The sequence below is a fragment of the Peromyscus maniculatus genome, chromosome 16, assembly GCF_049852395.1.
Source record: "Peromyscus maniculatus bairdii isolate BWxNUB_F1_BW_parent chromosome 16, HU_Pman_BW_mat_3.1, whole genome shotgun sequence".
NCBI classification, from domain to species: domain Eukaryota; kingdom Metazoa; phylum Chordata; class Mammalia; order Rodentia; family Cricetidae; genus Peromyscus; species Peromyscus maniculatus.
Window position 1 is genome coordinate 35,452,656 of NC_134867.1, and position 144,179 is coordinate 35,596,834.

At 41.6% G+C, this 144,179-nt stretch overlaps 1 protein-coding gene across 3 annotated transcripts; it reads left to right on the top strand.

The window, feature by feature from the left end:
- The first annotated feature begins 45,287 nt into the window (after positions 1-45,287).
- On the top strand, positions 45,288-109,632 carry Enpp1 (ectonucleotide pyrophosphatase/phosphodiesterase 1). Of its 3 annotated transcripts, none has more exons than XM_006986695.4 (25): positions 45,288-45,492; positions 73,976-74,048; positions 75,431-75,547; positions 76,656-76,781; positions 78,387-78,447; positions 80,408-80,505; positions 82,597-82,676; positions 82,820-82,939; positions 83,552-83,661; positions 85,898-85,963; positions 86,252-86,324; positions 89,068-89,176; positions 90,597-90,728; positions 93,095-93,126; positions 93,649-93,776; positions 95,045-95,114; positions 95,819-95,906; positions 96,997-97,163; positions 98,160-98,211; positions 99,748-99,902; positions 101,193-101,322; positions 102,309-102,389; positions 103,255-103,387; positions 105,318-105,480; positions 108,319-109,632. In XM_006986695.4, the coding sequence occupies exons 1-25, from the start codon at positions 45,307-45,309 to the stop codon at positions 108,487-108,489; spliced, it is 2,721 nt and encodes a 906-aa protein (XP_006986757.1). In that variant the 5' UTR covers positions 45,288-45,306; the 3' UTR covers positions 108,490-109,632. The 3 variants fall into 3 exon arrangements, with proteins under 3 accessions (XP_006986757.1, XP_076408737.1, XP_076408736.1); XM_076552621.1 differs by lacking the exon at positions 45,288-45,492 and adding an exon at positions 62,398-62,497; XM_076552622.1 differs by lacking the exon at positions 78,387-78,447 and having other exon boundaries at positions 45,301-45,492.
- The last annotated feature ends 34,547 nt before the right edge of the window (positions 109,633-144,179 follow it).

The following is a 144,179-nucleotide window of genomic DNA, read 5'->3' on the forward strand; positions in this document are numbered from 1 at the left end:
AAGTGTCTGAAAAAGGATTGTTAAAAATCAAACATTCTAAGGTTTGACTGTCTAACATAACTGTGTTCTTGCTGTTGAAATTTGCATCATGACTGTCCTATGGCCAACAGTTTTGCTGTTTTATTCTCAACTTATGCAAACAGAACCTCAATGCATCTTGACAGGGGAAACAAAAGGCACCCCTATCATAGAAAACACCCTGATACTTTCTTGCCATGCAAAAGATTGCCTTTATTCGCCAGGGTCTATATTTGGACAAAGGAAGGGGAACAATTTATCTTTAGCCAGATGGATGGAAGATACTTGGGATCAGCTAATCTAACTGACTAATCCCAACATAATAACACAGACTTTAGCATAATCAAATATTCTTTAAAGGGTTCTAATGAAGACCACATGAGAAAAGGAAGAAACAAAGAGCCAAAGAGGCCCACAGAAATCCACAAAGATACCCCCATAAAAGACTGCTGGCAATGGTCGAGAGACAGCTGGGACTGACCTACTCTGGTGATGGGATGGCCAAACACCCTAATAGTTGTGCCATAAACCCCATCCAAGGACTGAGGAATCTGGATGCAGACATCCATGGCTAGGCCCCAGGTGGAGTGCTGGTAGTCTAATTAGTGAGAAAGAGGAGGGTTTATATGAGCGAGAATTGTTGAAACCAAGGTTGGATAAAGCACAGGGACAAATAACCAAATTAATGGAAACACATGAACTATGAACCAAAGGCTGAGGGGCCCCCAACTGGATCAGGCCCTCTGAATAGGTGAGACAGTCGATTGGCTTGATCTGTTTGGGAGGCATCTAGGCAGTGGTACCAGGTCCTGGGCTCGTTGCATGAGTTAGCTGTTTGAAACCTGGGACTTATGCAGGGACGCTTGGCTCAATCTGGGAGGAGGGGACTGGACCTGCCTGGACTGAGTCTATCAGGTCGATCCTAGTCCTCGGGGGAGACCTTGATCTGGAGGAGGTGGAAATGGGGGGTGGCCTGGGGGAAGGGGAGGGGGACAGGAAGGGAGAGAACAAGGGAATCTGTGGCTATTATGTAGAACTGAATAGTATTGTAAAATAAAATAATAAAATAAAATAAAGGGTCTGATAGTGGAAATTACAGGGTGCTAAAATAAGAGGGGGAAGGGACGATTCAGTAATCACTTCAATTGAATTTAACATACCCAGAGTAACCCTGTCTGTAACTAATAATGTGGAATATAATCTCTGGGTTCATTTAGTACTAAAAAGCCAACGAGAACACTCCTTCTGTGTCAGAAGAGATCCCTCTATTCTCTGGATCTTAAAAAGAAATTTTTATGGAACAGAGTTTTCCTACGAAAATTATGCAATGATAATGGGGGATAAAGCGGAACAGTCCCCTATTAATGTTTTAAAGGCTGTGGCTGATGTTCCCATTGATAATATCTTTTTCCTCCACTGTCTATGTTTTGATTGCACAAATGTCCCTTCTTATTATAATTCCACTTCTTATCACATCTTATCTCCTTTGGTAAATAATTGCTCTTAGGATGGACTTTTTTTTTTTCCTGTGAAAATAATACTTGTTCTGCACTCCCAGCAGGATATAAGGGCTTATGTGGGATAGGATCTGTTATACCTATTTTACTCAGCAAATCTTTACAATCTGTTAATAGAATTACAAGAGCTCTTCCTAAAAACTGTGATGATTCCTCACATCTATTAGATCCCACTAGAGTTGCTGCTACCACAGCCTCTCTGTTACCTGTCCCAGGACTTGTCGTTAGACCACAGAGAGAAGTTTCTAAAATAGTCTGTCTAATTTCAAAGACCACTAATATTACAGCAAGAACATTAGCAAAAAATTAATCAAGAAATGGGAGAGCTGAGAACAACTGTTCTTTAAAATAGAGCTACTATAGATTACCTTCTACTTAAACATAATCTCGGTTGTCAGCAATTTACTGGAACATGCTGTTTTAATATCTCTGAAATCACTCACACTATTGACCACCAAATTGATAATCTTTGTAAAAAAATTGACAAAAATCTCTCAAACAAATTTAGACTGGCCAATATTGTAAGACGAATTGCTAAATGGTCTTAGTAATAAAAAACCCGGAGCCAGATAGTGGGGTGAAAACTGAGAGATCAGAGGAATAGGACAAACCACAGCCAACCTCACCTTACTGACTCCTCAGCCTGTAAAGTGACCTACTTCCTGTAAACCCACACCTATATGCCTTTCTGTTCTATCATCTCACTTCCTCTCTCAGCCTAGCTACATCACTTCCTGTCTGTCTGTACAGACCTCCAGACCTCTATGGTTAGGGCTGGGATTAAAGGCATGTGCCACCACACTGTTCCCAATGTGGCCTTGAACTCACAGAGATCAGGATGGATCTCACTCTCAAATGCTAGGATTAAAGACATGTGCTACCAAGCCGGGCATTGGTGGCTCACGCCTTTAATCCCAGCACTCGGGAGGCAGAGCCAGGCGGATCTCTGTGGTTCGAGGCCAGCCTGGGCTACCAAGTGAGCTCCAGGAAAGGCGCAAAGCTACACAGAGAAACACTGTCTCGAAAAATCAAAAAAAAAAAAAAAAAAAAAAAAAAAGACATGTGCTACCATTGCCTGACTTCTGGGTTTGCTATAGTGGCTGGCTTTTTCCTGTGTTCCTCAGATGAGCTTTATTGGGGTACACAGATAAAATATCACCACACAGTATGGCTAAAATGGTTCTCCTCCTTCACTGGCCCTCTAATATTTCTATTAATTGTCATAAGTGGGCTCTGTGCCTTCCAATATGTCACCAACATGATTACTCATCAGATAACAACTCTAGAATCATTGCTGCCTGAAGATATTACTAAGACATCCCCCTACCAAAGATTTAACAGCGAAACATAAATCAGGGGAATAAGGAACCTGCCTGACTGCATTTTGAAGGCAGGAGCCATTATGCTGTATTTTAAAAAATAAGATTCTACTGACTGTGAGAGTTGAGTTGTCCTGTTTCCTGGAACCTGACCTTATCCAACCCATGACTGTACTTTTTTTTTAAAAAAGAATACTCTTTTTCTCTCTGACCCTCCCTAATTACATGTGAGTCTATTTTCTATCAAATCTGTCCAGTCAATCTCCCGACATATCTATGTCTTTTAACATATCTGTATGTGCCTGTAAACTTTTGCATGATTTCCATGCCAGTTGCAAGTTTCCAAAGGCAAGTAAGGATGGAGTTGAAAGCAGAGAGGAGATGTCACATTAAGTGATGGTGCTTAGGTCTTGGATCCTATTTATTGAGCCCGGTACCTTCAAACTGGTTGTTTTGCAGACTTAAGGCTATGACATATATCAAAGTGCCTTGGAAACTGTAAGATTTTAAATTGCCCAATTCTATTTATTGAAGGAAAAAAATGCATCTTTGCAGGAAATGGAATAACTAGAGTTGGTGAATGGCAAATGAAAGCAAGACTAAGTCGGATACAGGGAATACATTGTTATCTAAAGTTATTTTAGTTATTTTGGGCATGAAGTGGCTTTTTGTGGGCAATGTTCTGTTTTCTTCATGTTTTCTGTGGCTCTCCCAGTGGGATCATGCTTCCTGCTCACTGGAGAATGGAGTATTCAGTATCCCTGGGTGTGGACATTGTTGAGAATAATTTTAGTGTGATCAGGGACATCTAGTGGGCAAAGCTGCTTTTTGGTTAGACTCAGAGACTCATTAACTCTAACGAAGTATTTAGCCTCTTCTGGAAAAAGTAAGATCAAAACAGTATCTTCTTTATCATAGAATTATTATGAGAATAAAAAAATTGAGGTGTATAAAGCACTTGGAGAGGGGCTGGCACTTAAGAGATGACTTATAAGTCAGTTCAGGCACTCTCTCGACCATTGCCAGTAGTCTATAGTAGAGGTATCTTTGTGGATTCCTGGGGACTTCTCTAGCACTCTGCTTCTTCCTATTCCCATGAGGTCTTCATTTATCATGGTCTCTCTTTCTTTGCTCTCCCACTCTGTTCCTGATCCAGCTGGGACCTCCCGCTCCTCTAAGCTCTCTTTTCCCCTACCCTTGCCCTTCATTACGCCCCGCCCCCCCCCCCAGGTCCAATTTGCTCAAGTAGATCTCATCCATGTCTCTGTCATTGGGCAATCCCTGTGTCTTTCTTAGGGTTCTCTTTACTAGGTAGCTGCCCTGGAGTTGTGAGTTAACATCCTAACTGTCATGATAGAACTCTTATCCAGTGACTGATGGAAGCAGATGCAGATATCCATGGCCAAACCCCAGGTGGAGCTCCAGGAGTCTAATCGGCAAAAGAGAGGAGGAATTATATGAGCAAGAGATATTGAGACCATGATTGGAAAAATCACAGGGACAAATAGCCAAACTAGCAGAAACACATAAACTGTGAACCAATAGCTGAGGAGCCCCCATGGAACTGGACCAGACCCTCTGGATAAGTGAGACAGTTGAATAGCTTGAACTGTTTAGGAGGCCCCCAGGCAGTGGGACTGGGACTTGTCCTTGGTGCATGAGCTGGCGTTTTTTTGGAATCTAGGGCTATGCTGAGACACTTTGCTCAGGAGGGAGGACTGGACCTGCCTCAACTGAGTCTACCAGGCTGGGCTGACTCCCCAGGGGAGACCTTGCCTTGGAGGAGGTGGGAATGGGGGATGGATTGGGGGGAGTGCTGGGGGGTGGGAGGACAGGGGAATCGTGGCTGATATGTAAAATTAAATTAATTATAAAATAAAAATATTTCAATAAAAAAGAGATGACTTATAAGTATTAGATTCATATATAAATCTGTACTTCAGATGTGTCGGCCTTTACAGCACATGCTGGCTTTTGCTGGTCTTTCTTCTCATGTTCCCCATGGCGGCAATGTTGTCCAGGCGGGCCCTGAGCTCACCACTGTTCTGGCATAATAACTGTCTCATCTCATAACCTGGAGATGGAGACAACAGAGGGAGAATTGTTTACATCATCTGATGTGAACTATTAAGCGTCCCAGTGTCTGTACACTGGGGGTCAGGCTATGGTGAGACAGGGAAACCCTGGCTCTCTTAGGAGTTAGTGGGGGGTCTCCCGTATGTTCTGTTCTTTTGGAAGGTCTTCATGGCACCTTCAACATCGCTAGTGAAATCGTTAATGAATACCATCTTTCTCGGGAAAGGTATTAATAAGCCTTAATTAATGTTTATTTTGAGCTTTGGCGATTTATCTTGAGGAAACAATTGGCAGGTGATGCTCAATACCGTGTGAACAACAGTTGTTGAGATGTGCCTGAACATAACAAGGAAGCTGATGACCCAGGACGGTGCCCAGGTTCTGCAGTCCAAAGGACGGCCGCTGAAGAAAATGTGTAATTTTTTCTATGGAGAGTCTTTGATAACGTGCTGTTGTTAAGTCAAGGCCATATGTAGAATTTGATCCAATTTTTTCCCCCAAAAAAGATGTATTTAAATGTTTATGTTTGAATAGTCGATGAAGAGCTCCAGGTATTGAACAACTGCCGAGAGGAGAATTAGTCTTCCCCAGGTATGAGTCTCCTAATTGGCTGTCCAATACCAAGTTGTCAGCCCTGGATACATATACATATGACCAACAGTAAACAGACTCAGTGGATTGTATTTATGTATTTATATGTAGGTGCATATATGCATATATATACATAATTAAAGAAAAAGCGGTTATGAATTTGAGAGGGAGTGGGAAGAGGATTGGGAATGATTGGTGGGAGGAGAGAAGTATAATATGATACATGTATGATATTAAAAATGATAAATTTAACAAAATAAAAAATAGTAAAAGCTTCAGAGATACACAAAATTACTAATGGCAATTGTCCCTGATTTTCAATTTCCTATTTTTGATGATAGGTATTTTCTATATCTTCTGTAATAATTACAACTAGATACATAAGAACAATCACAGAGAAAATGCTTTGGAGAGGAATGTCGTTAGTTGGGCTAGTTTTGTTCATTAAACTCTTTGAGGCACAGAGTTTCCACTTATTATGAGGGCCTTTGATCATCACATTGTCCTCAACTCTCCAATGAGGGGGGGATGTCTGTGGCTTGTGTGAAGGTGAGGGGTGAAAACACATGCTGAAAAGTGGAACAATGGATGCTCACATCGTCCTACCTCCCCCTTCCTCCCCATATCAGTTTGCACAAGGTCAAAAGTACTTGGCTATCTGAGGTCTCCAGGGGGAAAGAAGGCGAGAACAACACTTATCTTAACCTAGTAATCAATTGTGAGCTCCAAGCCACAACAGCTCCTTTGTGCTAAACCAATTATCTCGGTGGAAAGACTACCTCTGAGTAAGGTACAACAGATGAGTCCCAGTGATTCCCACAGTGTTGGGAGGTTTTGGCTAAGGACTCTGAAGGGTGCTGCCAGTACACCTCCTAAGGCTAGTCCCAGGCATTTCTGGCAGATCTCCAAAGCCCAGAGAAAAAGAACAGGAAGGAGTGCTGTCCTCATTTCAGCACACTGACACAGCCCGAGTTCTTCCAGGCTGAGGTTCCGGCCGTGGCAGCGGATGAATCACCCCGAAGACTTGCTGTCACATCTGGGGCTTATTATGTATGATTCCCAACATGGTTTCCCTTCATTTCCAGTGGCTAGACATCCCAGGTTCCAATTACACATTTCCCACCTGGGAGTTTCTCTTCGCTCAAAGTTCTACAGGCTGAGTTCCAGCCCGTGGGTCCCGCTTAGGTAGAGGAACCTAAGCTGAGAGAAGCATGTGGGTGTGTGAGTTGAAGTTTCCAGGATAAAATAAACACCCACCCCCCCTCAAACATTCTACAAGTCTGATAAAAAAAACAATGATGGTGGAGAGCTGTTGCTTAGAGTCAAATTATCATGATCTTAAGGTTTTTTTCAGCAATTTCACATCTATATGTAAAATCCATTTGAGTGTACCCCCGCTATCTTCCCTTCACCCCTTCCCTTCTACCACTAGCCCACTTCTTCTTTTTTGTATCTTGGTGTCTTTTGGTTGTTGTTATTACAGCCGTTATATTTAAGGGTCACCTGCAGAAGCATGAGTGGGAGGCTGTTTACTTGAGCCAATGAGCACATCAGTGAGGACTCCTGATTCCCACCTTTTCAATCATCATTTACTATCTATGGCTCCTCAGAGAGGGTGGAAGATCCTCCACCACCCGTCTTGAAATATTGTCGGGCCTAGTTTTGTGCAGATCCTGGGTGGGTAGCCATTGGTGCTGAGTTCATGCGTAGAAGAGAGGTCGTATTCAGGAGACAGTATCCCTTTCTGTCCTTAGCTTTTACATTCTTTCTGCACCCTCTTCCACGATATTCTATCATAGGCTAGTTTTAGACCCTTACACGGTTTGTCCACCACCTATGGTGGTGGTGTGGTAGAATCTAACATCCTGGTAACTATTAGGAAAATTCTGGTATAATATGCAAACAGACCCCTTAGCTTCTCCCAACTCAAAGGCTAAGAACGTCATCAAGGTAACATCTGGGACCTACAGCAGAAACTTCCTGGCTTGGTTGTAATCTGCCTACCCAACTGCCTTAGTTACTTTTTAATTGCTGTGACAAAAGCATCATGGTTAATATTCTGACCTGCCCCTTCTTGAAATCCCACCCCTTGGCGCCACCCTGCTTCCTGTCGGAAAAGTCTCATTCTAAGGAAAAACTCCTTCCCTCCCCCCCTCTCTCTTCTGCTTTCCCTCCCAGGAACCCTTGACCTCTCTCTCTCTCTTCTTCTCTCCTTTTCCTATCTTCCTCTGCATCTCTCTATTATAATAAACTCTCCACTCGGGTGCAGCATCTGGGTTGTGAATTACTGGCCATGGCCGCCATGCCTGCATGGTTTGCATCTGCCCAGCCTGCCACTGCATCTGTCCAGCATGCTTCCCTGCACACTCGGGATACCCTCAGAGTCCCTCCGACGACCGCCCCCCCACAATAATTCATAACAACCATGACTAAGCCAACTTAGAAATGAGAACATTTCATTAAGTTTACTGTTTCAGAGGGTCCATGATGGTGGAACAGAGGCATGGTGGCAGGAACAGCCGAGAGCTCATATCTTGATCTGCAGACCAGAGGACGAGAGAGAGGATACTGGGAATGTGGGTATGGTGTAGGCTTTTGAATCCTCAAAGCCCACCCCCAGTGACACACCCATACAACAAAGCCACGCCTTATAATCCTTCCCAAATAGTTGCACAAACTGGGGACCAAGCATTTAAACATATGAACCTGTGGGGGCTACATTGACTTTCCACCAATGTATTTCTTTAAATGCCTTATTTATGGCTTTTGTTATTCTGCTAGTACAAAAATTTCTTGGAACTGTCACTGTGTTGAAATACAATATTTGGGATGATCTGAGTCTGTGTTCCTGCACATCATCATTTATCTTGGGCTCCAGAATGAATGATCTCTTATTCTCTTTGAAATGTGAGCTGTATTTTTGCATGTGCAGGTATAACAGTGCCAGACTCTAAGCCTGTATCACCACTGACCAGTCATTGTCTAAGCAGAACTCTTGGCCTCAATCTCTGTCCTTGTAGAAATAAGAGAGAAATGGTACCCATTTCAAGAGGTTGCTGTGAGCACTGAATTTGCTTATGAATTTAAGGTGCTTTGTGTAATGCTTATTTATTTATCAGAAGTCAACATCAGCAATGAACAACTTTGGAGAATTAAGGAACTTAAGCTGGATTCTGGTTAGAAACCTTGCAGAAGGATAAATTGGATAGTCTATGCCTAGAATCCACCATGTTGGTGTCAGGTCTCAGGCAGCCCAAATATCCAGAATAAATTCACACTGAACTATGGGGGGATTTCTAGACAAAAGCCAGAATATCTCAGGGACTTGTGAAACCAGTTCCCATCTGCCACTAGGAGTCATTTCTCTTATCCCTGGCAGAAATGACATATGGTTTCATTGACATATACCGGAGGTTGTGTATTAAAGCCCATGCCAGCCCACAGGCTCCCTCAGTCCCTACTCACAAATATTTGCTATACATTTAAAAGACCCCGCTCCAGCCTCCTGGCCCTTCTCTTCCCCACACTTCCCTCCTTCCAGTTATCCATTTGCTCTCTGTATAGGGCAAGGCATTTCCCTCCTGGTCCTGCTATTTTCCCTTTTCTCACAGATAGCCCTGGCCATATCCAGTTGGCCTTTTTTTCTCTCTGCTCTGGACCCTTCCAGATGCCTCTGGATATATTTTTCTCTTTTACCTACAACATAAACCTTCCCTTTAACCATACCATGGAGCGATCGTGCTGGCAGTTTCTTTACTGTGCCTTTTCACGTAATAGTCTGGCGCCTAAACTCTCACATACAGTTTGAAAATGTGATTCCCTTCCTCCACCTCTTTCTAAACAAAGTCATTCGGGCAGTCAATTCTTTAGCGAACAGGAGGCCTTCCCATTCCCTGTCCCCAAAGCCCAGTGTTTTAACGGCACTACCATTGAACGAAGGTGATGGTTTAGACGTCTGTTTTCTTAAATGTGTGCCTACAGGCTCTCTTTAGCCACAGCCTCCTCGGACATGCAGAATCTGCTGGGTAAGTTGCCAGAGAAAAAGAATGCTGCTTCTGATGCTGTTAGTTTCCTTGTAAAGGGAACACCAGAAAGATTAGGATATTTGGTTTATTTGATAATAGTAGGAAAAAGTGAGCTATTAAAAAACTAAAAATAAAGCTAAGCCATCCAATTCATTCAAACTGATCACGGCAGCCAGCCACAGCTCTTTGGAAGACAGTTTCCAAGGCTGTAGCTTTCAAAGAATCTTTTCATATATTTCCCAAGATCTCTCTGAAAGGGCTCCTTTCTTCCTGAACACTCCTTCTGAGGCCTCCATAAACCAAAACTAATTTGAAGGTAAGCATGCTTTTTAAAGGCACAGGCACCCAATTCAAAAAACGTTTATGGCACTGGAGTAATCGAATTGACTTTCTCATCCAGGCATAGCTGACTTCCAAAGTGTGACAGGCATTGGAAAGTCCTGGTATCCCATTTACAAAAATCAGCAAACAGCTCTCACATTGTGTGAGAAGTTTGTGCTGTATCATTTTATATTTTTATGAGACCGGGTCACCACAGGTCCACAAGTGACATTTACGGGCTTCACACTCTGTCCTTTCCTTTTCTCTTCCTCCTCCTCTGTTCATCCTTTTCCCTCCCTTCTCCCCCTCACCTCCCCTTCATCTCTGGCTTGCCTGCTAGGGATTGAACCCAGGGCAGGTGCTCTCCTGCTGAGCTGCACTCCCAACCCCGGATGTTCTTTCAGTTCACAAAGTGACCTGTGATCACAGGAAGTGGGTTCTGCACCTCCGCCCCTTTGGGTAAATAGCTTTCCTCTGGGGACAGTTTATCTCGTTCTCTTCTCTCTTCTGAGACAGGGTCTCTCGTGTATTGTAGACTGGCTCAAACTTCCTAGGCAGCAGAGGCTAACCTTGAACTCCTGATCTTCCCGCCTCCACCTCCCCAGTGCCAGAATGAAAGGTTTGCGCCTCCACGCCCTGTTCTGTGCTGTAGGAGGGATCTAAGCCAAAGCTTCGTGAATGCCAGGCAGACACTCTACCCACAGAGCCTCATCCCCGGTCCAGGAGTCTGAATGGCTCCAAACTTCCACAAACAGCGAAAAATCAGTCGAGAGCAGAGCAGTTGTCCGGAGCTCAGGGTGAGGAATCTGGCTACACAGGAGAGGCAGCTTTCGATGGACACACACAGGCTTTCAAGCCTCAGTGTTTCTTGACCTTCCCAATGCTGTGACCCTTTAATACAGTTCCTCATGGTATAGTGACCCCCCCCCCAACCATAAAATTATCTCTTTTGCTACTTCATAACTGTAGCTTTGCTACTGGTATGAAGGGTCATATAAAAATCCAATATGCTGGATACCTGATGTGGGACCCACAGGTTGAGAACCCCTGCTTGAGAGAGCGATGGTTTGTGTCTTCTTGTAGCAGATGTGATGTGTTTTGTGCCGAGTGGGCAGACTTAGAAGCCGGTGTGAGGATTAAAGAGGATAAAGCAGCTGAGGAGCCCCTGACTCAGATCTTGGTAAACATTCAGCCTTTCCCACCCGCTCTGAAGCACTGTTTTTTGTGTCCTGGAGATACAAGGTTCCTACATCTCCTTTTCTCATGGGACAAACACCTGGGCTTTTCTTTTCAGCTGCTCTCCCTAGGACAGGCACTCAGTACTCCCTCGGCATCTTTACTCTCCACATCCATTTGATAACATCACTTTCATTTCAATCAGCCTTTGAGCTAACCTCAATCCTCCAGTGAGAACTGCGGCTGTGGCCTTTGAACCCTCTCTGTACACAAACTTCCCGCATACAGACCAAAGTCACCCTCATGGTGGGCTCACTGTACTCCTGCGCTACACAAAGTCAGCCAAGTCTCCTCCAAGTTTCACCAGGCAGGAGCCAAGGGTCTGTCTTTGACAGGTCAGGGGAGAAGATACCAGCTTTTTTAGCAGCTCATGTTTGTCTGTATCAATGTTTTGTTTGTAGATCCAGTCTGACAACAATATTGCATTTATTTAGTGGCTGCCAGAAAAAAAACAAACATGGAATTATTAATTAATAAAGGTCAGATTAGAGATGTAAAAAGACATACATTTAATAATTTGCCCACTAGATGAAAGTAAATTGACTTCATTTGTTTTATATTGAAATTTTTATTTTTGATAATTTCATACATGTATATAATGTACTTGGTCATATTTATTCCTATTCCCTTCCTTTAATCCCCTTCTACTCTTCAAGACTCCTTCGTCTTCCCAACATATGCCCCTCTAATTCATGTCTTCGTGTGTGTGTGTGTGTGTGTGTGTGTGTGTGTGTGTGTGTGTGTGTGTGTGTAAATTTAATTAGGTTTCTTTGCATTGAATAGGCGTGGGTGTGGGGTTATTTACTGGAGTGTAGACAACTTACCAGTGGCTAAAACACTAGAGAAAAATTGTTCTCCTGCCCCAGCAGCCATTAACTGCCAATAACTCCCAGAGGAGCTCTCTGAGTCTCTAATGGGCCCAACCTTTGAGCTGGTCTTATGTAGGTAACCACAGCTGCCATGGGTTCATGAGTACAACAGCTCTGCCATGTCCAGAAGACAGTACGTTACAGCACTCCTCCCCATCCTGAGGTGCTTACATTCTTTGTGCCCCATCTTCTGGGATGTTCTCTGAGCCTTTTGGAAGGGATCAATATAGACGTCCTGTTTATGGCTGAGAACTCAACAGTCTCTTATTCTCAGCACTTTGGCTAATTGTAAGTTTCTGTATTAATTTCTGTCCACTGCAAAAAGAAGCTTCTCTGACCAAGATTGAGAGCTGTGCTAATCTATGAGTGTGAACATAAATATTTAGAAGGCAACCTAAGTGACTTTTGATTAACTACCTACTTCACTACTTTCATGGACTTCTGTTATACCCTCTAATTGACTGAATGTATAATTTGAAACTGAGCTCTCTTGACTTGCAATTTAGGACATTGCTACTATATATAGCTTTAGCAATTCTGCTGTCATCTTCTACTCCTTGCCTAATAGATCTCAGTCCAATTAAAAAATAATTAGCAACGGGGCTGGAGAGATGGCTCAGTAGCTAAGAGCACTCAGTGGTTCCCAGCACCCATATGTTGGCTCACAACAGTCTACAACTACAGTTTGGGGGATCTGACATCCTCTTCTGGTCTCACTGGTCAATATTGTACAGTTGGTGCACATACATACATACAACCAAAATGCTCAGACATGGGAAATAAAAAGAAATAAATCTTTAAACAACTTTAAAATAATGAGCAATGGATCAGAAATTGAAGGAGAACAGTCCCTGGGTGCTGTCCACTGTGATCTCTTACAACACCACATGTCTTACTCTTCCCTGGATACCACTAAAGTTTGTCCTAGATGTCTTGACCTAAAGTCCATTCTTGAAACACAGCTAAAAAGCAAAGTTGAACACACTTTTCTTTCTGCTTTCTCTGTTATTTGTCAACATTACACAACTTGCTTCCAAGAAGTGGCCCTGTTTCCTCTGTTTCTTAGGCTCCAAACTGTTAATGACACCAGTTTGTTGTGTGATATTTTGATTTCATCCTGACAATAAAGCTTGCTTTGAGACAGAGGGCAGAGCTAGCCACTGACTGACCAAAATTAACCACAGAGGTTTGGAGGACTGTAGACAGATAGGAGACAGGAAGTAGTAAGGAGAGGCTGAGAGAGGATCCCTTTTGGATGGAGGAATGGAAGAGATAGCATGTCACTGGTGTTTGCTCCCCTGCTTCTCTGATCTTTGAGGTTCTTACCCTGATATCTGGCTCCCTATTTTTTATTGATAAAAAATAATTAGATAAATACATCACTAGTTTGTTGCTGTAGGTGTGGTTTTAATGTGGTGGCGCAATGTTATTCATTAAGTGGCACTGTTACCATGCAAGAAAAGCTACGAGACATGACAAAACCCACTATAAGAGTTTTATTATGAGAAGGGAGGAACAGGAAAGAATGTGATGAATGTGATCAGGCCTGTGGAAGGCATGTACAGAGAGGGGGGAAGGAGAAGAAGGAGGAGGAGTCTGTGACCCACTTTTTATGAATTCCCCTGCACATGTGCATATGGGCTTATATATCTACGCCATGCATGCACATAGATTGTGTGATCATGCTGTGCGCAAATTACAAGATCATGCAGTGCATGGATTATGTAGGACACAAAGCCCTGGAGTGACCAAGCATCTGAACGGAAGCATGTGCGGCCATGTAGCTGGGGGAGTGGCCAGGAATTCCAACAGCAAGTGTTCATGACTCAAGTAACTCTACTCTTAGACAGTTGTGTTTTCCAGCTATTGTCATTTTCTAGTAGATACTTGAACTGCCCAGGCTCTCTGGGGAATCTGGAATACTCTGGAAGAGTCAATACTGTTGCTGAGTTTTGCTGGTCTGAGTGACAGCTGAATGTGCCAAAGTGGGAGTCATTTTGAGTACTCAAACTACACTGGCTTGTAGAAACTTGTTTGAAAAATAAGTCCAGCATTATATGTCTTAAAAAACTGTTTCACATAAAAATATTGTATTGTAAGTAGGCACATAATACACCTGAAATCTCAGCATTCAGAGGGGTGAGACAGGAGGATTATAATTTTTTTTAGCAAGCTCTATGATACACAATGAGATCCTGCTTCAAAACTATATATTATATTACAGATATAATATCTATACCTACAAAACTTGTACCAAACTGGTGCTTCACATGTAGTTCTCAAAATAGCTCTATTGTTCATCTTTTTACAGGTGGGGAAATCAAGGTCTCAGAATAGGTACTAATGTACCCACCTTACCCAGTTAGAAAGTGCAGGGCCAGTAGTTGGACTCAGGTCTGCTAACTTAAAGTCTATATTTTCCACTACACTATTTGGCCTAAAGATGTTTATATTCTACTTGAAGATATTTATTTGATTGCATAATATGCACCTGGCACTGTTCTATGTCACCAGTGATGACCTTGAACCTCCTGCTTCCATATTCCAAGCACTGTGTTTACAGGCGGGCACCACCTTGTGCACATTTTTATGTAGTACTAGAGTGTAGAATCCATGGCTTTTTTTTATTGAAGAATATATGCAGAGGTGGGTACCAAGTCTCATGGCGGCAGGTGGGAATGTGACAGAAGTCAGGGATTGGGTAGTGAATGTGGAAATAGATGGCAACATTAGAAGGGGGTAAGCCTCAATCTGAATGAAGACTTCACTTCTTTGAGTGAAGACTTGAAGAAAGGAGGGAAGGAAGTGTGAAGCTGATTTCTGGCCATTGCAGGCAGAGGAGATGGCAGGAACAATGGGCGAAGCCAGCGTGTCCCTGGCAGTGTCCCAGGAAAGACAGAGTGCAGTGTAGAAAGACTGGGAACAGAGGAGCAGGAGGCAAGTTCTGAGATGTGAGGCCCTCATCTTGCAGCGCAGGCCACTGTTCTTCCAGTTCTTCCAATTTAATCTAGGGCCGGATGGGGAACTTCTGGGAGAAGAGTGGGGCACTATGAGTTAGCTTATATCAGGTTCAGTCCGTCAGTTGTGTTGACAACAGACTGCCCCCACTGGGAGAGTTAAAGGCAGATTCAACACCAGACCTCAGTGACCTCCACAGAAGAAAGGAGAAGGGGCATGTTCTTCATGATTCACCAAGAAAATGCCTGGGATTCAGGGAGGAATTAGTGGGAAGAATGAAGGAGCAAGAAAAGTCAGGACAACACCAAGGTTTTTAAAGTTGGCACCATCTATAGATAGATGAATTTTTATGAGCTCAGTTTTGACTTCTAAGTTTAAAAGATGACTAGACATTTAAAATGGAGTTGTGTAGTGATTCAACACTTCCAAAAACAATGTGTATTAATCTAATACAGTTTATTGACACAGATTATTCACATTATAGCACAAATTATTGTTAACTTTGGATATCCTTGTAGCTGGAGTTTTCTCCAGTCCTGCCTGGCCCATGGTCAGGACAAATCTCTCTCACCCGCCAGTCCCACAGCCGCTCAGACCCAACTGAGTAAACACACAGAGACTTATATTATTTATAAACTGTATGGCTGTGGCAGGCTTCTAGCTAGCTATTCTTATATCTTAAATTAACCCATTTCTATTAATCTATAAATTACCACATGGCTCGTGGCTTACTGGTATCTTAACATCATCTCAGGGCAGTGGCCAGCAGCGTCTCTCTGCCTCAGCCTTCTACTTCCCAGAATTCTCCTCTCTGCTTGTCCTGCCTATACTTCCTGCCTGGCTACTGGACAATCAGCATTTTATTTACAAAGAGCGATACCCACAGCATATCCTTTCTTTTAAGAAGTGTGTGTGTGTATGTGTGTGTGTGTGTGTGTGTGTGTGTGTGTGTGTGTGTGTGTGTTTTTAGATATGTGTGTGAGCATGCATGGCATGGCGTGCATGTGGAGGTCAGAGGACCACTTTGTGGAGTTGGTTTTCTCCTTCTACCTTTACATGTGTCCTAGGAATCCTCCTAGGTGTCAGGGTTGCCTGGCAAGTGTCTTTACCCAATGAGCCATCTCACCAGTCTTGTTATTATTTTTTAAATAGCCTTTATTAGCTTATATGTGTTACTGTGATTGTTTAATTATCAGCTACCACCCAACAACGCTATTAGACCTCCCTGAGGCTAAGGGAATCACTTTGTTGCTCATTCATCATTATATTTCCATTGTACAGCATCATACCTGAGAAGCAGCAGGTGCTTGAAGCACGTGCCAACTAGCTAATGAATATTTGTTAAATGCATACATATTTATTAAAAGAACAGAATTTTTTTAATTAACAGTAATGTGTTTTGACTCAGGAAAATACTAATTTTTTTTTAAAAACTTATTATTATCTTATCTTACCAGAGGTGTCCATCAAATTTAATTCAGAATTAGAAAATTATTTTATCAGAAATTACACTTTTCTTAAACATCAGATACAAAGAGATAAAGTCCCACAGGGAAGAACTCATAAAACTCCAGCTGTCCCCGAGTCAGTCTAGCAGTAATTGATGCTCCGGGAAGGAGAGGCTTTCCTCAGTGCTGTGGCCAAAGGTGAGTGGCCCCTGCTTAAGTAAACAATTCCCCACCCATGTTCACACAAGTGACTCCAATGAAATACAACAGGACACAAATGCACACATGAGTAACAGTAATGATCAGAGAAAAAGAGGTTCTCAAATAGAGAATGCGGCAGGGACTGGTAGAGGTTGGAAAGAGGGTACCTGGAAGGAGCCTAACAGGGACAATGGAGGGGGTGGAATGATGTGATTCTATTTTAATTTAAAACATATCTATCTATCTATCTATCTATCTATCTATCTATCTATCTATCTATCTATCTATCTATCTATCTTTCTTTCTATCTTTCTTTCTTTCTTTCTTTCTTTCTTTCTTTCTATCTATCTATCTATCTGTCTATCTATCTATTCATTTTTTGCCTTTTTTTTAGAAGGGTTTTTCTGTGTGACAGGCCTGGCTGCCCTGGAGCTCATTCTATAGACAAGGCTGGCCTTGAACTCAGAAATCTGTCTGCCTTTGCCTCCTGAGTGCTAGGATTAATGGTGTGTACCACCATGCCTGACTTAAAAACATATATATATATATATATATATATATATATATGATTTGTTTTTTTTTTTATTTATTTTGTATACAGCATATATGACTGCAGGCCAGAAGAGGGCACCAGATCTCATTATGGATGGTTGGGAGCCACCATGTGGTTGCTGGGAATTGAACTCAGGACCTCTGGAAGAGCAGTCAGTGCTCTTAACCTCTGAGCCATCTCTCCAGCCCCCAAAACATATATTTTTTTTAAATGAAAGGACATTAAAAGAAACATGAAATGTCAAAAAAAGTAAAAGAATAAAAATTTCTAGAATATGTATATATTATACATATCCATATATACACAAATATATATTACATATAAAATGTCCTTAATATAGAAGGAATTTCTGAAATAACAGTCTATACCAATGAAAAAACTTCATTGAATTCACAAAAATCACAAATAACTAATACAGAACTTTGTAGAATGCCACAAAGTCATATATGGAAAATTCAGTTTTTTGTAAATGTAATGGATTTAAGTAGATTTCAGCAAATAAACAAGCAAGGAAATCCTAAGAGAAAAAGAGTGAATGACCTTGTGTCAAAATCTCCAGGAGTTTGGCTTCTGAGATGCTCAAGTCCCTTACAGAAAAGGGTGTAACATTTGCGAACTGTGAGCGTCGGCCAGGTGCAACACTATCTCTAGGTTACCTGTGATTCCGAATGCAGTGCAAATTATGGTGTAGGTAATAATGCAAGGACAAATGTCTACACTTACTCAGCACTCTTTCTGAGTAATTTTAACCCACGGTTGGTTGAGTCTGTAAATGGAGATGCCGTGGACATGGTGGTCCATCTGGACAGCTCTGCCTGACACCTCTGGGTGCTCCTGAGTAACCAGGCCACAAGGCTAGCAAAGTGCCTTTGAGCTGAACAGGGTCTCTCACACGGAGCACGTCTGTGGTCTCAGCATCAGTTCTCTATGTCTACCGTGAATGAGGAAAGAATGGCCAAGAACCATTTACATCCTGAGGAAGGCAGAAAGCTGAGTCGTAGAGGGGTCTTACCACACACTCCAGCTGTGAAATCGGGAACATCTCAGTCCATTTAGTTTATTTTCATGATTTTTCCCCCTAGGCACAAAATGCTGAGCTTCTTGGTTGATACTGGACTCAGCAATGGAAAAACTGAAATAATATGTCTGTGTCTAATTTTACAAAGCTTTCAAGCCAAGTGGCAGCCAAGTTTTCCTACAGCCTATAAACAAGCCAAGATTTCCTACAGCTTTGCAGTTATCGCCAGCTCTCTGAGGAGAACATATCCCTCACCCAGCAGAGAAATCCATCATGATCTCACGATAGTTCTAATGACATGCTTGTTGTATCTCAGTGCTTGGCTGTATTTACCAGTGTTCTCCAAGCCTCCCTCTGCAAAATAGGTGAAAATGTGTGCCTTAAACTATACACAGAGACACGGTACAGTGCTTAGGAGCCCTGAGGACATTTTCTAAACATCCAGACACCACTGTTTTCATCTGGAAAGTATCATAATGATACCTCAGAGGGTGTTTGAATAAGTTAGCACATGTGAAGAGTTAACGCTGCTTCATACAGTATCTATAACAGAAGAAAGTATTCTACATACTAGCTCTTAGTATGGACAAATTTTATGAACTGTGTGTGATTATAAAGACAGAAATGTAGGTTTATAATCCAGAACCTATAAATCATTACTGTTCGTCTCCTACATTCAGCGTGTGACCCAAAGTATTCTAAGGCTCCTTCCCATAGGCATATGCAACCTACAGCTGAGAATAACTATGAACATGGCCCAATACAAAGTCATAACTGTACTTAGAACATAGTGAGGTTTTGTTTTGAGTATCTAGAGAGACTGGATTGTGTGGTTCTCAAGTATAAACTCTGCAGTGTGTTGTAATATCAAAAGGTTGGTCACACTTTGATACTGTGATGTTATCTGGATATGGTAAAATATGGCATACAACAGGTCAAAGTGGTTTGAAAAGCAATGAGCCCTTTTTAAATTTTTATTTTTATTTTTTGTTTCTCTGTGTGGCTTTGGTGTCTTTCCTGGATCTCACTCTGTAGACCAGGCTGGCCTTGAACTCACAGAGATTTGCCTGGCTCTGCCTCCCAAGTGCTGAGATTAAAGGCATGTGCCACCACCGCCCGGCGTAATGAAGTCTTTTTATTTTATTTATTCAATGAGACAAGATCTGATAATGATCCTTCTGCCTCAGCCCTCCAAGTTAGGACAACAGGTATGCCACCATGTTGAGCAGAGCAGTAAGTCTTGACTACTAAACATGAGCATTGTCTGGGAAGCGCGTATTTATTCAGTGCAGTGATAAACATAATGACTGTGAACTTCGGGGCACCCTGTCACAGATTCAGGGCGACTGTACCCTGCTTTCATAGCTTGTGTGTCTCATCTTCCCCAGGCCTGTTGTCTCGGGTTGACTCTCTTAGTGACAAGATAGAAAAAATGCTAATCTCTCGTTGTAAATTCTCCCACGCCCTTCCTCTGCCCTTGAACTAACTGGCTGAAGAAATCAACAGCAAACACTTCTTCGTAAGCTTATATCTCCATAGCAACCGAGAGCAAATAATACAATGCTTGTAAAAACTCAACATCGCTGCTATAGAGGGAACCAAGAAATATGTTGCCTTAAATGGGAAGAGGGTCCAGCTAGGGGAGATTTTGGGATGTGTACATAGAATTCTCTGGCTGTTCTCCAAATAAAGGATGGGAAGTCCTAGTGGGTTCTTAGGGGAGAGTCCTGAAGAAGTATTTGGAGCTTTCAAGATTCAGGAGGAGGAAGGGGATGATCAGGTTGTTACTCTTGTCACTCAGAATGTCTTCAAGGCCATCTTCTTTATCTCTTTTGATCTAATCTACCTGCTGTCCTTCCAGCCAACATTCCTTATTAACTATCTGGCTGCACCGATCACTTGATCACTTGGGTAGTCCTTGGAAAGACCAGGTCGGCTCCAGGCTTCGAGCTGTGTACCAGTTGGGAGCCTTTCTGTAAGTCTTCCCCCACTGGGCCTCCCTCACCTCCTTCAAATCTTTTATATCACCTCCTCACTCTCCTGTGACTATCGTGACTAAAACCACAACCATCCCCAGCAGCATGCTTCTCCCCTCCCACTTTAAATCAGAGAATTTACCATTTGGTATGTGATATATTTTGGTTTCCTTATTGCCCCCATCTCCTCTTCCCTCACTGTGGAGCGGGGGAGTGGGCAAGGACTTGGTTCTATTCAGGACACTGCAACATTCCCAATGCCAGTCAGTGTCAGGCTTCTTTTATCTCTCTGTCTGGTATATGGTTGGAAATAAGCATCAAGACCGTGCTGGTGATGGAGGTCACAATGTAGGAGAATTGAAAACTGAGAGTATCTGATGGGCTGGGTGAGATCAGACCCACATCCAACCTGATAGTTCTAAACCAGAAACCAGTTGACTAAATTGTGGGTAGGTTACACATGGAGAGCTCACTGCATCACCAGGTCACCAGTGTTAAGCAAGAGCTCAGTTTTCTGAAAACAATTAAAAAAGTTTACTGAGGAGAACATCCTGGGGACACAAGCTGTTGGGGTACAGGACTACGGGCTGTTAGAATGAAGGGGACACAGAGAACACAGGACAGGGCAGAAACCAGGGCACCTGAGCACTTCAGGAACTTGGGACACGATTTTGTAGAAATCGCTGTGTTCTAAAAGCCGCTCTGTGCCTTCTGGGACAGCTTTCTCTAGTCAGCACCCTCTGTGGGCTTCCCTGAAACTCCATCCACCAGAGGATGTTCTATTTTGTGCCATTTGCTTCACTGGACCATAGGAAGCCTAGGCCGTCTTGTTTATTAGTTCTCGCTTTCCTTTTTCTAGATTACCATCGGTATCTTGAAAGGGGCAGGCTGTCAACTCATGTTCAACACAAAGTTGGGAAACATGCAGACTGACTTCAGAGTCCATGGTGGCCTTATTTGTGACAGCTGAAAGCCCAATGCTCTCCGCTTTCTTCCTTTACTTAGTAGATCTCAAGTTGTCGTAAGTCTGCCTTTATTTATATAGAAGTACTAGAAAAATACATCTTGTATCCCACTAAAGGATTTTTGCACTGCTCAGGTAAAGCATCAAAGCTCATCAGTGGCATTTCAAATATGGTTATGTGTTTCCTCTATGGGATGCTGGAGTAAGACAACTTTGGCTTGTAGGTCATAGTCTAGACCAGAGTGTACACAGATGAGATGAGGCCAGTTTTGGCTAGAGAAGTTAGATCTGTCTTTTTGGAGGTTGGAGGTCTCTGGGGGAGAAATCCAGGTCCTAATTATGGAATGCAGAGACAATAGAGTCACCTCTAATCATGAAGGCATTTCAGTAAATCTTAGCTACAGAAAGATCCAGAAAGGTATTTGGAAAAAAAAAAAAAAACAACAACTTAGCTATATATGATTAACTAATCATCCCTTTTGTTATTTCTAATGGGCAATTCTGGCAGATGGTGAAGATGTTCATCTTGGTTCCCTGCCATGAATGATCACACTATAGAATGAATATGTAGAATATAGAATGCTTGGACCAGTCATTCCTAGGTTTCCCGGCAGATGTGATTTCAACTTTCCTATGGTTCTCGGAGACATTCGTACATTCTTACTCACGGGGCTTGCTTCCAGGATGTGGAGACTAAGGAGCGATGAACCCTGCACCAAGGTTTCTGAGTGCAGTAATGGAATCTGGCTTCAGTGTAGTTCTCTATGGTTACTTAGCAAACAGCTTAAGTGCCGACAAATGTGAGCCATGTTTCCTTCCCTCTCTTCCCTTCTCTCCCTCCCTTCCCTTCTTCTCTCGGGAGAATGCCATGTCTGGGATGGTCACCCCCCCATCTAGAGTTTCCTCAATTTATTCTACAGGTACATAGCCCTAACATCCTGTGTGACACATGGGTGCTGGACCCACTGAGAACCAGGCTGGAGGCAAGTTCAGGGCACACATATCAATAGAGACCTGGGCTCTGGGATGCAAACCAAGTAATTCTCATAAGGAACTAAAAGGAGGGGGAAATGTAAATAGTATTTCAATGTTCCAAAATCTGTGCTCTTCTGAATTACAAGCCAACAATAAATAATTTGAAATTTCAATTTTTTTTTCTACAAACACATTGTTCTGCACACATTCTTTCCTGTAAGTCTAATACACAGTGCTCTACATGAGATCGTTGGTTTAAATACACATGATCTCAGTGTGGGCCCTGGCTGCCTCTGAGATCCTGGCTGTAGGAGTGGATGAGCACAGCTTGCCAGTTTGCTGCTCTGCATTCGACTCACCTTTATTAACACTCTTGGCATTTGGCTTCTATTATGAATGTGTGGGATGCCAGCCAAGAAGACGGATTTAGCAGCCACACCAATGACTGAATTAAGGAGAACAACCAACTGGATAATTCAATTTGATACACATTTTTCTTTTCTTCCATTCCCACTGCCTGATGTTTGTTGAATGAAGCAGACAATTTCCAGGTCTAAAACATGCACATAGTTGCAAACCATGTGGAACATTTAGGTGAAGGGGATGCTGTGCAAACGGAGATTGTTCTCATGCTTAATTATTTTCTATTGTAAACTTCATATTAAACTATTTTATACAGCCTCTGTCCATGTGTGCACGTCTGTGTGCATGTGTTGAATGTACATGCGTGTAGTGGAGGCCAGAGGAGGAGGACGTCAGATAGCCCGCTCTGCATTCTCTTACAGGGGTCTATCACGGAACCTGGAGCTAGGCTGGCAGCCAGCACATGAATGCTGGAGATTTGAACTTATGCCCTCATATTCTTGCAGCAAGTGCTCTGACCCAGAGAGCCATCTCTCCAACCTCATCCTTCAGCTCCTGATAAAAGCAGGAGAATGTCGTGGGTAGCCCTTCCAGCTTTGACCTGTAAATACCACCCCCTTTGAGGCTTCGAGAACTGTCATGTCTATAAGGCAGAGCCAAAAGAGGACCCCTGAAGACCCAAGATCCAGACAAGGGAGCTCTCTTGGTTCCTGGACCCTGGACGCTGGAGGTAGACTGAGCAGAGTTCTCCAGAGAAAACCGCCGGACTGCGCTACACCTTTCCCAGACCCTGTAACCTATCCCTTCACTTGTAAGTTACCCCACAAAATAAACCTCCCTTTTAACTACGTGGAGTTGCCTTAATAATTTCACCAATAGGAGAATCCTTTCAAAGTGCCATTTCTTTAGCAAGGTGGTAACTTTCAAGGACTTCTTTCTACTCCAAGCAAAGAACTGTTCAAAATTACCAAAATCTTTAGCGATCCACCGTGACAAGAGTAATAATAAATCATTCTCTTATTATGCCTAATATACATGCAACATGATAAGTTCTCATAAGAAGCAGAGGGGAGGTAAAGAGCAGCAAGGAATATGAGAATTTTCCTTAGGAAAGGATATTTTAATGTTGCTTATTATCTATGTTGTAGACATAGTATTATATGTCTGTAGTAGCAGGCTGAAGGCTAAGGCAGGAAGATTGAGAATCTGAGGCCAGGCTGAGCTACAAGCAAGGCTGTCTCAAAAACAAGCAAGCAAACAAGCAAACAAACAACAACAACAAACCCCAAACATCAACACACCAACATAAAGGCAAGACAAAGCAAAACAATAACAGACCCGAAGGAAGGAAGAATGAGCCAGGATAGGGACAGACGCAGACAGGCAAGCAGTAAATAAACCTTATGTGCTTTCTTTAGGAGTGAAGATAATTATAGTGTGTGTGTGTGGGGGGGTGCAGCTCTTTATTGCAGCACAGATCTCAGAAGAAAGGACACTTTTCTTTTAGTTCAAACTTTACGTTGAAATAAAGGATCGTTTTTTCTTGCCCAGCATTCTGTATAATGATACATTTACTTTGGATCCTCCGAAATGTTAAATTTGCACAACTATCACCTCAGGGCAGAATTGCAGTGCGGGGCAGTTTAGAAAAACCAGTTTGCCTCCTTTGTGTAAACCAGGTGTGGTAATACACAGGGCCATGCTTGGAGGGTGGAGACACAGGGATCAGAAGTTGAAGGTCACACTCCACTGTGACAGCATATATATATAAATATATATATATTTCACAGTATGAAAATAGAAATGAGTACCCCTTTAAATGATAGAATGCTTACATAATCCATTGGCCAACATTTATTTAGTTTGAAACCTCTCTCTCTCTCTCTCTCTCTCTCTCACACACACACACACACACACACACACACACACACACACACACACACACACACAAATCCCAGGAATTTTAGAGGAAATCAATGCCACTTCCAGAGTACCCAATGCCGTGGTTAGGAATAGTTTGCCTTTAATTTGCACTACTCCGTAGTATTTACAACAGGAACTCCATGGCTGGTCAAAGTGATTCTTAGATTTACAAAGTGCTGGGACAGGGGGATATCTCAGTTAGTAAAGCACTTGCTGTAGAAGCACGAGGAACTGAACTAGTATGAAAATGCCAGGCATGGTGAGCCCCATGTCTCAGTGAGAGATCTGTCTCAAGAAATGAGGTGATGGTTCCCAAGGAAGGACACCTGAAGTTGACCTTTGATCTCCACTCTTATCCACTCCCCCCCATCACATACACACAATTAACAAAGTGCTTTTATATGACCAGATATTTTTTTTTTTGTCATGCTAGGGATCTAACAAATTCTAATGTAACTGCAGTTCCCTCATGTGCTAGGTAAATGCTTTACTACTTAGCTACATTCCCAGAATCTTAATTATTCTTATTTTTAAAAGGTGGAAATCAAGTGAGGAATAAAATCAAATGTCTTATGATTTAGCAACTGGTCTAGAGTATGCAGGACTTAACCTTATTCTGATTGTAGCTCTTACCACATCATCATAACTTCCTTTACTCATAAAACTGTCAAGGATACCTCCAAAACAGCTCTTTGGGGTATGCCAGTTGGAACTCTGGGACACTGGGCACAACCTCACAACACTTCTCTCCCTTCCTGAACCTACCTCCCCTCTTCACCCATTCTTCAAACAAAGTCTCCTAATAAAACACTAATAACCAGGGCCAGTGAGATGACTCAGTCTAGGTATACTAGTTGACTTGATCCGTCTCAGGAAAGGGTGAAAAGAAAGAAATGACTGTCACAGGTTGTCCTCTGACTTCCCCGTGTGTGTGCCCTCACATATGTACACACACACACACACACACACACACACACACACACGCTTCTCTGATGAAAGCTACCCCAGTCTGTGGATAGAGAGGTAATGCTTTCTGACACTATGTGCATTTAATAAAGTAATTGCAGGAGATTGTCTTCTAGGGTCTATGACTTCCCAGTCAATGAGTTCTCCATGAGCTTTATAGTCCTAGGCATGAGTTCCATCCTGTGGGTGCCTTAACTCAAATCAGAAATTAGTTGGTTACCCTCCGTAACATTCGCGACACTGTTTCACCGTGGGCATATCTTGCCAAGTTGGTCATTCTTGTAGCCCAAAGAGTTCACAACTGGGAAAGACCGTGGATGATTTTCTTCCTTAGCAGCCTGCATAGCACCTCCTAGCATGAGGAGGAAAGAAGCCTTCTGGTTAGAACCCGCTTGCTTCTGTCCCATGACCTAAGTTCATGGTGTATTCAGCATTAGATTCAGTGTCTCTTGTCTCCATCCCTCTGTGCATAACTTTCTTTGTTTTTTTTTTTTTTTTGGTTTTTTTTTTTTGAGTCAGAGTCTCTCACAGGCTTGTAACTCACTAGGTAGGTTAGGCTGGCTGCTCAGAAAGCCCCAGGGATCTCCTTGTTTCCACCTCCCAACAGTGGGTCTATAAGCTGGCATAGCCATACCCATTTTTAAATGGTTCCAATGCTTGCAAGGCAAGCCTGTAGGCAGATTTTTCTGTCCCTCCTGCCAGCTCCCAAATCACGACACTGAGACTTATTATTAATTATGAAAGTTCAGCCAATAGCTTAGGCTTGTTACTAACTTGCTGTGGATATCACTCTATATAAATAAAACACTGATGGCCAGTGACCAGGCAGGAAGTATAGGCGGGACAAAGAGAGAGGAGAATTGGGGAAACAGGAAGAAGGAGGGGAGACACTGCAGCCACCGCCAGGACAAGCAGCATGTGAAGACACCGGTAAGCCACGGGCCACGTGGCAAGGTATAGATTTATGGAAATGGGTTAATTTAAGATATAAGAACAGTTAGCAAGAAGCCTGCCATGGCCATACAGTCTGTAAGTAATATAAGCGTCTGAGTCATTCTTTTATACGTGGATTGTGGGACTGCTAGGCTTGGTGGAACCTGGAGAGAAGCCCTCCAGCAACACTAACTATCTCTTACAACTTAAATTAACCCATTTTTATCAGTCTACTTTTTGTCTTGTGGCTTTATCACCTTGACTCTGTACTGCTCATGCAGCTTCCTCTCTGTCTGACTGGCCACTTTCTGTTTCTCCACTCAACTTCTTCCCAGGGTCCTCTCTGCCCCGAAAATCCTGTCTAGCTATTGGCCATTCAGCTTTTTATTGAACTAATCACAGTGACATATCTTTACACAGTGTAACCAAATATCCCTCAACAAAGCACTTTACTAACTAAGTCATGTCACAGACTAGGTTCCTCTGAAGACACGTGGGTATACTACCACCACAGCAGGTAGATATGCACAGTCTTCTGAATAAATCTACAGCCACTTACTCTGGGGGAAATAGAAGCACTCAGGCATTCCAAGAACAATCAGATCCAAGTCTTATTTAGTCCAGGATCCATCTCTCATCAAGTCTCATCAAGTCTCAATCAAAGCATTGTCAATGACTAGAGCTCATGGTGCCAAGCAATACGTGGGGTCTTGGCCCAAGTCTAGCTCAAGAGGCCAATGAACGAACAGAGTACATCTTTCCAAGTATCTTAAGGTTCAATTGGAAAGAACAGGTGTGGTTGTTCCACAATGTTCATGTGAGCTCAATGTGCATGGAGAAGAACCATTACATAGTTTCAGGGCCAAATGACAACCTCTGAAGCTACCTAGCTACACCAATATAGTATACCTAAAACAATTTAACCTCTCAGAAAACATGGTAAAAATTAGTTGCCATTCTATCAGATCCAAAGGATATCTGGGTGGTGGTCTCTTGGTGGCCGTGGCTGGTGCATGAAATACATAGTTCCATGTAAACTAGATTAAATCCTAGTACAAAATATTCCCAGCTGCACTTGCTGTTTTAATTGGATAGGTACCTAGTTCTGTCTTCTTTGGGTGCCTACATGGAGTTGAGAAAGATTAATTGAGAGGACAGTAATATTCAAACATAGGGCACTGAAAAGATCACATGCATCTACCATGTCAAAAAAGTGACAAACCAAAGAGTAAAATGTAGAAACTTTTTAAAGTAACTAGAATAACACTGGAGAATTAAAAAAAACCTCAGAGGGAATATTTTATAAAGTATGATATAAAAACCCAAAGCCACAAAACACATTAAAAAGTATGACCATGCAATAATAATAGTAATAATAATAATAATAATAATAATAATGTATTGCTTAGTGAAAAGACAAAAACAAAAACATGTGAATAAAGTTCATATGTCAAGTCCAAAGAGTCATATAAAAAAGATGAGCAACCCACTAGAAAAATGGATGAAAAAGGCAATGGCCCAATTCAAAGAAAAAGAAATATAAACTCTCACATGAAGGTCAGTCTTCATACAATGGGAGCAAATGAACACCACATGGGGTATCCTTTTCACCCACCAGTTTGGAGAATCACTGAGCAGGATAATAGATTTCCAAGCACCCAACCTGGAGTTTGAAGCCTGCTAGATCAAACTATTGCCTCACCCGAGACAAACTTGTTTTCTAAAATTTTATTGTGATCAGCATGCGTGCTTGTCTGTTCTGTGGTACACACACAGAGGTCAGAGGGCAACTCTGTGGGGGTGGGTTCTGTCCTTCCACCTTTGTGTAGTTTCAGGGGATCCAGCTCACATGATTAGGCTCCCATAGTTGGGCAGCACGTGACTTCACCATCCTAGCCATCTGTCTCTGGCACCAGAGACAATTCTGTTGCTATTTATTTGCCTCAGTATCTTCATCTATAAAGCAATGATGAAAACAAGCTTACATGGTACCTATTCCTCAGATTTCTTGGTATGTGTGTGTGTGTGTGAATAAAGTAATTCAATGGGTATAGACCATTTAGAATTATTATTATTATAACATGACAGGCACCAACATTGCTATTTTATCATATTGAAAAACTTGGAGGACACCACAGAAACTGTCATACATTGCTTATAAAAATGTTAATTCGTTCACTATATGTAAAGGACCATTTTCTTTAGAAATTAAAAATACAATGGGTAACATGTCTACTTGTAAATGTGGATGCAAGCAATGAAGTCACACATGTAGGAAATAGAGTGTGCAGAGGAGGGCTTTTTCAAGCACTGTACTCCCAAGATCAGAAACAACCTAACATCCAGGGTCTACTGGTACAATGGATTATTGTGACACTGCTGAGGACATTTTAGTCTCTGTATAAGATGATGACCTGTGCTTTGTTCATAGTGCTGATCACTGCTGTCGCTGTCACAGATGAAAACACTAAGTATTCCCAAGCAGAGTCCCATCCCACAACTTAGTCCTAGTGTATTGTAGTTGCCTGACTATGTGGCAGCTGGAATCATTGTATTAGTTATCATTATTTACTTATCACTATCCCACAGGGCTCTTGGGGGCATTCATGGTTGTTTGCATCAGCACCTGCTACAGCCATCCTTGCTTGATGACTTTGCTCCGAAACAGCAACTCCGTATCTCACAGCTGCTGGCCCAGCTTCCGGTCAGTGGCTGCTTTCCCGCCATTCTCAGTCACAGCGTACTGCTGGAAAGCATGCTTGAGCAAGCCATGAGAGTCTTTTTCTATCTCTACCCATTATTGCTTACTTCACTGTATTTCCAAGAGGCAACTGCTGGAGAGCTGCTTGCTGCTCATCTCCTGAAGTGGCCTTGTCTCTAAACTGGGAGGCAATCGTTGCTGTGTAGACAGAGAGAAACCGGCCAGATGTTGTGACCTACATTCTCTACATTCTGTTTTGAAAAGCACATACAAAATTTATGCTAGAAGAGAAGATAGGGGATACCGTTCAAGAAACTGGGGTAGACAAGAATGTTTTGAACAATATACCAAAAGCACAGAGCCTAACTCAAGTGTCCAAAGATGGACTGTATGAAAATAGAAAGTATAGCGAAGGAGAAATTCAGCAGAGTAAATAGGCACTCCACCGAATGGAGAAAATCTCCTAGCTACTCTTCAGATAGGGGTCAACATCCAGAATTTACACAGGGTGTGGGGAGTGCATGCCTTTTATCCCAGCTCTTGGTAGGCACAGGCAGGTGTATCTCTATGGGTTTGAAGCCAGCTTGGTCTAAATAGTGAGTTTCATGAAAAACAGGATTAGATAGAGATACCCTGTCTTAAATGAACAGAGAAAGAAAGAAAGAAAGAAAGAAAGAAAGAAAGAAAGAAAGAAAGAAAGAAAGAAAGAAAGAAAGAAAGGAAGGAAGGAAGAAAGAACGAACACAACAGTAGAATTTACAAAGAGTTCCTGAAACTAAATACCAAGGAAATAAAACTTCCAACCAACAAATGGGCAAATCCATTGCAAAACCCTGCAATTTTAGAAGTCTATTCTAACTGTACAGACTTTGGATCTGGTTAATTTTTGTGTCTGGTATTTTTTTCATTTCCAAATACTTTTAATAATACAATTGATTAAATTTGTTAAAATATAGTTTGAAGCACTTTGCAGTTTACAAGCTGTTGCTTGAATCTTAGATGGTCTTTTAATTAAAAAAAAAAAACAAACCCAGAGCCAGATATCAGGGTGAAAGCTGAAAGATCAGAGAAGCAGAACAGCCAGCCACTAGTTCTTACCTCTACGAAATCTAAAGAGAGTGGATTCCTGTTTCCTCACACCTTATATACCTTTCTCTGCCCAGACATCACTTCCTGGGATTAAAGGCATGTGTGCTTCCCAGCACTGGGATTAAAGGTGTGTGCCACCACTGCCTGGCTCTATTTCCAGTGTAGCCTTGAACCCACAGAAATCCAAACAGATCTCTGCCTCCCAAGTGATAAGATTAAGGGTGTGTGCCACCATTGCCTGATCTCAATGTCTAATCTAGTGGCTGGCTCTGTCCTTTGATCCTCAGGCAAGTTTATTAGGGTATACAATGTATCACCACAACAAGCTCTAAGATTCAAATGTCTCTGTATATCTAGCTTTTATCATTGTGATTGTCTTTGGTTTTAAAATATACATTTCACATAGATTCATATACAAACTGATTTTCCATTAAATAGATTGAATTTACATGTAAATGTACACTTGAAAATATATGCAGCTTTAGCTGTAGAGACAGCTCCCAATTTTCAATGACTTTTTTTTTTTTTTTACTTCAAGACAGTGTCCAAGCAATATTCTTTCTGTAGGAGTCTCACAAATATGCACCTGTCTTCATGTTAGCAACAATATCCAATAATTGCTTTATTATGTGACAGGCTTGTGTTAGGTGATTTTTGCCTAACTGCAAACTAACATACTGGTACCAAGTCTGGTCATGGTGGCCTAGAAGGAGCTGTTTGATAGTTAGGTGTGTTGATTGCATTTCTGACTCATAGTATTTTCAATTTAGGGTAGTTTTATTAGGATGCAACTGTCTAATAAGTCAAGGAGCACCTGTGCTTGAAAATGATGACGATTCTCAAATGTGTATTTTACATAATTTCATGGTTTTGTTCCCATTTTTAACATGTATGTAACCTGAATCACTTTTTAATGCCATTTTATCATTCACTGTCCTTTGAGGTTGGTTTGCTGGTGAATTCAAAGGCCTCCCTTCCCTGTGATCTCCAATCTGTTCCTAGAAGTGTTGGGTTAGGGAGTGTCCTGAGTTGTTCTTACACATGAGAGGGAAAGTATTAAGAGTGGGGGCTAAGAATTATGAGTAGTCTCCAGTTCATGACTCACAGCTAATCTGTCTCACTTTTCCTATGTGCAACTCTTGCATAACCAACAAAACCCACATTTCTAAATAATTTGTGTCTGTGGTCTTGTTTCTGCTTCCTCCGCTGGAGCCCTGTATGTCACTCAGATCTTGGTTCAAACATCACTGCTCTAACCACAGTCTGTCCTGCAGACTGAAGATTGATTCAGACATTCCTGTTATATGTTGCTCTGGCCCATCATACTTTTTCATCAAAGTGCTAAAGTTTGTGAACTTGAAAGTTATGTTTTCTGCATATAACTTAAACTTTTCCTTTCTTTCTTTCTTTCTTTCTTTCTTTCTTTCTTTCTTTCTTTCTTTCTTTCTTTCTTTCTTTCTTTCTTTCTTTCTTTCTTTCTTTCTTCCTTCCTTCCTTCCTTCCTTCCTTCCTTCCTTCCTTCCTTCCTTCCTTCCTTCCTTCCTTCCTTCCTTCCCTTCTTCCTTCCTTCCTTCCTTTCTTTTTTTCCTTTGGCTTTCTTGAGACAGGGTTTCTCTGTGTAGCTTTGCGCCTTTCCTGGAACTCACTTGGTAGCCCAGGCTGGCCTCGAACTCACAGAGATCCGCCTGCCTCTGCCTCCCAAGTGCTGGGATTAAAGGCGTGTGCTACCACCGCCCTAAACTCTTTTCACTGTGCTCTGATCTCATTGTAGGGGCTGATATTCCCTTAGTTGTATCTCAAACCTGGAATAGCTTTCAGTTTATCATACAGACTTAATAAACACTTGGTGCATAGTTACTAAAACTTGAATTAAAAAAAGGTAAAAGAAATGACTGAATGAGATTGTAGTTTTATTCATCAAAGTGTTAGCTAAAATGATTGTTATTTTCTATTCTAGATCTGCTCAGTGTGATGAGAATTCAAGTCTGTTGAAGATGTGGTTGTAATTTCAGAAACTGGAATTATATATTCCCTTTAGTATTGGTATTGCCATATTGTTCCCTACAGTTTCATTTTCCCTGTGTTGTGTGAAAGATAGATGGAGAAAGACAGATGGTGTGTCTTGTGTGAATGTGTGCTTTGCTTTCCTTTGCATTGCTGTGCTTTGCTTTCCTTTGAGTTGCTGTGAGCAAATACCTGAAGCAAGGGAGGGAAGCTTTCATTTTGGCTCACGGGTTCAGAGAGATTTCATCCTGATGCAGCAGAGATGGACCTCAGTCTATGGCAGCCAGAGAGTGTGGTAGCCAGATGTTATGGTGGAGACTCCTCACAGGGCAGCCAATCAGGAGGAAGAGAGCCAGACAGAAGCAGGATTGGGCTATCCCTTCAAAGTCTGAACCCTGCCTTACTTCCCCCCACCAGGACACACTTTCAGCAATTTACACAACCTTTTAAACTAGCTACCAGCTTGGGAATAACTATTCAAAATGTAAGACTGTGGGGGACATTCTGGATTCAAACCATAAGAAAATGTATTTATAGAGACTAAAACTAAAGCATGAGGGAAAATATGTGAATTTTTTTTGTAAATATTCTCAAGTAATTTTACACACTGAAATACACATTTGCCTGATTTTATTTAATTTTACTAATATAGTTAAAATTTCACTGTAAATTTTCTTTTTTCAAGTGTGGTGTATGTGTATGTTTTGGTGACTATATATGTGTGCTGATGGGTATGAACCTATGTGTGTGCATGTGTGTGAGACCACAGTTCAATAAATTCACTTTATTTTCATCTTAGTTTCTGAGATAAGATCTCTCACTGAACCTGAAGCTAATGGCTTCTTCTATGTCACTTGGTGAATAAATTCCAGACACCTCTTGTCTCAACTTTCCCAGAGCTGGTATTGCCGACACGGTCATGCTCATGTGGGTGCTGGAGGATCTGAACTCAGATCCTTGTACTTACAAGGTAAGTTCCTTAGCAACTTGGCCACCCTCCCAGCTCTATGTTTATTAATCTTCGTATACACACTTTTGCTTTCAGTACTCAAGAGTCAGAGGCAGGTGGTTCTCTGTGAGTTTGTGGCCAGCTTGGTCTACAGAAAGAGTTCCAGGACAGCCAGGACTAAATAATAAGACCCTTTCTCAGAATGAGAGAGGCAGGGAAAGAGAGAGAGGGATGGAGAGAGTGGAGGAGAGAGACATAGAGTACTAGGAGTAAATAATGTTAATTATTTGTGAAATTTTCATTTTAATTTGGTATTTTAATATTTTTTGCAATTTTAAGACATCTTTGAAAAAATGTAATCATGCAAATCATCTAAGATGGGAGATTTGCAAGTGTTTTCTGTTCTAATGAAACTGATTTTAATTTCTGTCATTTAATTGTTTCTATTGCTGTGATAAAATGTCACATTTTAGCTTCACGTTCAGTGAGATCCTGTCTCAAAAACTAAGGTGGAAATAAGTTGAATTGTGGAAAACACCCAGTGTTGAACTCTGGTCTCACACACATGCACACACATAGGTTCATACCCATCAGCACACATCTATACTGACACAAATATATACATGCACCACACAGGAACAAAGAAAATTTATAATACAAATTTTAACTGTATTAGTAAAATTAAATAAAAAGCAACTTGAAGAGGACAGGGTTTATTTCATCTTACACTTCTATATCATACTTTGTCATGGAGAGAAGTCAGAGCAAGTAAGTACTGAAGTCAAGGAACCTCGAGTTAGGAACTGAATTAGAGCCCATGGAGAAATGCTGTTTACTGGCTTGCTCCTCGTGGCTTCCCCTTACAGTACAGGACCACCTGTCCAGAGGTGACATTGCCCACAGTGAACTGGGTCCTCCCATACTAATGAAGAAAATGCCCTAAAGACTTGCCTGTAGGCCAATCTGTTGGGGGACATTTTCTTAAATGAGGTTCTCTTTTCCCAAATGACTCTAGCTTGTGTCAAGTTGACCAGAAACAATCTTTATCTTCAATTTTTTGATGCCTAGTAGTCACAATCACCTGATTGTAGATCTCCATGGAAAATTTGCAACCTGTGAATTATTATCATTCCATTTCCTTACAGTTATTTTTAAATCCATTTACTTATGGCTCTTTAATAACGATAACTTGAAAGCTTTTTTCCTCATTGAAATAATTTTCAAAATGGAATGTTGACCTGCTGCAACACTTATGTCAATATTTCTCATGGAGTCAGCGTATCACAACTCATCTTGTCTTTTCATTAGTTTATCAAACTTTTCAGAATTCCTACTTCAGGTTTTGAATCGCAGAAGGAAATGTGTGAATGATCTCATTCAGCCTTCCTGTTCATTCGGGTTCAGGTACCAGTTGGATAGTCTAGTCTCTCCATCAGCAGCAGTGTGCTTCAGCTGTACTAAGTGTTGCCTGTGGAGTGCCTGGGGGAGCCATGTTGCCTCACTCCTATGAGGCTTCATGCCCATGGTCTCTTCTCTCCATTCTTTGACTAACATTCACTGGCTTTTCAAATTTATTAAGACATCACTGCTCTCAGGAACTCCCCCATGACCTCTATTGTAGTCAAGATTTTAATATGAAAGGAAAGAAAGCCACTAAAATTAAACCATGGCTGAATAGAAGGGTATGGTTTTAGGAATAAAGAAACAGGAAAATCCAAAGATGAGCAGCAATTAGAACCGAGTCCTGTGGGACCTGAGCTAGAGCATTGAAAATCAAGCCTCTTCCTGTTCTGCTTCCAAGCACCCATCTGTCCTTCCTGTCCTGTGTGTGTGAGACTCCCTTGATGACTCAGCCCTGTATGGTTTCCATTTGCCCTGTTGTCTACATTTTGACCATTGAGCTACTTTGTGCAGAATTGTCAGGTAACAGCAAACCTCATAGCTCAAGATAAAACAACAACAACAACAACAACAACAACATCACCACAGTTAAGTCAATTGATTGTCCAGATCTATGAGGCATTCACTTCTCATGTCAGTCATGAAAGTAGGCACATGGTCCAGAGTGTGTAGAGAGTCTCTTGAGAGTGACCAGTCGGGGCATAGTTTTCTAATGCATACTGCAGGTTGTATAAACAATAATGGCCATGAGATCTGTGCCCCTCACTTTGGGGTTGGTAGCTTTCCTGGGGCTTCCCATCAAAGCTTTCCATTTATGGCTCTTAGCACACTGTAATAAACTTCACTAGTATGCTGGGCTAGAAACTTCTGTGAAGATTTTTTTTAAATCCTTCTTGTCTCCTGTATCGTCCTCGGTATATAGCAGGTAGTGAATAAAGTGCATTCCAAGGTTGGTGTACTGGCATTTATTATGAACACCTGAATCATGCTTCATGTTATTTTGCTAATTATACAGTAATTAAACATAGTCATCTAATTTATTGTCTCTCTGTTTTAGAATCTAGTAGCCCAGAGGTTCTTTTATTCTGTGATAAATTCTCCACAAAGCAAGTTGCCAGTTTTCTGCTGATGAATGTACTCTGGCATCAGGAGGAGGATCTAGCCCTCTAACTCCACTTAGACAAACTTTCAACAAATTGTCTTTTATTGGTCTGAACTTCTCCCTAATAAAATACTAGGTGCAGGCTGTTCTGCATACAAGTCTGATTACATCTGGACTTTTTGTACTCTGGTTTAGGCCTAAGCTTTAAGTAACTAAAAATAAAGATGAAGGAATTCTCCCAAGCGTGTTCTACAGGGCCACCATTGCATCGATACCAAAACCAGGCCTGTACACACAGAAGAAAAAGAAAGTGAGCTAGCTAAACGCCAGTGCCAAGACTCTTGATGACCATAGGTGCAAGACTTCTTAACAAAATACTTGCAAACCAAACCCAGTAGTGTGTTTAATAGATTATTGACCATAATCCAGTAGAATTCATCCCAGGATGTAAGCACAGTTGAACACAAACAAATGAATAAATGTAAGAACACCTCGTAATCAGATGTAAGGCAAAAAACGGTAGAAAGGACAGGCTTATCCGTAGATGGTGCTGGGGAAACTGGATGCCCACAAGCAGAAGAATACAACTAGATTATCTTTCACTAGTTGTAAACATCAACTCAAAAATGGGTCAGAGAGAATACTGTAAGACCTAAAACTAAGAAAAGAAAACAGGGGACATGTTTCAGAACATTGGAATGGGCCAAGGTTTTCTTGGCTGGAACTGCAAAAGCACAGGAAAGTAAGGCAAATGTAGAGAGCTGGGATTAAGGAAAGTAAAATTCTGCACATTCTAAAGATGCGACCGGTAGAGTGAAGCTGGGAAATGAGGCCAATGAAGAACATGAATGCAGCTAGTGACATCCAGAGTGGGAAAGGAACTAAGGACTCAATGGCAACCACATCAACCCCCCAGACACTCCTCTAAATAAGACAGACAAAGGAATAAAGGTATTCAAATATGTTAAGACTTGCTAGTCACAGAGGAAACACAGACTGAAACTGATTCCAGTATCTCCGCATGCCAGCTAGAATGGCTTTTATAAAAGATTGTAGCCAGAACTGGCAAGTACGTGGAGAAAGGGAGCCCATTTACTTGGTTGGTGATGATGTCAGTTAGTGCATCCATTATAGAAAATAGTTCCTCCAAAAAGTAAAAAGGAAACTAAGTGTGATGGTACATGCCTTTGGTCTCAGCACTTGGGAGGCAGAGGCAGGTGAATCTCTGTGAGTTCAAGGTCAGCCAGGTTTACATAGTGAGATCCTGTCTTAAATAGATAACATAAAAAAGAATCTTTCATAGGATCTAGCAATCCCACTCTCTAGTATATAACAACAACAGAAAACACTATCAGTGTGTTGAAGAAACATCTTCATGGCTGTCTGTACCCATTTTTTCCTCACAGGATACGATATAGAAATACCTACATCTGTAGGAATTGAGGAACGGATGAAGAAAATGTGGTATGGATACACAATAGGTTGCTTTCCAGGTATAAAAGCAAAACGAAATCTTGTCATTGTGTCGATATGGTTGGAACTAGAGATCATTTTGTTGAATGACATTAGCCAGAAACAGAAAGACAAGTGCTTCAGGAAGTCATTCATGAGACATTGAAAACATTGAGAGTGGAGTGGTGATCATCACGAGCTGCGGAGGGTGGGGAGGAGGGAGAGAGGGATAGGGAAAGATTGATTAGTGGATACTAAGTTAGAGTTAGGAGCAGGCAGTTGGGGGGGGCAGCTGCACAGTAAGGCGGGTGCAGGTAACAACAATCAACTCTGTATTTCAACAAAGTAGAAGAAAGGGTTCCAGGGTTTTCAACAGAAACCTTTGAGGAAACAGACATCTTAACTCATTCAAACATGACAAAATATCTACTGTTACAATATTAACTAATTTAAACAATGGCTCAATTCACACACTATGGCATCCATTAAAGAGGACAAATTTTATGGTTTTAGATAGCCATTAAAATACTTATAAATGGGAGAGGGGGGAAGAGTTCTTTGTCACTCACTCCATAAAAACATTTGTTTGCATGAGGCAGGGGCTATTAGGTGATTTTTAATGATCACTCACATGTTCTTCATATACAGGCACACTTTTTTTGTGTGCGTCTATTTACATTTTTGTCTTTCAAAAAGTTTGTTTTGTGTGAGAGCACCACCCCCTTTTACATTTTGCTTTTGCCACGTTATTTCAAGGTGTAAGCAATGACGCCGCAGAGTGAGTTCCTGCTCTCCTGGAACGAGGGGGAAGTTGAGTCTTCACTCTGTGTGCAGTGTGGAAAGGAGATAAGCGAAAAGGTTAAGGGAAGTCCTTGGTTACACACTTTCGTTGAGTCTTTCCTTTTAGTAAGACGAACTGCAGATCTGAGGTTATTACGTGGAACAGAAAGCCAGGGGCACGTGCACTTTGACCTTTCATTCTGAACGGGCCCTTCCAGAGGAGCCCGTGTTCCTGTCCTCCTCACAGTGGTGCAGAGCTGTCTGGCCTTCCTGAAGCAGCACGCTGAAGCTTCCACTGACTGCTCTGTAGGAAGACAAGAATCTAAAAGTTCCCATGTGCTTTGGAGGGTTTTGAACACACCGGGGTTAACAGCTTGTGGAATAACACTGTGGATCTCAGCTTTCTGGGCCGTGACTCTCGCACGGAGGATCAAACAGGATCTCAGAGTAGGGTGGGATAGAGGATGTGGCTTTCTTCAGACACGCCTGCAGCTGTCCAGTAAACGGACGGGATGTGTAGTGGGCTATAAAATGTGTCTTAGCATTGGTGGAGCTGAAAAAACAAGTCAGAAATTACCAGAAGCATCTCAGAAGACGCAGTGGATATTACTCATGGACCACATCAGACCAGGTCCTGAGTGTGTAGACAGCAAGGCTCCGAGACGAGACGCAGAGAAATACGTGAAGGAATCGAGGAAAGGATTATCTCACACTGTGTGAGAGCCCTATCCATTCCTTGCTAGGAAGCATCCCAAAGCAGTCTTGGGGGATCGTACAGGCAGGAAAGCATACTTATCCCCCTGAGTGAGTTACTCCAAAGATACCAGCAGATCTGAAGTAATGATGTAACTCTTTTTTTTTTTTTTTTTTTTTTTTTGGTTTTTCAAGACAGGGTTTCCCTGTGTAGCTTTGCGCCTTTCCTGGTTCTCACTCTGTAGACCAGGTTGGCCTGGAACTCACAGAAATCTGCCTGGCTCTGCCTCCCGAGGGCTGGGATTAAAGGCGTGCACCACTACTGCCTGGCTATGATATAACTCTTTTTTTTTTTTTTTTTTTTTTTTTTTTTGGTTTTTCAAAACAGGGTTTCTCTGTGTAGCTTTGCACCTTTCCTGGGACTCACTTGGTAGCCCAGGCTGGCCTCGAACTCACAGAGATCCACCTGGCTCTGCCTCCCGAGTGCTGGGATTAAAGGCGTGCGCCACCACCGCCCGGCAATAATTTTTAAAAAAATCTAAAAATATGCTTCCACTTTAGCCCCAATTTTTTAGAAAAAAGGCTCCATTTTCCATCTACGGATTTGTCTTTTCTAAGAAATTCATATAAGTAGTACCATACTGTTGCAGAACATTTGTTTACACTGTGAAGATGTGTCATTGCCAAGATGCCTTCTGATTGGTTTAATAAAGAGCTGAACGACCAATAGCTAGGCAGGAAGAGGTTAGGCGGGACTTCTACAGACAAAGAGGACTCTGGGAAGAAGAAAGGCCGAGTTGCCAGCCAGCTGCAGAGAAAGCAGGGTGGACAGTACAGAGTAAAGGCAACCAAGCCATGTAAAAGAATGTAGATGAGAGGATATGGGTTAATTTAAGTTATAAGAACTAGTTTGAAACAAGTCTAAGCTAAGGCCCAGCTTTCATAACTAATAATAAGTCTCTGTGTTGAGTTTCTCTGGCAGCCAAGAGAAAAATCCATCTACACCACACAGTACGGTCGTTTGTGTCTGGCTTCATTCACTTGGCAGAATGTTTAGTAGTCCATCGGTGCCTGCACATACATCAATAGTTCTTTACTGGGAAGGATATCATTTATCTTTTTGCCAGCCGCTGAGTATTTGTATCATTTCCCCGTTTGAGTTATTATGAACAGCCCTGTTATGGGCACTCACAGTATGTCCTTGGGAATCTGTGTTTTCATTTCTGCCGAGTAAACAACTGGGAGCAAAAACGGGATTGTTGAGCCAGGTGTCAAATGTGTTTTTAACTTTTTGAAAGCCTCAGTGGATCAGCGACTTTTTTTTTTTTCCTTTTTCTTTTTTGCTGGGACAACATATGTGACAAATGCAACTTAAGGCTGAGTTTGTTTTGACTCAGAGTCTGGGTAGCTTGGATGAGGTTACTTGTCACATTGTGTCTATAATCAGGAAGCAAGGGGATGGATGGTGATACCTGCTTTCTTGTTTATCCAGTCCAGGACCTCAACCAATGTAGGCACTTCCTACATTCAGGATGGGACTTCCACCCTTAGTTAAAACTCCTGGACAAAATTCGTATTTTTTTTTCTTTTTGGATTTTTCGAGACAGGGTTTCTCTGTGTAGTTTTGAAGCCTGTCCTGGACTACCTCTGTATCCCAGGCTGGCCTCGAACTCACAGAGATCCGCCTGCCTCTGCCTCCTGAATGCTGGGATTACAGGCGTGCGCCGCCGCCGCCAGTTGCGTTATTGTTTGCCTGTCTACATTCAGGTCGCGATTCCTGTTGTCGAACTATTTTTCCTAAGTATTTTATATTCTTACATTATAGATGGAATTATTTTTCAGTTGTACATTTAGTGAGATAGGAGGGTCTCAGTGTTAGCTGCAATGTACAGGGGAGTTTTGTGTGTTTAATTTGTAACCTGTGACTTACTGGTTCTAATTGTTTTATTTGGTTTGGTCTAATAGATGTCTTAGAATTTCCTAAATATAAATATTTGTAACTGTACCTCTAACATAGACTTTACACTTTACCCATATACATTATATTACATTACACGTGTCCTGGGTATACCATATATATGCAATATACATAATACAAACAAGAAGGAAAAATAGTTGTTACTGAGAGTGTTGTCCATTTTTGTATTGGATCTGGGGGAGAGAATTTGCTGATCTCTTCATACTTGTATAGTTGGAAATCTACTACAGAGATTTACATTTTGGTAAAACTTGCGATATTTGTTTCAATTTTTAAATATTCCAAACCAAGACAATATTTTTAAAAACATCATGAGGGCCCACAAAGAGCACCCAACCTATGATGGTGACAAATCCAAATTCACAATTTGCAAACTTTGTCCTAGGGATGGATGTACCAGGCCGGCCTGCCGATAAATGCATGGTCCCCTCAGTCTTCACATTAGCTCCAGGCTAGGAATTTTCTGCCTACACCAGTCTCTGCTCTGCAAAGGCAGAATCCCTTTCTTGTAATCACTTGCTGCCTCTTTAGGGTGACTCAGAGAGAAATCAAACAGCCAAATGTGTGGAAATGAGTTAAGGTTGGAAATGACTGGGGAGGGATTAGTCCTCCACAGTATAATTGATGTGTTGTTCTGGAACAAAGAGGGTTTCATGCTAGATCACAAAGATAACAAATGTCAACTATAGTCTCTCTGGCTCCTTATTCGATGTCGGAATTCTCTGTGCATAATGCCATCTCCATGGGCAGCCTTACCTGGGACAAGAAATTGCTAGCAAAGGACCGTTCTTTCTACTTTGGTGGGCATGGTGCCGGCTCTCTGGAAATCCTTTGAAGTTGTAAAGACTCTGTGTACAATAGAGTGATTTATTTTCAGCCCTTGTCCTCCTGAATCACCAGAGATTGATTGGGATTAAGAGTTATGCCGGGCGGTGGTGGCGCACGCCTTTAATCCCAGCACTCGGGAGGCAGAGCCAGGCGGATCTCTGTGAGTTCGAGGCCAGCCTGGGCTACCAAGTGAGCTCCAGGAAAGGCGCAAAGCTACACAGAGAAACCCTGTCTCGAAAAACCAAAAAAAAAAAATAAAAAAAAAATTATTTTTAAGTGTGTGTGTGTGTGTGTGTGTGTGTGTGCACGCATATGAGTGTCAATATCCTTGGAGGCCAGAAAAATTTCATCTCCCTGGAGCAGGAGTTATAGGTAGACATAATTTGGAAACCAAACTCCAGTTCTCTGCAAAATTAGCATGTGCTCTTAAATACTGAGCCATCTCACTAGCTCAGAAGTAGGTTTTTGACTACAAATTCATAGGAAGAAACTTCCTCTGATGATGAACAGATTTCTAAAGTGGATTGTGTTAATAGGTACTCAATTGTATGGGTAAATGTTATGACATGCACGTTAGTTAAACCTGTTACTAATAAGTTACTTGTTTATAATCTTATGAATAGATCATTTTACAAAGTCAATAAATTTCAGTTATCTAGCAATGCCAGGTTTCATTTGAAATAGAGGTGTTGGTGGTGGCACAGATTATGTACAGCCCTAATGTGAAGAATTGCCTTTCTTGCCCCAAAGCAGCTCTCTTCCTCAAGATTATGTATAAAATACACATAATTTATTAAATAGATCTGCACTTTCTTAGGCACGGTGATTGGGTGATTTAACTATGGAAAGAATAGTTTGGAATTTTCAGATAAATGCAAAACAATTCTTTAGCACTTGGAGAAAATAGTGTGGTTTCATATCAGACTGTAAGTGAGGAAAGGGTTAGAGACTGGGAATATGTTCATAGTTAACAGCCTTTGCTGCAGAAGGTGGTATTTAAAAATAAAAGAAAGAGAGAAAGGAAGGAAGGGAGGAAAGAAGGAAAGAAGGAAGGAAGGAAGAAAGGAAGGAAGGAAGGAAGGAAGAAGATGGAGCAGGATGCCATTCAAAATCTTAGAAATAAACAAAAGCCGTGATATTATTTGTTCTGGGCTTCATTCAGATGAAAGTCCTCTGTGGCTTTCTGCTTTTAGACCTGCCTTGATGTTTTCAGTGTTATCCTGGCCAAGTGGAGAGCGCTGGAGAGCAGCAGCTGCTGCTAAACTCATCAGCGCGTTTCAAAATTGAAAAGCTAGGGGATGCTTCCAGCCTTGAGATGACATAGTTCCATTGCGGATGGATTGGTTTTGTTTGGTATTTTGACCTTAGCAACATCCACAGTTTCAGGGACCAAGATGGACAAATATGAATAATCATGTGTTATAATAAAATACAAATCTTTTCAGTTCTTAGTGATTGTCTTTGCTATTGTGCTAAGCGAGTCCTCAGTCCTGGAAGCAGGTGATTTATGACTACAGACCAGACACTGATTTTTCGCCTTTGGTGTACCCAGAGAAGTGGTGCCGCTGTTTTATGGTCCTCAATCTTATTGTACTTTGGGAAGAGATGTTGTGGCCTTGACCATTCAGAATAAACAAGACCAAGGCGAGACTTCGTCAAAGACTGTGCAATGTCTGTGGCTGAACAACAAGCGTGACATGACAGACATGGCTGTATTCTTCTGATTTTAGAATTTTAATTGAGTTTCTAGAACTAGCCATAAAAACCCAACTGGTTCAGGCAAAGCATCATCACAGACAGAAGCCACATCCTGGTGGCCTTTCTCCCAGGTCCACCCTGCAGATGTGTTACATTGTGTTTGGCCTTTCAAATGTTTAAAAATTTTTCTTTTTGGTGTGGAGAATATTTTGCATTCTAGAGAATTCACAAAAGCATTTAAGTTTCCTACTTATTAAAAAAAAATTTGAGTCTCTACCTTAGGCATATAATTCTTGAGTAACTGGTGCAATTGTTACCAACAGGCCAATTTGTTGACTTTCTGTCATGTCTATAGGGAGATGCCTAATTCTTTTTTTGTTCCTAGTGGTCTCCAGGTCCTCAAGACAATGTGGCCTTGCAAATTGCATTGACTTTTCCAGCGAGGACAGCATACAAGTCAGTGGTTGCTTTGGGTTGCAGACAATACTCATATTCCATTCATTTTTCAGACTCAAGCCCACTTTGGAAAGTCTCCGTTGAATGCTTTTAGAAATTCCGACATGTATTTGGCCACATTCGGTGGAGTAAAACTTTGCCCTTCAATCTGGTTTCTGGAAACAGTTAAAGAAAAAAGTTGGAACCAAGTTCTGGGTAAAAAAAGAAAAAAGCATGATTGACTATGAAATAGGGAAAAACCCGTTTCTCGTGGGTGGTTTGTAAGCTGACTCAGTGGTGACAATAAAATAAATTAAAAATTGCTTCCAGGGGTGGCTGTTTCTTTTACCATCAATCATCTGTTCTCTCAATATAGTCTAAGTGTGGCTTTATTACACGTGGGTGACTTGAGTAGCTAGATATGGTCCTTCTCTCTACGTGCTGACCCTAGTCTATCTCCTTGCTTGACTGACCTGCATTGATATATATAACTAATTTTTAATATATATATGGCATTCAAAATATTGAAAGATTCATTACTGAATGCCTGAATGAAGTCAGTATAAATTGAAAGTCTCCACATTGTTTTATTTTTATTTTTCTTGTGTGTGTGTGTGTGTGTGTGTGTGTCTGTGAGTGTGTGTTCACATTTGCACCCACATCCATACGTGAAAGCAGAGGTCAAAACTACGGTGGCTGTCATTCTTCTGGAGGGCAGCTCACCTCTTTTGAGACAGTTACTCACTAGCCTGGAACTTAGGGAGTAGGACAGGCCGGCTGGCCACCCATATCCCAGGATCCATCTGTCTCTGCCTCCCAGCTTTGGGAATACAAACTCAGGCTACAGGGTTTTTACTTGGAGTCTGGCATTTGTACTCAGATTCCCACTCTTGCTTAGCGAGCACTTTACCTACTGATTCATCCCCACAGTCCTGTGTTGACAATTTTAAAGGGGACAAACCCAATTTACACCCGCTAAACATCTATTTTCACATGTAAATGTATATATGTATGTGAACAAAGCAAATAAAAGATTTATGAAGGCATGATTTTCCTTAGTCACTGTGATTGGTCACATTGCTTCTGCCTTGGGGTACTGCGAGGCGTGGTTTTGCTGATGGGAGGGGACCTGTACAAGTTGAAGAATCCACGGAGAAACAAAACCCGTCAAGAATTATAGTCCACTGCTCATGTTCTGCTTCAAAAATAAAGCGCATTAGATGGAGTTAGATATTGATAATTCTTTATATTGCTCACCACCTAAAGTGCTGACCTCGAAGGGGCGTGACGCTGATACCTGGAAACCTCCGGAAGTCTACAATAACTAATAAATAAGAACATTAAGACAGAAACCCTAGAAGCCACGTGTCCCATATATGTGTTTGTGCAAACCCATCAGTGGTGTGTAAACCCTCTGTCCCACGATTAGCAGATCCAGACAGGGGATTCTTGTTTGCGCTCCTGGGAGAAAAAGAAAGTCGCCTCTCCATGCGCTCATTTGCATTTCCCCTGAGAAACGCGCAGGTCTGGTGGAAGCCTCCCGTCTCCCGCCTTTGAGACCTCGGGGCCGCCTCATCCTTTTAGGGCTCTATTTTGGGGCTCCATGATCTCATGCCCTCTACAGACCACACAGCAATTCCAGTCCAGCCTTCGCGGCGAGGCCACGCGGGGCGATTTCTGCAAGGGTTCGTAGGGTGCCACGATCGCGGGCGGGGGAGAGAGAGGGTTTGGGGTGGAAGTTAAAGACACGCCCACGTCAGGGACCCAAAATAGCCCACGCGCCCAGGGCCCGAAATCAGACAGGAAGCCAAATAATCCGGGGCGTTGAGTGGCTCGGGACGGAGCGCTGACCGAGGGCCGGGAGCCAAGGGTCCGGCAGGGGCGGCACGGGGCGGGGCGGGGCGGCGAGCCTATTAAAGCTCGGCCCGAGGGGGCAGAGCGGAGCGATGGAGCGCGACGGCGACCAGACAGGGCACCGGCCCCGGCATGGCCCGGCAGGGAACGGCCGCGAGCCGGAATCGCCAGCCGCAGCTTCGCTGCTGGCACCCATGGACCTAGGGGAGGAGCCGCTGGAGAAGGCGGAGCGCGCCCGCACAGCCAAGGACCCCAACACCTACAAAGTGCTGTCGCTGGTAGGTGGGCGCCCGCCGCCGCGACCCGGCACCCCGGGAGGGCGCGAGGGAGAGCAGAGAGCACGGTCAGCACCCGGGCGCCGGAGAGAGAGCGTGGGCGCCTCCTGCGCCTGCACGCGGTGACCAGTAGGGTGACCAGCAGGGTCTCTGCCCCTTGCCCCCGAGGGAGCAGGCTGCTAAAATAGTCACCTTGAAATATCCTCCCCTTCCTGCTGAGAGTGCAAGGATATCTGAAAGCAAAAAATGACCAACTAGTCTTAGGAAAGTGCAGCGATGTTTGTAAGCGGTTGGGTGGCCTGGTTCGGGGTTGCAGGTGTCCATGGCTTTAGACGAATTCATTCCAGTTGAAAAGATTCATCACAGCTTTTTAAAAAGTTTTGGGAACTTTAGAAAACGCCTTGGTTTGGCTTTGTCGTGGTATTTTCCTGCAGCTGCTTAGAAGCCCGTTCAATATTCAAGTTATGTGACTGGGAAGCGGCCTGGAATTCATTGCCCGCTCTTTTGACCACAGGCTGCACTGTTTGTGTTTCTGGCACGGTTGCCTGTTATATTTCTCTGCTATTTTGTTAGGACAGTAGCAGGCTCGACAGCCAACTTTTGGAAACAGGACGCTGGTTTTCACTTTGAATCTTCCTTGCATCAGAATCAGACAGGTTAAATTTCATAGTTGGTCTAAGTTCCTGGTGGGGCTGGCGCAGGGGGCGGGGGGCTGGGGGAAGGCTTGCCTTATCCCCTCCCCCCTAGATCAGGTTTGTTGTGTTAAAATGGGAACACCAACCCTCTTGCACATGGTATAGTTTCACGGGCACTCAAATGGAGCAGTGGACATGGGCAAGTAGATTCAGAACCAAAGGAAGATGTGGTCATTTTATAGTAATGCGCAAACCACAACTTTCTGTGGATAGTGTATCCTAAGACTTTGCCCACACATTGTGACCTGAGCGGTGTTTTGTTGAAAAATCTCCTTTCTGAAGCTTGAAGTCTCCTTTTTGCCGTCATTTGGATTTCCACTGTATTTAAGGTCCTATGCAGACACGATAGGACTTTAAGGACCAGAATTTCTAGACTTAAGAGATGGTGTCATATCCTTAGTTCTTAAAAATAAGTCTGAGAAGACACCCAAACCACAGGCTGCTGCATCCTGGGGTATAATTTTGTATCATATGTCACTCATACAATATTGATGGGCATTTATTTAGTTTGAGTCTAGTGAGTCTTTTTTTTTTTTAAATGGGAGACCTTAGGTGTTACATGACTACTTAAATTACTGAGTATTCGTGCCCTTAGGTACTTAGCATACTATGAAATACTCAATAAAGACACATTGAATATTTATGAAATTCTAATATAAAACATGCTTATATACTTACTATAAGTCTTTAAAGGGTTCCAATTGCTGAATTTGGTTTTATTAGTTTGCTTATAGGCCCATGATAGATTTCAGTGAAAGTTCATCTTTGGAACACAGTTTACAGTCTTTGACACCTGTGGTCAGGTCGTTGGGTGGCATTCTATCATTGCAAATGGCTCCGATGATAACCTCTGAGAAACTGTCATGGATATACCCTAGAATTTCCTCAAGCAGATCAACTATGAATGTTTAAAATTAGAAAGAATTCTTGTCTCAGTCATTTTAAAAGATTTATATATTTTTTATTTATCTGGGTGGGTGTTTAGCTTATGTTTGTACACCGTGTGTCTGCCTTGTGCCCACAGAGGCCAGAAGAGGGTGTTTGATCCCTTGAAACTGCAGTTTACAGATGGTTGAGAGCCACAGTGTGGCGCTGGGAACTGAACCTGGGTCCTTTGCAAGAGCAGCAAGTGTACTACCTGCTCTACCCTCCTTTTAGCCTGACGCTCAGATCTTTTGGTGGACTACTCTGAGACATAAAATATAAACATACACCAAGCTACTTGATTTGTCACTGAAGCTCTTAGTTCAGGGCTGAACTGGAAGGAAAACCTGTTTTTCCTCTTTTCCTCCCTTACTTTAATAGCTGCCCATCGGAGGCCCTCACAGGAATTTGACAACCGTCATCAAAGATGTGTTTTCTAGAGAAAACTATAATTATTGGATTTATCTTGTTTCTTTTTTTCAGATTAAGCATCAGCACACTTTGTACAAAGCTGAAGAATCAGGCTGGACTAATTGCATCCTGGGGTTAGGATCGGGAGAGGTCCCCCCCCCCCCCCCCTAGCCACAGGATTTTAATCCAATGGGATAATCATAGGGTTACCTTGCAGAGGGAGGATGAAAACAGGGGTGATGTGATTTTGCACTTTTCTCCGATTCTCTCTTATTAATGAAAAGGGTGTAGTTGCATATGGATAAATAAAGAAAGGGAGTCTTGTCCTAGCCTTGATTGCTCTGGTGGTGCTTGATCCCAGGACTTTGGCCCTGGGCCTTTGTAATGATTCTGCCTAGGTCCTCAGCAGGACTAAGAAAAGAGCGCACGAGAGAAACAAGCACTATTCTCATTGATTTTTATGACATGTGTGTTAGCTTTCCCTGACTGCGATGGACTATGTTGGCAGTTCTGTTGCAAAGAGAAAAAGTTGAGTTAGGTCATGTTACTGGAGATTCCATTGCCTTGGGCCTCTGCTGAGAACAGTGGGCGGCTGCAGTGGGGAATAGGAATGGATAAAGCAGACATGGATGGAGCCCAGGATCCCACAGTCCTCTTTGAGTGCACAGCATCCATGACCTAAGAATCTTCCATGAGGTAGTTGCCCAAATCTACCACCTCCCAACAGCACTGCCCTGAGGACCAAGACTTTTAGCTTACGCCTCTTCGGGGAGTTATTTACAATCCAAAGTATGGTAGTGTTAGGTGTGGAATGCCTTTCCTTGGTTCCAGATGAAGTTGGAACTGAAATATCACTTCTAAAGTTGGGCTCAGGTATTTATCTGAAACGTCCTTGTTCCCTATTATAGTTTTAAAAGGACTGGTAGCTTTCAAGTATATTGCATGCATGTTCTGTTTAGGCCTTCTAAAGCATTGCTTTTATGAGTTTGTAACCTTCTCCTACAATTATGGAACTAGAGATGTGTGCTCTATGACACATGCTTTGCTGTTGATAGTGGTAACTGAAGTCTGCGTTGACATTTCCACGAACAGGTCAGGTTCTCTTGAAGAAATTGAAGTGGACGTGGATCTCCTGAGACTTGGGTGTCAAGGTTCATTCTCTTAGTTTCCTTCTCCTTCCCATTAGACTACTGCATGAAGAGTGTTCAGAAAAACTCCATCAGCTTTGGACTGACATTGACCCTTGATGTTCAGATTTAATATCCGCCTAGCTGCCATCGTTTGAGCATTTTATTTCAAAATGACCAGACTATCTTTGAAACTAGAGCAGTCTAAAATTTGTCTCTAGAAGCATTTGTTTTGTATGCTCTGAAAAGCTTGAAGGATGGAGGGGTCCTGGTAGGCTGCTGTGGTTTTGGTGGGTCTCCTCCAGTAGCTCACATTCATCAGCATTTGACTGGTTGAATGAACATACGATATTTCTAGTTAAAATCACACTTGGAGTTGAGAAAGGGCGAGACAGGAAGACAGAACACTCAGTTGTAAACTCAGAATGTGAGGAATCCAAATATGCTTGGCACTTGGCTCTGATTGCAGGGGTAAGATAAAAGCTGGGATCGTATTTTATTTGGATGACAGTGCTGGAGGGCGTCATGAATGAACAGGATGAATGAAAGCCTGCATGCCTAAGCAGAGCCCGTGCTGAGCCAACCTTGATTTGGGTTCAGAATAAAAAACGTAACTCTGATCTCTCCCTTTGGCACACACAACTCAGGTGTGGCCAGGCCAGTTTATATAAAAAAGCCAAAAGAAAGCTCCCTCATTGATGCCAAGACGTCTTTTGCTTTGGTAAATCTGCCCTCTCACCCCGAATTCCGCCATGGGGACTCCTGCAGATGTTTTCCCCAGTCCTGCTTTCTATCCCTTCTTCTCTTCTGCCTTGAGGTATGTTCTGCCACTCCTGCCATGCTTTTTATAGGCCAGCTGTTTGTAGGCCATGCAGTCTCTTTCTCGAGAACACAATCACCTTCTCGACATCGCTTTTATTTCTCCTCTGTTTTCACTATTGCCGTCGCCTGTCCCCATAGCATCTTAATCATGACTCGGAACAGGAGCTGGAGTGGCCATGTTGGGTGTGTTAAACACTGTGGATAATTGAGAGCTGGAGGCTACTAACCATCATAGAATAAGTACAGAAATCTTGGTTTGCTAACTCTGTATTTTCTCCAATTACTTTTTCTTTTCCAGATATCAGTATTTAAAATTTCAATAGTTTTATATAGGCACTATTGTTTTGAGCTTGATAAATACCAATGAAAAATATTTGTGTGTGTGTGTGTGTTTTAAGATTAGCAGATATATTTCATCTTCATTATAGGCTTTGAGGACAAGCCAGAGAACTTAGTTATGATTCATAACTTATTATTTTTGCTAGAGAGAGCACATTTTAAGTTCCAAATAACTTAAAAATGAATAAGCTTTTGGAAGATAACTTATAACTAGAGATCTATATTTGGATAAACTAAACTTGCTTCCATCAATCATGAAATGTTTTCACCTCCCACCCCTCCCCCAAATGTAAACAAGAAATTTTGGGCTTTTGAGGTCCAGATAGAACATAGATTATTTATGTAAGCATAAGTCTGCAGTGGAAGGATAGATAATCAAAATGTTGATTCAACATGAAAAGCCTTTTGGTGTCTAAATATATGTTATGCATTTGCCAAGGCTAGAAAGAATCTAAGAGGGTTTTTCAAAACAGTGACAAGAACGTTGTGTTAAATATTAACTGGAGCACTTGACCTCAGTGTTTTGGTTAGCCAGGGCTTCAGTACAATAGTTGGATAACATCTGTAATGATTATTGTTTTCTCTAGTTTTTAGAAGAACTGGTAGAAATGTGGGTGGTAAAGGCTTTATGGTTACAAATATTCATGTAGTGTACTACAGTTTTCAGAAGCATTTTCTCTTACATGTTTTTATTGACCTTTGACATCTCAATCCTGTATTAGGAAAATATAGTAATAGCAAGTTCTATCTTGCAGTTAAGGAAATAGGCACAGAGGGATTCATTCAGGATTTTAAAATGTATGTGTGCCTAGAGATCATCTGGGAGATCTGGGAGTTGCCTTCAAGGCATAGAATGCTGAGGTCTGGTCTCAAGTTCTGGTTTGGAAAATCTAGAAGTTGTGGAATGCATCCAAGGAATCTGCATTTGTGTGTGTGTGTGTGTGTGTGTGTGTGTGTGTGTGTGAGAGAGAGAGAGAGAGAGAGAGAGAGAGAGAGAGAGAGTCACACACACACACACACACACACAGAGAGAGAGAGAGAGAGAGAGAGAGAGAGAGAGAGAGAGAGAGAGAGAGAGAGAGAGAGAGATCAACTTGTTCTGCTCCTCAGCACTCTATACCTTCACTAGCCTGGGCCTTGACAGGTAGGGTTGGCTGGCTTCCCAGTAGCCCCAGGGAGCAGCCTGTCTCCACCTCCCTAGTATTGGGATTACAAGCACAGGCCACCATGCATGGCTTTGTTTTTCTTTTCTTTTCTTTCTTTTAAATTAATTTATTTTTTATGTGGGTTCTGGGGACTGAACTGAGGCCCTGGTGCTGGCATTTCAGTGCTTATTGACAGCTCTCCTCCTTGTCTGGAGTGTGTCATTGATAAGTGACTAAGGGTATTCAGATGCAGGTTGTTCATTTGCTCCACTTCTAAAAATGTACATTCATGGGCAACAGCCACAGCAGTAGTTACAGGAAGACCTCCGCCCTAATCCTATCTCATTTGCTTACCTTCTCCATGGAGACCAAATGTTACATCTAGATTCCTCACTACTGGGCTGCTACCTTTTCTTCTTTGTGTTCTTCATAATGGATGATAGAAAACTATCATAGAAAACAGAGATCGATAGTGTGGTGATGTATAGATAGATGTGAGATATGTTTCTTTTGATAATTTACAGACTGTAAATATCTGTACCCCAAATACTGAACCCCAAATCAGTATTCTTTTAGTTACCATTTATATCAGTAAATTGTGAGTTTCTTTTTTTAAAACATAATTCTTTGTTGATTCTGTGGGAATTTCATATCATGCACCCCAATCCCGCTCACCTCCCAGTCCCTCCATATCTACCCTTCACCTCTGCAGCATGCCCCTCCCCAATTAATGAAAACAAACAAACAAACAAAACCCCACCTCGCTCCTCCATCTTTACATCACCTCTTCACTCATCCTAGTGACATCAGAGCTGTGGTGTGCCATGCAGTGTACCCCTTTTGTACAATTAGCCCCATCCACAAAATGTTCGTTGCAATGAGACATTGATCTGGTTGAAGGCCTCTGGTTTCTGGTACATCATCATCACTCGACCCTCGTCCAAACTCCTTTTGGGTATCCTGTTGATGCCCCACGTCATGGAGATCCTGCAGTAGATCCTGTGGTTATCGTTCCACAGGGCCAATGCCTTCAAGAACTCCAGCATGTCATAGATGGAACAGCTGTTAGGGTGGGCCAATCCACGTCCCAGAATGTGGGTCTGGGTGGTGGCTGAGTTGGTCGTCAGGACCACTGGGACAGCCCCTTCAGGTTAGAGGTGGAGCCAGCTCTCCTGGGCCTGAGTTTCTAATGCACACAACGGAGAGAGTTGGCTTTTATATATAAACACCCCACTGCTTAATTTTCTCACTGTACTGTTGGATTTTGCAATCATTTAGCTGGTAAGCATCCTATCCAGATGCGTTTTGGGAACCTTAAAAAATATTCTAGCTTGCTCCTCAGCAACGAATTGTTGAGAAAAGTTTGTTTCAAGATGGGTTTCTTACCATTGGAATTTGTTGGCCTTAGTGCACCAATGTAGAGTCGTTAATGGGCCATCGGAGGCCTGTGGTCTCTTTTGGAGACAACAGAAAAGAGGCAGTAGTTTTTATGGTGACATCACATGCATTACCAGAGTTTTCCCAAGGAGAACTTCACATTAATATAAACCATCTTCATGTGATTTTGGATAATTACATTTATAATTCAAAGACAACACAGCTGGAACAATTTTTTTAGCCAGAATATTTAGACAGCAGTTCTCAAAATGGGGCCAGCAGGTCTTTGGAGATTCCTTAAGGACCTTGCAAGGGGAACTCCAAGTCAAAATCATCATCTTCATCATCTGAGACAGGGTTTTCCTACGTTCCCCTGGTTGATTTGGATTTCTGTATGTGGACCAGGCTGCCCTCAAACTCATAGACATCCCCCTGCTTCTGTCTCCTGAGTGCTGGGATTCAAGGTGTGTATCCACACTCAGCTCAAGTCAAGATTATCTTAGTATATCAGGAAGACACTCGTTCTTTTGCCGTGTTGGTTCTGGGTGACAGCGTCTTAGTGTAATGGAGTGGGTAAATCCATTGATGCCACGGTGGAAGTCAAGGCGATGGGATCACTTAGACAAGTAGTCGTGGACCCCTCATTTAAACAACAAGAGCAGCAGCAGCAGCAGCAGCAGCAGCAACAAATCCCCCCAAAATAGCTCAATTTAAAAAGACTGTCCTAGATGGAGCAGTAAACATGTCTTTTATACACAGATTTTACTTTATTTATTTACTTTTTTGTTTGTTTGTTTGTTTTTCCGAAACAGGGTTTCTCTGTGAAACAGCCCTGGCTGTCCTGAAACTCTCTTTGTAGCCCAGGCTGGCCTCAAACTCACAGAGCTCCTCCTGCCTCTGCCTCCGGAGTGCTGGGATTAAAGGCGTGTGCCACCATGTCCGGCTACACAGATTTTATTAAATCTCAGGCTTGGTCATCTTTAATTTTTCTGTATGGCTGAACAGAAAGTGTGAATATAACATAACAGTCACAGAGGGAAGTATGGTAGTTTTCTGGAGGGAATGAGAGCCTGCAGTTAAATTAAAACTGAATGGCTTCCTCTTTTTTTTTTTGGAGATTCCAAGCATGTGCTACCATATCCAGCTTTTTTTATTCGGTTTTGGACACCCAATTCAGGTCTTGTATGGCAGGCGCTTTACTCACAGAGCTTTTTCTCTAGCCTTTATAGATTTCAAACCACATCCCCATGCACTACATCTTTTGGTCCAGTCTGCCTTTACCCCTTATTGGAGATGGAAAAATCATGTCTCAGAAAAGGTTGCAGTTGAGAAATTATCTAAGATCCCATAACTAATAATTCTGTGAATCTCATTTCTGTGGCTTTTGGTGAGCAGTTTTAGAGGCAGACAGAATTAAGTTTAAACTAGCACTGTTATTAGCTCATTAGGTAAGAAACATATGTTTCCTGAATATCAGCTTCCGCAGTTATGGAGATAAAACTACATCAGACGACTATTAAGAGGATCAGAGAGCCGGGCGGTGGTGGCACATGCCTTTAATTCCAGAGATGGATTTCCTTGAGTTCAAGGCCAGCCAGGTTTACAGAGCAAGATTCAGGACAGGCACGAAAACTACACAGGGAAACCCTGTCTCAGAAATACCAAAAAAAAGAGTATCAGAGAATATATACAAGGTAACACATTGTATTCCCTAAGGGTTCATTTTTCTTGTTGTTTACAGCGTGACTATGTGTCCTTGTAACATATCAGCCTCCTTCCTTTGTAAGAAGTGAAGTGTCACAGTCCCCTCCCCCAGACCTTCTGGGCCATCATCTGCAAGCTAAAATTTGGAGCGGCCCGCCATACCACAGGGCTACGAGGTCCGACAGTGGAGATTTCTGTCCCTGGGAATTCTAAGCAACTGTGCCATTGACATCGTGATTTAATGACACAGAACAAGACAAAAAGCTCCGTGCTCCCCTGTGGCCTCGACTGTGGTGGTGGCCTGGGGTTGCAATGGTGCTTTTGCCCGCAGCTGTTGGCCCGTCTGATTCCCTGGACATCAGTGGAACACTGTGACGATGGACTCGTCCCTTCAAGGCACAGTTTCCATCTTAGGGAACCAACTACCTGTGCTCTTCCTTGTTGCTCTTAACTTTAATTGCCTTCCTTACCCTGCACTGGCTTGTCCCTTAATTGCTGTTTGTTTCTCCAAGCACAGCCAAGTTTCTGCTATGGCCATTATCAGTCAGATAGCAGATGTTTTTCTGAGTCCAGCATCTATCTATTTATCTATCCAAATACCATCTTGATTTCTCTTACAGCGGACCGTCATTAGATCTCTCCAGGTAAACTTCCACGGCTGCACCCTCTGCAGAGCAGGACAGATAGCTTGACACAAAGCCAAGCAAGGGCATCTCTTAACAGTGCTCCTCAGGTGATGTTGAATCAGATGAAGTGTTCTTGGCACAGGGTTTATTCCGTGATATCACATTGTCCCAAAACATTGGCTTTTGATACATCATAGAGATTTGAATTTGGGGGATTTTAGGAAATGTAAATGTTCAGGCAGGAGGGTGTGGAGCACAGTGGGTAGACTCTCAATCTTAGCTATTTTGGGGTTACCCAGGGAAATGAATACAAAACCATTTGTGTTTTATTTATTTAAATACCTCCTCCAGTCAGTTTGAGGAAGGGGATGTGAAGAACCCCAGCAGACACAAGTGTGTATGCATTTGTCTTCCTTTGGAAACTCAAAGAAAAAGCATCATTGATTTTTCTGGGATGGTTCAAGCAAACGTGATGGGGATCATGGAGATTATAAACTAAGAGTTGCTTGTGTGGCCTTTGATCAGGAGACTTTCAGTTCAAGGACTTGGATGAAGGGGGCTTCTTTGCTTTGAATTTCTGTGCTTTCTGAGACCTCTTTGTTAGCGTTATTTCTTATTACTTGAGTAACAGCACATATTATCCCTCAAGGGCTTGTGCTGAACACTTTCGTCCATTGGTAACAGCAGTCTCAAGGTCTAGGTGAAATTCTTGTGTTGCTATTTATGTGTTAATATCTGACAAGCACTCAGCAGACCGTTGCACATAGTAAGTGCTATGGTGCCATGTGTTTGTTAAGCGCATATACACCTTTGCTGGTTTTACCAGTAGTCACAGCCCATTTGAATTCTTCCATTGGCACAACATGGTGAGGTGAGCTTGAGTAAACTTCTTGGCTGACAGAGTCTGACCTCCCATCCTGGCCTCAGTGTGTAGTTTGGGTTTGTCTATTCTCTTTGAAATCTTCGTCAATTAGAGTCCAAGTCAAGATGTCTCTCCCAACTGTTTCAGCTCTGCTCACACAACCTGGCATTACACTCAGCTAGGAGATTTCCCCCGCCCCATCTTTATGTATATGTATATACGCGGTAAAAATGTATGTGCACATGCTTTTTGTTGTTGTTTGTTTTTCGAGATAGGGTTTCCCTGTGTAGTTTTGGTGCCTGCCCTTGATCTCGCTCTATAGACCAGGCTGGCCTCGAACTCACAGAGATCCACCTGGCTCTGCCTCCCGAGTGCTGGGATTAAAGGCGTGCGCCACTGCCGCCTGGCCTGCACATGCATATTGAGGTCAGAGATCAATCTTGGATATCGTTCTTCAGGAGCTAGTCCTCTTTTTGAAAAAAATTTTTTTTTAAAAAAAACTTATTTGTTTTACTTTATTTATTTATTTTTTCTGTGTGTTTGCTTTCCTGTGTGTGCGCCACTGCACACATGTGGAGGCCAGAGGACAACTTCCTAAAGTCTGTTCTCTCCTTCGACCACGTGGGGCCCGGGGGGGGTGGGGTGGAAATTAGGTCATCAGCCTGAATAACAGAGGGACCTCTGTGTACTAGCCATCTTGCTGGCTCACACCTTGTGTTTTGAGACAGGGTCTCTCACCGGAACCCAAGAATTGCTACCTGTCTCCACCCCTTCAGCCCTGGGATAACAGGCATGCAGCACCATGTCTAGATATTCACATGGTTGCTGGGGACTAAGCTCAGCACCTCATGCTTGCATGGGACTGTCCACAGGCTGGTTCTATTCTCTCTCCCAGGAGTGTTCTTCCCATTGCCTTTCCTCTAGCAACTCCAGGCTCCCTGGGGTCTACCTCAGTGTAACCTCTCGCATGAAACATTCCTTTGCTCTTCTTTGGCCCATCTCCCACGTCCCTAAACCACTCCATTGCTATTAAGTCGTGTGGATGCCTCTAACTTAGCGGTTAGAGGACAGACTTTGGAACCAGACTACTTGGGTGTTGATCTTACCCCTTCCAATAACTGCTGTGTGTTCTGGGAAAGACCCCAACTTTCCTGTGTCTTCGTTTCTTCAACTGTATAAAGAGGGATAACAGTTGCCACCTTTATGCCTGATGAACCGCAGATGCTGGATTCGTGTTTATTGTTCCTGCGATGGTTTGTGATTTAGTCACTGAGCTCCTTGGGTGAGCAGTACTGCGCAACAGCCTGGACTCTAGTTCTGCTTAAGGGCCTGAAAGATATTCTCTTTGTTCTTCTAGTCTATTCCCAGGGGCCTAGATAGCGGTCCAAGAATCACAAAAGGGAGATCAAGCAGCTGCTGTGGGAAATGCTGCTCAGGAGGAGAATTGAGGTCCTGGTATGAGGAGGCTTCTCTTAGGAAGCAACAGGCCTGGAGAAAAGGCTCTGAGGGGAGGCTGCAGCATGGACAGAGGCCCCGGGAGAGTAAGGAGTATGTGCCTGTCTCAGCCCTGGCCTGTCTGCTGTGCAGAACTCCTGTTTGCCCGGCCCCCCTCTGCGTGCGTGTGTGTGTGTGTGTGTGTGTGTGTGTGTGTGTGTGTGTGTGTGTGCTGTGTGTGCGTGTGTGATGTGTGTATGTGTGGTGTGTGTATATGTGGTGTGTGTGCTGTGTGTGTGTGCTGTGTGGTGTGTGTATATGTGGTGTGTGTGGTGTGTGTGTGTGTGTGTGTGTGTGCTGTGTGGTGTGTGTATATGTGGTGTGTGTGGTGTGTGTGTGTGTGTGTGTGTGTGTGTGTGCTGTGTGGTGTGTGTATATGTGGTGTGTGTGGTGTGTGTGTGTGTGTGTGTGTGTGCTGTGTGGTGTGTGTATATGTGGTGTGTGTGGTGTGTGTGTGTGTGTGTGTGGTGTGTTTGTGGTGTGTGTGGTGTGTGTGTGTGCGTGTGTGATGTGTGTATGTGGTATGTGTATATGTGGTGTGTGTGCTGTGTGTGTATGTGTGTGTGTGTGTGATGTGTGTGTGCTGTGTGTGCGTGTGTGCTGTGTGTGTGTGTGGTGTATATGTGGTGTGTGTGTGTGTGTGTGTGCATGTGGTGTGTGTGTGGTGTGTGTGTGTGTGTGTGTGTGCATGTGGTGTGTGTGGTGTGTGTGTGTGGTGTGTTTGTGGTGTGTGTGTGTGTGTGTGGTGTGTTTGTGGTGTGTGGTGTGTGTGTGTGTGGTGTGTTTGTGGTGTGGTATGTGCGTGTGTGTGTGTGTGTGTGTGTGTGTGTGTGTGTGGTGTGTGCATGTGGTGTGTGTGTTTGTGTGTGGTGTGTGATGTGTGTGGTGTGTGTGTGTGCGTGTGGTGTGTGTGTGATGTGTGTGTGCGCATGTGGTATGTGTGTGTGTGTGTTTGTGGTGTTTATGTGGTGGTGTGTGTGTGATGTGTGTGTGCGCATGTGGTATGTGTGTGTGTGTGTTTGTGGTGTTTATGTGGTGGTGTGTGTGTGTGGTATGTGTGGTTTGTATGTGGTGTGTGTGTGTGATGTGTGTGTGTGTGTGTGTGTGTGTGTGTGTGGTGTGTTTGACAGGGCCTTGTAGTCCATCTAAGGGGCTTAGGGTTCTCAGAGTGACTGGAAAGTACTGAAGTATTTTTCTGATGGTTGTTTGCTTTTGTTTCCTTTTTTTTGTTCTTAGCAACAAGATAAGGTCTGATTTACATTTTTAAGAAGATCACTTTAGCATCAATAGTAGGAACAAACTGAAGAGTGGGTGTCGAAAGCACATACCGCCTTGCTTCCAATTTTTTGACCACTTTGTAACTTTCTTCTCTCCCACCGGACACATGGCTATTTAGCATTCTAATGAATTAATATTAAATACAGCAGAAAATCATTACTTGAGCCACATTTCCAAGTGCAGCACTAACTTATATTCCTGCAACACTGAAATTTACAGATAGATAGAACATTTCTGTTGTCTTAAAAGTTTCTACTGGACAGCAAGTATAGATTGTGTGATGTCATAGGGGTTTGTTCGTGTAATGTGGGGATCGAACCTAGGGCCTGTCCATGCTCAGCAAACACCCTTCCACTGAGCTACAGCCCTGAAGTCCTTCAGTTAACCCTTTATAGTTCTTCAAATCATCATCATCATCATCATCATCATCATCATCATCATAAAAGCACATATCACTTGTTTTTTTTTTTTTTTGGTTTTTCGAGACAGGGTTTCTCTGTGTAGCTTTGCGCCTTTTCCTGGAACTCACTTGGTAGCCCAGGCTGGCCTCGAACTCACAGAGATCCGCCTGGCTCTGCCTCCCGAGTGCTGGGATTAAAGGCGTGCGCCACCACCGCCCGGCACACATATCACTTGTTAAAGACACACTTACTAAAAGAACAAAACAAATTGAAAGGGTTAGGCATAAATGTTCTTATGAATACAATTTTGAGATTCTTTACGGACATGAATGTGTGTAATTAAATTGACTTAAGTCATAATGAACATGCTAAAGGTTGTTAGGGTTGGAAAACTGCCCTCCCTTCCTAATTATAAGCCCACACATCCATTACCTGCTTCTAAATTCTCTCTTTACCTTGTCAATGTAGCTGTGCTGGGGCAACTCCTGGGCTTTTCTCAAGGTTAAAGTTTGCTTGATCTCCTTTTAATACCGTTCCCAGTAAAAAGAAAGATGTAACTGAAATGCATTTGAATTTCTTTCTTTGTTTCCAGTAAGTCTTTTTTATTATTAATTAAATTTATCTTTTGACAGTTTCATCCATGTACATAATACGTTCTGGTTATTCTTTCTGCCCCCTCTTACTTCCCTACCACCTCCACCGATCACCCCACACTCCTCCTCCAAATCCATTTTTCACATTCATGGCTTCTTGTCATGTGTTGTGAATACTGAGTTTAACCAGAGGGTCTGTGTGGCCATGGGTCTGGAACTATTCATTGGAACTTGGCGGACACACATTGGAGACAATGATGACTCCTCTTTGTGAATCTGTTGGTAGTTAGCCACAAAGAGGGGTAGGGTCTCATGTGCCTCTCCTCACCACTACCATGTCCTGCAAACCCATATTTTTTTTCTTTCCTCACCTGCCATTCAGTCTCTCGCCATTATTTTCCATTGGCTTATGGTGGCTTGAGTCGAGGAGCCTGGGTAATGGACCAGGCAAGGTCAGTTCTCTCCCGGTTGAGGAGGAAGCAGTGTTACAGCCTTGATGTTCTTGGCAAACAACTGGAGACAGACTTGGAGATCTAGACCGGTGTGCTTAGGTTTCATTAGGGTTTGCTCCTGGGGTTCAGAACCCTGGAAAGGAGGAAAGTAAGCACATAGGACTGTGCAGAGGATGAAGGTGAGCTGGGATGCTCCATGGATGGTCAGCAGCAGCCATATTTAGTGGAGTCTTTGCTGTGCCATATGCTGTCCTAAACTGAGGCCATCCTTTGGAGTTGTTCAGACCTTTTGGATCAGCTGTCTCAGGAAGACAGTGACTGTATGGCTTTCCTCAGCCAAGGAAATCCCCGTAGGAGACCACACCCAACAGCTGGGGTAGAATTCCTTCATCCCTGGAGGATTAAACCAGAGTGTCCAGTACAGTTAGGAAACAGATGTGCAAATAATGTCCATACACTGATCACATATTACATAAATATTCAAACATTCATCTTGTTTATTTCCATGTTCCACCCTGTAGATCCCCATAAAATTAAAATATACAGATATTTTAAAAGATTTATTAATGAACAAAATGATTATGAAATCATATTACACTCAAAAATATGAATCAAAACTGCATGTAGAGTATAAATACATTTTAAAAAATGAAAATAGACCTACAGTTTTAAGCAAAGGGGGAATTTTGTAGTAGAGTACAAATTTTGCCTCTTTCTCCACTTCCCAATCAATACTCTATTTTATAACCATTTTAGATTTACAGAAAAGTTATAAAGCTCGTACAGAGATCCCACACCTTTCCTGTGGCCGACAGAGACAAGCTTGTATTAAATAAGTACCAGTGGCGCCAGGCTCCTCTTCTCTTGTCTTTATTCTTCTAGGACCCCATCCAGGAATGACGCACTGCACTGAACAGCCCTGCCCCAGCTCCTCTTAGCTAAATGTCTCAGACTTTCCTTGCTTTTGATGACTTTGACAGTTTGGAGAGGCTTGTCACATTCTGTGGCATGTCTCTCATTTAGGATTTGTCTGATATTTTTTTCTCATGCTTAGACTTGGATGATGTAATTTTGGGAGGCAGACTGAAGGGGTAAAGTGTTGTTCTACACATTATAGAAAGGGACATGTTATTTAATGTGGCTTATCCTTGATGATGCTAAGCTTGATTGCCTGACTGAAGTTTTTTTTTTTTTTTTTGGTTTTCTGTAAAGACAGTTGCTGTTATTGTTGTCTTTCTCCATATTATTCCCTTGGAGGGAAGTTGTATGTTACCTTCTGCTCCCAAGTGCTGGGATAACAAGTGTTTGCCACCATACCTGGCCATATTTCATCTTGATGATGGGATGTCTTTATAAATTATTTGGAGGTATTCTGTTCTCTGTCTCTGTCTCTGTCTGTCTCTGTCTGTCTGTCTCTCTGTCTCTCTGTCTCTCTGTCTCTCTGTCTCTCTGTCTCTCTCTGTGTGTGTGTGTGTGTGTGTGTGTGTGTGTGTGTGTATGTGTGTCTTAATTACGGTGAGTATTGCTGTGATGAAACACCACAACCAAAATCACCTCAGAGAAGAAAGGGTTTATTTGGCTTACATATCTTGTATCACAGTCCATTGAGGGAAGCCCAGGCAGGAACTCAAACAGCGCAGAATCCTGGAAGCAGAAGCTGATGCAGAGGCCACAGAGAAAGGCTGCTTTCTGGTTTGCTCCCCATGGCTTGCTTAACCTTCTTTCTTGTAGAACCCAGGACCACCAGCCCAGGGATGGATGGCATCACCCACCATGGGCTGGGCTCTCCCCCCAACAGTCACTAGCCTAAGAAAATGCCCTCCAGGCTTGCCTACAGCCCAGTCTTATTAAGGAGGCATTTTCTCAATTGAGGTTCCCTTCTCTCCGAGGACTTGCGTCAAGTTGACCTAAAACTAGCCAGCACTGTATGGTTATCTCTTCTCAGCATGTGGTAAGCAGCTCTGCAGACTCTTAACTCTCCTCCTATGGTGTTTGGTGGGTGTGGAATCCAGGAAAGGGCTGGCTGGGCTAGTGTTTAGTGAGTGGGGAATCCGGGAAAGGGTTAGCAGAGCAGATATATTTCTGGTCTGTCTTGCAGTCATCAGATAAAACTAGTGCTGCTGTGTGCAGGCATGGAGGACGTAGGGGTTGGCTGGGCGTGTCCTCTTTCTTTTTGCAGTGTTAGAGTTTTGGAGTGTGATCTCTGTGTACAGACAGGATTTTGAGGTCCCTCACTGCTTGGTAGGAGAGGAACTGCTTTATTCTGTGGAAGCATTTACATGAGGCATAGAACCTTGCTTTTTTCTTTCTTCTTTTTTTTTTCTTTTTTCTTTTTCGAGACAGGGTTTCCCTGTGTATCCCTGGCTGTCCTGCAACTCACTTTGCAGCTGAGGCTGACCTCGAACTCACTGAGTCCTGCCCATTTCTGCCTCCCGAGTGGAGTGCTAGGATTAAAGGCATGTGCCACCACCTGGCCTGGGGGGGCATGGCAGAGGGCAGCTTTAAGGGCATATATTCCAGGGATCTCCGTAATTCAAAATGATTAGTTGGTACTTCACATCACGTGACTTTAACATGATGTCTTCATTTCCACTTACGTTTGGAAAAAACCAAGTGTCTTTTCTCTCCATTCTCACACCACAACAATCAATAGAGAAGATTTCTGCGACCCCACAGCTGAGACCTGTGCGGACCCCTCTGGTCTTGCAAACGGGACAGTCCTTCTGTAATTGCAGACATCCAGCTTCCTCTCATTCAGGTTAGTTCTAACTCTGCCTGCCTGGCGATGGCATCAGTCACAGCGTGGGGTGGGGGTGGGGTCTGTAGGGGGGGGGCAGTGAGGCACAGTCTCCAAAAATGCATCCTCTTCCAGTCTATCTGTTCTTTGTAAGCCTCAAGTCATTTTCACTCTCTACTTCTGACTGGCTGGCTATGAGTTAGGCTTCTCCCAATTTCCTTGTCATTAAACAGTTTGCTTATAGGGCTCGGGTATCTCAAAGAAACACATCTATGGTTATTATAAAGAAGACTGCAAAAGGATGTGGATGAAGAGATGTGTGAAAAGGGGGTGAGGATTTTGTACACTCTGTGCCAGCAACCTCTGTGTGTTCAGCTGTCTGGAAGCTCCCTAGGCACCCCCTTTTTTGTGGGGGGAGATTTTTATGAAGACTTCACTTCATATATGATTGAGGCATAGGCAGAGATGTTGAACTCTGACAAACAGGGGAGCATCTCCTGCTAATACACTGAATGTGGACACCCAGCAAGGCTTGTACGCTGCAGTACTCCTGGCCTCTGTCTACAGCAATCCTCCCTTCAGGGGAGGAATGAGATTGCCCTCCTTCAGGGCAGGAATGAAGGAATGTCTTAGTGTCCACTATCAGGCGAGGGTAGGTCACATGGTTTCTTTATGGCTAATTACCAGACAGAAAGATTAGTGTTTCAGTGACCTGCTCTGGAGAAGAGAAATTTCAGTTTCTAAGGGCTTGTAAGGCAGGAGTAATGGACAAAGGCTGGAATAAGTATGGATATAAATATACTTAATATCACCCGTATCCACTGTTGTCAGGTTTTTGCTGTTATCACAATGCTCCAACAAATGTCTTTATGGACATCTTTGTGTGTTTATGTGAGCTCTTCTATGAGGAAATTAATAGGACTGGAATCACAGGAGTAAAAGATGTCCCATTTTGGATTTTGATTCAGTTAAATGATCTTCAAAGGAATTTAAGCGTTTGTGAGGACAGGATGAAATTGCCTGTTGCTCATCTTTGCTGATAATTATAAGTTATCCATCTTTTTGAAACTTGTTAATCTCATTGATTTATAATTTTTGACTGAAAAGTTACATCTCTTTATTTACATATGTATATGGGACTGGGGACAATTTCTGGGAGTCAGTTCTACCACATGGGTCTGAGGCGTCCAACTGAAGTCCTCAGACTTGGTGGCAAGCTCCTTTACTACTACTGAGCCATCTCACTGGTTCAGTTTTTTTTTACTTTAAATGAAAGTGAATGCTTTCTATTTCTGGGTTTTGTTGTCATGCTTATAAAGCTGTATACTGTCCCCCAAATTTTAAAACTCTCTGGCCGTCTTTCATTCTAGTAATTTCATTTTGACATCTTTAAAAATATGTGATTTTTGTTTTTAACGTGTGTGCATGTTAGCACATACGTGCAGGCTCCCGGGGAGGTCAGAAAAAGGTGTTAGATCTCCTGGAGCTAAAGTTACAGGCAGTTATCAGCTGCCCGTGTGGGAACATCTACTGGTAATACGCTGAGTGTGGACACCCAGCAAAGCTCGTACACTACAATACTCCTGGGCTCTGTCTGCAGCAGTACTCCCTTCAGGGGAGGAATGAGGGAGTGTCTTACTGTCTACTACGAGGCAAGTGTAGATCACAAGATTTCCTTGTGGATTTAGGTCCTGGGCAAGCACCTCAGTCACAGAGCTGGCTCTTTAGCCTTTCATTTTAGAGCTTTAAATATTTTCTCCATCTACTGTTTTATTTTCTATAGGGCATTCCTTCTACTGGACACTTTTTTATAGGATCATTGTGTTAAAAAAAGTGACTTTTGGCTGGGCGGTGGTGGCGCACGCCTTTAATCCCAGCACTCGGGAGGCTGAGCCAGGCGGATCTCTCTCTGTGTGTGCCTGGGCTACCAAGTGAGTTCCAGGAAAGGCGCAAAGCTACACAGAGAAACCCTGTCTCGAAAAACAAAAACAAAAACAAAACAAAACAAAAGTTACATTTATTACTTATTTATTATTCATTCATTCGTTATTATTTATTTATTTATTTATTTATTTATTTATTTGTGTGTAGGGGATACTAACATGCTACAATTTGCACTGTGGAAGTCAGAGCACAACTTGTGAAAGTCAGTTCTCTCCATCTACTATGTGGGTCCTGAGGATTGAATTTAGGTCATCAAGCTTGGTGTCTTTACCTGCTGAGCATTCTTGCCAGCCCCAAATCTCTCTCTCTCTCTCTCTCTCTCTCTCTCTCTCTCTCTCTCTCTCTCTCTAATACATTACTCTTCTTCAGAAGCACAAGCAAATATTTTGTTATACAAAACGTTCTAGTTATATTGAAGACAAAAGGCAGTTAAACAATCGGAGCAAGAAAAAACACAGTGGTGATATTTAATGATTCTGTGATCGCTCCTGGGCATCTACCCCAGTGGGTGTAAACCGAGCCTCTCCCGCGGGAAGCTACAGCTGCGGGATGCCTTCTAGCCTTTTGAAGATTGGTCCTACTTTGCCTTTGTGGGATTTCGTGGCACAGGCATAGTGCTGTGATGCTTGTGCCTCAAGCTGCCGCTGAAGGCGTACCGGTCATGGTGGGGAGTTGACATCAAAGCTGAGCAGATGCTATCAGATGGACATTTTCTTCTTTGGCCTTGAACTTCAGAGAGAAATGGTCTTTGGGGGCACATGGTGATATACTGGAGGAGTTCTTTGCTCACTGAGGCAGAATGTTGTAGATACCATTTATTCTTTTCTTTGAGGATGCTTGGTACCAATTAAACACAAATGAGCGAACACAGGTAGAGAGTGCTACCCTAGATAAATCGGTTCTCTGCAGATTGCCCTGATAGATCTCTCATTTGAAGGACATGGCAAAGGTGAGCTCCTGACCTTTTTCTTCATGCCAGGGCTGGTGCTTGAGACCTCATAGTTTATTCCAGTGTCCCGTGTTCAAAGAGCCCTGTCCCTTACAAGATGCAAGAGATTAAGTTGTCAGGGAGAAGTAGATTGACAGATAGCCCTGTATTCTACCAGGGGAGGGATGGCGGAGGATGCGCCTTGCCCAGATCATCATGCTCCAAATGTAGTTCATGTCTGAATTCAGGTCAGAGGTTTGAAGTTTGCAGTGGACTGTGACTGCTCACAGTTCTGAGCTGTGTTAACTGAGGATGGCTGTAATTTCCTTATAATTTAATTTGTATTTTTTTTAAGGCCAGCTTTTAAATTTGGTATTTCATTTTAACCCATCCTTCTCAAACCCTTTTAAAATTCTACTTCGCAACTCCTCTGGTTTCTGAGAGGAGGGCTTTGAGTCCTTTCGTCAAGGGCTTATTTAGCAGGGTAGTTCATAATGAAGTAGGTCTCGGCGTAAGCATCCAAGGTGCCAAAGACCTCTTTTGATTCTTCATTTTAGTTTATGGAAGAATCGGATAGAATCGTCTGTCTTTGAGACTAGTCCAGCCAGCTCTGGGCTGTGTTTCGTCAGTAAGCACTGTGCACTGGATTTCCTGTTGTCAGATTCCCATTAGCTTGAGGGCTTTGCCTCCACTGTCTTAATTCGTGAAGTGTCGTCTTGGGAAAGGTAAAGATATTAGTATCTTTCTTTCCCCTTAGGAAAAGGTCCAAGACTCAGTCAGCAGTGACACAAAAGAAGAACTTAAAGCGCTTCTGCTTAATAATTTAAGTTTTTTTCTGTGTGTGTGCCTTAGTCACAAAAGGTTTCCATCTCCTTTCTCATCTCATTTATCTTTTTGAAAAGGTGTGTGGCATTTATTTATTTATTTATTCATTTAAATAGGGAGCTAGAAAGATTCCCAACTGACTCCACTTTGTTAAAATGTTCATGACGGTGTAGTAGATTGTTCTCTTGGAAGAATCTCTGGGTGGCCTGGTTCTCTCAGCAACTTGGATGTTCCCAGTGGAATCTCTGACTTACCTCTAGCCCCAGGGATCTGTCTGGGAACTTCTTGTGCATTATGTTTGGGGCTTGGTCCGTTCATAGATAGAAAAATGAAATCAAACCAAAGCCAGAAACCCTAGTGAGACTAAGAAGCCTTCTCAAGCCTCATGGCTGGTGGTTTCCTAGAAGTCACCATAATGTAAGTCACAGGAGGGTGATGACATGATTTTGTTCCTGGTCTGTCTCTAGCACCATATTGCTCAGGAAATTCTTGGGAAATGCTGATTAAGCAAATTGGCTTTGACCTATCTTGTCTGAAGCTGTGGATCTTTTTTGCCAGGCGCTTTTCAGTGTTAGTGATTGATGGTGATACCTACAGAGTGTGAGGTGTGCCTGTGGGATGTGCCTGTTCAGGCTTGTAGCCTCTTCCCCCCATTTCTAGTAACATGAATACCTTTACATACAATTCCACTGTAGTTGGGAGTGAAGGGGGGATCTACAGATAAGTCAAAAACAACTGAAGAGAGACGCCCATCAACACTTGCCTGGGTAGACTTTGGGACTTCAGAAGGAGATTGTAATATATGCTTTGGACTTAACAATACTTAGAAGCTCTTCAATAAGATATTGACTTGGAGTCTGCCTTTGTGTGTCCCCTAGAAGTTAGATTTGTTTCAGGCTGGTTGCCATGTACACTGGAGGAAGTCCCCAGAAAACTAACTTGCTGCTGAGGTCTGAGTTCTCACAGAGTTGAGGTTTGTTTTGTTTCTTTTCTTCTTCTTCTTTTTTTAATTTGGCATTCAGCTTGGCCAAAGGTTAGAGGTCAGATTGCTATTGCAGTCCCTTAATCCATCTCCATAAAATATCAGCATTTTCCCTCACCTCTCACATTGGAATTCTAAATACAACAGTCGACTGTTTGCTGATGTTTTGGAATGTATTTATTGTTGGCATCCTTTATGTGAATCAGGCATAAAGACACTTAACAAATGGACCAACCGGGTCATGTCAGATGAGGCGAAAGTGGGGGATTTCTGCTTCTCTCTCAAAATTATGTTTCAATTCAATCGCTGCTTGCCAGTTTTTGGCAAGGTTTATTTGTTGAAGGACTGATATGTGCAGGGCGCCTTGTTAGATGTGGAAAGGGCAGAAGTAAATAAATACGTCTATAGCTGCCTGGAGCTCACAGTCCGTCAGAGACAGGCAAATAAACTAACTCATGTCTGTGGTCTGGACTGCTGTAACCTAAGAGAGGAGAGTCTGGTCCAAAGGAGCAAAGAGCAGCTCGCTTCCAAAAAGAAGCAGCCAAGCCAAGACCTAGTTTACCATGTGGACTCATACCACAGCCATCCAGGATGGTGCCAAAAGATTTTTTTTTTCTAGAAGTTTCTAGAACAATCCATCCGTGTTACTTCTACAGTTAAAGGCTTCAAGATCTCTCCACCTTCCAGGTCTCTTCCATAACCTCTGTGCCCCCCACTCCTTGCTGAGTCTCGGCTTGCTACTTTTTAGCAATTAACTCCATGATCATTAGCAAATTATTCATCTCCCCATGGTTCTGTTTTGTTAAACTGGTGTAATCATTATAATGGCTTTAAGAATGTTATTGTGAGTATTAAGTGACTTTATCTAAAACTCTAGAAGAATGTGGGACGTGCTGTAGAAGTGACAGCTACTATTGTGGTGATTTTCTCAGATTCCACGTTCCCTTCCATACCTGCGCGGGGCTGTAGGAGCACTGGACCATGTATTGGGATTAAATTGGTTAGCTGGCAGGTTGCTTCTTGCTGATTCATGTCTTTCTCATTGATGTAAGACTTCATTCCAGAGATGTTCTTGCTAGACTGATATGCTCCGAGATTAGGTATTTCAGTACAATGTCTTCTGTATGAACCTAATTTCATCACACATTGCAGACAGTTAAACATTTGTTTATTGACAGAGAAGGAAATGGCTTCTTTCCTCCAAATGCCTTTGTGTGGCCTTTTGTTATCTCTCCTTTTTGATTCTTCACAGTGCTGCCAGCAGGTCAGTATCTTCTGCATTTTTCTGCTGTAGTTCTTGTCAAATTCTGTTGCATGGGTTTATGTTAATGTCCCCTGCCCCACATTTTATTTCTTCATAGGCTCAGAGTTGCTTTCATGGCCTCTCTGGGAATCCATACAAGTGGGCATTCACATTTCAGTGAATACTTGATAAAAACAAGAGTAATGCAAATTAAAATAATACTAAATTGGAGCTGGCAGGATGGCTCAGTGGATATAGGCACTTGATGTGGAAGTTGAGAACTGATTCCCATAAGTTCTGACTTGTGCAGACATGCACACACACCACTAAATAATAGATAAATGTAGTATAAAATTAATGCTAGTGTGTTTGGAGGAATCTGTGGGAAAAATGAGGTTTGTGAAATGTCCATGTCTTTCATCTCTTTAATGTCAAGGAAAAAACCTAATGATTTAGTTAAAGACCCCGACTAAACAATCAGGAAACTAAAAAATAAATATTCTCAACACAGAGGCAAACCATTTCAACAACTTTGCTTGTGCTTCATGTGTCTCAGCTTTCCAGGATAATATTATTTTTTTTAAATAAATTTCAAGAAAACATTCAACTATAGAAATCCCTGAATTGTTTGAGAGGTAAATAAAGCTTGCTGAGGGGCTGGAGAAGAAGGCTGAGTTGTTACGAGTTCGTGTTGTTTTTGCAGAGAGGACCTGGGTTCAGTTCTCAACACCCACATGATGCCTCAGAAGCATCTGGAAACCCTGTTCCTTGTGTTCTCTTCTGGCCTCTGTGGTGCACATGCATGTGTGCAGGCGATACATTTTATACACATAATAAAAATATTCAAAATAAATGCCTGGTGGACCTTGCCATCAGGGTTAAACTGCTTTGAGAAGAAAAACCAAACTGAATCAGATTTCACAATTCTGAAAATGTCCCAGGGACATTTCCCACTAAAATGATCTTAACTGGGTATGTTATAGAGGAACAGATACTGCAATTTGTGTGTGTGTGTGTGTGTGTGTGTGTGTGTGTGTGTGTGTGTGTGTGTGTGTTTGTGTGTGTTTGTGTGCGCGTGCGCGCGCGCGTGGCTATAAGGATACATGAAAAACACTGATTTTGTTCTTGTATTTGTGTTATCATTCTGTGCTACGCATTATGTTATAAAATGTAAATACAAGGAACTTATTTTGGGGCAGTGAAGAAGTGGTTATAAAAACGGAAGCATGTGCCTTCTGCTAATTAACAAGAGGGCGGGGAGCTGCCTGTTCCTCGGTCCCTCCTTGAGTGGTTACAGGGCGCAGTTCAAATGCTTGCTTACAATCAACTCTTTCCATCCTGTTCCTTTCCTTCCATTTCTCCCACACACATACCCGTGTCTACTTGATCCTCTTTAGCCATTCCGCCCACACTGTGACTCCCAAGTCTGCTTCTCTGCTCTGTTGAGCCTCCCTTTCTCATTCCCAGGCTGTGCCAAGTCTTCATAGACTTGCATGCCACTGGGGTCCCTTATAATCTACATAGGTCAAGCCGGGCTACCAGAGCCTGAGGGTCTCTGCCTTTCTGTCCCCGATGATGACTTCGTCTTCATCATCCCTACATTAATGCCACCCTTTCCTTTGGTGTGGTAGGCATCCCTTCCGTGACCTCAGAGCCCCGCTGTGACTTCCTCACTCCCGGGGATGCTTCTTGCTTGACTGAGAATTGAGCTGCATCCGCCTTCCAATCGCCCAGGCTCTTGTGCCTGTGTGGGTGTTTTGCCTTTGTTTTGCTCAGTCTTTTGCCCTGTCTGCTTCTGCAGCAAACTCCCCAAGATGCTCCTGTTGTAGAGGAAAAAGAGCATGAATTTTTTTTAAAACGGTTTCTGCATTTTGTTTGTGGAGTTAGACCAGTTTTGAAGGAACTGCGCTTAGAGTGTCGTCGCTGGCATGTCACTGTATATACGCGGTGCTGCTTTTCCTGGCCTCTGATACGTCACTTGCCCCTGTTGAGTTAAATAACTCCGGCTTCTCAACAACCTGGTTTGAATTTTAGGTATATTAACCATGAGTAATTACATGAGATATAAACTTCGTGGCTAGCTCAGCAGTGGGTAGATTACTGTGTAAATCACAGGTGCAGATCAGCGGTAGCCGGTCCTATCAGGAATTTCAGAGTCTGTCGGTGACTGCTGGACAGGCGTCTCTCAGTTCATGCACAGACGGCAACATGTATATGTACTGCTACCCTGCCGACCAGTCTCATGCCTACATGACATTTTATAACAATGGGTAATTGAGGCAGTTGAGGGGTAAAAGAATGATGTGCAGAAATGAAGAGAAAAGTGATAATGTTGGAATTGAAATTCAAACAAATTGTTGGGAATTTAGCTCAGTGGTAGAGCGCTTGCCTAGCAAGCACAGAGCCCTGGGTTCGATCCTTAGCTCTGGAAAGAAAAAAAAAATTCAAACAAATTGTAAATGGAGTTTTGGAGGATGTGGCTCACTGTGGGAATATTGACATTAGCACAGTTTGGTGGGTGAAGAGAAGAAGCCAGAGGAATGGGCTGAAGGCTGCTTTGTGGACATGTGTGAGGAGGGTGGCTGTGGTAATAAGAATAGGGTGTCCCTAGGGGAAGTGACTAAACTCGTGAAGTGCAAAGGGTACGATAGGATAGCAGCTTGAACTTTGAAGGCAAAATGACTCTTCATAGCACAGAAAAGATCTTTACTTTGTATTGTAAGTTGTGTGATAGATGAGAGGGGAGTAAGTACATAAGTACTGTTTAAATTGTTCTAGACTATTCTAGATAGATCCTACAAAACAGACTTTAAATCTCGATTGTCTTAATGTTAGAAATTACAGTGTACGAAATGTAGATGAGTTATACTAGCTTCTCCTCTATTTATATGGATAATTCACAGATAAAGAAATTTTGCTAATTGCCTTTCTGTAGAATCCCATGTTTATATACTTGTTGGGGGCCCAGAGAAGTCTATTAGTTCTCATTTCCGATACCCCATCCTGTCCATTTGTCCGTATTTACTTACCGTTCATATCTTCATCTGATAATTCCCCATTTTTATTGATATGCTAGTAGTTCCCTTTGTACAAAATATATACAAGTGCCTCAGTGGATATCTGAAACTCAGGGCAGTCCTGCTCTTCATATATATATGTATATATATATAAAATGTTTTTTCTCCATCCAGCTTTTAAAGTCTAATTTAAAAAGAAGACACACATTTACATCAAAACTGATAAAATAACATCAAAACAATAATATAGTAAAACAGTCATAACAATATAATGTCATAAAGTTATGTGGTCTTTCTCAAAGTACCTAATTGAACTACACTCCTCTTTCTTGTGAGGTGAACAACAGAGACGTTGGGACATGGTGTTAGTAGGCTGCTGTCAAGAATTCCTTGAATGTCAGTGCTACTGTACTGTGTCAGGGAGTCTGAAAGCCCATGGCTGCTCTAACAGCTGACAGGTAGCATATACTGCATAGACACATGCAAAGAAGATGTATGTCCAAGATGAGTGAGGACACTGACACATTCTTGAACTACAGAACAGTGTCCAATTTAAAACTTATGAATCATTATTTCTGCATTTTTCCCTTTAATATTTTCTGATGATGATTGACTCCACAGTCAATAACACATTGGAAAATGAAGGCACAGAGAAAGGGAGACTACTGTGTGCATACTTGGGCATATTTATGTCTTTAAAAGCCCTGAGTTCAACAATCAGACCACAACCCATAGAACCATAGAGGCTATATATATAGCATGGAGGTCCCTAGGACGACTGTGGCTTATAATAAATTTCAGTTTTACTCAATTATTGAAAAAAAATAGCCAAATGAATGGAAACACATGAACTATGAACCAAAGGTTGAGGGGCCCCCAGCTGGATCAGGCCCTCTGAATAGGTGAGACAGTTGATTGGCTTGATCAGTTTGGGAGGCAACTAGGCAGTGGGACCAAGTCCTGTGCTTATTTCATGAGTTGGCTGTTTGAAACCTGGAGCTTATGCAGGGACACTTGGCTCAGTCTGGGAGGAAGGGACTGGACCTGCCTGGACTGAGTCTACCAGGTTGATCGCAGTCCTCGGGGGAGGACTTGTCCTGGAGGAGGTGGGAATGGGGGGTAGGTTGGGGTAAGGGGAGAGGGTGGGAGGGGGGAGAATAGGGGAACCCATGGCTGATATGTAGAACTGAATGGTATTGTAAAAAAAAAAAAAAAAAAAAAAAAAAGCCCTGAGTTCAGTGTTGCTTTGTTTCAGGCCACACCTTTGCCCTTTCCTTTGCAGTGAGTAGGCCTGCTGTTTCCCTTCATGAGTTGATGGAGACCTTACATCCACTATCCTGCCTTATTCTTTGTTCCCCCTTCTATCCTGGCTTCCAACAACATTACACCTCTGTGTGTACCTCCATCCAGAGTTGTATTTGCTGGGATGGGTTTTGTTCTAGTTCAAATATGCTGCCAGTCCTGCATCTGGCACCTTTCATGTGCCTTCCTCCCTTAGAGTCTTGCCTCTTGCTGCTCTTTCTGGACATTTCCCTGCTCTAAGTCTCTTTCTTTCCTTCAGTGTTGCTTAGCAGTATCATACCATTTCCTCCACTCACAGCCTAACCGAAGGCTTTCCCCCGTGAACCTCCTTATGACCCCTCTCATTCTAATCACCCCAACCTTCCTCCTTCTTCTCTCCCACACTCCCAAGCTCCCAGGAGTAGCTCTTATTCTTCCCTATGGTACACAGCCCGTTTGCACACATCCTTTCTCAGAGAATGTTTTACTAAAATGTCCTGGAAGCTGACATCCCAGGGTGCTTTGAAGGAAATGAAAAAAAAAAAAAAAGGATTGTTTTGTGGATTATCTTCCTCCTTTGTCTTCTGACTCTCAAAAGTTTTCACTGACCTCAGAGGCTGCAAACTCTGTCTACTTTTAAATGTTAAAGGCAAGAGTCATGGGGAGGGAGAAAGTGTTAATACTGAAGGATTCTGAGAGATGGGTGTAGTCCAACTCTCCAGTTTTATAGAAGAGTAAACAGGTGCCTGGAACTCTCAAGCATCACCCCAGTTCATACAGCCCAGCTCACAGCAGTGCTCAGGTCCAGAATATGGTTCCCTTGCCTTCGGTGGTCATCCCCATGACTTGCACAGCACATCTGAAGGTGCTGGGTTAGGTTTAGGTTGGTGCGTTAATAGCTAAAAGAGGCCTAGAATGTTCCTAGACTTTAGTAGGAAATTGAGTCTCTTAATAGATTTTCCTCTTTTAAGGGTTACAGTATTTCTGACTAACTCCTTCACATTAGCCAAGTGTTTTCCTCATTATGGTAACTTTGTATGATCTAGACATTTGCTGACATTTAAGTAAGTCTATCATCGACATTTGTCACACTCTCAGAACAGTGTATAAACCACAAGTGTATGTTTTGAAATGTTCAAAAAGTGAACCCGTCCCTGTGACCAGCTTGCCACATCTGGAAACACCTGCACTAGTAAAGTCAGAATCACTAAAAACAATGAAGTTATGGGGAACTGGAAGGATCTGAGAAGAATCTAATCATCTTTTTCTCTCCTGACAGGTTCTATCAGTATGTGTGCTAACAACGATTCTTGGTTGTATATTTGGGTTGAAACCAAGCTGTTCTAAAGAAGGTAATTAATACTGTGGGGTACGTTGTGTCTGTGTGCCTCTGTGCTTTTGTGTGTGTGTGTGTGTGTGTGTGTGTGTGTATGTGTGTGTGTGTATGTGCATCTGTGTGTGTCTTTGTGTGTGCGTGTATGTACACTTACATCTATGTGTATATGTGCATGTGTGTGCATCTGTGCGTGCATATGTGTACACTGAAATCTGTGTGTGTGTGTGCGCATGTGTGCGCGTGCGCTTGTGTGTGTGTGTGTGTGTGTGTGTGTGTGTGTATTCTGCATTACAGTGTGACTGAGACAACTGTAATCTCCAAGTCCTGTGTATACTCCACAGATATTGAGAATTTGATAAATTTGATGCTGGTTTAAGCATTTTTCCTGAAGTCTTATTTTAGCCATAAAAAGTTTTTTGTTACAAAATTTTATATTAAAATGTGGAATAAGGTCTGTGACCAAAACAACCAACACCCCCCCAAAAAAAAACAACAAAAGCAAAACAAAACCATGAAGACATGATGCCTGCGGTCCTTTCTCTCTAGTTCCCCAAGGAATGACTGAGATGCTGCGCCCCAAGCCCTAAGGAGTTGGTTGCTAAAGCAACTCTGGAGGTTACTAGGAGACCAGTTAGCATCCCTAGGTGGCCAGAATCTCAGGGGGGTTTTAGATTTTTCTGCCATTGCTAGTTTCAACGTAGAAATGAAACCATCACATTCCTAGTTGTGTTTTCGTGGCATCAAGAGTGGGATCTATGCAGCATCGAAAAATCAACGTACAGATAAAGAAGGTGAACCACAGGCCATTTCAGTGGTCATTCTGCTGATTCTGTCGTGTCTCCTCCTGTACCCCAGATGGTTTCCTAGGTGATTCAGTTTTCAGAATTGAATGTATTTGTGTCCTGCTCAACTACCCCGTTGTTATACTATTACTCTTCTAAAATGTTTGATGGTTGTTTGAAATATGTCAGTTTTTCTGGTGTAGTTAGGATACCTTAGAGCAAACACACTCAAGCTTAATGTACGTGAAAACTTGGGCTTTTGTGTTCACTTATGTAACCTATGCATGAAAAGTAATTTCACCTCACATCAAAGAAATCAAAAAACACGGCAATTTTAATGTGAGCTCAAGGTAATGTGGACTGTTTTAACAATTGCCAGATGCATACGAAGTAACAGCTGTCCCTGTGATGGCCTCTCCCTTTCCTCAGACCATGCTAGGGTAGTTAGTTTTCCTTACTTTAGAAATCATTGTTTCCTCTTTGCAAAATTGCCTGGCTTCCAAGCAGCAGAAGTGAGTTACTTTCCACCGTGGTGTCTCTGGCGTCAGGGTGCCTCAGCTAGTGCGTGCTTTGGAATTTTGGGATTGGCAGCCTCTAACGTATTCGTAATTTTCAGTAAAAAGTTGCAAAGGTCGCTGCTTTGAGAGGACGTTCAGCAACTGTCGCTGTGATGCTGCCTGTACTGGCCTTGGGAACTGCTGTCTGGATTACCATGAGACCTGTGTGGCTCCAAGTAAGTGTGTCAGGGAAAGGAGGAGAGTCACAGGCATTGGGAAAAGATCTCAGGGAAGCTATGTGTCTTCCAAGTCTGCGATTTGACTAACTCAATGTTTTTCTTTTTCTAGACATAAATTTATTTTATTGTCGGTCTGTCTATCTATCTATCTATCTATCTATCTATCTATCTATCTATCTATCTATCTATCTATCTATCTATCTATCCATCCATCCATCCATCCATCCATCCAACCATCTATCTATCTATCTAACTATCTCATGTATCATCTATTTTTTTTTTGAGACAACATCTCATTCTATAGTCCTGGCTGGCCTGGAACTTGTTATGTAAACCGATCCACCATGCCCAGCATCATTCCCCCCCCCCCTTTTCTAATTTAGAATCTCCATGTCTTCTACTGTAGCCTTTCCATTTCAACACTTAGGGGAAAATCTTCACTTAATCTATCTTTGCTAAACATTTTATGGATAACAAAATTGTGTCTGTTTTTCATGGATGCTAAAAAGAAATCCCTTGTGGCTTAATTTACATTTAAACTAAGACCTGAAAGGATACTTAACAATATGTGAATACTTTCATTAGGGACCTATTAAAGAAAGAATTCTTGACTATTCATTGAACATTTTAAAATAAAACCATCGAAATAGGAAAAAATTGAGATAAGGAAGGGATCAAATTTATATATATTGACACCAGGTTCTTGTTCTATAGCCCTGGCTGGCCTCCAACTTGGCATTCTCCTGCCTATGCTTCTGCGGGGAGCACTGGGAAGATTACAGTTATTGATTGCCATGCATAGTTTTAGATGAAACTTTGAGAACCCTGACAGTCGCTACTGGGACCAGCCAAGGTTTTCTTATGTCTGTGTAATAATGATGATGCATTCCCTATTTAAAAACAATGAAACCCCAGGTTTCTAGTGAAATAATAAATGGCGAGTGCCTGCATGTTAGTTCAGGGTGGCTTCGCAGAGGTGGAATCTCAGGACTCAGTTATGAAATACGTCGTTGACCCTCAGCCTGCTGTCCACGATGGTGATGATTCTATAGATGTGTTGAATTTGAACCGTAAGTGTATTTTTTTTTTTGATGTTGGTTTCTAGCACACACGTGGACTTGCAGCAAATTCAGGTGTGGTGAGAAGAGACTGTCCAGATTCCTGTGCTCTTGCTCAGATGACTGCAAGGCTCACAATGACTGCTGCATCAACTACAGCTTTGTGTGCGAAGGTCAGGCTTCCCTATGCCAGGATCTCCAGGAGCCTGGCCTCTTCCAGGGTCTTAAGGAGCTTTTGCATAGGCTTTGTATTTTATACTAGCTGCTCTGTTTCTTCTCATTACAGTTATCAGTTGTCTTGACGGGCCAGTTATATTTGCCAAAAAAGACTTGTAAAAACTTTTATTACAGAATGGTTCAAATGTATACATGGATTAAGCACGTGTAATTTGTCATCCAGCTTAATGACAGTTATTGTCTGTACATGGTTGAACTGATTTTATGTGCAGCCATTCTATTCTTGATTCCTGATGCCCTCTCCGTGCCTTGTACAGTATCGTCATACTTAATGCTGTCCTTGTGTAAAGATCCTCTTCCAGATCTGGCCGGCTTTTATGTCCCTGCTTCCTTGTAACAAAGGAACAGAGTCTGCCATGCAGAGCCAGGGCTGGTGCAAAATTGATTTGATGAGATCACGTGCATTCAGGGTGGAACGGCTGTGGACAGGAAATTACTGTGAAGGATGCTGACAGCACTAACATGTCTCGTAATAAGTCTTTCCTTGTACCCCCAGCTCCCAAATAATGATTCGGAGACTTATTATTAATTATGAAACTTCATCCTTAGCATAGGCTTGCCCCACTAGCTCTTATAACTTAAACTAACCCATTTATTTCAATCTACCTTCTGTTGTGTGGCTCATTACCTCATCTCTCAGTACTTCTCATGCTGTTTCCTTGGCATCTGGCTGGCGACTCTGCCTTTCTTCTTCCCAGAGTCCTCTCTGTCTCCGGAAGTCCTTCCTATACCTCCTGCCTAGCTATTGGCCATTCGTCTTTTTGCTACACCAATCACAGCAACCCATTTCCACACAGTATTCAAATATCCCACAACAATGTTTTGCTCAAGCATTACAAGGTTTCTTGAAATCTCATAACAGAATCTGACTCTCCATGTGATGGAACTAAGACACAAAGTCCCAATTTTGTAGAGTGGCTGGGACAGGTTATAAATCCTGCCTGAAAAACATTAAGACTTAGAAAAGGAAAAGGATATCTCTGTCCTCACAAAGATGGCTTAGTTGTCCCTGTATCTAATGGAGACAAGTTGAAGAACCCATGGAGAGGCTCCAGTCCACTGACGCAATGTCCCTTATATTAAATGACATAGCATTTGCTCAGAGCCTGTGCATATCTTCACACATACCTTAAAGTGCTCTTTAATTACATACATTACCTATAAAATGCAACTGCTATGAAAACATCATATCTATGACACTGTTTAGGAAATAAACTATAATGTTCAATACAGATGCAATTAAAAAAAGTGTTTTCAATCTGTAGCTGGTTGTATCTGTGGGTGCAGAATATTCAGAGACAGAGGGATGAGTAGTATATTTTAATCTTGCAGTTATGTGTTTTGGTTTCTCGCTGGTGTGAACTGTTATTTTTGGAACAGAATAACTATCTGTATTCATGATATTTCTCTTCTGTCAACGTCTCATGATGTCTGTTTGTTTTGCTTCAGGGAATCTATGTTGCTGTGTCTGATAGACATTGTGTTCCTGCCATTACCAAGTGTGCTTACTTTATTTTATTTTTTTTTTGAAAATATTTCAGATAAGACAAGTTGGGTAGAAGAAGCATGTGAAAACATCGATACGCCACAGTGTCCAGAAGAGTAAGATCATGTTCTGAGACATACATATTTTTCCCGTTTTTAGAAGGGCTGTTTTTTTTCTTTCTAAATTAAGATTAAAAATAGTAATAAATCATTTACTGATTAAGCAGTAGCTTTCACCAGGCCTTGTGTTCGCTGCTGGTTCTGCAGAGGACTGTGGTGTGACCCTGGCTCTGGAAGCCAGTGGAAAGAGACATACCATAAATAATAGCATTTGTTACCCATGACTGCTGGTAGTGTGGTGTTTGTAACCTTTGGAAGCAAACATCTTGACTCCCTTTTGGGGGGTTTTCATGTTGAACTTGTAGCCAGTTACAGTTCTTTTAATTTTTTTTGAAATCATACATTTTTTTAGGATAAATAACACATCTATGAGAGGAAGTTACGTGAGTTTTGTAGTTCATCTGTGTTCTTTCTTGAACAATTTATGTTAAGATATGCATTTTTTTTACTGGTATAAAATAATGTTTTCCAAACTTTAAAACACTTTAAACCTGTATTTTTGCTTATTTTGTTCATGTATGTAATTGATTTTGTCATACAATATTTTGGTTTGAGACAGTAGTAATGACAAAAAAAAACTGAATCTAACCTAAATAATTCCTTAGTACACTTTTTTTTTAAAAAAGGGGAACTCCTCTCTAAGCTGTTTTGTTTTTGTTTTTGTTTTTAAATGCTGAGATGTACTAAAAATTTAGACTTGGCTGAATTTTTCTTTCTAAACATTGATCATTGTTTGAAAATGTAATAGTGAAAAATACAACACCTGCCATAATTTAGAGCATACTATTCTAGGTAATTTTATGTCAGTATATTTACCTGGTGGTCCACTAACTCGCTTTTATGTTTCTTGTTGATCGACATACTTGTGAGCATTGACTGAGACTATACACGGTTAACTACAATCTCCCAGGAGAGCTATGTTATCAAGAGCAGTTACTGAATGTTGTAGAACAGAGCTCTTCCTTCGATGGGGTTCCTTTTAGGTCTGGGTGTGAAGTTAAAAGGGGAGGGTTGAGAAGATAAAAGAAAGAAAACATTTGCCCTCAGATTTTAAAGTACCGAGAAACTATCTGTGGGAAGTGTGTTCTCAGTTATCTTGTGACGCGGCTTTCCTACCTTCTACAAGCGAACCTGAAGCAACACGATTTCTGAGCCTTGGCTTTTTTTTTTTTTTTGGAATCCAAAGCTCTTCTCTTTTGCCGAGTACACGTGATGTATGGAGTGTTTTACTCTCTTGTTGGCTTTCTGTGTCATACACACCTTCTGTGTCTCTCTGTGAACTCATGTTTGAGCATCCCTAGCTTTAAATGATTTCATTGTTTCAGTATACGAATGCGATGTCTCTCAAGCTTCTGCACCACATACTTATCTCTTTGAATTATGTTGAACTTAAAAATTAAATAAGGCCGGTGGGAGAGCACTTGCCTAGCATTAGGGAGGACCTTGGGTTTGCTCCTCAGCATATAAAAAGAAAGCAACCAAAGTCTACCTATAGCATATATTTTATGACTGATGAAGCACCATCTACAGAAGAGGAGACAGAGGTTTATTCAGAGGAAGAATTAATGGGGAAAATGTAGTTTAGGCAAGGCTATTTGTCGAATTTATTTTCTTAGGACGTATGAAAATCCTATAATGTGATAGCAGCATTTGACCAAACTTATATAAATGGCAGGAACCATGATTGAAGATTTCGTGTGGTAGCTCAGAGTGGTATGGATCCTTTGTAAGTGTTATTGATGACACATGCATGTGAAATACTCCTTGATAAAATACGGATACAAATATAAATGCATGTAAATCATGAGTCTTCTGGTTGGCTTTTTTGGCTTACTTCAGTTGCACACTGCCCTCCATGAGAAAAGCCTTCCCTATGGCGGAGCCAGGGAGAGGGCACTCTTGATGGGATGTGTCTCCGTTTTGCCTCTTTACACAGTTTTCTGTTTCTCCCTACCAGGTTTGACTCACCTCCTACTCTCTTGTTTTCTTTGGATGGATTCAGAGCTGAGTATTTGCACACCTGGGGTGGACTCCTTCCTGTTATTAGCAAGCTGAGTGAGTAACTCCAGACTTGAGCGCTGGAGGGTCACGACTCTGGAGATGGAGGAGGGAGGTGGGATTTGTTCGGAAAAGTACTGTGCACGGCTCTCACTCTTTGACCGAAAGTCTCCATTGTAGAGTAGTACACTCATGAGAGCGCTAGTCCTGGTACTGTAGATCCTTGGAAATTGCCCTGAAAACACTTCCAACTTAGCAGTTTTCCTAGTGTCTTAGCCCTTGACCATGGCTACTCATATTTAGTCTTTTTTTTTTTTTTTTGAGAATATTGGGGTCTTTGGGAAAAAAATATTTATTTACTTCCTGAATATTCATGTTAAAATAGAATTTCAAAGCAAAAGCTGAAAAAAAAATTGAAAACTGATACAGTCCTCCTGTTGACTACTAAAGAGATCAGCTAGCCTCTGCTATCATTTGGGTCAAATTGAATATCTGTTCAATTTCATCTTTCCTTTTCTTGAGACAAGGTCTTGTGTATCCTAGGCTACTAGCCTTAGACTTGCTGTGTAGCTAATGATAGCCTTGAGTTCCTGATCTTCCCGCCTTCACCTCCCAACTCCCAAGGTTACAGACATGCACAGCCATGCCCACCTTCAATTTCTTTACCTTAATTAAAGCTTTCATTGAAAAACTATTCTCCAAATTACTGATGAAACAGGATAGTCTTTTCTTAATATTGAAACTGAAGCTTTACACCTGATTATTAGTCACTTAGAGCATCATTTTTGAAAGAGGGAAGAGCATGCATGGATTCAACAACTCTTAGACTTCGTCAGTTGTTAGTGCTTAACAGTTGTTATAGTGTTCTACAGGCCTGAAATATAAGTGGAAACGTGCAGTTATTTGTCATGTTCTTCTGTAATTCTAAAATATCTCCTAGACAAATAAATTACATTGTTTTAATATTAAAATTACTCTCAGTAAATGCATATGCATACCATTGTTCTTTGTTAATTAAAAATTTTAAGTTTTTAATGTCTACCTGGAAGATAATCTTTTCAGATGGACACTTGACGTAATTCAGGCCCTTTGTCCCATCCTAAGGAGACTTGTCTCCGTGGTACCTGACATGGCTCCTGAATTCAAAGTTAAGAAGCTGTCAGCATCTATGTGTGACATTTAAACCAAATCAAAGCTGAGTTAGCTTAAACTGCAGCACTGGGTCACTGGGAGAGTGTGGGGTGGGAGAGCTGGGGCTGGTGACTCCAAGCCCTTTGGAAGGTCATCCATGTGCAGGCACACACTGATCTGGGGAACATTTTCAGGTCATGCGTTTGACATACTGGAATCACCAATTGCGTGTTCCTCCCCCAAGAGTAGACAGTGCAGAAGAGTGAGACACAGGGCTAACCCAGGAGGGCATCCATCAGCAATGCCCACCTTCTCAGCTCTCCCTGACTCCCTCTTGTTTTTAAAGTAGCCAATAAGCTCCTCCCTTGATGGCTGGTTTGTGCTTTATCGTCTGGGATGATGTCACCTCGACTGCTGCCTCTTCTTAGTCTTCATTTGCAGATTTAGCTGGGGGGGTGTAGCCTCTTTTCTTTACACTTACTATAATTTAGCTATTTGATCATTAAGTATCAAGCTCTTGCAAGCATCATGCAATTACAAACTGTCTGTCTAGAACTTAATGCCATTGATAAATGTAGGCTAACTGACTAGTTGGCTTAATCACTTTGTTTACTGGTTTTGTGACCAAAAAAAAAAAAAAAAAAAAAAATTAGGTCTGGAGGTGTAGCTCAGTTGGTAGAGTGCTTGGCCAGCACGCATGAAGCCTTGGATTCAATCCCCAGGGCTACATAAACCAGGCATGATGTTGGACAACTGTAATCTTAGCACTGAGGAGGAGGGGCCAGGAAGACCGGAAGTTCAAGTTCTTGACTATACGCCAAGCTTGATGCCCTTCTGGGTACATGGAAAGGAGTGAAATAGAGAGAGATAAATAATACCTATTTTTCATTGTAGTAATTGTGTTACTTTTCATTTGTTCTGAATTTTGATCTGGCTTCTTGCTCTGCATTCTGGAATAATTACATTGTATGATATGCCTAATAGCAATGTCTGTTTTTTTTTTGTTTTTCTATCTAGAAAAGTGTGGAACATACACTAAAAACATGAGGCCTGTATACCCTACAAAAACGTTTCCCAATCATTATAGCATCGTCACAGTGAGTGGGCATTTTACCTTTTTGTGTTCATATCAGGAGGATGTAATTGAAGCATTGTTCAATAGAATAATTCAACCTCAGATTAGGATGAAATCATTGGTTTTGCAATGTGAGCTCTAATCTGCAATCGATCTTTGTCTTAGGGACTTTATCCAGAATCCCACGGCATAATCGACAACAAGATGTATGATCCCAAAATGAATGCTTCTTTCTCACTTAAAAGTAAAGAGAAATTCAACCCTTTGTGGTACAAAGGCGAGCCGGTAAGCTGTTTTTGTGGCTACTAAAATAGTTTATTATTCCTACTTATTTTAATCAGAAAAAATAAACTGATTCCCTAGGAATTTTAGCAATCTATTTGATCTCCTTGTTCCTCTGGTCATTCTTCTGTAGGGTAGGTGAATGTAGATACTCAGGCATATGTACGATTGCACAGTTTAAGAGAAGTTTACTTTAGAGATAGATTTGGGTTATACTGTCTTTTTTTTTTTCCTAGTTTGAGTCTTCTCTCTTGTAGCTGTTCAGCATGATAACTTTTATTATTATTTACTTTTATATGCTTATGGTGCATACTGTGATAATGTGATGTGTGTACACACCATATAATGATCAAACCAGTGTAGTTCATATTTTCAGCTTCTCAAATATCTAACTTTTTAAATAATGTGAAGGAATGCTAAGGGGATAGAAATGATAACTACCATGGTTTGATAGTATACTTCATATACACGATAATTGCTGGGAACTTATTGACCTTGAAAACATTGTATCATCAGAGAAGAATGCATTGGTATTGCTCCCTGACTCTCCAGAGGTTAATGTTTCTCTCCAGAGGTTAAGTTCATCTCCGAACTTTCTTCCATTCTCTTCCCCAGATTTGGGTCACAGCTAATCATCAGCAGGTCAAGTCTGGCACATACTTCTGGCCAGGATCAGATGTGAAAATCGATGGAATTCTACCAGATATCTACAAAGTGTATAATGGGTAGGTGTAGATGAACTTTTCCTGTGTTTTGTGATTATATTTCTTATATCTTATATTTCTTATACTTATATTTATCTTATACCCTTTTTATTGAGTCCTGAGTTCCAACATTTGAATGACACTGTGAAGTAAAGATCTTTAATGTAGCTAGAGTTTTCCGCCTTGCCCACAGTCAGGACAAATCTTTGTCACCCACCAGTCCCACAGCCGCTCAGACCCAACCAAGTAAAAACAGAGACTTATATTGCTTACAAACTGTATGGCCGTGGCAGGCTTCTTGCTAACTGTGCTTATAGCTTAAGTTAATCCATTTCCATAAATCTATACCTTGCCACGTGGCTGGTGGCTTACCGGCATCTTCACATGCTGCTGGTCATGGCAGCGGCTGCAGTCAGTCCTTCTGCCTTCCTGTCCTTTTATTTCTCCTCTCTGTTAGTCCCGCCTATCCTTCCTGCCTAGCCACAGCCGATCAGGTTTTATTTATTGATCAATCAGAACAACTTGACATACAGACCATCCCCCAGCACAGCCAAGTGCAGACCATCTCAGACACCTGCACTCAGGCCCATGGTCCTAATCATCCTCTATGCGGACCTGCTGGGTAACGCCACAAAGAACCCAAGAAGGGCTCCCACAGGACATACAGAACATCCCACAGCACTTTAAGATGGGAACTTTTTTTTTTACAGAGTTTTAGGTGGATGATAAATAGAAAGTAAAATCAGACCAACATTTTGTAGAAATGCTGACAAAATAAGTTCAGATCCTTGGGCAGTGATTAAAAGAATGAGTCAATACTGGGCATGTTGGTACAAGACTCATCTAATTCAAGTAGCTAGGAACTGAGGCAGGGTGGTTGTGAGTTTCAGGCCAGCCTAGGTCATAGAGTGGGATCAAGGCCACCCTATGTGAATTCAAGGCCATCCTGAGTTTCATAATCAGCTTCTGTTTCAAATAAAACAAATTTTAAAAAAAGTTGAAAGAAGGAAGGAAGGAGAGAGGGAGGGAGGAGGAGAGAGAGAGAGAGAGAGAGAGAGAGAGTGAGAGAGGTCACAGGGGAAATAGTTCTGAGCATAGAGGAACTGCATATTTTAATTCTAGGAAGTAAAAGAATAAGAGAAGGAAGGGATGGATGCATTAAAGATGACATAGGTAGGAGCTACTGCATGGTGGGATCTGGAACATTGTTTAAGAGAAGATTGTCGCATCTTTGTATTTCCATTTCTAAATTACTTCAGTATATTTACACTCTAATATAAGGGCCTATTAGCATAGACTCTCTGGTTTTCAAAATCATACAAACATTTTAAGGAAGACTTTTTTTGGTTGATTTTAGCAAAACTACCAGAATAGCTTCTTTTATACTTTTGAAATGTATGATGAAAGAGCAATACACTATACCTGAGCGTGTTAAAAGTGTTCACCAATCCCAGACTAGGGAAGGATGGTGTGTCTTTGGTCGTCTCCTGCTGCTCTGTGTTTTGTATGGTTCACAGAAGCAGAGAGTGCCATCTGTTCCTCGTGCTATTGCTTGCCATGGCTTTCATCTCCTAGATCGAGATGGTCAGTGAGATGTCATGAGCTAACCTTCCCACTAGCCTGGGTGAACCCGCAGATTAGTGAGGAATAGACTAGATTTCCAAGATGTAGGAAAGGGCACAGCTGATTGTATGGGGGAGGAAGGCTTCTGAAGGACTGTATTAACAAAATCCAGGGTTCAGAGGAAGCAGTACTGATTTGGTTAAAGGGAAGTTGCCTGGAGGACTGAAATCTGTCCTCTCTATGTCTGGTTCCCAGTCACCAGTGAGCAAGTCCTCTGAGGCATCAGTTTTCCATGTGACCATGACTGTCCTCAACTGAACATATAATACCTCAAAAGAAGACAAGAAACAATTTTAAAACTCAATCACAACATTTATTTTTCTGTTTAAAATTAAATTCTGGTCCTCATTAGAAAAGCAAATTTAAGTTTGAAAATAACACCTTTTGGGGGGCAGGGTCTGTGGGGCAGGATCTTTCTATACTCCAGCCTGACCTCAAACCACAGTATTTCTACATTATTTTCCTGAGTGCTGGAATTACAGGATGGCAAATAAATCTCAAGTAATTTCAAATGCAATAGTTGTCTCGGCTTGTTTTGGCTACACTTATTATTATTTCCAATGAGGAAAGTATTTACATTTGACATACAGTTATTGCAGATTTGTTTTAATTTGCTCGTCTTTAATTTTATTAGGTCAGTACCATTTGAAGATAGAATTTTAGCTGTTCTTCGCTGGCTACAGCTTCCTAGCTCGGAAAGGTATGTCGACAGTTTCTGGTACAAAGCCTCCTTTGTTTTATAGACATCATGTGCTTCTAACAAACAGACCAAAACTGCTGTTTGCTCTGATGTGTTATATCCAAAGAAACTGAACAATTACAGCTTCATTTTTGAAGAATCACAAGCCTGTAAATAATTCCTCAGAATTTTAGTAATGTTACCGCAGTGCTGTAGGATTTTTAATCAGGATCAACTGTTGAATTATTATTTCCATTCTGTTTTTCAATGTGTTCGTAAAATATTACATTTTGATACTGTTTGATTTAGACCACACTTTTACACTCTGTATTTAGAAGAACCAGATTCCTCAGGGCATTCACACGGACCTGTCAGCAGTGAGGTAAGTTCATTCTTATCTGTATATATGAAAGATTCGTTAAGCTTAGTGTCCTTGGAGTGGGCTTCTAGAACATTTTGTAAGGTACTGTGATTTCTGGAAAGTAAAATGCTATGGTTTATGGAAAGAGGAATATTACACAAATGTCCACTTAACCAGCCAAAGAGAACAATTTAACCAAAATAAGAGCAGAGAGAACTGGCAGTGCTTACATTTTTATAGTGCTAAATCGAACTGTTGGACTAAGTTGTGTATTTTCAATTCTGAAAATTTTTTTTTCAAGACAGGGTTTCTCTGTGTAGCTTTGATTGTACTGGAACTTGCCCTGTAGACCAGGCTGGTCTGTAACTCAGAGATCTGCCTGCCTCTGCATCCCGAGTGCTGGGATCAAAGCCGTGTACCACTACCACCAGCACCTGTCTTTTCAATTTGGAATCTTATCCACTCTGTATCCTCTCTCTTTGCCCTCAAACTTGAGTCTTTAAAGTATCCAAGACTCCAGATTTCTATGGAGATATCTGGTAGTGAGTGTCATAGCAGAAACAGCTTCTCATCATTCTTCGGAGCTACTTTCCTGCCTGGAGCCATGCTTCTAACAGAGTCAGGACTTGAAAGGATGGAAGACACCATCAAAAGTACAGAACCAGGCAAACAATCATTATTTATGTCAGTTACTGTGACTCTAGAGATGGGAACTAGTAGCCTAGGGAGTAAAGGCCATAATGTGTTTTGTTTGACCAGACAGAGTTTAGGAACTTAGCCAGTTCCTGGCCACATTCAGCGTGGTTTAAAACAGCACGTAACTGTTTTCAGAGTTCGCCTCACCGTGCCATTTGACATCATGGAGTACAGGAGGCATTAGCACCCAAGGTGACCTGAGCTTCTCCCTTGTGCTTCCGTGTTCTGTTTCCTTCTGATATATGAATTCGTATCTATAGCCTAAGACATGAATAGAAATAGAAACTCAGGACTTGGGAATCCTGTTGGGCCCAATAAGAGGGGGGTGTTGTCTAATCATCTCTTGCCTAGTAATGAGTCTGGAAGACAGACTACAAACCCACACTCTTCTTAGCAGATAAGCCTGTACCCCCATATTCATGCTAGTTCCTTGCCCACGTGACCAAGGCTGGATAGTCTGTGAGTCTCTAGGATCCTTCTCAGTGGTCTGGCATGTGCATTGTGAACTCTGTTTTGGGTAGTCCTGTCTGTGTTGCTTAATGTAATATTGCTGAATGTAATAAGGATAGGCAGTGTTTTTTTTTCCCCCACTTGAATTACAACTGATGAACAGACCATCTTTCCTTGTGTTTCTGGCCCCGTGTCTGGCATGGAGTTGAATCCTTTGAAATAGCAGATACTATTTTGTGTTGCTTTCATATCAGGCAAAAGAGAGGGAAACTGGTCCTCAGCCAAGTCTGTTTCTGGCCTTTGTAGTCTTTCTACCAAAACATGTGTCCTGCAGCTCCATGGCAGTAAGCAGCCTCACTGTACCTTGCTTTAACTTTGTCGTCAGTAAAGCACACAATGCTCCTTGCTAGAGGCAGGGTTATGAAGAAGCGTGACCAGAGCTTGGCCATATCACAGTAGGTCTAGAGAAACTCATCTTTTCTTCTCATAGTTGTTGCTGTAGTTTGGACAATTGACTAGTCAGTGTGATTTTTATTATTTTAATCATTAATTTTTATTATTTCGCTGATACCTAAGGCCCATGACAAGGTCAGTTTGGCTAAAAAAAATGTTTATTAGGACATATGGTTAAGATTGGTGCAACCCTTTCTGATTTGCTCATTTTCCTGTTTTTCTGATGTGTTCTTATTCAGGATGGAGCCCACTACTTTTCAAATCATATTCATCAACTTGTAAACTCTATTTAATGCTCTTTGTATAACTGGCACCTCAAAAGCACCTTAATATTTAAAATTTAGAATTCATGTTGTTTGGCTGTCTTCCTGTGAGTGGAGGACCATGTTAAGGGAGCTTGTCTCATATTAAACTGAGATGTACAAGCTCTAAGTGAAGAATAGTACAGAAAATACAGGCAAGACTTCCTTTGTAAGGTGAGAAGAAAAGAAAATGCCAGAAATCAGCCTAAACAAACTATTATCGCTTCCATAGCCTTGGAATATCAATGTACAAAAGAAATAAGGAGTTCTATTGCTGAGGGTCTAAGTCTCTTTTTTAAAAGTACATAGCACTAGATGGAGCGTTTAAGAATTAACTTTAACCCCTTTGAGAATCAGGAACCATTGTGCTCATACAGTGACTATTTAATTGACTAAAAAGTTCAAGAAGAAATTGATAGTGAAAAGTGAAATGCTAACTAAGACTGCATTGATTTATGGCCAGACACTACAGACTTGAGCAAGTATTATTCTGGTTTAACTGAGTCTAGTCTGAGTTTGATACTTGGATCTCAGGGAGGAACCAGTTAATGAAGGAGCCCCAGAGTATATGGTTGTGTAAATATAAAATCTGGACCATGTTATTCTTAATGATTGGCAGATTTTTATGATCTTGACCAGTATTGGTCTAATGTGCATTTATCATAGTTTATTGATGCTTCAGTGCCCTTTCCTCCCTCCCTCTCCCTCCCTCCCTCCTTCCTTCTTTCCCTCCCTCCCTCCCTCCCTCCCTCCCTCCCTCCCTCCCTCCCTCCCTCCCTCCCTCGTTCCTTTCAGTAGACTGTGAATTTGTAGAAATAGCATTAGTGTGGAGTGCATCACACAAGGCTGCTTCCCATTCCTAGGTCATCAAGGCCTTGCAGAAGGTTGACCGAATGGTTGGCATGCTGATGGATGGCCTGAAGTACCTGAGCTTGGACAGGTGCCTGAACCTCATCCTCATTTCAGACCATGGTAACCTGACTTCATTCATTTGCTCTATAGATGAACCAGTGTTTTTTAAAAGGTGGCTTGATTGATTCTTGTTTCATTATTTCTACTGAATGTTATGGGTAATACATCTTTTAAAAATACGGTTTCTTATGAATAGTTTTTAGGGAAGACACACTAAATATAAAATATGAGTAAAGCATAAAATTAAAGAAACTTGTGAACACACCAGCCATACTCTGTCTAATTTCTGCATTAAGAAAATCCTACACCAGAATTTAAAGTGTTAATAGCCTCCAGCATAAAATTTAACTTTAGCTGGGACACTTTCTTATGTATTTCTTCAATTTGTTTTAGCATGGTAAATCTGACTTTGGAGGTGGTAAATATTACTTTTATTTGTTTCTCACAATATAGTTTATTGACAGTTTTAATTTAATTAATTATTTGCATGCTTACACATGCACCACAGTGTGCTTGTGGAGGTCAAAGGGCAACTTTAGAGAGTCAGGCTTTCCTTCCACCAGGGGTTCTGAGCTGAACTATGTCAGTGGTCCCCAAAATGCAGCTTTTGTGATACATGATTATACACAACTTTGGGACTACAGAAAACTATCCATGCAAGAAAATAGAAACTAGGTTCTGCTTTCTTTTGCTAATATCGCTTGTTTTTTTTACTTCAGAAATAGTTAGAGAGCTCTCTTTGGAAACAATCTTAACATATTGTATGTTTAGGGATCTCATGCTTCAGACATATACTCCAGTTTAATATGAGGTGATTTGGGGTAAATTGCCCTCTTCGACTGTGGTAAGACATCATAATTTATTCACATGGTGATTACATAATTTGTCAATAAGAAGGAACACTCAAATTAAAATTAAAATTTGGGGATGAAGGAACAGGAAAATATATTAAAAATTTGGAGGGATGGCTCAGCCATTAATAGTGTTAACTGCTCATACAGAGGACCTGGATTCTGTTTCCAGCACTCACATCAGGAGACTTATAACCACATGTAACTCCAGTTCAAGGATTCAATATCCTCTGGCTTCCTCCACATACATGTAATATATATATAGGCATACACACATAAACATAAATATAGTGAAATATAGTGAAAAATATGAAGTTGTGCATCTAGCTGACATTTTGTGTCTTATCAGATGTCCAACTGTTATGAGCACTGAATTCTATGTGTATATAATCAATTAAATTCTGGAAGTATTGAGTGGCCAAGGCAAACAGAGCTCTGTGAGATCGAGGCCAGTCTGGTCTCCATAATGAGTTCCAGGAACAACATAGAGAGACCCTCTCTCAAAACAAAACAAAACAGACAAACAATAACAACAAAGAAACAAAAACAAACTCTGGAAGTGAAAGAAGGCTTTATGTGTTGCTTTCTTTAGTCATGTTTCAACATGTTCTGTGGTTTACTTCTCCCAGGCATGGAACAAGGCAGTTGTAAGAAGTATGTGTACCTGAATAAGTATTTGGGGGATGTGAACAATGTTAAAGTTGTCTATGGACCTGCTGCTCGACTGAGACCCACTGACGTTCCAGAGAAATACTATTCGTGTAAGTGGAACTGTTTGCTACCATTCGACAACACTGGTGAACATGCATTGCCCTACATCAGTGTATGTCAGCCCTAGGAAAGCATGATTAAATCTCCACGCAGAGATTCTGTGCTTAAGGGAGTTTTATCGGAGTGAAGATAGCTTTACCACTTTACCAATTTTATATTCTTGGACTAAACATTATTTGGTGATCTTAATATAATTTCATATGACAATTTATGCTTTATTTACTAAGTTTTATACACTGCTTATAGGAAAAACCCAGCTATGTTTTTAAAGGTTAGATAATGGTTTTCTTCAAAAATTTCCCAAAGCAATAGCATGCATCTTTTACACAGAGTAAGACCAGTGATTTCATCTTCTCTCCTGACCACATGGGAACACAAACTGCCAAGGCATGATTAAAGATATTTATTATTGCCAGGTAGTGGTGGTGCATGCCTTTAATCCCAGCACTCTGGAGGCAGAGACAGATAGATCTCTGAGTTCAAGGCCAGCCTGGTCTACAAAATTGCATACACACAAAGATCCTTATTCTGCAGATCAAGCTTACTTCTGTCTTTTACATCTACTGCCCCCCCTTTGGTTTACATCTTTGGTTTTGTTTATCTTTTTGATATAATTATTTTTGTAATGGAAAATATAAATATATCAGAATTATCAAAATTGGGTTAGGTTTGGACTCTGCAATGAAATAAATTTCAGTAGAGATGGTTGAATATTAATGAAGAAAAATATATTTCACTGCAAGAAAATTTTTGTGCAGATATATGCAAACCAGGGGCTCCATATTCAAAAAACAAGAAATTTTTGTTTTCTTGTTTTTTTTTTTTTAATTTGGAAAAGTAATACAACCATATCCAGAGGTTCCATGGAAGTCCCTTAACCCAACCCATTGTGGATTAAAAGGAAAGAAAAGAATAAAAGGAAAAAGGTGTTCAAGCATGTTCAGATATTATTATCATTATTCTTTAAGTAATACAGTCTAATAACTAGCTGTAGTTCACTTGCATTGCAAGGCATTGTCAGTAATGCAGGGATGATTTAAAATACACAGAAAGGTCATGTAAGTTATATGCAAAGACTGCATTGTTTTGTAGGAGACTCAGCATTTGACCATGCTAGTATCTCTGGGAAGGCCCTAGAGACACTGCTCGTGGATACTGAGGGGTGACTGTGAATGGTTAATAACCTGTTAGAAAACATGTAGCTGACATTCCTGGGTGACATTTGGCATGGAATGGCTGAGATTAGCATATATCGACTGACATTCCTGAGTGGTGTTTGGCATGTGGTTGAGCTTTAGCTACAGCTTCATTCCAGTTAGGGCTCCAAATTTCCCAAAGTAAAGCAAAAGCTGTATATTGATTCATCTGTCTACATACAATATGGATTCTTTTTTCTGGGTAATTTTTTCAGATTTATGTAGAACCAAATAGAGAAGTCAAGGAAAATTTAGAAATCTGGACTGTTACTAATATGTAGCACGGAGTTCACTAGGCGAATCGAATGACCTTACCTTTACACTCAGCTTTTACACCAATCTACGTGCTCACTCCTTTGTGTTGGTTTTATTTGGAAATTCTAGAACTGTCATTGCATTGTGAAATATACAAAGAGAAAAAAAAAGTTGTTTCCTTCTCTACATCACAACTCATTTCTTCTCCTTAGAGCCAACTTGTTATGTTTGGAATATGTCTTCCTAAGTATTTTCTATAATGTATCGAAAACATATGTTTTTATTATTACATAGTAAAGTTATACTAGATCTAAATGGATGGATATACAGATAGATATTTGTATAGATGAGTGTATGGATGAATAAATAAGCACATGTAGATGAATGGGCAAGCATATGGATGCACAGATGGATGAGTAGATAGATAATGTACTAGTGTTCTTTTTATGTACCAACGTGACACCATTTCTTGGCCATCATTACAGAGAGCTATCTAAGGATTTGTCTATCCTTTGCAGTGGCCAAGCAGTGATATAATGAATGAGCTGTTTGAAATAAGCTTTGGGGGCTGGTGATAATGCTCCACTGGCAGAGAGCTTGCTTAATTTCATGAAACCCCAAGTTTGATCCCTAGTGCCACATGGACTGGGCATGGTGACACATGCCTTTAGTCCCAGAGTTGTGAGCCAGAGGATTAGGAATTCAAAGACATTCTCCACTAGCTACATAATGAGTTTGAGGCCAGCCTGGGATACATGAGACCCTGTTTTACTCAAAAAAGGCAAGAAAAATATGCTTTGGTATTTTGTTGATGAGTTTGAGTGTAACAATATAATATCTTGTATCATTTGTATTTTTAATTGTAATATATCATTAGCTATTAATTCTTTTGCTTGCCCCTTTAGTTAATTATGAAGGCCTCGTGAAAAATCTTTCTGTGAGTATCTTAATTTTTTCATTAGTTATTGCTATTTTGGGTAATGTACATGCCAGGGCATGGTGTCCTGCTGAACTGCACATCCTCAGACTTGTTTTTTATTTCGTTTATACTACATACCTATTTTAAAAATACGTTTTTGTCTGAGTGTTGAGTTTTGTATATATTATATTTCATATTTGATACACTTTAAGTATTAAAGTCTTTTTAGAGTTGTATTTAACAGGGCATGTGAACTAAGTATATCAGTTGTAACTCCGCTGTAGCCTAGTGACACTCTAAGAGTCCTAGGACTCTTGCTCAGGAGTAATTATAACACCCTATGAAAGTGTCAACTACCATTCAAATTCTGTAGCTAGCAAGAACCCTTAGTTTCCTACCAGCACCTGTGTGTTCCTGACTGGCAGGTAAAATGTTTGTGAATAAAGCCTATCTGAAGTTAAGGCATTTTTCAAGAGGTATTTATGCCCAGATGATGAGAGAATAACAGTTTTTTTTTCCCTTCTTCTTCTGCAACATCAGTGCCGGGAGCCAAACCAACACTTTAGGCCGTACCTGAAACACTTCTTACCCAAGCGCTTGCACTTTGCTAAAAGTGACAGGATCGAGCCCCTGACCTTCTATTTGGACCCTCAGTGGCAACTTGCGTTGTAAGTTCCGTAAACATCCTGGGCATGCTCAGCCTGCTCTAGTATCCGTTCAAGGTGAAGACTGGCCCCTTTCTAACATACATGTAGGATGTTTTTCTGCTCTAACTTTCTAAACATTTTGAATTGGATAATTCTGTGAACTGCTCAGTTCATTACAGGAAATTTGACAGGACCCTGAACTTGTTTCCAGCTTTCTTTCTCAACTTAGGACAGCTGAAAATGTTTCTAGACATTGCTAAACATCTCCTGGGGGGAGATGATCAGTTCTACCTAAGAACCATTGCTCTGGCTGCTCACATCCATGTTGATTGTTTCTAATGATCTCCATTAATGTGTTACCACTTACCAATGTGTCTCTTCTATACAATAGTCATTTCTAACAACCCTTCCAAGGCCGCCAGTTGTGAAAGCGCTTTATAACAAGCAAGTATCTTTATTATATGTAGCTGCTCTTTTTGATTTTCTTATACTAACCCATCAAGAAACCTCAGCTTGTTGGGGTACTCACTAAAATATTTGGATGATTAATATTGTTCATATCCTAATACTTAACCATTAAATCTTTTGGTAGTCACCCATAAAACCATTCATTAATCGTGACAATTCCCCTGACAAACAATACCTAAGCAGTGAACCACAGTTCTGTCACTGCAGTCTCATTCTCGCCACCCTATTAGAGAGCTGGGCAGTTAGTCCAGAAGATGCATGGTGAGCCAATCATTACCCTCGGGAGGTTTGGTATATAGTGACGATTTAAATACTATAGATGAGGGGTGGGGATATAGCTCAGTGTTAAAGTGCTTGCCTAGGATATTCAAGGCCATTGGTTCAATCCCCATTAACTCCAATAACAACAAAATACTACGTCTGAGCATTATTATAAGCCTCATTATTGATTGAGATTTTACAAATGACCTACAGGAGAAGTTGCAACCCGGCAGAATAGAGACAAATGGCATTTTTTTTTCTTTTGCAGTCACAGCTGCACAGTTAGCATTCTAAGCTCCTTCCATCTCTATGCTAAGATTTAGTCACCTCTGTCTTTTGTTTCATGAACAAATCAGCTCTAAATGATATAGTATAAAGGATAATACCCAGGAGTTTCCTACCCAGGTGGTTTTATTTGCTTTAAGTTAATTTAACAATTTAACAATTGCCACTTGTTCTTTATGAACAAAAATAGTGGTGTGGTTGAAGTTTTGTTTAATGACTAGAATTACATTACTCATTTATTATAATTTATAATATAATATTATGTCACAATTTAGGAATCCGTCAGAAAGGAAATACTGTGGAAGTGGATTTCATGGCTCTGACAATCTGTTTTCAAATATGCAAGTGAGTAAACCTGTTATACTCCACCAGTAGGATTGACCTGAAAAAGTCAGATAAATGAAAGGCTGTTTGTAAAAACCCAGACTGGACATATAGTGAGTGAGACAGTTGCTGAGCTTTTTTCCTGTGGGAGGAATTAAGGAACTTGTTAGTAGTTTGTATTCATGTTTCCATGGACATGGGCTTTACTGACCTCTTTCCTAAGTGTCTAATGTTCATTTTGAACATATCTGTGATCTATGAACTACTTGGGTTCATGGTAAAATGTCAGTGATTTGATTGATGAGAGGATATCATGATTATGGTCTGAAAGGAGGCGACACCTGGCATTTGGCACTGTGACATTTTTCTGAATCTAGTTGTAATAATGACCAAATTTTCTCTCTGTAGCACTGTGTGAAGTGGGCAGGGTGAAGTGTTTGTCCCATACCATAGATGGGGAAAAAAAAAGAATCGTCTTTCATTCTGTTCTGATCATCAAGCCAAAGATTGTAGTAAAAATAAATGTCCTAGGTCTCTTTAAGTTATATATACAATTAAAGTTAAAACAATATCCAAGGCTGCCCACTGGGCGTGGGGTTTCAATTACATACATGTATGTGTATATATGTACATATATGTGTGCAGTGCAGACACTATAAAATTTTGATCAGCTACACGAATAACTGAGTTAAACTGACAAGCTTTAACATTTCTGGTGAATCCAGGCTCTCTTTGTTGCCTATGGACCTGCATTCAAACACGGCGCTGAGGTCGACTCCTTCGAAAATATTGAAGTCTATAACTTAATGTGTGGTAAGCATGAGCAGCACATTCCTTCTGCAGACAGGTGGGGTAGGGCACACACTTGGCACCTCTGCAGGCACGCTAGTGCAGTGGGAGAAGATACTTCCGTTTCCGTGTTCCTTTCCCTGACTGAGAGCCACGGGAAGGCTATGCAGAGCATGTCGCCCTGATGACGTGCCTGTTCCATTTACACAGCTCGTGGTAAAACACTCAGAGCCTGAGGCTTAATTTTAGGACATTTGACTCAGCCGTGATGGAAACCACTGAAGAGTACGGGGCAGCGAAAGGTTTCCAGAAGGTGTGGTGTCTGTGATGTTAATGCTAGTTGAATGGATGGCACCGTCAATAGACATAACGGGAGAGCCACAATGGGTACCCGCCTGCTAGATCCATGACTTCTGAATTGGTGTATTGTGGGATCCAATGCCGTTGGCCTCGGTGGACATCCGCATTCATGTGCCCACATTTAACACATAGACCCACACATACACATGGTTAAAAATAAAAGAAGACAGGGCTTCCCTATAGAGTCCATGGCTGTCCTGGAACTCACTGTATAGACCAGGCTAGCCTCAAACTCAGAGATCTGCCTGCTTCTGCCTCCTGAGTGCTGAGGTTAAAGGTGTGAGGCATGTGCAACCGTGTCAGGCTAAAATAAATCTTAAATTAAAAGTTGAGGAATTGTGGTATAGTGCTGTGTCAGTATTAGAACACCACATTTGGGGTGGAGAGATGACTCTCTAGTTCTTCCAAATGACTCAGATTCAGTTTCCAGAACCACATCAGGCAGCTGCAAGAGATCCAACGCCCTCTTCTGGTCTCCACAGGCACTTGCACTCACACACACACACACACACACACACACACACACACACACACACCTACAATTTTTAAAGAATAATAAAAAAACTTTATGTGGGTAAAGGAATCACAGATTTCTATAGCTCAAAGCTAAGTATGTTCTCTCTTCATTCTAATTAAATAGTAAGAGAATCAGATACATTGGATTTAAAACAATAAAATGAAACTCATGGTACAAATCAATTTGTTTGATCTTGAAACTTCCAGTTAACTCTTTACCATTCTTGGAACTATGCAGATTTGTTGGGTTTGACCCCAGCTCCTAATAATGGAAGTCATGGCAGTCTTAACCACCTTTTAAAGACACCCATTTACATCCCAAGTCTTCCCCAAGAAGAGAGCTTCCTGGATTTATGTCCAATCAAATCACCATCCAATAACCTCGGCTGCATGTGTAACTCCTGGGTAGGTATAACTGCAATGCTTAACAGCACTGGTGTGTGTGTGTGTGTGTGTGTGTGTGTGTGTGTGTGTGTGTGTGTGTGTGTGTGTGTAGAAATTGCTACAGAGACAGCTAAGATGAAATTAAAATGTAGAAGTTGGATATAACACAGTTATTAAACATCTGTATGTTTATTATGAAATCTAAAAACATATGCATACCATTTATTAGACATCTCCCCATCTAGCTTTTGTATTTTTAGCTGTTCTTAATCTCTTGGTATTGGGATCCCTTGCGGGTGTGGTGAATTCTAGAGGATTCCTTGAGCAGAGTAAACCCATCTTATTGAATGTTCCTAAAATACAGCCCAGCATAGTGCAAATTTGAGGGAGGAGATGTTTTTGTTCATATGGATATAATACTCGATGTTCCATTTTCATTCATTGTAACTGTCCTAGTCACAGTGCCAATGTCCTTGTTGTAAGAATGTAAAAGTACCCAGTAGTTCCTGAACCAAATGAGCAACATTCATAAAGTTAGTAGATGGAGTTTATTTTACACTTTCTCTTGTTTTACTTAGACCTGGAGTAGAGATGAGAGCTGTAAAGCAGATTTATAGTTTTTCATGGCCTCAGATAATTTTGTCCTATTCTAACTGTTATGGGTCCCCTTTCACCCTCCTCTTTTTTTTTTTTTTTTTGGTTTTTCGAGACAGGGTTTCTCTGTGTAGCTTTGCGCCTTTCCTGGAGCTCACTTGGTAGCCCAGGCTGGCCTCGAACTCACAGAGATCCACCTGGCTCTGCCTCCCGAGTGCTGGGATTAAAGGCGTGCGCCACCACCGCCCGGCTCACCCTCCTCTTTTTAAAGAAGGAAGACCTCTGACTTACACAACACTCTGTAAATGGATTTTGTTGTTGTTCTTCTTTTTCCTTGGCTTAGTCAATGTTACAGAAATGCTACAGTACAGAATTAAAGCATGTCTCTTAATCCTTAAAAATCATTTTATGAACCTCTTTTAGATTACGTCAATTGTGGACTTTGAGAAACACTTTAACCTGACCCTGGAAAATGGTAAGGCATGCATGTTACACTTGGATCTGAAATCTGGAAGTCACAGAGAGTTGTTGCAGAGGTGGAGTAGGGTGGGGAGGTAGGGGATTCTTTACAAAGAATTAATAAAGTAAGGAAATGAGGAGCTGTTTGATGAGACATAATTTTCTTTGTCAGTCTAGCCTGTTAGTCATAGTGCAAGAAATGCCATTTTACACTGGAAAGGTGTGCACCTTGTTTTGTGAAATTTTGAAATTTTTTTGTAGGTTTATAGGAAGGTTTAGACTTCCATTTAAAATACCTGGTAAATGTCTGGCTCCTTAATATAGGTTTATTTATCTATCTACAGTTACTTCCTCATAATTTTTATTGAAGGTTATGATTTTGTAGGCAACAGAGGCAACATTTCATAATTGTGGCCTGGATGCTCAGAGTTACTTTGTGGCAACCTCTGATCTTTCAATGATTTGACTGGTATTTTTCCTTGCTGGAACAAAGTGGTCAGTTCTGCATTGATCCTGACTTGAGCTGGTCTATGTGAGATCACTCTTGTAACTCTTGGGGTTTGAGCAATCTTTTCCCCAAGGTAGTATAACGTGTGGCAAAGGCTGACAATTTGAGACCTGGGGTGAGCTGAGCTTGTGGGCTCAGGAGCAACACGATAAGGAAAGTGTTTATTCTCTGCAAGCTGCCGTCGCCTCATCTGTGGAACATGTCGGGGACCTACTTCACAGGTGTAGGAGATATAAGAAACAGAGAATGAAAATAATTCCGCAAAGCCCCTGACATTTAGGAAAAAGCCAGCAAGCCGTTGTCTACAGTGTCCTTATTTCAGCCCCTTGTTCTTAAGCGTTCCCTTCAAATATCCACATATGTTTTCTTCGCCTACTAATTACTTAGTGAAGAGTAGGTAATTAACATAATATTAAAGAATTTCAGGGCTGGAGAGATGGCTCAGCCGTTAAAGGCTAGGCTCACAACCAAAAATATGAAGAATTTCAGGGGACCTGTGATGCAGTTAAGTTGGTAGAGCTCTTGCCAACATGCTTGAAGTCCTGGGTTCAGTCTTCCAGCACCACATAAAATTAGGCATGGTGCCATATTCCTATAATGCCACCACTCAGGAGGTATAAGCAGGATGATCAGGAGTTCAAGGTCAACCTTGGTCACACTGACTTTGAGACCCATCTGAGCTACCTGAGACTGTCTGAAAAAGATTGTGTGTGTGTGTGTGTGTGTGTGTGTGTGTGTGTGTGTGTGTGTGTATGTGTGTGTGTGTGTGTGTGTGTGTGTGTGCGTAGGGTAAGTCCTGGCTAACTAGAATTTCTAGTAATTTAAGGTAGTGTCCTCTTGTGATACTTTGGCAGAACATTGATATTCCAGTAAAAAAGTAAAGTTTTTGTGTGTGGTTCTGTACTTTGCAGTGTTTGTGATGTTTTCTACAGTTGAAAGCTAATTTCTCCATATGTCTCAAAAGAGGAGAGGGTTGGATGAGTGTTCCATTGTATAGTACCCAATAACATAAAGTGTGGTTTTCTTTTCCCTTTATGACTGCAGCAGAGGCTATTGACTTTAATACCGTACCACATGGAAGGCCCCAGTTTCTGCAGAAGAAACACAGTGTCTGTCTTCTTTATCAGCAACACTTTATGAGTGGATACAGCCAGGACCTCCTCATGCCACTCTGGACATCTTACACCTTCCTCAGTAATGCAAGTATCTGTCACCTCTTGCACTGTGTTGAAAGCAACTTACTTGTGTTAATCTATTGCCTCTTCCTGAAGGAAGAGAGTACTGAACAGAGAGTCCAGAAAGTTAGAGGGAAGTTTTAGGTCTACTACTATTTATCTGTGTGGCTCTGAGAATACACTCTTCAGTGGCTGGTTTTCCTTTATCCTCTTTGACCTCCTATTTTTAATATTGTGTGACTCTGATTTACAATCTAAGGAAATCAGATTGGCAATCAGTCACAATTATTCTTTTGTAAATACGTGGCTGTCTGAGTACATGGATTGTATTCAACTGACCACATCTAAGGAGATCTTGAGAGCTCAGCCCTGTCACTGCCTCCCATCTGCCTGAGGATCCCAGCCCAGACCAGGAGGCATTTACTTCCTCTCTCTGCTCCTACCAACAACAGAACGGTGGGACCTTGAAAACAGCATGTGCAAATATCCCAGAATAAGACTACTATTTCACTCACTCCAGCCCCATGGTACTTAGATGGAAGAGGAATTATAAAGGAAATGTGGGTGATGGGTAAGACATCAAGATGCCTTCAGGGATTGAAGAGAGCTCCATTGAGGGAAGCAGTTAGACTTAATAAATGAACTTAGTGTTAAGCTCTCTGAGACTGCTAAATAAAAAGATAGGGATATGTATATATGCATATCATTTCTATTAAAATGTTTATTTTATTATTATGAAAAATTTCTTGAGCATTTAAAAAAAATTTTGAAGGTTACCTTCAGTCACTTTCCTCCCTTTGTAGCATGTAGCACTCGCCATGTTTGGTGAACACCAGCTTTATTGATACTTATGACCTTTATTTGTGATGGTCATTGATTCTGCTTGAATTTTGATTATTTTTTAATCTAAGAAAAGCTATGTGAAGTCACATTCATTATGACCCCCGAGGGCTTCACCTTGGTTCTCAGTGGCTTCTCCTCCCTCTCTCAGCAACTTTTAGCTGTACTTTTGGATATGGAAGATGGCGCAGATTTCTAGAAATCGAAATGTTATTTCCTACAATGCCTAAAACTGAATAAATAAAGCACGAAGCCATCACAGCCGAAGATATGTGCATGTATAGGGATTTATAGTCTTACCACCGTAGAGAGTATTTGTGCTTCAGTTAGAGAGCATCTGTAGACAGATGGGAAGCTGGAGAAGAAGGCTGTGACTCCACGCCTGGGCAACACCGTTCGCCTTTAATTCATTCATTAGCTTTCTTCACTGCTCCATGTCGGATACCTGCTGACTCTTCACTATTTGTTCTTCAGGACTCTCTCTCGACAGATGACTTTTCCAATTGCTTATACCAGGACCTTCGGATTCCTTTTAGTCCCACCCATAAATGTTCCTTTTATAAAAACAATTCCAAGCTAAGTTATGGGTTCCTCACTCCGCCAAGTAAGTACCTCCCCACCTCTGCCTCATGGCTTTCCCTTTACTTAGCTTCTGTCTTTGCTTACTTACAAATCTCTCATGGGTCTGAGGACGTGATTCACTGCTGAAGAACTTGCCTAGCATGTCCCTGGGTCAGAGTGGCAGCACCAAATTAAAAATATCAACAATGAAAATAATAAAATAAATTAGTGAGAAATACCTTCCAAGGATTCTGCGGCACTGTGCGGAGGAGGCTTTTTATTTACTAGTGAAAATTATACGTTAGGAACATACTCGGGAAAGCATTACGTTGGTCTAAGGCTTGAATGTATATTTATTGTGTGTTGGCGGAGTAATTGACCTGGTGCAAATACTTCAGGTAGATGACTCATTGGGAGTGAAAGGCTGCATCTGGATCTTAGGAAGGGCGCACACACAGCTTGGTTACAATGAAGGTGATTGGTGAAGGAAGCAGGTGAAGGAGGAGCTTTCATAGCTTGCTACAGAGCCTCTAGAATGGCCCTTGGGAAGGCATGGCTCCATTTCTAAAGTGACAGATTTGTATGCTAATGAGAAGACTCTTTAAAGCCAGCCTTAAAAGGCAAAACTCAAAAGGTACCAGATGCCCAAGCCCTCCGCTTCCAGTTCAGCCCCCAGTAAGTGTCTGCAGGCAAAACTTGGCTGTGGGTCCTAGCTCAAGGCATCCTTATGTGGCACCTGGGGCAGACCCGTGGGGTTGTTTTCTCTGGGTGGGACTTTCTTACTTTAATTTGTGTCTCTTTGGTAAAAGATCGGCACAAAGCAATGAGTTTACATTTTTAATTTTCTAAGGAACTCGGCCAAATGTACTGCGTTTTCCTTCTCCTAGACCGGGGGCAGGTTTAACAGGCTTGAGGTGACACTCAGTTCATTTTTAAAAATGCTTCTCTCTCCACCACAAGAAATTGCAAAATGTTATCTGTGCTGTATGAAAGAGTTCTTTTCTTTCTTTTTCTTTTCTTTTTTTCTAGGACTAAATAGAATTTCAAATCAAATATATTCTGAAGCGTTGCTTACTTCTAATACAGTGCCAATGTATCAGAGTTTTCAAGGTAAAGACCTTTAACGATGGTTTCAGTATATGTAGATTTAATTGATATGTAATAGGATATATGGACGATGGTTTCAGTATATGTAGATTTAGTTGATAGGGAATAGGATTTATGGTTTTGATTAAATGTGCACTTATCAAATACATTCTTCAAAGTTTAACTCTGAATGTACTTGAACACAAAAAAAGTTCTATATAGTCTAGTATCTGTTTGCTTTGTATTTAAATATTAGAAACATTTTTGGCAAAAAAAAAAAAAATGTGTAAGGTTTGCCCTCTAAAGTAACCTAGTGAGTATAATAAACTAATAAATCAACTTTCAGTATGGTTCTTTATTTAAGTAAGTTTGTGAAATTATTTTTATTTTTAAAATGACTAGATTTCATGGCATCCTTGACCATTTTAGTATCTGATGTCTGTGAGAGTAAAGAAGCATTTCTACTTAGACTTATGATCAAGAATATCAAAATATGCCATTTGTAAGGACACCTCTATTTAGATTTTTGCGTGTGACACATGTATATTTTCAGAGGACAAATTCAGATATCAGTAGTGAGTCTAAATCATTGTTGCTGGTGCATCAGTGCTTAATGGTTAAGACACGCGGTCATGACTTCAGCTCAAGACACGTGTTTCCAAATACTGAGACAGAGTTGAATCGAGTGTTTGCCCTTCAGGCTCCTCCCAAGCCTCAAAGTGAATAGTGGAGGAATTTGGACTTGACACTAAAACCGGAGCCAACACTGACCGAGTCTCTAGTTATCATCGGAAAGACTAACTTCGCTCTGTGGGGTTAGCCGCTTCCACACGGCGGCGTGGCCCGTCGCCGTGCTTTTGGAACTGGAGCACCTTCTCTTTTCTTGCAGTCATATGGCGGTACCTCCATGACACCCTGCTGCAAAGGTACTCCAAAGAGAGGAACGGCGTCAATGTCGTCAGCGGTCCCGTGTTTGACTTTGATTATGATGGACGCTATGATTCCTTGGAGACCCTGAAACGGTACGGACGCATTTCAGTCCTAAAAGTCGTCCTCGAGGGGGCTTTTCATCCACTCAGGAAGTCCTTTTCTGTACCGCACAATTCACGTGCTCATAGGAGACTTTTTTTTTTTAAATCACCCAGGAGCCTTTGACATCTTTATGATGCATTTCAATATATTACTCAGTTTTCAATCAAATAATTTTTTTTTCAGTGAAGTAAGTCATGTCTCCTCCATCTGATTCAGTAGAGCAGTTCATGAGCACTTTATGAATGCTAACCCCGGTTCAAGATCTCTGTGTGGCTCAGTGTAATCGATGGTCAGTTAGAAGCCTAGGCTGAGAATGATACCGGTACAGTGACGGAAGTCCAGAGTGGAGGAATGAGAAGGGTCACAAAAGCATAGTGCCTCACATCTGATGGCCTTGAGTTAACAACACAGCACAGAGCCATCTCATTGGATGGCAGGGAAGGAACCACCGTCTTGAAGACGCTATCATTGGAGCTGGTTTTATAAAATGAGAATGGAGAATATTTTATAACCTGGTTGATGCTTTTTGAGTCTTATGTGGGAACGATGTGTAGGGAAGGGGTCAAACCCTGCACAAGTGAGACAAGTGTCTGCCACTGAGCACCATGCTTACCCTGGTTGATCTTTATTAAAGCAGCAACTGAACCCCATTTTCTAAAGAAAATTTGCTCCTACAGACAGATACTAAAGACTCTACTGAGATTTTCCCCTCACAGAGAACTCTCTTACTGTCCCATGATAAAACTGGGAGTATGTCAACTTGTAAAATATATAGTTTTTAACAGTGTCTACTATTTTGGATTTTTGTTTGTTTGTGTGTTTGTTTGTTTTGAGATGGGGTTTCTCTATGTAGTCCTAGCTGTTCTGGAACTCACCATGTAGACCAGGCTGGCCTTAAAGTCACAGAGATCCATCTGCCTCTGTGTCCCTAGTGCCAGGATTAAAGGTGTGTGTGCTACCACACCCAGCCAATTTTGCTGTGTCTATCGAGACAGATTTTTTTTTTTTTTTACGTAGCTGGCCTGTAAGCCATGTTGTAGAGGGTGTAGAAGAGAACGTATATGTCTCCCACTAACAGCTTTAGCCAGAACTCTCATTTTCAATCTGTTTTACATGTTATGACTGTACACGGGATCATCTTTGAAAAATAGTGATGTTACTACCTTAAGTTTTGAAAGATGCTCAACAAATAAGTCTAGGGTTAAAACAGAGGCTACAGTCTTAATGACAGGCTGTGGTTAGTTAGATTTTTTTTCTTTTTTGTTAAAGTTTGGGGATAAAATAGAAATTCAGTCAAAGGGGTGGAGAGCTCATGACATGTCCTCTCTGAAAGGACTGGAAGAAGACACTTTGGTCCATTATCTGTAACTGTGTGGAAGACAAGGACCATAAATGTTGATCTAGAGTTAGAATATTGGTTATAAGAGTTCAAAGATGAATATATGTGTGTAAATATGTATATATATATATGTATACATGCATATATATATTTACTGTCTGAATATTCTTTAGGTAGAAATGGAAAAAAACTAATTTCAATAGAAAAAAGTTATTTGAATATTCTAATTATTAGCATCAATCTTTTGGAATATTAAGACATCATGATTATTTAACTTCTTATAACATGCTTATTTAACTGAATTTGAATTTTAGATATGTTTGATTAAAAGCAAGTCCTACTGAAGTGCTTATTAAAAGAAAGATAGATATTTCTTTTCTTTCTTTCTCCCCCCACCCCCCGAGACAGGGTTTCTCTGTGTAGCTTTGCGCTTTTCCTGGAACTCTCTCTGCAGCCCAGGCTGGCCTCGAACTCACAGAGATCCGCCTACCTCTGCCTCTTGAGTGCTGGGATTAAAGGCATGCGCCACCACTGCCTGGCTAGATATTTCTTAGTGAGAATGTATATTGCATGTTTTACAGAAACAGAAAAGTCATCCGCAGTCAAGAAGTTCTGATTCCAACTCACTTCTTCATTGTACTCACCTGTTGCAAACAGTCCTATGAGATCCCCTTAGAGTGCACAGACTTAGATTCTTCAGCCTTCATTCTGCCTCACCGGCCTGATCACATTGAGAGCTGTCCGGTAAGTAGCCTTCCTTTCCTCCCTCACACATTGACATGTAGTGCGTGTGCCTTACATTGCTCCAGAAGAAACACAACTCTGGAGTGTATATGAGCTTTAGAATTGCATGATGGTGTTAAATGTGGTCCTTGTTTTTTACTATATATTTATTAGAGACCATGTATGGTGTGTGTATGTGTGTGTGTGTGTGTGTGTGTGTGTGTGTGTGTGTGTGCATACGCGTGCACGTTTATCTGTGGGCATGCATGTCTTGGTGCATCATGCATGTCGAGGCCTATGGATATGTGTGAGGAGTCCTCTTCTTCCACCATGTGGGATTCAGGGATCGAACTCAGGTTGTCAAGCTTGGTGACAAGTCCATCTCAGTGGTCCTTAAATCGATCTTTGAAAATGACACATCTTTGCAGAAGACCACCTTGTTCTTAAAAACATTAAAATTTTCGTCAGAAACTTCTCCTATGGCCTAGTTGCTAAAGTCTAGATTGATTTGTGATAGGGATATTCTTGGATTCTAAGACTAGACTTATAATTCCACTCTTATTAATTAGTTTTAAAGTTGTAATCAGACAGCATTAAAATAAGCCTCTATATGTAACATTATGAGAGTCTTTCCTATCCAATTTTTTTGGAACAATTGTTTACATTCATTGTTTCTTTTCCTTGAGAGATTAAATTGCCATTAAATACATCAGTTGTCCTTTATGTTTTAAAGGCCCATAGGAATAATGTAATAAGTATTAAAGATTAAGTATATTCTGGAACAAATAACTGAAACATCAATACAGTGACTTAAGTGAGTGGGCATTTTTTTCCTATGACAGGAAGTTTAGTGGTATATAGTCTTGGTGCAATGCTGTGAGTTGGTGATATCATCTGGAACCCAGGCCATTCCTCTCTTCTGTCCTATCACACCTAGCATGTGGCTTTGGCCCACATGAACTCAAAAATAGTTCCTGATTTTTAGATTTCACATTTTAATTCTGCACCAGGCCGCTAAAATAAAAGGGCCCACCCCCAATTTACCCTTTCATCAAAATGATACTGAGTGGTGTGAGTCAAACGCTGAATCTCTCTTCTACTCTACCATTCCTTTGTTGATGGAAACATTGATTTCAATTCTTTAATGGCGCCACACTTAAAAGATGCTAAATATTGGATCTGAGCCAGAAAAAGGGTTATTTTAAGGCATGCCACACATACTTCTATTTTACCTCTGAAGGAGTGACTAAAGATTAGTTTCATTAGCCAGAAGAAACAGACTCTGTATGTCTACTTGTTACCCATTCCTATGAATGTTGGAAGACATGCAAACTACCCACTGATGAGGCGTTCACAGATTTAGCTGCTCTTCTCAAAGCCAAAGTAAGGGTTGTGGCAGAGAGAGGACTGAGTATTAGGCAGTGGAAAATTGAAGCTTAATGGGAAATGGGAGGTTGCTGATCTGCTTTGTATGGGAAAAGTCTGTCTGTGATTTTTCAGCTAATAAGTCCCAAGAATGCATGGGGCTTTTAAAACAATTACATTTATTTATAATGTAGGTGTGCACTTGTGTGTGTGTGCAAACACCACGTGGATCTGAGAGAACAACTTTCAGGAGTTGGTTCTTTCCTTCTCCCATGTTTGTCCTGAGAGTGAAACTTGTGCAGCCAAGTTAGGCAGCAAGGGCCTCTACTGCTAAGCCACCTTACCGGCCCTATAGGCTTTTCAATATATGTCTATGATGGTTTCCCAAGGCCATTTTCAGAAATGCTTATGGCATAAGGATGTATGATTTCTGTCCACATTATCTGATTTAACCATGATCTCTACTTTCATTTTCCAGGAAACGCCCCTTTGGTTCTTTCCTGATCTCATATTCTCTAGGTCTTTACTCTCTTCAGAAATGAAATTGCATTTTTCGTATTCCCAACACCATTTTCATGCAGCCATAAAGATAACATATTCCTATGGAAACTAGTGGTCATGTAATAATACAGTTGCTCACATTTTTATGTTTGATCCTTAAAACCACCCTAGCAAAGGGCCAGGAGTGATGGTTCAATAGTTAAGAACACTGGCTACTTTTCCAGTGGCCCTCGGTTGGATTTGTATCATCCACATGGCAGATAGCGACCGTCTGTAACTCTAGTTTCAGGAGATCTGATGATCTTGTCTGTTGTGGTGCACAGATATGCATGCAGGCAAAACACCCATACATATAAAATTTGAAAATAAATAAATAAATAAACCACTCTAGAAGAATATGGTAAAGGAGTACAAACTCACTTGTCAAGTAGTTTTCCTATACAGCAGTCATACAACCAGAACTTGTATCCACATTTTTTTTCTCCCATTTTCTTCTCTACCATGCTCTCTCTCTCTGTATATATATATAGTTTTCATTTTCATGTTTGGTTTTTTTGTTTGTTTGTTTGTTTGGTGTTTCAAGATAGGGTTTGACTGTGTAGCCCTGGCTGTCCTGGAACTTTCTCTGTAGACCAGGCTGGCCTCAGACTCAGAGATCCGCCTGCCTCTGTCTCCTGAATGCTGGGATTAAAGGTGTGTTCCACCACTGCCTAGCTTTCTGTTATTTTTTAAGCCCCCAGGAATGCAACCATCTGTTCCCAGTTTCCTTTTTTCCCCCTCAAATTTGATACATCTCATTTAACAGACGTGTATGTTGTATGTACTGGAAATTATGCTATTCAAAAATGTGGATCATGCCTAAAATGGATCCTATGGCTTATCATCTCACAGCTCCAAAAGTCCTTAGTGACTCGGCCGGAAAGAGGGGGATCTTATTGGGAAAATGGACTGAGTGCTCTCTGGTGACACTTCTTCATTTTTCCAACCTTCTAGCATGGGAAGCAGGATTCTTCATGGATTGAGGAGTTGCTGGCATTGCACAGAGCACGGGTCAGGGATGTCGAACTCATCACTGGACTCAGCTTCTACCATAAAAGACCAGAGCCAGTTTCAGACCTGTTGAGGTTGAAAACACATCTGCCAATCTTTAGCCAAGAAGACTGATTTTTTTTTTAATTAAAAAAAATGCACCATACATCTTTTTTTGAGAGAATCTTACGTTTTATACAGTCCTCTACACTTTTGCATTGTTTGGAAACTGTCACCTGGAGTTAAAACTGGGAATCCTTTGTGATGCCTACTCTGGGCCCATGGTATGACACTCAGCACATCAGCAGGGTGTTCCTGTCCTGTCTCATGCAGATTTCCTGTGCAAGGATTAAATGCTTTATTAACACACACCGGGAGTAAAGACACTTCACATTTGGAAGTGCTCTTGGGACTCTTTTAAAGGAGAAGGGGCAGTGAGCATGGTCTGGGGACCTGGTGTTGGAATCTTATTATTTGTAATAAAACTAAGTAAAGGACTGGGGTAGTCCGTGCCACATTAAAAAATAGAAAGTGGTTCTGAATTCATTTTAACTTGGAGTTTCAGTTTTAACTAAACATTTTTTGAGGTCCCATTTCTGTCTTTTCTGTCTCCTCCGCCAAAAGCCAAATCATTAGTCTCATGCTTTTAAAACAAATTGTGATGGGATCTCTTCAGATTTAGTGACTTTGACAAATTGGACTTGGATGGAAAATTTGTGAGTTGAATATGTCTAGCTATTATAAAAATTGGACTCTACGTTTGTACACACACAAAGATAATCCCTATCATCTTCACTAGAAATAAACAAATACTGAAAACAGCCCCCAAAGTGATTTTTCTCAGGCCATTTAAAAGTGGGTGAAACTTTAGAGGACTCACTGGCACTTGCAAAGTGAGTTTTCCTCACTGAGAAGAGTGTTTTCCTCAGCACAAGGGGCCCCGCCAGCAGGAGAAGGGCTTCTTTGCCTGGCTTAGCTCTTCGGTTTGAAGTTGTACTGTGGCTCTGAAAAGACTGCGTCCTCACCCATCACTTAGCATCTTCACTGTGGACATGGCAATAAGTAACTCAATGAAGGTGATTTCTCCTCGGCATTGATGGTGCCCTTGTTCCAACCTGTGAACTTTCAAAGGCTGCGTTTCCTGGGTCCATTTTTGGTATAATATTAGTCTGCCAAGGATTTTCATACATCCTTCTTAGGATAATCATTCTTTGTGTCATCCACAAAGGTGTTTCAAAAATAAAACTTGTAACCCGAATTTACTTAATAACTTAGAAAGTGTCGTTTTATTTTAGCTCACATTCTCCTAAACTCTTGTGTGTGCATTTTTCAGTCTGCTCTTCCCATGGTCAGGTTTAGTATCTTCTGTCATTGTGTCTAATGTTTTGTTTGTCTTTGTTTTGCCTTTTATCTTATCCATTCTGCTGTTGAAACTTCCCGTTGGTTTTAAACATGTTTATTTGTTTTTTTCTATTTGCTGAGACTATTTTTCAGTTCCATTGAAAATCAACATTTTCATTTGTTTGGTGTGTGTTTACAATGGCTTCTTGAAGCATTTTTATGATGGCTGTTGTAAAGTCCTCTTTGGGTCATTCCAACATCTCCGATGTCACTGTTTGCATCATTGGATAGTGGGTTTTTCTTTTGTCACATATTTTTCTCCTTCTAATAAGTGGTTTTTAATTAAAACTTGGATGTTCTAGGCGTTCTGCTATTTAAGACTCTGCACCTTGTGTAAATCTTCTCTGACATTATCCTAACAGGAGTATTGGGGCTCTGCCTCCTTACTACAGACTGTAGCTGGGAGTTGGAGCATCCCACCCTACCTCCACTGGTACTGGGATGAGAAGAGGTAAGCAGGGTGGGAATTCAGCTCTCCGTTAGTTCACTGCTGATGCCTCCCTTGCTGGAATGTGAGCAGTACCACTTACAGCTCTCCTGTGGTCTCCTGTAATGCTGGTGTCCTGGAGAAAACATTACCAGTGGATGGCATGAAGTTCTCACTTCCTACACAGCCTTCGCTGATGCTGCCCTGGCAGTGGAGCTAAGCTCTGCTTTACAGCTTGCCAAAAGTAGAAGACTAGGTCTCCAAGTCTTTGCTGGTCTCTCTCTCTCTCTCTCTCTCTCTCTCTCTCTCTCTCTCTCTCTCTCTCTCTCTCTCTCTGTTGAGGGGGAGGTAGTTCTTTTTGAGTGTTTCATTGGAGCAGAGTAGATTTTGTTTGTGTCCTACTTTGCCCCTTCATGGCCCTTTGGATGGGGAGAGGAGGTCATAATCCCTCCCCACTCTGGGGTTTCTATGTTGCTCCTTCATCATCAAGTCTGAGACAGACGAGCTAAAAGGAAAACATGGAACACAGCCCAGCATTATTGTTGAGTCCTGAGGTACTCAATTCTGCCTATCTATTAGTCAGTCTTCCTGTGCTTATTTTATATGTAATATAAGGGCCTTTCCTCCAATGAGCAGAATATGTGTTTCACATGCGTAGAAGTGTCTCACTGGTTCTTTATATGTTCTTTAAGACACGTATGGTTACATGACCCACCTGGCAGGAAGCACCCTAGCAGAGCTTCGTTAAATGGTAGATGCCCGTTCTCTGAGCTAGATACCAGAGTTGCAAAGAGGAATTGGTTAAAATTCTTGAGGAAACAGAGAAGGCAGCAAAAGTGTGAGTAGACATTAAGGAGTAGGAGCTGTTAGTGAAGCCATGAAATAAATACTGGGTACTCTTTGCCAATACATAAACACACACACACACACACACACACACACACACACACACACACACACACACACACAGAGAGAGAGAGAGAGAGACAGACAGACAGACAGAGACAGACAGACAGACATATATGTTCATATTCTGCAGTTGGCAGAATTAGTTCAGAGTCCATAGCTTTTGGGGGCTGCCAGTACAAGACAGTGGCTTTATCCTACCTTTTTCTGGTAAAGGCTATTAGGCAAAATGAAACCCCCTTTAAAGCTGAGAAGGTGGTAGAACCTTTAAACCCAGCACTTGGGAAACGGAGGTAGGCAGATCTTTGAGTTTGAGGCCAGCCTGGTCTAAAGAGTGAGTTCTAGGACAGCCCGAGTTACACAGATAGACCCTGTCTTAAAGAGAAGGGGGAGGGAAGTGTTAGTGAGGAGAGGGGAGGGGGCAGGAGAAGAGGGAAGAGAATAGAGGGCTGGAGGGGAAGGAGGATCGAGAAGAGCAGGGTTGGGAATGAAGGGGAGAAGCAGGACTGGGTGGGGGGGGGGAGAAAAGAAGTCTGGACTCCTATGGTTTCCTCACTAGCCAAATCCCAGCGCCCTCTAAATCACCATTCCATTAAGCCTTCTCAAGTGTAACTTTTTCATTACATATCGTTTAAGCTATCAAAATTTCAATAATTTGAAGATCTTAATCTTAAAGGCTTTCAAGAACCAGAGAAGCAGATGGGACCATAATGGGGAGAATGTGAAGACTCAGAGTCTGCAGAGTAAGTGAGTCTGAAGAGCTCAAGGACTGTTTGACAGGCGCTGTGGGGGAGGCATGTGTTCAAGGAGCTATCATGAGGTAGACCAGATGACTGTCTCTTCAGAGCTTTGCCCTCCTTGACTTTTTTTCTGTTATTAGCCACAGTAACTTCTGCCCTGTGGGTTCATGCTTATCTACCAGAGGAACTGGCTCTTGAACTTTGAAACAGTTTAACTAACTGCCCAGCATGTGAGAGCTTGTAACAGGAATGGGGTGATGGTAATGCATTCATAAGTACTAAATAAAATTTTATAATGACTGCAAAGCAGGAACACTTGGGGAGTGGTTTGGGGCAGTCTCAATATTGTAAAAGGCAAAAAACATTTCTTCTACAGGGTATAGGTGTGTCTGCACTAAGAATTGTGGGTTTACTAATAAAACTTTAATATGCTGAGTCTTGGCAACTTTCCTATGTGGCTATGTGTGTAGGGTGGGGCGGGGGAGGGGTGGAGTTCCCCATAGAAAATGATACTGAGTTCAAGTGTTGTTGACATTAAACCACAGCTGCATTGTTGGACAGAGAAAAAGAAGCAAAGTTCACTTCAGGTTCATAGAGCAAATACTGTTGGCCTGTAACCTGTGTTCTCTTTTAGGGGCAAGTGCATGTGACTTTCATCCTACTATCTCAAATAGTCTAAAATCAGAGGAAAGGTTACTAACTTATAACAACTATAGACATCTTCAGTGTGAAGTTTTTATATTTATTTTAACCACTATAGGTAATGACTGAAGAAAAAAGAAGAAGGTTTAGAAATTGTATTTATTGCAGGAAACTATAAACACATGCAATACGTCTTAATTTGGTACAAATGGAAGAATCAAATCTGGATGCCACAGAAATCAACATAAAGCAAGGCTTAGCTTTTCTTCTGTTGCCTTGTATGGTTTTCTTGGCTTCCTGCTTTGTGAAGAGACTTCTTATCACATTAGTATAAATATGACTGACTTCCACTTTACTGCCCTTTCTCCCCAAGGCTGTTTCAATTTAACTTTATGCCTAAGCATAAATGATCAGTTCGGGGAGAATTTCAAGGTTATAATAGGAATAACTAATCCTCTGACTTAAATTTCTAATTCCACTATCTGACAAAAATGTAGAATTCAGTGTCTGGAGAGATGACTCAGCAGTTAAATGCATTGACTGCTCTTCCAGAGGACACCCATTCACTTCCCAGCCCCCACATTGAGGCTCTCAGATGTATACCTCCAATTGCTCAGGTTCCAGCAACCTCTTCTGGCCTCTGAAGGCACTACATGCATGTGGTGCATGCAAACAAAACACTCATACACATAAAATAAAAATAAAAAGAATCAGAATTCCGAAGTAGAATTCACTTCAGCCTTTACAGTTGCAGAACAGTATCATACAAGAAGGAAAAATCATTAATGTCAATTTTGTCTTAGAATATCCAGATACTTTTCACTATAAAAAATGTTTTTGGCACTGAACATGGAGGCACATTCCTGTAATCTCAGCACTGAGAGGCTGAGGCAGGATGATCATGAGTTCAAGGCCAGCTGGAACTATATAAAATAATGCTATCTGAAATCAAAACAAAACAAACAAACAAAAAACCAAGCTAGACAGTGGTGGTGCACGCCTTTAATCCCAGCACTTGGGAGGCAGAGGCAGGCAGATCTCTGTGAGTTCTAGGCCAGCCTGGTCTATGAAGCTAATTCTGGGACAACAAGGGCTACAAAGAGAAACTCTGTCTTGAACCTCCCCCTACAAATAAGAGATAAAATAAAAAATAAAAATGTTTACAGCGATACATGTAACAGTGTGCTGCTTGTAGACTTTGGAATTGGAAGTTTGTGATGGAAAACTTGAAAGTATTTTAAATGAGACAAATTTTTTTAGTCTAATGGATGCATTTCATTGCTCAAATGTACGTTTTGGATGACCCCTATAATCTTGAATTCTTATCATAGAGTGCTCTATGCCTGGACAATTTTATTGTTTTGAAGAGCTACTCATGCATATTAAGTTACAAACAGAAACAAGACTGTCAAACCATAGAGCTTCCTATACTTATTTCTAAGACTGTGTTACCAACAGCCCACTCTAATACAGAAATCTGATAATATTTAACCAGGGCAGGACTAGCAGTGAATTCTGAAGGTGTACTTATCAGGGTGTGAGGCATTCAGGGTAAGTTGGGGTAGAGGGAAGGACAGATGGAATTCCTGTCTCTCAGTGCTCACTTGTGAACATTAAACTTTAACAGTGGTTCTCAACCTGTGGGTATATGACCCTGGTCACATATCAGATATTTACATTGTGATTCACAACAGTAGCAAAATTATAGTTACGAAAGTAGCAACAAAATAATTTTATGGTTTGGGATCACCACAACATGTGGAACTGTATTAAAAGGTCACAGTGTTAGGAAGGGTGAGAACCACTGACTTAGTATAAGGTCTGTTAGACTCTCAAAATGTGAAATAGTAGACAATATATGCTCCAAGGTGTGGGCTGACTTTTCTGTCCAGAATGCAGATCAATTTTGTCCTACCAGCCATTCCCCACATAACTTAATAATAATTGATATCAATAAATGTATAATTATTAACTATAAATGCTTGGCCAATACTTCTGGCTTATTACTAACTAGCTCTTACAACTTAAATTTACCTATTTCTATTCATCTATGTGCTGCCCCAAGGCTTATGGCTTTTCCCTCTCCTGCATGTTCTGCTTCCTTTCCATCTGGCTGATGACTTCTGTGACTCCAACCTTCTTCCCAGAATTCTCTCTGCCCTGAAAATCCTGCCTAGCCATAGGCCAACTGAGTTTTTATTAACAAGGAGAGCAATATATATTTAGAGTGTATAAAGATTGTTCCACAGCATTTCCTCTCTTTTTTTGTCTAATGAAAAAGGAATATTTCAACTTTAACATAGTAAAATTATATACAACAAAAACAGTTATCAAGTAGGAATTATGGTTACAATATCCAGTCCAGTTGTATTTGGCAAAGAGAGAAAATACTCCATTAGCGGTCCTCTCCTGAGAAGTTCAGAGTTTTATACCTAATTTACTTTCTGCTATGATTAGGGAGAATTGGAACTGTAACTATCTTGTCTTCAACCCCATCAAAGACCTGAAGAAGATATAATATTATCTGAGTAAACAGGAATTGCAGAGCAAACAACTTTCAAAACTAAGAAATGACAGAAACAGCTGGCTGCTTGGACAGTCACCCAAAGTTCCTCTAACATGGGGGCATCCATCTTCAGCCTACAGGCCTAGAATGTCTGACACACTTTTCTGTGAAGCAGGTATTTTGAAGGACTGTCCTGCCTTGTCTTGGTAAAGTTTGGTAGTCACTTTCTTTTCTGTCCTGCTTGTCCAATTTGGACAGCATACTGTCAGCAGTTGAGGCCAGGCAGTCTCTTGCCCACTGGTTAACTTTTGCAACAAAGAAAGTAAACACCATATAGAATTTCTCTGATGCCCATCATCTTCTCTGAAGTAGATTGATGTTGCCAGGAGAAGACATGTCTCATTGTCATAAAAAGCCTTATATTATTAAAACATCTTAAATGCCATATTCTGTAGATCTATGAAGTGTTTGAAGACCACACGTCTATTTAAAATATATCTCTGTTTGACTTTTAAAACACCTAACATGACTACAAGGTTGATTGTAATAGGTGACTAACTACCAACCTACATTTTTTTATTATTCTAAATAGTTTGTAATAATAATTTTCAAGGACTAGAAATTTACATTACATTGTCAAATGCATGGTACAATACCTTAAACAAGAGTGGAAGCATATGCACTGTATGGTCTAACAAAAATGACTTTAAGTTTATATTAATATACAAAAATATCTCAAACAAAAGTGGAAACATATATACAGTATAACAAAAATAACTTTAAATTTGTATCAGTAAACCAAAATCCATACCAATGTAAAATATTTTGAGATTAATAGTTGTTTTTTGGATCAAAGTAGATTTAATGATCTACCTTTTTATCTCATAATTTTTATATCATATCCCCCTTTTTTCCTTTAGAAAGAGACCTTTAAATTTAACTCTTTTATTTAACTTTTTTTTCTGACTATGACCAATAACAACTTGTATCTAACACCCCTTAAATGATAACACATATTCATAACCAATCTTTTGGGGATGTGGGTATTATTTTTCTAGACTGCTTCCTATTGTCTTGGGGTGCTGACCTTTTTGGAGGAACCTTGAGAAAATCAGGATCATTGTTAAGTCTTGGCTGGAGTATTCTGTGAGGCTGGATCATCTCAGCCAGCAGCCTTGAAGCTGTTCTGGATGCTGGATCACCTGGGCCATCCATTTTTATTAGTGTTTAGTCCCCTTGTTCTGAAAATATATACACTTTTAAAGGTAATATACATTGTAAATATAGAATATGTGGTATATACAAGCCAGTTAAAGATTTTTTTTTTGTTTTATGTTTGAGCAGGTAAGATATACATTATGTGTTTTGTAGGGTTTTTTTTGTTGTTGTTGTTCATTTCTTTATGTCTGTAGCCAGGATTTCAGGGGGTCTTTCCCAATCAAACCTGATTCATATCAACCTGAAACAAATCCACAGCCTCTCATTTCCTGTGGAAATAAGAGCATAACCTCTTCTCCAAAGTAATATATCGTTTGACTTCCATCTGATGTCAAGACATTTTAAAAATACATAGTTTAAAATATATTGGTTTAATCCAGCAGTTTCATAATCTAATGTGTCTTAACAGCAATATTCCTTCATTAACAATCAGAAAATCCAAAGACAACACAGTAACATTCAGGATCCAGATTCTCTGTGTATTTCCCACCTTTACGTGGCTTATTATTTTTTTGTTACTTTATTCCTTTTTAAAGGACTTTATTTTATTATTTTAAAAATATTTCTTTTAGTCTCTGACTGTCTCTACCCTTTATCTTTTCTCTCCCAAGCCTATGTGTATTTTTAAACACACTGTAACCCATTTAGAGGTTTTTTTCCTGACTGTATCTGTCTTTACTGAGCATCTGTGTTGTTTTTTGATTCCCTGAGACAAATCTTAAACTATGTCAGTTGGTGTTGCTTAGCTTAGTGCATGATGGCTGGTGGCTAGCTCCTCCTTCAGGCAGATGCTGGGAGATGCATCTAGGTACTGCAGCCAGCATGACAAACAGGAGGCTAGGAAGCCACGTGTTCAGAACCTTTTTAAAGCTTTCTCAGGTTTTATGTGCATGTAGGTACCAGATATTTGGGCACCGCATATAGGTGGAATTTTCTGTGTCTTGGCAGCCACTCCAAATAACCATCCAGAGACTTAATTATTAATTATAAATGCTCGGCCAATAGCTCAGGCCTATCACTAACTAGCTCTTACAACTTAAATTAACCAATTTCTATTCATCTATGTGCTGCCCCGAGGCTTATGGATTTATCCTCTCCTGTATGTCCTGTTTCCATTCCATCTGCTTTCCCACTCCTCTGACTTGGCTCTTCTTCCCAACATTTTCTGTCCCAAAAATCCTGCCTAGCCATTGGCCAATCAGTTTTTTTATTAACCATGAGAGCAATACATATTTACAGTGTGCAAAGATTGTGCCACAGCTACCGGTACTTGTTATGCGGCCCTAACATGGCTGCAGATGTATAATGCAATTTGGTGATGTCCCACAGCCTCTGCATAGTGTGGATTCATGGCACTATATACGAAGAAGTTGTGCCCAGACCCTAGACACAAAACCAAATACACGCTTGCTAACGGCAGTGTCTACAGCCATCAGAGGACACAGAGTAGTTTCAAGATTTCTCAGTCGCTTTACACATTGGGGCAATAAAATACCTCATCACAGCAACTTAGGAAAGAGTAGGTTCATTCTACATCACAGTTACAGGGACACACAGTCCACTGTGGCAAAGCAAAAGGTCAGCAGCAAGGGCCTTAGGCCTGCCCATCCCCTGAGGTAAGGAAGCCGAGAAAAAACAGGAAGTGGGGCAGCCTGCAAAACCTGTCTCATGTTTCCTCTTGCTAAAGTGCCCCCCTCTGAAGGTTCCACAACCTTTCCAAACAGCACCACCAGGTAGGACCACATGTTCAAACACAAGCCTATGGGGGAACACAACACATTCAGACCACGGAGGTGGTGTGGTTATAAGAAATAAACTTAACATCCATTTCTAGTACAGACACACGTCTGTGTGAAAAGATACTCGGGTGAACAAGAAGCAGTGGACCAGTCCCACCAAAACATCCACTTGAGAGCAAAGGCGTTGCTGGGGAGCTAGAAGATTGTTATATAGAATACACATGGTATTTTCAATGGGCTGCTTTAATTTTTATATTTAATTCTGTTTTTTTATTTGTTTGTTTATTTGTTTTTGAGACAAGGCCTCATGTAGATCAGGCTGCCCTCACTCCTTATGTAGCTGAGGATGACCTAGAACTCGTGATCCTCCTTCCACCTCCCAAGCGCTAGGTTTGCAAGAGGGCTCCACCATGCCAGCTTTAATGAATTAGGTTTTTTTTTTTTTTTTTTTTGGTTTTTCGAGACAGGGTTTCTCTGTGTAGCTTTGCGCCTTTCCTGGAACTCACTTGGTAGCCCAGGCTGGCCTCGAACTCACAGAGATCTGCCTGGCTCTGCCTCCCAAGTGCTGGGATTAAAGGCGTGCACCACCACTGCCCGGCTAGGTTTTTTTTAAAGGAGTTTATTTATAGATATTTTACTAGTGCACAAGACAGATTTTTTTTTTTAATTAATAAAAGTTAAATTGCCTCTCAGGGCCTTTTTACAATTGTTCTGGGGAGTCCACCCTGTGCAAAGTCTGCTGCCTTGAGAACAGAAGAGTCAAGGAAGCATTTGCTGGACCTTGCCGTCTCAAGCACGAAGCTTACTAAGGAGCTGACAGTGTTCTTCAACTGCACAGGGCCAGCAGAAGAACTCGCTTGCCAGTGGTGGATGTGTGCAGGTGCCTGGGGGTTATCACACCCACCAACCACATTAGACCTTCTGGAAAGAGGTAAGAGCTAGCAGCCAGCAGCCAGCAGCTGGAACAAACCAATTCCCGCCAGCTTGTAGGGCATCTTCCCAGGGAGGAGACATGCTACTTCCTGTCTTGAAATCTAGGGTAATAGGATGACCCTAGGCTCAGATTCAGAGAACTAAAAACAGTGCCAGGTGTCCCCACAATTACCCTACCCATCCAGTGTCCCATGAAAGGCTGACAGCGACAATGGAGTGTAAATGTTCATATGCCCACTGAATTTTTAATCCTGAGGTACCAAAGGCAGCTTCTAACAATGAATCACATGATAATTCCTAGCAGACTTGATGCCAGCTGCTTCTTTTGCTTCAAACTTTTGTGCTAAATGACGTCCATGCTTTCTCAGTAAGTCTGTAATAGGAACACTCTAATCATAACCCTGGGGAGGGGCTTCAACCTGGGTTATGGCCAGTTCGTGCATTTGAACATGGTGCCATGATGTCTATTTTAAATCACATTCATCACGTTCAAGTTCACTCATCAAGGTCTCCATCCAAACCAGAAAAGTGCCTTTTAAGTAAATTTATTTTCAATTTTATTTCAGTGTGTGTGTGTGTGTGTGTGTGTGTGTGTGTGTGTGTGTGTGATGTTTGTGCACATGGTGTGGCAGGGTTTATACATGGAGGCCACAGGAGTCAGGTGTTCCACTTACTCCTTTAAGAAAGAATCTCTCACTGGACTTGGAGCTAGGCTGACAGCCAGCAATCCCACATAAACCTCCTGTCTCTGCTCCCCAGTTGGGGTTAAAAGAATGTACCTGGCTGTGCCTGGCTTTTTACATAGGTGTGAGGGATTTGAACTCAGGCCCTCATGTTGTCTCAGCAGGTGCAGTTATCCACTGAACCATATCCTTGGATCCCTCAGAACAGACCTTCCAATCAATGTGTCAGTGGCGCACCAAGAGCAGGAAATCTCTACTAGAAGGAGAGAACTACAAATCAAGAAAGGTTAACTCTTGACTGAAAAGTGAGCGATGCTGTGGATGATGACAGTTATAGGAAACAGATGCAGAGTTTAACAAACACAGAAAAATATTTCCACTTATTTATGATGTCACACATGGAACATTGTGTTTCTGTGCTTAGCACATGAGCACAGATGCGAAGTAGCAGCCATCTCAGCAAAGGTGGGGCCCCGGACAGTCGTATCTTGGGGATTGTCACACAGACTGCTCTAGTGTATCCGAGGGTAACCTGATAATCAAAGAGAAGTTCATAAAGTATAACATGGATTTCAGTTCTTTGTTTTGAGGAAAGCATTGTACAATTTTAGGAAAACACAGTGATGCGGAATCTAAACACTGGTTCATTAGAGAAATTACAGCGCGTCCACACAACAGGGCATGTTGTTACAATCGGCCACTTGTCTCCATTTATCAAAGTGGAACGTTTTACAATATATAAATTGAAAGGGACAGCTTCCTAAGTAGCAGTGGTAACACGTTCATTTGGTGAACGGGATGAAAAAAAATACTTTCGCCTTCTCTTCTTTGCCTCTGGGCTCTTCTGTTCTTCTTCCCTCTCGTTCCTCTTTAGTTTCTTGCTGTGAAATATTAGTTTAAGATGTGTTACATTTGTTTATGCTGCGGAATATTTGTTTGATGATGCAAAGATGCGTTGCATTCTTCTATGTTGCGTTTCTTTAACTCTGTAAAGCTGTGTTACTTTGCCTGTCTAAAACACCTGCTTGGTCTCATAAAGAGCTGAATGGCCAACAGCTAAGCAGGAGAGAGAAATAGGTGGGGCTGGCAGGCAGAGAGAATAAATAGAAAGAGAAATTTAGGGAAGAGGGAAGGAGGATACCAGGGACCAGCCACACAACCACACAGCCAGACACAGAGTAAGAGGGAAAGAAAGATATACAGAATAAAGAAAGGTAAAAAGCCTAGAGGCAAGACATAGTTAAAGAAAAATGTGATAATTTAAGTTAGAAAAGCTGGCTAGAAACAAGCCAAGGTATGGCTGGGTATTCATAAGTAAGAATAAGTCTTCATGTAATTATTTGGGAGCTAAGTGGCTGGCTCAAAAATGAAAAAACAAACAAACAAAAAAAAAAAAAAAACAAAACCAACTATAGTTTCTCTTCTCACTCTTGCAGTGGTTTTCAACTTTCCGACTGCTGCAACTGTTTAACACAGTTCCTCATGTTGTGGTGACCCCCAACCATATAATTATTTCACTGCTACTTCATATCTGTTATTTTGCTACTCTTATGAATTGCAATGTAAATATGTGATACGCAGGAAATATGATATTCGATTCCCCATGAAAAGGTCCTTTGACCTCCAAAGGGGTTATGACCCACAGGTTGAGAAGTTATTGCCCTGGAAGTAGAGGCACAGTGCTGCAAGCATGTTTGTATGAGTTAATCATGCTGCATAAAGAATGTTGGGTAAGGAACATTGTGAGACCTCCTTGACCTCCCCTACAATCATGCAAATCAGTCCAGGTTGCTAGGCAAAGAAAGACGGTGTGAAGAGAGAGGCCACGTGGACAGCTGTGTGGTCATTAAGACCTCACATAAGGGCAAGACCACCTCAGACTATCTGGCTTTAGTAGAACCGCTCCATGCCCCTTGCTGAGCGAGTGCCTGCAGGAAAGAGTAGAGAAAAGCCACCTGAGTGAGCACAGACTGTCCTCAGGAGTCTCGAAAATGGAAGTCATAGTGTGAAGTCAACACATCATTCTTGTTTGTTGTTACCTTAATGAGATGAGACATCCCATTTATATCCCAAACCTTTTAGAAGATGGAGGTGAAAGGTGCCAATACATAGCCTGTTTTCTTTTCAAGTTTATTTTTATTTTTGAAATTAAAATATAATTACATCATCTTCTCCCTTCTTGTTTCTCCCTTCCCATGTAGCACACCCACTGCCTCTCATGCTTTCTGAATACTTTTCTTCTTATATAGGAAGATTGGTAAGAAAAGTCAGGGATCTGGCTGTGCTCTCATTTGGAATCTTTCCTGTATCTCAGAAATTTTGATGCTGTTTCTCCAGTGGAGGGGGGAGGGAGGGGTAAGTGCCGAGTTTTTTCTTGTATGACAATCTGCCCCTTTGAATTTATTTTGGCCTCTATCCCTTGAACTGTGTGAGTGAAACTAATTACCATCCCCCCAGGAAAACGGTGTGGGGACAGAGTTTTAGAACATTCATGCCTTTAAAACTCAGCAAGCACCATTGGCAGGTATGATCCTGCCCATCTCATCCAGGTTCTGTTGCCCAGATCTTCTTCCAGGTAGATCATGAGTAATTCCGAGGCTAGTGGAGGTCTTTGGAGAAGCGCTTGACATGGATACAACAACCAATAGATCTGGTTCCGCTTCCTTAAGTGTAGATGTTTATTCCTCAGAGACAACGCTGGGTTAAAAAATCAAGATACAAGCCATTTCCATATGTGTGCTGATTCCATATTCCTGTGTAGACAGCAGCAGGATTTGCCACAGGCAAAGGGAGGAGACAGCTTTGGTGTTCACTGATGCATGAGCAGAGTGAGGTGGATGCTGCCTATGGGATGGTTTTCCGATACAGGCTGCAACTTGGATGGACCGGGAGGATTCAAGGCCAAACAGAATAAGAAAACGCTGTATTGTCCCACTCAAGTGAGAGCCATCTAAATAAGTCATATTTGTAGACACAAACAGTGGCGTGGTGGTTATCTGTAGCATGAGGTCAGGTATTGGGGTGAACGCTGGAAGATCAGAGAAGCAGAACAAGCCACAGCTACCTCACCTCACCTCGCCAGTTCCTCGGCTGATCCTGTTTCCTCAGACTGGATGCCTCTGAGTCCTCATCCAGAGTGAATCTCAGCCGAACTGCTGTTCGAAAGCCTGAAGTTTAACCAGCTAAAAGCTTCTAGTTTCTGGTCTCCACGCCTTATATATCTTTCTGTTCTTGTCATCACTCCCTGGGATTAAAGGCTCACTTTCTGGGATTAAAGGTGTGAGTCACCATGCTTGGCTGTATCCTTGAACAGATGGATTTCTGCCTCTGGAATGCTAGGATTAAAGGTATGTGCTACCAGCACTATTTGTAATAGCCAGAACCTGGAAACAACCTAGATGCCCATCAACGGAAGAATGGATGAAAAAAATGTGGTACATATACACAATGGAGTACTACTCAGCAGAGAAAAACAATGAAAGCATGAAATTTGCAGGCAAATGGATGGAACTAGAAAAAATCATCCTGAGTGAGGTAACCAAAACCCAGAAAGACAGTCATGGTATGTACTCACTCATAGGTGGATTCTAGATATAAAATGAAGAACAATCAGACCACAACCCATAGAACCATAGAGGCTATATATATAGCATGGAGGTCCCTAGGACGACTGTGGCTTATAATAAATTTCAGTTTTACTCAATTATTGAAAAAAAATAGCCAAATGAATGGAAACACATGAACCAAAGGTTGAGGGGCCCCCAGCTGGATCAGGCCCTCTGAATAGGTGTGACAGTTGATTGGCTTGATCTGTTTGGGAGGCAACTAGGCAGTGGGACCAAGTCCTGTGCTCATTGCATGAGTTGGATGTTTGAAACCTGGAGCTTATGCAGGGACACTTGGCTCAGTCTGGGAGGAAGGGACTGGACCTGCCTGGACTGAGTCTACCAGGTTGATCGCAGTCCTCGGGGGAGGACTTGTCCTGGAGGAGGTGGGAATGGGGGGTATGCTGGGAGTAAGGGGAGGGGGTGGGAGGGGGGAGAATAGGGGAACCCATGGCTGATATGTAGAACTGAATGGTATTGTAAAATTATACATATATGGTATGTGCTACCACTGCCTATCCTCTATGTTTATTATTGTGGCTGTTATGTCTCTGACCCCAGATAAGTTTATTAGTGTGCACAATATTTCGGGAAACACAATACCACCACAGTTATCTGGAGTTAGGGGAAAGGGGATGAACAGTCATTCAGTGCTCTATAGGATGAAAGTCTTTGATATCTCTTGCCAAACAATGAAAACACGCTTAATGCTTCTGAAATGTACTTTGCTTCAAATTAGTTCAAAAGCAGAGTTTTATGTTTTGTTTTTCAAACTACCACTTATAAAAAACATGATGGGAGTTGAAGGGTGGTCTGACATGATAGATGGTAGGTCCTGGATGCTGATGGAAAACATGCAAGATTGTTACTAATGTGAAACAAACAACCAGAAATTTACAAGATCAGTCCAACCTGTCCCCGTGTTAGAACATCGGAGCTGTATGTGTGAGCATCCCCCTGAATTAAGGAACTGTTCGCCCCCTGCTGGCCAGTCTTGGAATTGTTCTGCTTGAAGAAAAAGGATTGTAGGATTAAGAAAGCTTACAGTCTTCATCTTTGGGGCAAACTACAACAGCTTTTCGCTGGAAGCCTGCAAACAGGCACATTTTTCTCCTCTGGGCAGCGGCAGACACATTTATCTGATCGAGAATAAAATTCCGCTTCTTGCGGGCAGCAATCTCAATAAACTTCCCCAGACACGGTGGGACTCTCTGCCACAGCGTGTTCAGTTTTCCAGTATCTGCCATTTGCTTCTTAAAACCTCCCACCATAATTTTGTCCATAATGGTATTTGTACCAAGAAGAAAGCGGAAGTAGAGGGAAAAGACCTACCAGAACATGCTGTCCTTAAAATGAAAGGAAACCTCACCCTGCCAGAGGTGGCGGAATGCTTTGATGAAATAACCTGTGTTGAACTTCAGAAGGAAGAAACCCAAAAGCTCTTGGAGCAATATAAGGAAGAGAACAAAAAGGCACTCCCACTAGAGAAGAAGCAAAACACTGGCTCAAAGAAGAGCCATAAAAATAAGAGTGCCAAGAACCAGCTGAACAGAGGCGGTGGCCACAGAGGACGGTGGAGGATTGAATATATGAGGGGGCAATTTCAGAGGCGGAGCTCCCGGGAATCGTGGTGGATATAATAGGAGAGGCAATATGCCACCGACAGGTGATGGAAGTGGGGGAATTGGCTATCCATACCCCCGTGGCCCTGTTTTTCCTGGATGAGGTGGTTACTCAAACAGAGAGGATTACGACAGAGGTGGAATGCCCAACAGAGGGAACTATAACCAGAACTTCAGAGGACGAGGAAACAATCATGGCTACAAGAATCGATCTCAGGGCTACAGCCAGTGGCAGCAGGGTCAATTCTGGGGTCAGAAGCCATGGAGTCAGCATTATCACCTAGGATATTATTGAATACCCAAATAAAATGAACTGATACATATTTCTACAAAACCTTCACAAGAAGTCGACTGTTTTCTTTAGTAAGCTAACTTTTTAAACATTCCACAAGAGGAAGTGCCTGCCAGTTCCTATATTAGAAGCTTTGTGGGTTGATTTTTTTTTCTTTTCTTTTTTGTACATTTTTAATTGAAGTTTTAAAATGAATCGGAAGAGAACCTCAGCATTGTGCACAATAAGAGAATGTGTCAGTATTTCAGGGTTCTACATTTTATCTGTAAAATGTGACTTTTATTTTATCACAACAAAAGTAAAATGTTGCTTTGTTAAAAAAAAAGAAGAACGCTTACAGTAAGGTGTTCCTGTTACTAAAATGTAAATAGTTTTCATTCACCAAAATATTTCCCGTCAGAACATCAGACTCCTCCACCCATCACCTGAAATTACTCACTCATGCATTCTTTTGCTTATTAAAATTACTTACCAGCCTTGGTGTAAGCCTCGCTATGTGTTGTGGTTTCAGAGGTGACATTGCTGTGAACTTCAGCTTCTTCTCTAGTAGAGGGATACAAACAACACGCAAGTCTAGAAATCAAATGTTGTGAAATAGTGAGTGTGACAGGAGCCACCTTGATTCTAGAGTGTAAGAGTTAGGCAAAAAGGAGTAAACAGGTCTTAGAGGTTTGTAATTAGTGAGTTGGATTTCTGCCCTCAGAATTCACTTAAGAAGAGGGGATTGTGTGTGTTTGTGTGTGTGTGTGTGTGTGTGTGTGTGTGTGTTTCTATGTAATTTTATCATATTCGTGGATCTGATAAATGCTACTACAACCAGGATGGAGAATTATCCCCCCCCCCCAACACACACACAAGTTTTCTGGGGCTACCCTTTGTTCAAACTCACCTCTTTCCTCTACCATTCTTAAATCCTGGAAACGAATAGTTCATTGGTGACACTATTCCCAGGGAGACACGGTCAAATGTCTACTCATTTCAGATGGGGAACTGATAAAAGACTAAGTAGGGTACCTCCCAGGTTCGACTTAGTGAACCAATAAGTTTCACTAGGGTTACTTACAGGAGCAGAAATGACTCAAAGACAGCTGGATCCCCAAAGCCCATTCTCCAGCATGAGCAACAACTCATGAAAACTGGAAACCTGGAGCTGGGCATGCAACAAGCTGGAGATAGTCTCTCTCGGGTGGCTTGGGTGGCCCAAATCTCTTCCAAGTAGCTCTGATAATCTCTGCTTCTTGGTGGCTTGGCTGGTCACTGTTTCTTCCAGAGGCTCAGCTGGTCTCTCTGGGTGGCTCTCAGTAGTCCTTACTGCTTATAAGGAAGCAGGGAAGAAGGGTCCTAAGGTATCTGGTCAGTTTGTGGGACTCCCTGAAGCCTTTGAGTTTTTACTTCCTGGGCTTCTTTACAAGATGGAATATTTCATATTCCAGTAAGCACCCCCTCGTCTCACTTTTCTAATATCCTGCATCTTAATGAGTTTCCTTCTCTCTAAGGTGGAATGGTTTAATCTCAGAAGAAACTGCCAGACAATGGTTAGTCTGTTGGAAGATGATGTTCTATCCAGAGATGACCTCTGATGCAGACAGATGTGGAAACTGAGCTTCAGGTCAGTGCAGAAAATTCAGTTATCACTTCAAGAACTTTACATAAATACACTGTGTGACCTTTTGGAATTGGTCCCACACTTGGCACACCTTCCTGTGATCAGTCAAATTGTACATTGCTATTCATTACCAAATAGTGTTCTTGGTATGGGTGTGCAACTTAGATTATTCGTTCACCTCTGTATATTTTGTGGCTATTCCTAGATTGTAATCTGTTACATATAGAACAACTATAGGGTTCACAGCTTTTGTGTGAACATGATGATTTTATTTGTGTGTTTAATGACTGTGAAGAAAATTTCTATGTTACCTAGTAAGCATATATTTAGGTCTTTGTTTTAGAAGCCAGATGTTTTCCATGGCAGCTGTAGCGTTTTACGTGGTCATAGCATTCTACATTCATTTATTTTCTTCAGTTTTGCTCTTATAGGTATTTTGTGATATCTCATAATTTGTAAAATTTGCTGAGTGTTGAATATAGTTTATTCACTATCTGTATATTCTTCTTTTAAAAATAACTTATCATATTTTTTGCATATTTTCAGGGAGTGGCTTAAATATTTTCCACTTCAAATTCTAGACAGGAGTATTTAATCAGCTTACAAATGTATTCTCACACTAGGTATGTTATCTTTTAAACTCTTATGGTAGATCTTTTCAGCAGAAATATTTTAAATTCTGGTTAATTCTAACTTGTTTTTATTTTAATTTTTTCTCTTATGAATTATAGTGTTGAGTCAATCAAATATTTTTCCACCAAGTCCTAGATTATGAGTTTTTTTCATCTACAATTTCTTTTAAAACTTTAAAGTTTGGGGTTAATTTTTGAACCACATGCAAGGTTTAGATCAAGGTTCATATTTTCCCTATGAGTATTTAATAGTCCTACTATTGTATTTTTAAAAAGGTTTTCTCTTTCTACTAACTTGTTTGTAGACCTTTGTCAAAAATTGGTTGGGTGCATGTCTGTGGGCTCACTGTGGGTTATCTACTCTGTTCCATCAGTCTGTATGTCTATCCTGCCATGGATTCTTTCCCTCGGTGTTGAGTCTTAAAATCAAGTAGGGTGAATCCTCTCAGTTTATGTTTTTATATTTGCTTAAGGTGATCTAGTTCTTTTGTTGATCTGTATAAATTCCAAGATACTCCTGTCTTTATCAAAACACACATCTTGCTGAGACTTGGCAGAGACAGGGGACTGCTGTGGAATAACCCTTCCATACACTGTGGAGATGCATTGCTCTCATTGTTAATAAAAAGCTGATTTGCCGATGGATAGGCAGGATCAGGTTAGTCGGAAGAACCAAAGAGAATGCTGGGAAGAAAAGTGGAGTCTGAGGAGTTTTGAGCCAGGCACAGAAGAAGCAACATGGGAAGTCAAGAAATGAGGCGAATGAGCCTTGGAGCAAAACATAGATGAATAGAAATGGGTTAATTTAACTTGTAAGAGTTGGCTGGAGACAAGCCTAAGGTATTGGGCTGAGCATTTATAATTAATATTAAGTCTCTATGTGGTTATTTGGGAGCAGCTAGCAGGACAGAGAAAGCCAGCCTCCAGGGGACAGATAGGAACACTTTATGTTCTGTATTATAAGAGCCCACTTGTATTTCATATGGTTGAAAGCAACAGGGCACTTGATGCTCTGAACCACGAGAGTACATTTATCCTTCCGACAGTACAAAGGAATCTGGATGTGTGCATTGTAAGTCTCCCAGCAAGTACACATTGATAACTGATTGTTTGGAGTTAATCTTTAACCTAAAGGTAACCTGGATCATGATTGGGAGGAACGGAGACTCAGAGGCCAGCCTGAGGTGGCCTGCATGGTGTGTGTCAGAGGATAATAAGGAGGAGGAAAGTACAAGAGGAAATAAGGAGAAACACATCAGTATGAAGGATCTCAAAGACAAGGTGGTCGCCTGACCAGAGGGGCAAAGCCAAACTTTGTTCGGCTTTCTAATAAAACGTGCTATTGGGAGATGGCTGGAAGAAGTCACTCTTCTCCACCAGACTGCCAATCCCCTGAGTGAAGCACAGGTCTCGTCTGCTCATTGGCTTCTGTGCCAACAAGCATCAGGGGTTTCTCTCCTGGTTATAACTGGAACAAGAAAGATGTCTGTGTTCTTGTCTATGCTCTGCCTCTTTAAACATGGTGTTGTATGTCCCAGGCAGTGCAATAAGGGAGAAAAAGGAACTATTATTATCATTGATATTTCATAGCTGTAATTTTGTTAGTTATGAATCATAATGCAAATATCCGTGTTTCTTTCTTTCTTTCTTTCTTTCTTTCTTTCTTTCTTTCTTTCTTTCTTTCTTTCTTTCTTTCTTTCTTTCTTTCTTCCTTCCTTCCTTCCTTCCTTCCTTCCTTCCTTTCTTTCTTTTTTTTTTTTTTGGTTTTTCGAGACAGGGTTTCTCTGTGTAGCTTTGCGCCTTTCCTGGAACTCACTTGGTAGCCCAGGCTGGCCTCGAACTCACAGAGATCCGCCTGGCTCTGCCTCCCGAGTGCTGGGATTAAAGGCGTGCGACACCACCGCCCGAATATCCGTGTTTTCAATGGTCTTAGGCAACTCCTGTGAAAAGGTTGCTTGATCCCCAAAGGGGTTGCAGTCCACAGGTGGAGAAGCACTCTGCTAGAGCTACAGAAAGAGTTAATCAAGGCCTCAAGGTGTAATACCTCACTGACACAGTGAACTCCTGTGTCAGCTTAGGGAGAGATGGCATCTTCGCTAGGTCAATTGGTCTGCGATCACATCCGATTTACTCCTTCCTTTCATCCGGGTTCTGTGGTTTTTTGAACATTTATATCTTTATCACATAGCTAAGTTCTCTTTTTCTTTCCAGCAGCTGTAAGAAGCATTGCAGTTTAAATATTGATTTCAAAGCATTCATTGCTGGTTTATAGAATTAAAAATTAATTTTTTTTTGTAAATTTGTCTTATATGACACAACTTTACTAAACTCCTATTTGCTCCAGTATTAGGATTATTTTGTGTATTCCCTGTGATGTTTTCATGTAGCTACTCATGCCATTTGCAAGTAGGAGAACCCTATTTTTTTTCCATTTCCTAATGTCTATGCTCTTGTTTCTTTGCTTTACTTGGTTGCACTGACCATAACACATGGTGCTCTGTTGAAAGCAGTAATGTTTCTTGGTTCTTGATCCCAGCAAGGACACATTACATCTCATCAGAAACTGCAGAGTTTTCTTGGGTGTTGAGGGTGGTAGTATTCTCTGATGGTAAAAAGAGGTTTAATATTCTAATGTGCCCATCAACAGAACATATAAAAAACAATATCGAATCTCTCTCCTAATAATGATTTCCCATTTGTGGCATAAATGCATCAGTTGCAGGGCTGGCAATATAGCTCCATGGTAGAACCTTCACCTACATATATGAGGTTATTCTTAGGAACACACACACACACACACATACACATGCACACACACACACACACACACACACACACACACACACACACACACACATACACACACACACGCATGCACACATGCACACATGCACCACACACATACTTAGTAAGTGCATTTAAAAATCTCCTAGAAAAATAATACAAAAACTTGTACTTTGGGAACATTTTTATTGTAACTACATCATTTATAATTAAATTTTACCTTATAATCATATGAAAATCAGTGATCACCTTAATAATTGCTTCTGTGATGACCTCTGTGCCTTCTTTTGGGTTTGATCTTTTTTTTTCCCACCCATACTGTGAAGTTCTCATCTTAAGGAAAATGAATGGCAGCAATTTCTAGTTTGCCCTTACAATTATATTTGATGTAGAATTGCAAACCTATTATCATTTGCCAAACCTTTGGTTCTCATCTGATTGTTGATGCAGTGGATATTATGGGACCTTTGCAATGTCATTGCATCAGTGAAATATCACTCTTCAATATTGTTGGCTTAGGCAATCCTAGGGCATTTGGAGCTGGTGTGATCATGAATTACACACACACAAGTGCCACATGAATTTCTTGGGAAATATGACTGTGGTGATATTGTTTTCCCCAATATATCGTACACCCTAATAAATTTATCTGGGGTCAGAGAACATAACAGCCACTAGACAGACATAGAGGCCAGAAAATGGTGGCACACACACCTTTAATCCTAGGCTTCTGGAGGCAGAAATCCATCTGGATCTCTGTGAGTTCAAAGCCACACTGGAAACAGCCAGGCATGGTGACTCACGCCTTTAATCCCAGGAAGTGATGGCAGAAAGCAGAAAGGTATATAAGGCATGAAAACCAGGAACTAGAGCTGGTTAAGCTTTTAGGCTTTTGAGCAGCAGTTCATCTGAGATTCATTTAGATGAGGACACAGAGGCTTCCAGTCTGAGGAAACAGGATCAGCCAAGGAATTGGCGAGGCGAGGTGGCTGTGGCTTGTTCTGCTTCTCTGATCTTCCAGTGCTGACCCCAGTACCTGGCTCCAGGTTTGTTTTTATTAATAAGACCTTTTAAGATGCATGCTACATAAGACCTAAGGCAGCATCTGACCACCCTCCGAGGGATCTTAGCATTGAGGAAAACATCACACAGGGTTGACAGGCATTCTTTGTGTCTCAAGGTTCAATCAAGTCTGGGGCTGTCAATGGGCTGGCCAACAGGCATGTGGAAACATTTGGTAGGACCATCCGTGGACTCAGCAGCCACCGGAGACATTCACTAACATGTCAGAACTCTTGTTAATAGTTGACGCAGGAGAGGACAAAAAACTGGAAGCCATAGGTGCTTAGTTACGTTGTTACTTCTCCAGACACTGCGTCCTTCTGTGCTACGCCGTTTCACCCAGCAGGTGGCAGTATGGGATTATGAGAAATACAGTGACAGGCATGCATGTTAAAGGACCCGGGAGCCAACTCCAAAAGCATGTTGAATATTCCATGCGTCCGGTTAGAGATTTTGATTTGGATATCAGGCTAACTGCTCTTTTAGTTTGCTCCCCAAGTTGGGGAAGTATCACATACTATTTGAACATAAACAAATTGATACTAGAGATGAATTTGGTCTTGCTGTCTGGAGTTGAACTTCCTAAAGCCATGCATTTGGGCCATGTTGAATACAATCTCCATTTTGGATCATCTTTCATTGGGGGTACAGGTCTGCAATTCCTGCTGTTTACCTCCACTTAGCTGCCTCACACTCTCCTCAGATTAACAAATTCAAACAAGAGTGTTGTGCTAGCGTTAATCTCTCCTGGAACACTGAGCCAATTGGTAAACTGTCGGATGTTGCAAACTGGTGGACTTCAGATTGCTAGTCTGCAAGGGAAAGCACTTGCAATGGGTATATTTTATGGCAGCAGACTGATAAAGACTAACATTCCCCCCTACTTTAACAGGCTATGAAATACTTACTAATATTCCACTGATCTTGACATTCTTCTATTCTTCCTTAACATGTCCCCTTCCCCATGGGCAACATCCCACAGATGCACAAACCTCCCATCATCTCACTCTGCAAAGCCCAATCCAAAGCCACTTGCCCCCCCAGTGACACTGAATTTAATCCCGCTGTCAGGATCACTTCTCCTTCCCTTACCTCTGTCTGCCCAAATCCCTTTCTTACGTCATAAGGTTAAATGCTCTTATTTCATAGTGTGATTTCTCAAAGGCTGAGTGACTAGCCAGTGCTATGTGTTCCTGGAGGGCTCTGAGCCCTAAGTCTGGGACAGTGTGGTGACCTTAGTGGCCATGGTAGGTCTTGGCACCTATTAGATAGATGCTCATTAAATGCCTTTGGCTTTGATTTATTGCTACAGAATAACTTCCCAGTTCTGATATATTACACCATCCGATTCTAACCAATTTTTTAACATTATTTTTTTTTTTCATTTTCATTCATCTTGTGATATGTGATGCATTTTCCTGCACACTATGACCTTGGTGTACCCTCTGTCTTCTTCACATCTTCTCCATCCCCACCCCTCGGCAGTCTTCCATTTTCTTCAAGATCTGGCTCCAGCGGCATTTTCTCTACGGAACTATTTTCTCCAGAGCCTTCCAGGGCTGCCACTCTAAGTAACCTGATCTTGCCACACGAGAAGCCTTTAAATTTGTCAATCAGCTACTCGAGTTCCATGAAAAGAGGAAACCGAACTAATCCACTGTGGTTGACAGGGACCGCAAGGAGGAATGCTGGAGTTCATGAGGAATATTCCGAGGCTTGCCAAAGTTCCTCCCTTGTTCAGACCAAACAGAATCGTGATTGATGGATGGCGATTTCGGATGTGGGACATGCTGAGGCAGGGCAGGCAAGTCTGCGGAGGCCTTGTTCTGTCTATTTAAAGTGGTTGTCTCTTTGGCAGCCCTCCCTGGAGGCTAGCAGACTGTGTGTGCTCTGGTCCCTATCAAAGGTGCCCTTGACATCCTGCAGTCCAGGTTTGTTAGCTTTCCTCATAAAACCATGTTTGGAAAGATATCTCCTGGGAGGGAATTTTGGTTTGAAGCTGGAAGAAAGGAATCCTGACACTAAATTGGAAGTGAGACGTATCAAGGTGGGGAAGGCGATGGATGTGGAGGGGAAAACGTCTTGTGAGAGTAAAAATAGTAGGTCTTGAGGTGGCTAACCCTTTCATTAGCTGACTTCCCGTGTTCACGGGCTTGGTCCCCCAAGGGTCAACTGCAGTCATTGATACTTCTCTCCAGCTGCTGTTACCTCTTAGGCAGCAGATTCCAGGAAGAGCGAGGAAGTTTGTTTTGGGAGAGCTGACCTAGCAATCATTTATCAAGAGCTCCTTGAACCCTCTTGTGGACCATGAGCAGTGGCAGATACGAGACACAGTGTAGGGTGGATCTAGAGACGAGTACAAATGCTGTGTCTTTTCGTTATGTTTGTTATTGTTATTTTGGGTGATGTGGATAATTTTCATTTGCCAGCGAAGTCAAACAGATTTAAGGTGAATGAGAAATTTTTTTTTTCCCAGTAGGAAGGGGACGCTATAGAGCCATTGGCAAGATTTGAGCCTCTGGGCCTCATCATGGCTTCAGCATATTCTCAACACATTGCTCAGGGGAGCTATGCTCAATCAGCTGGCATTTGTGTAGAGCACGGAGTCATTTCTCCCCCATTCTCATCTTTAATTGATGTTCTGTTTTTCCTTTTGTTCCTCTTGCCAGGTGGAATGTCCCTTTCTCTGTCCCTCTCAGATTGTCTCATCAGGGATTATTTAGTATGTGTTTTCTAAAAGATTTATTTATTTTTATTTTACATGTATGAATGTTTTGCCTAGATCATTGGTTCTCAACCTTCCTAATGCTGGGACCCTTTAATATAGTTCCTCATGTTGTGATAACCTCCCCCATACACACACCATAAAATTATTTTTGCTTCTACTTCATAGCTGTAATTTTGCTACTGTTATGAATCATAATGTGAATATCTGTGTTTTCCAATAATCTTAGGTGACTTCTGTGAAAGTGTCTTTCAACCCCCAAAGGGTTGTGACCCACAAGTTGAGAACCGCTGGCCTAGATGTATGTGCTTGTAGTGTCTAAAGAGCCCAGAAGGGGGCCTTGGATTCCATAGAACTGGGGGCGGGGGGAGGACAGATGATTGTGAACCACCATGTAGGTACTGGGAATCTAACTGGGTTCCTCTGTATAAGCAGCAAGTGCTTTTAACCACTGAGCCATCTCTCCAGAGTCTTAATCTATTCTATAATTTCAAATTGTGAACTTGTCTTAGGCCTTGTCCACAGATATTCTCCTCAGCCTGGCTTGGAAATTCACTCCTCCAAAAAGACTTCCACATTGCTTTAAGCCAAGTGGCCTGGGGATTATAGCATTTTAGGAATAACTTTTGTAATAATCTCTTGGCTTGGGTCTCTCAGACTACATAGGTAGTACTATTTCAAACCTCAAACTGCTTTGTGGGAAGGCCCATGATTATAGTCTCCCCCCTCCCCCATTCGGATCAAGCAATAGTTCTCCTTGGACTTGTGGAGCAGATCTTCTAGCTCATTCTTTCCATGATGATGTGGTGAAGTAAGAGTTCTGGCTTTACTGGAGGAATGGCCATGGCATGGTGGCTAAAGTTCCATCACTACCTGTTATGCTTACAGTCTCCTATTCTCTACTTACAGGCATGCTAAGCTCCTTGTTACTTACGAGAGAATCCTTCCCTCCCAGGGCACCCCAGTGATGCTTGGCGCTCACAGCTGTAGGTTTTTTCATTATTCAAAGGTGCCGTAGAAATCCCCATTATTCTTGAGAGCTCAACAGTAGATTTTTTAAAGACTATTGATTATATTTTATCTGGCATAGCTAAGCTTGAAATATGAACCTACTCAATGCATCTGGAGCTCCAAAAGGAAGTCCATCCAGAAGATTTATAATGCTAAAGTTGTCCTTAGCTCTATCTACCCAGCAACAGGGTACTGACATCTGTTCTTCTCTCGTTATTGGACCTTTCAGAGAGTCAGACACACAAGATGGAGTCCTGCCTGAGTTTCCCTGGGGCAGAAGCGAACAATCTATTTTAGGCAAATACAAATACAGGCAAAAACTGCAAATACAGCTACTTTCTTGGTTTTCTGTACAATTACCTTAGTCCATTTATATTTGTTAAGTTGTTCCATAACCTCTTTTTGGAGGCCTTGCCCTCTCCTTCAAATCATTCAAGAACTTGACCAAACTGTTCTTTACAAAGGGAATCAATCCCTTTCCCAGCCCCAGCAGAGAGCCTAAAACTCCTTCAGGGTAACTATGCTGGTCTTTGCCACCTGGTGTCACTGTTGAACGCGGGTCCTGCTGGATTCAGGAGACAATGTTTGGGGTTTTCCTTTCAAGCTTGGAGGTAGGCTCATTCACAGCAAGGCTACATACACTTCCTTAGTTCCAGCAATTGTATCCAAAAGCTGTGTTAGTATAGCTGTGCCCAGGGGCCTTTTGGCCTCAGCCACCCACTGTGCCAAAGGAGCCCCGTGTTCATATTCTCTCGCCTTCTTGCATTGCAATAGAGTTTAGACTCCAAATGTCTCCGTTGATATGAAGCTTCCCCCATCCTTCTTGTTTCTTTCTTAATACTAATTAAAAATTTTGCTGGGTGGTGGTGGTGCACGCCTTTAATCCCAGCACTCAGGAGGCAGAGGCAGGCAGATCTCTGTGAGTTCCAGGCCAACCTGGACTACCAAGTGAGTCCCAGGAAAGGCGCAAAGCAACACAGAGAAACCCTATCTTGAAAAAACAAAAAAACAAAAAAAAATTTATGGATCGTTTTTTACGGAAAATGTCTTACTATTCCACAATGGTTCCCCATGTGGGCAGCAATGGAGCCCTGAAGGAAAATGTCTTTCCACAAATAATTCTGCAAGTTGATTAAAAACAAACAAATAAACAAAGAAGCTTGACTGATTGGAATACCATGCCTTTGGACCCCAGGCCTTGCCACACAGTAAGCAGTTAGATGTAAAAATCCAAATTCCTCTTTTGTATCTGCCCACATCCTTGCCTATTCAAGTGTGGTTCCCCACAGATGTTCTGCAGCTCGGCATTAATCAATCTTGGCTTTGGAAGTGTCAGCAGTCTCAAACACACCAGTGGTTCCCCAGTGTGCTCCCTAGACCCCCAAAGTATTGGCCACATCAGCAAGGAATGCAAAATCTCAGATCCTACCCAAGACTCGTGGATCTCTGTGGGGAGGTGGTGGACTCGCATCTTTCTTCTAACAAGACCTACAAGAGTTCAGGGAAGCATTTAAGTCTGAAAAACCCTTCCAATAAAAACAGCCTCTTATCTATGACACTCTCTGGATGCAGTGCCCACAGACATTAGATTTTTCAAGGTCTATAGTTTTCTGCAATTTGAGAAATATAGTTAATTCTCTAAGAAATGAAAATACTAAATAGAGTCAACGTTAATTTCTTTTAAAGTGGAATATAAAACAGTATGTCAATTAGTCAAGTGATTTGAATCCTTCACATTATCTGTAGAGTGTGTAAAGTCTTTGAAAGTAAGTATACACTTGGCTTGTGTTACTTAGTTCTTCATTTAACTTCTGTGATGGCAACTCTGTAGGTGTGGGTTCAAAACGTGGGGAAGACAACACAGACATTCCAGAGCCATCTTCAGATGGCCATAGGATGCCATTGTAATCTAGGAGAAAGAGAAAATGATACCATTGCATCAGATTTCTAGTGAGATATCTTTAAAACTAAGACATTACATAAAATGGGAAACCCATCTTCCTAAATGATATGCAATCCTATCTGTCTTTTGCGATGGAGTGTTGTGTTTTATTTCTATCTCTTTAAGAATACACTTATGTATTATGTGTATTGGTGTTTTCTCTGCATGTATGTATGTGTAACAGGTGCATACCTGGTGCCCGTCGAAGTCAGAAGAGGGTGTCAGATCTGGAACTGGGGTTTCAGATAGTTGCGAGCCACCATGTGGGTACTGGGAATCAAACCCAGGTCCTCTGCAAGAGACACAAGTGTTCTTAACCACTGAGTCATCTCCCTTCCCCCTTTCTACTCTCTTGTTCCAGTTCTCTTCCCTATGTGTTCACCAATAAAACAAGTTTAAATACTCCACGTGAGTAACATCACATGGAACATAACACCAGCAATGAAAGCATGAACTGGTGCTTGTGTCAGTTCCTTTATTTGTGCCTAGCACATAATAAAATGCTTAAAATAACCCATTAAACACTTGGTACCAAATTTGGTACATTGATTCCTAAGACATTTATTGTTGTCTTCTTCTACAGATGGGTGAACTAAAGTGTAGGAAGCGTTGTTTCTAGTCTCACACACTGGTGACTCTGGATCCAAAATTTAAATGTAAATCATTGCCAGAGTAGGAACTATTGACTTTTCCCATAGTGCTACAGGGCCTCCCTGAGAGGTAGCACTAATAGTGACTATTGTCTTTGGCTGGCTTTTACCATGCAAAGCCAATCGGTACCCTTGCCTGTACTTCACAGTTCTGGAAATTTGTGAAATGAGTCAGCCTGCCTGCCAATCCATGTAGGCACACAGTCAATACAATTATTCCTTAGGTATGAGAAGTCCAGATTTGTTATATTGGAGTTGAACTTCAAAAGCTGACATTTATGGGGAAAGTTTTCATATAAGAAAGCCTATTTTGGGAATTTATTAATCCCCATTTTCTTGTAAGACTTAAAGTGCAGTGAGACCCATCAATTTATTTGGCCTTGGTTGCTTAGAAGCAGTCGATGGCCAGTGCATGACTATTCAGCTATACAGTCACCTCCTAAAAATAGTATTTATTGCGTGATCATAATCCCAGGCGACAGATTAACCCTTACATGCCATTGACATTCAATCGTCTATTGTTGCTACCTCAACAAGGACTAGAGCATGAGGAACAAGGGAGTCTGTAACAGTTCCTTTTATCTAAGCCCTAGTGAGAATCCTTCACCCACGCCCCATTCAGGATCTGAGGATGAAAACCAATTCAGATGATATACAACATACAATTTACTCAGTAATCGGGTTGTCCCAGCAAATCAGGATTCCCATTTTTCAATACTTGGGAGAATGTTGATAGATAACTTCAGAAGCAGCAAGATGTTCTTGAGGTAGTGAGAAGTGGAAAAACAGTCATCAAATACTTTTCACACTGTCTAACCTTTAAAAATAGTATGTTCCAAATGATCTATATGGATATACATAGCAACATGAAACAGAGTGGTTCTGGACAACCTACTTTCAGGTTTTAATAAATTAACTTTCACTTTTCATAATGATGCCTTAATGGAGGAGCATTGAGATTTGAGTCTGACCCCCCAGGACTGTCTTATCCCTGCTCTGCCTTTGTGAGGATGAGATTTTCTCAATCAGACTGACCTCAGAGCTAACGAGGCACTGCATGATCATGGTAAGGAACTATTATGGAGAGAATTCTCTGCAGAGGACTCATGGTCATCTTCTCCAACCCTAGACAGATCTGGAAGTGGGTTGAAACAATTCTGTAGAGCCCATCACAGCAGAGGCTGATGGAGAAAGAGGCCGGGTGTTGGGTATCCCACATACCAGACCAGCCATTAGGAGAAGAGGCCATCTGATATGGTGGTGTTATCTAGAAGTCAGAACGGAGCACAGCAGAATGAGTAATGTCCTGAGTATCATACAGTGCCATCATCTATGACATTGCACAGAGTGATTCTGACATGGCAAAGAGCCTGGCAAGAGGGAAAAGTGTTGGGGCAGGTCAATCCTCAGGAGCAAGAAAGAGCATCCTTAGAGTTTGGTCAGTATCCAGTTTGAGACTTCAAGGAAATGCATTTTTTTCCTGCATCAGAACTTAAACACTCACTAGGAGCACTTGACATGCATCTAGCATAACTCATAAATTGAGTCTTTAAGCCTGTATAACTACAGTATAATTTAATAGGTCATAACTAAATTGTTGAAAAGGTTTTGTATAGAGCTAGGATAACATTGGGGTTCTACTATTTTTCTATAATAACGTAGAAGATTCTAAACGTGAGTCAAATATTTTGTATGAAATTTTAGTGTCCAAATTTAGCTGTGGAAAAATGCAAAATATGTGCCAAATTTCTAGTATTATTTTAAAATATATAAAAATACCAATAAGTTCATGCTGATTATGTTTTGAAATATAATAATATTGGATTGAATTAAATAAAATCTATCTACATTGAATTAAATAAAATCTATATACATATAGTATATAGCATTAACATAATAAAATACATTATTAGTGGTGGACTTTATATTTAAGTATGTTAAAGTGTCTCAAGACTATATTTGTCAGAACATGGAGTACCCCCAATCTAAATCAGGACAGAAAACTGGATTTCCAAGTTACAGAAAAAGGCCGTGTGATTTACTCCATTAGCGAGGCAATTTTTTTCATTTTTCTTTATTAAGAAATTTTCTACTTACTCTACATACCACCCACAGATCACCTTCCTCCCTCCTCCCGCCCCCTAGCTCTCTCTCCCAAGCCACCCCACATCCCCACATTCCCCAAATCAAGGTCTCCCATGGGGAGTCAGCAGAGCCCAGCACACTGAGCCTAGGCAGGTCTAAGACCCTTCCCACTGCATCAAGGCTGTGCAAGATGTCACACCACAGGCACCAGATTCCCAGAAGCCTGTCCAGGGACAGATCCCGATCCGCCTGCCTGGGTGCCCCCCAAACAGTTTGAGCCAAACAACCGTCTTCCGTATCCAGAGGGCCTAGTCGAGTCCCATGGGGGCTCCACAGCCACCAGTTCACAGTTCATGGGCTTCCACTAGTGTGGCTGATCATCTCTGCATGTCCATCCATCATGATCTTGACATCTTTGCCTGTAGAATCCCTCCTCTCTCTCATGAATTCGATTCCTGAAGCTCAGCCTGGTGCCTGGTAGTGGATTTCTGCATCTGCCTCCATCAGTCACTGGACAAAGGCTCTATGATGACAGCTAGGTTATTTGCTAGACCCGTGACCAGTGTAGACCAGTCCAGGCACCTTCTGGACCTCTGCCAGCAGACCAAGGTGGGGTCATCCTTGTGGATTCCCGAGAGCCTCCCCAGCACCCTGCCTCTTCCTATTCCCATGACGTCCTTATCTATCATGGTATCTTCCTCCCTGCCCTCCCACTCTGTCCCTGTTCCAGCTTGACCCTCCCATTTCCCTATGTTCTCATCCCCCACTCCTCACCTCTGTGCCCCCCCCCCCCCGCCCCCGCATCCAGTCCGCTCATATAGATCTCATCCACTTCTCCTTCGCAGGGTCATCCATGTGTCTCTCCTAGGGTCTTTCCCTGTTAGCTAGCTTAGAGAGGCAATTTTAATGCAATTTAAAAATGACATTTTTAAAAGGCTAACTTGTCTCATTTTCCATTTTCTACACCCACACGCTCCTCCACAAGACATATTCAAATTTAGCCAACTCGGCTTCATGCCGCCCCCCCCCCCCCCCCGTATCACAGCAGACAAATTGGGTTTGTGATTACTCAATCATAATCCATTGTAATGAGGCACAGCCCAGAAGGTAAGATTAATAACACAGTAAGGAATGTTATAAAAGGGTGCTGTGGAATAATCCTCTTGTACACTCCAGAGATTTGTCACTCAAATTGGTTTAATAAAACACTGGTTGGCCAGTAGCCAGGCAGGAAGTATAGGCAGGGTAACCAAACTGAGGATGACTCAGCCTCCTGCTTGCAGGTTAATTTTATTTAATCAAACACATTTTTGAATTGTTACTAAAAGCAGTAGGAAAAAAATGCAACACACTTTAAAATAATATTCCACAACAAAAGCTAGATAAGCATAAGTGAGTGAGTGAGCTAGGGAGCAAGTCCCAGTGTTCCTCCATAGTTTCTGCTTCTGTTTCCTGCCTTGAATTCCTGCCTTGATATCTCTGGGTGAAGGACTGTGACCTGGAAGTGTAAGCCAAATAAACCCCTTCCTCTTTAAGTTACCTTTGGCCAGAGCATTTCATCAGAGCAACAGAAGGGAAATAGGGATCTCCTTTAAATTGATACATTCCCTCCTAGAGGGAGCAAAGAAGTTCATAAGACTCGAGATGTCACAGATGGCACTGTATGATACTCAGGACATTACTCACTCTGCTGTGCCCTGTTCTGACTTGTAGATAACACCACCATGTCAGATGGCCTCTTCTCCTAATGCCTGGTCTGGTATGTGGGATACCCAACCCCCGGCCTCTTTCTCCATCAGCCTCTGCTGTGATGGGCTCTACAGGATTGTTTCAACCCACTTCCAGATCTGATTGGGATTGGAGAATATGGCCATGAGTCCTCTGCAGAGAATTCTCTCCATAATAGTTCCTTACCATGAGCATGCAGTGCCTCATTAGCTCTGAGATCAGTCTGATTGAGAAAATCTCATCCTCACAAAGACAGAGCAGGGATAAGACAGTCCTGGGGGTCAGACTCAAATCTCAATGCTCTTCCATTAAGGCATCATTATGAAAAGTGAAAGATAATGGATTAAAACCTGAAAGTAGGTTGTGAAGTTCTCTTTCTGGGATTAGATGGGGAGACACCACTCTGTCATAATAGACAACCTAAGGAAAAGATTTTTACTGATGTCTAATAGTGGGTTCTGCTTCAATACCAAAGTAACCCAACACTCTGCAGACCAGATGAACTTGGTGACACATGAGAACAGTCAGAGGCTTGAAATGCTCCACCCCAGTAGGGGAAATCTTTAATTGATGAGGTCACAGAGTCAGGCTTGCAAATGCACGGGAATGCTATTTGACTCTGAGGACTAGAAAGGCTGCTTTACTCAGGGCATCCCCCACAGTTAAGAATTGCTTTGAATGAATCAGACCAAGAAGGGAGGACATGCGTTTTTTCTGGGATGAACTCAGAGACCCTTCCCTGGAAGGTCAGCCGAGGGCAGTCAGATGTCTGAGGGAGGAAGCTTTGGGGCCACATCTCAGTGAAGGGAGATGAGCAAGGAGCCGGGATGGGAGCAACAGAGGCTTCTTGGGGAGCACAAGGGAGTGAGTTGAGATGGCATTGTGGGAGTTGGGTCCCACAGCACCAGGAAATAAACCTGCTCTTCAAATGTCCCCTTTCCAGGAGGCCTTATCAGGGCACTTCTTAACACTTCTCCTCCTCTGCATCCATCCCATTAACTAAGCCCCCCCCCCCCATTCCCACTCATTCCTCTGTGAACCCTTGTTCCCCTAGATATCACCCAGCCATCTCATACATTCTTCGACCCTGGGACAATGCTAGACATTTAAGTTTTGTTTCTTTGCAAGGATGCAGCACCCACTGCTCCTCTGGGATGCATTCTACCTCATTTAGAATATTTCCTGGCTCAAGCATCCTTTCAGCTGCCATGTCTGTTGGGCAGTACACACACCACGGGTCCTAAAGTCTATGAGCTCTTCAGAGGCTCACACAGGTGTCTGAGCTTTAATATGTACATATATATTAAATTTATGTATACACACATAAATATGTGTATATATACACATACAAATGCACATAAAAATAATATGAGATCAATCCTCTGTCAGATGTGGGGTTGGTGAAGATCTTTTCCCATTCTGTCAGCTGTCTTTTTGTCTTATTGACTGTGTCTTTTGCCCTGCAAAAGCTTCTCAGTTTCGAGAGGTCATATTTATTAATTGTTGTGTTCAGGGTCTGTGCTGTTGGTGTTTTATTTAGGAAATGGTCTCTGGTGCCAATGCATTCAAGAGTGCTTCCTATTTTCTTTTCTATTAAGTTTAGTGTAACTGGATTTATGTTTAGGTCTTTGATCCACTTGGACTTGAGTTTTGTGCATGGTGACAGATATGGATCTATTTGTAATCCTTTACATATTGACATCCAGTTATGCCAGCACCATTTGTTGAAGATACTTTCTTTTTTCCATTGTATAGTTTTGGCTCCTTTGTCAAAAACCAGGTGTTCATATGTGCATGGATTAATGTCAGGGTCTTCAATTCTACCAGGTTGATCGCAGTCCTCGGGGGAGGACTTGTCCTGGAGGAGGTGGGAATGGGGGGTATGCTGGGGGTAAGAGGAGGGGGTGGGAGGGGGGAGAATAGGGGAACCCATGGCTGATATGTAGAACTGAATGGTATTGTAAAATAAAATATATAAAAAATAAAATTAAAAAAAATAATATGAGAACCTGAGAAAGTTGAAAATCAATGGCTCAACTAAAAACCTACAAATATAACACTGTATCAGCTCTGTTAATCAACTTAGCATTCATCCAAATTTTATTGCATTCCAAGATTATTTTGGAAGCTGTTGAAATTACTTATTTTGAAAGAATTTCTAAGTTTGCAGGGTGATAGATTACAAATAATAACCAACAGAAATCAAATGCCACTTGGAGCCCATTAATCTTCAAAGCAAAATTATAAACATCTGTGATGGATAGTTTCATGAGAAATTGACACAAGCTGAAGTCATCTGAGAGGAGGAAACCTCAATTAAGAAATGATTCCTTAAGATAAGTCTTTAGGGCAAGTTCATACTTAATGATTGATGGGGGGAACCCAGTCCATTGTGGTGGTGTCATCCCTGGGCTGGTGATCTTGGGTTCTATAAGAAAGCAGACTGAGTAAGCCAGGGGAGGCAAGCCAGAAAGCAGCACCCCTCCATGGCCTCTGCATTAGCTCCTGCTTCCAGGTTCCTGCCTTGTTCCTATCCTGACTTCCTTCAGTGAAGAACTGAATGTGGATGTGGAAGCATAGGTCAAATAATTCCTTTTGTCTCCTATTTGCTTTTGCTCATGGTGTTTCATCATAGCAATAGTAACCCAAACGAAGACAACATCCTTTCAAAAAAACTGAAGCCAGAGTTATATTTAATGTGGGATGTTAATGTTTGTTTTGATGTTTTATATGATGCAGATGGGAGCTTCCATTATAAGAATACTCAAGGCCTACTAAGGCCTCAGATAATCCTGAAAACCCATTTCCACCCTGCTCATATTAGGCCCCTCTTTCCTGTGGGTAGGGTAATTCTACCTGGTGGACAGTGAGGTGCTCTGTAAAGAG

Excerpts from the sequence above, each read along its gene's own strand:
- Enpp1 (XM_006986695.4), top strand. The coding sequence starts at position 45,307 with ATGGAGCGCGACGGCGACCAGACAGGGCACCGGCCCCGGCATGGCCCG. Across the intron at positions 93,777-95,044 it reads CCTCAGTGGCAACTTGCGTT|GAATCCGTCAGAAAGGAAAT; the intron begins GTAAGTTCCGTA and ends GTCACAATTTAG. Across the intron at positions 99,903-101,192 it reads CTTACACCTTCCTCAGTAAT|GACTCTCTCTCGACAGATGA; the intron begins GCAAGTATCTGT and ends TTTGTTCTTCAG.